This window comes from Oncorhynchus masou, chromosome 25 (assembly GCF_036934945.1).
Source record: "Oncorhynchus masou masou isolate Uvic2021 chromosome 25, UVic_Omas_1.1, whole genome shotgun sequence".
NCBI lineage: Eukaryota > Metazoa > Chordata > Actinopteri > Salmoniformes > Salmonidae > Oncorhynchus > Oncorhynchus masou.
This window is the reverse complement of record NC_088236.1, coordinates 17,563,559-17,698,816: the sequence shown is the minus strand read 5'-3', so window position 1 is coordinate 17,698,816 and position 135,258 is coordinate 17,563,559. Positions and strand designations below refer to the sequence as shown.

At 40.4% G+C, this 135,258-nt stretch overlaps 5 protein-coding genes, 58 non-coding genes and 1 pseudogene across 65 annotated transcripts; 3 read left to right on the top strand and 61 right to left on the bottom strand.

The window, feature by feature from the left end:
• LOC135513841 (phospholipid phosphatase 1-like) overlaps nt 1-6,690 on the top strand; it is a 7,072-nt pseudogene extending 382 nt beyond the window's left edge.
• Nucleotides 6,691-14,040: 7,350 nt separating this feature from the next.
• On the bottom strand, nt 14,041-27,083 carry LOC135513838 (ATP synthase subunit alpha, mitochondrial-like). Its single transcript, XM_064936795.1, has 11 exons — nt 26,934-27,083; nt 26,166-26,244; nt 25,621-25,790; nt 25,330-25,503; nt 24,906-25,072; nt 16,274-16,574; nt 15,911-16,135; nt 15,719-15,826; nt 15,429-15,573; nt 15,193-15,343; nt 14,041-14,867 (listed from the first exon to the last, which is right to left on the bottom strand). The coding sequence occupies exons 1-11, from the start codon at nt 26,991-26,993 to the stop codon at nt 14,789-14,791; spliced, it is 1,659 nt and encodes a 552-aa protein (XP_064792867.1). The 5' UTR covers nt 26,994-27,083; the 3' UTR covers nt 14,041-14,788.
• Nucleotides 27,084-27,264: 181 nt separating this feature from the next.
• On the top strand, nt 27,265-37,796 carry LOC135513840 (E3 ubiquitin-protein ligase ARK2C-like). Of its 3 annotated transcripts, none has more exons than XM_064936797.1 (8): nt 27,265-27,504; nt 32,247-32,568; nt 32,820-32,927; nt 34,478-34,607; nt 34,878-34,982; nt 35,314-35,409; nt 35,994-36,097; nt 36,232-37,796. In XM_064936797.1, exons 1-8 carry the CDS (start codon nt 27,399-27,401, stop codon nt 36,347-36,349), a joined length of 1,089 nt encoding a protein of 362 aa, XP_064792869.1. In that variant the 5' UTR covers nt 27,265-27,398; the 3' UTR covers nt 36,350-37,796. The 3 variants fall into 3 exon arrangements, 2 of the variants coding, with proteins under 2 accessions (XP_064792869.1, XP_064792868.1); XM_064936796.1 differs by having other exon boundaries at nt 27,266-27,504; nt 32,817-32,927; XR_010451583.1 differs by lacking the exons at nt 32,247-32,568; nt 32,820-32,927; nt 34,478-34,607; ... (2 more) ...; nt 35,994-36,097; nt 36,232-37,796 and adding an exon at nt 29,094-30,391 and having other exon boundaries at nt 27,413-27,504.
• An 8,257-nt stretch (nt 37,797-46,053) lies between these two features.
• LOC135513837 (large ribosomal subunit protein eL37-like) lies at nt 46,054-51,855 on the top strand. Its single transcript, XM_064936793.1, has 4 exons — nt 46,054-46,143; nt 46,621-46,756; nt 47,127-47,211; nt 51,749-51,855. Exons 1-4 carry the CDS (start codon nt 46,141-46,143, stop codon nt 51,816-51,818), a joined length of 294 nt encoding a protein of 97 aa, XP_064792865.1. The 5' UTR covers nt 46,054-46,140; the 3' UTR covers nt 51,819-51,855.
• A 4,547-nt stretch (nt 51,856-56,402) lies between these two features.
• Nucleotides 56,403-66,499, bottom strand: LOC135513836 (prostaglandin E2 receptor EP4 subtype-like). Its single transcript, XM_064936792.1, has 2 exons — nt 65,409-66,499; nt 56,403-64,055 (listed from the first exon to the last, which is right to left on the bottom strand). Exons 1-2 carry the CDS (start codon nt 66,186-66,188, stop codon nt 63,480-63,482), a joined length of 1,356 nt encoding a protein of 451 aa, XP_064792864.1. The 5' UTR covers nt 66,189-66,499; the 3' UTR covers nt 56,403-63,479.
• Nucleotides 66,500-80,326: 13,827 nt separating this feature from the next.
• trnal-caa (transfer RNA leucine (anticodon CAA)) lies at nt 80,327-80,438 on the bottom strand. The gene is made up of 2 exons: nt 80,401-80,438; nt 80,327-80,372 (listed from the first exon to the last, which is right to left on the bottom strand). It is a non-coding gene; the product is annotated as a tRNA-Leu (tRNA).
• A 348-nt stretch (nt 80,439-80,786) lies between these two features.
• On the bottom strand, nt 80,787-80,898 carry trnal-caa (transfer RNA leucine (anticodon CAA)). Its single transcript has 2 exons — nt 80,861-80,898; nt 80,787-80,832 (listed from the first exon to the last, which is right to left on the bottom strand). It is a non-coding gene; the product is annotated as a tRNA-Leu (tRNA).
• A 349-nt stretch (nt 80,899-81,247) lies between these two features.
• On the bottom strand, nt 81,248-81,359 carry trnal-caa (transfer RNA leucine (anticodon CAA)). The gene is made up of 2 exons: nt 81,322-81,359; nt 81,248-81,293 (listed from the first exon to the last, which is right to left on the bottom strand). It is a non-coding gene; the product is annotated as a tRNA-Leu (tRNA).
• Nucleotides 81,360-81,707: 348 nt separating this feature from the next.
• trnal-caa (transfer RNA leucine (anticodon CAA)) lies at nt 81,708-81,819 on the bottom strand. The gene is made up of 2 exons: nt 81,782-81,819; nt 81,708-81,753 (listed from the first exon to the last, which is right to left on the bottom strand). It is a non-coding gene; the product is annotated as a tRNA-Leu (tRNA).
• Nucleotides 81,820-82,162: 343 nt separating this feature from the next.
• trnal-caa (transfer RNA leucine (anticodon CAA)) lies at nt 82,163-82,274 on the bottom strand. Its single transcript has 2 exons — nt 82,237-82,274; nt 82,163-82,208 (listed from the first exon to the last, which is right to left on the bottom strand). It is a non-coding gene; the product is annotated as a tRNA-Leu (tRNA).
• Nucleotides 82,275-82,636: 362 nt separating this feature from the next.
• Nucleotides 82,637-82,748, bottom strand: trnal-caa (transfer RNA leucine (anticodon CAA)). The gene is made up of 2 exons: nt 82,711-82,748; nt 82,637-82,682 (listed from the first exon to the last, which is right to left on the bottom strand). It is a non-coding gene; the product is annotated as a tRNA-Leu (tRNA).
• A 348-nt stretch (nt 82,749-83,096) lies between these two features.
• trnal-caa (transfer RNA leucine (anticodon CAA)) lies at nt 83,097-83,208 on the bottom strand. Its single transcript has 2 exons — nt 83,171-83,208; nt 83,097-83,142 (listed from the first exon to the last, which is right to left on the bottom strand). It is a non-coding gene; the product is annotated as a tRNA-Leu (tRNA).
• Nucleotides 83,209-83,557: 349 nt separating this feature from the next.
• Nucleotides 83,558-83,669, bottom strand: trnal-caa (transfer RNA leucine (anticodon CAA)). The gene is made up of 2 exons: nt 83,632-83,669; nt 83,558-83,603 (listed from the first exon to the last, which is right to left on the bottom strand). It is a non-coding gene; the product is annotated as a tRNA-Leu (tRNA).
• A 348-nt stretch (nt 83,670-84,017) lies between these two features.
• trnal-caa (transfer RNA leucine (anticodon CAA)) lies at nt 84,018-84,129 on the bottom strand. The gene is made up of 2 exons: nt 84,092-84,129; nt 84,018-84,063 (listed from the first exon to the last, which is right to left on the bottom strand). It is a non-coding gene; the product is annotated as a tRNA-Leu (tRNA).
• Nucleotides 84,130-84,476: 347 nt separating this feature from the next.
• On the bottom strand, nt 84,477-84,588 carry trnal-caa (transfer RNA leucine (anticodon CAA)). Its single transcript has 2 exons — nt 84,551-84,588; nt 84,477-84,522 (listed from the first exon to the last, which is right to left on the bottom strand). It is a non-coding gene; the product is annotated as a tRNA-Leu (tRNA).
• Nucleotides 84,589-84,936: 348 nt separating this feature from the next.
• trnal-caa (transfer RNA leucine (anticodon CAA)) lies at nt 84,937-85,048 on the bottom strand. The gene is made up of 2 exons: nt 85,011-85,048; nt 84,937-84,982 (listed from the first exon to the last, which is right to left on the bottom strand). It is a non-coding gene; the product is annotated as a tRNA-Leu (tRNA).
• A 343-nt stretch (nt 85,049-85,391) lies between these two features.
• Nucleotides 85,392-85,503, bottom strand: trnal-caa (transfer RNA leucine (anticodon CAA)). Its single transcript has 2 exons — nt 85,466-85,503; nt 85,392-85,437 (listed from the first exon to the last, which is right to left on the bottom strand). It is a non-coding gene; the product is annotated as a tRNA-Leu (tRNA).
• A 348-nt stretch (nt 85,504-85,851) lies between these two features.
• Nucleotides 85,852-85,963, bottom strand: trnal-caa (transfer RNA leucine (anticodon CAA)). The gene is made up of 2 exons: nt 85,926-85,963; nt 85,852-85,897 (listed from the first exon to the last, which is right to left on the bottom strand). It is a non-coding gene; the product is annotated as a tRNA-Leu (tRNA).
• A 348-nt stretch (nt 85,964-86,311) lies between these two features.
• trnal-caa (transfer RNA leucine (anticodon CAA)) lies at nt 86,312-86,423 on the bottom strand. The gene is made up of 2 exons: nt 86,386-86,423; nt 86,312-86,357 (listed from the first exon to the last, which is right to left on the bottom strand). It is a non-coding gene; the product is annotated as a tRNA-Leu (tRNA).
• A 348-nt stretch (nt 86,424-86,771) lies between these two features.
• Nucleotides 86,772-86,883, bottom strand: trnal-caa (transfer RNA leucine (anticodon CAA)). Its single transcript has 2 exons — nt 86,846-86,883; nt 86,772-86,817 (listed from the first exon to the last, which is right to left on the bottom strand). It is a non-coding gene; the product is annotated as a tRNA-Leu (tRNA).
• A 343-nt stretch (nt 86,884-87,226) lies between these two features.
• Nucleotides 87,227-87,338, bottom strand: trnal-caa (transfer RNA leucine (anticodon CAA)). The gene is made up of 2 exons: nt 87,301-87,338; nt 87,227-87,272 (listed from the first exon to the last, which is right to left on the bottom strand). It is a non-coding gene; the product is annotated as a tRNA-Leu (tRNA).
• Nucleotides 87,339-87,685: 347 nt separating this feature from the next.
• trnal-caa (transfer RNA leucine (anticodon CAA)) lies at nt 87,686-87,797 on the bottom strand. Its single transcript has 2 exons — nt 87,760-87,797; nt 87,686-87,731 (listed from the first exon to the last, which is right to left on the bottom strand). It is a non-coding gene; the product is annotated as a tRNA-Leu (tRNA).
• A 349-nt stretch (nt 87,798-88,146) lies between these two features.
• On the bottom strand, nt 88,147-88,258 carry trnal-caa (transfer RNA leucine (anticodon CAA)). Its single transcript has 2 exons — nt 88,221-88,258; nt 88,147-88,192 (listed from the first exon to the last, which is right to left on the bottom strand). It is a non-coding gene; the product is annotated as a tRNA-Leu (tRNA).
• Nucleotides 88,259-88,601: 343 nt separating this feature from the next.
• Nucleotides 88,602-88,713, bottom strand: trnal-caa (transfer RNA leucine (anticodon CAA)). The gene is made up of 2 exons: nt 88,676-88,713; nt 88,602-88,647 (listed from the first exon to the last, which is right to left on the bottom strand). It is a non-coding gene; the product is annotated as a tRNA-Leu (tRNA).
• Nucleotides 88,714-89,061: 348 nt separating this feature from the next.
• Nucleotides 89,062-89,173, bottom strand: trnal-caa (transfer RNA leucine (anticodon CAA)). Its single transcript has 2 exons — nt 89,136-89,173; nt 89,062-89,107 (listed from the first exon to the last, which is right to left on the bottom strand). It is a non-coding gene; the product is annotated as a tRNA-Leu (tRNA).
• Nucleotides 89,174-89,521: 348 nt separating this feature from the next.
• trnal-caa (transfer RNA leucine (anticodon CAA)) lies at nt 89,522-89,633 on the bottom strand. Its single transcript has 2 exons — nt 89,596-89,633; nt 89,522-89,567 (listed from the first exon to the last, which is right to left on the bottom strand). It is a non-coding gene; the product is annotated as a tRNA-Leu (tRNA).
• A 348-nt stretch (nt 89,634-89,981) lies between these two features.
• On the bottom strand, nt 89,982-90,093 carry trnal-caa (transfer RNA leucine (anticodon CAA)). The gene is made up of 2 exons: nt 90,056-90,093; nt 89,982-90,027 (listed from the first exon to the last, which is right to left on the bottom strand). It is a non-coding gene; the product is annotated as a tRNA-Leu (tRNA).
• Nucleotides 90,094-90,441: 348 nt separating this feature from the next.
• On the bottom strand, nt 90,442-90,553 carry trnal-caa (transfer RNA leucine (anticodon CAA)). Its single transcript has 2 exons — nt 90,516-90,553; nt 90,442-90,487 (listed from the first exon to the last, which is right to left on the bottom strand). It is a non-coding gene; the product is annotated as a tRNA-Leu (tRNA).
• Nucleotides 90,554-90,900: 347 nt separating this feature from the next.
• Nucleotides 90,901-91,012, bottom strand: trnal-caa (transfer RNA leucine (anticodon CAA)). The gene is made up of 2 exons: nt 90,975-91,012; nt 90,901-90,946 (listed from the first exon to the last, which is right to left on the bottom strand). It is a non-coding gene; the product is annotated as a tRNA-Leu (tRNA).
• Nucleotides 91,013-91,359: 347 nt separating this feature from the next.
• On the bottom strand, nt 91,360-91,471 carry trnal-caa (transfer RNA leucine (anticodon CAA)). Its single transcript has 2 exons — nt 91,434-91,471; nt 91,360-91,405 (listed from the first exon to the last, which is right to left on the bottom strand). It is a non-coding gene; the product is annotated as a tRNA-Leu (tRNA).
• A 349-nt stretch (nt 91,472-91,820) lies between these two features.
• Nucleotides 91,821-91,932, bottom strand: trnal-caa (transfer RNA leucine (anticodon CAA)). Its single transcript has 2 exons — nt 91,895-91,932; nt 91,821-91,866 (listed from the first exon to the last, which is right to left on the bottom strand). It is a non-coding gene; the product is annotated as a tRNA-Leu (tRNA).
• A 348-nt stretch (nt 91,933-92,280) lies between these two features.
• On the bottom strand, nt 92,281-92,392 carry trnal-caa (transfer RNA leucine (anticodon CAA)). Its single transcript has 2 exons — nt 92,355-92,392; nt 92,281-92,326 (listed from the first exon to the last, which is right to left on the bottom strand). It is a non-coding gene; the product is annotated as a tRNA-Leu (tRNA).
• Nucleotides 92,393-92,740: 348 nt separating this feature from the next.
• On the bottom strand, nt 92,741-92,852 carry trnal-caa (transfer RNA leucine (anticodon CAA)). The gene is made up of 2 exons: nt 92,815-92,852; nt 92,741-92,786 (listed from the first exon to the last, which is right to left on the bottom strand). It is a non-coding gene; the product is annotated as a tRNA-Leu (tRNA).
• Nucleotides 92,853-93,200: 348 nt separating this feature from the next.
• On the bottom strand, nt 93,201-93,312 carry trnal-caa (transfer RNA leucine (anticodon CAA)). Its single transcript has 2 exons — nt 93,275-93,312; nt 93,201-93,246 (listed from the first exon to the last, which is right to left on the bottom strand). It is a non-coding gene; the product is annotated as a tRNA-Leu (tRNA).
• Nucleotides 93,313-93,656: 344 nt separating this feature from the next.
• Nucleotides 93,657-93,768, bottom strand: trnal-caa (transfer RNA leucine (anticodon CAA)). The gene is made up of 2 exons: nt 93,731-93,768; nt 93,657-93,702 (listed from the first exon to the last, which is right to left on the bottom strand). It is a non-coding gene; the product is annotated as a tRNA-Leu (tRNA).
• A 348-nt stretch (nt 93,769-94,116) lies between these two features.
• On the bottom strand, nt 94,117-94,228 carry trnal-caa (transfer RNA leucine (anticodon CAA)). The gene is made up of 2 exons: nt 94,191-94,228; nt 94,117-94,162 (listed from the first exon to the last, which is right to left on the bottom strand). It is a non-coding gene; the product is annotated as a tRNA-Leu (tRNA).
• Nucleotides 94,229-94,576: 348 nt separating this feature from the next.
• Nucleotides 94,577-94,691, bottom strand: trnal-caa (transfer RNA leucine (anticodon CAA)). The gene is made up of 2 exons: nt 94,654-94,691; nt 94,577-94,622 (listed from the first exon to the last, which is right to left on the bottom strand). It is a non-coding gene; the product is annotated as a tRNA-Leu (tRNA).
• Nucleotides 94,692-95,039: 348 nt separating this feature from the next.
• Nucleotides 95,040-95,151, bottom strand: trnal-caa (transfer RNA leucine (anticodon CAA)). Its single transcript has 2 exons — nt 95,114-95,151; nt 95,040-95,085 (listed from the first exon to the last, which is right to left on the bottom strand). It is a non-coding gene; the product is annotated as a tRNA-Leu (tRNA).
• A 348-nt stretch (nt 95,152-95,499) lies between these two features.
• Nucleotides 95,500-95,611, bottom strand: trnal-caa (transfer RNA leucine (anticodon CAA)). Its single transcript has 2 exons — nt 95,574-95,611; nt 95,500-95,545 (listed from the first exon to the last, which is right to left on the bottom strand). It is a non-coding gene; the product is annotated as a tRNA-Leu (tRNA).
• Nucleotides 95,612-95,959: 348 nt separating this feature from the next.
• trnal-caa (transfer RNA leucine (anticodon CAA)) lies at nt 95,960-96,071 on the bottom strand. Its single transcript has 2 exons — nt 96,034-96,071; nt 95,960-96,005 (listed from the first exon to the last, which is right to left on the bottom strand). It is a non-coding gene; the product is annotated as a tRNA-Leu (tRNA).
• Nucleotides 96,072-96,418: 347 nt separating this feature from the next.
• trnal-caa (transfer RNA leucine (anticodon CAA)) lies at nt 96,419-96,530 on the bottom strand. The gene is made up of 2 exons: nt 96,493-96,530; nt 96,419-96,464 (listed from the first exon to the last, which is right to left on the bottom strand). It is a non-coding gene; the product is annotated as a tRNA-Leu (tRNA).
• Nucleotides 96,531-96,809: 279 nt separating this feature from the next.
• Nucleotides 96,810-96,921, bottom strand: trnal-caa (transfer RNA leucine (anticodon CAA)). Its single transcript has 2 exons — nt 96,884-96,921; nt 96,810-96,855 (listed from the first exon to the last, which is right to left on the bottom strand). It is a non-coding gene; the product is annotated as a tRNA-Leu (tRNA).
• Nucleotides 96,922-97,269: 348 nt separating this feature from the next.
• Nucleotides 97,270-97,379, bottom strand: trnal-caa (transfer RNA leucine (anticodon CAA)). The gene is made up of 2 exons: nt 97,342-97,379; nt 97,270-97,313 (listed from the first exon to the last, which is right to left on the bottom strand). It is a non-coding gene; the product is annotated as a tRNA-Leu (tRNA).
• Nucleotides 97,380-97,899: 520 nt separating this feature from the next.
• On the bottom strand, nt 97,900-98,010 carry trnal-caa (transfer RNA leucine (anticodon CAA)). The gene is made up of 2 exons: nt 97,974-98,010; nt 97,900-97,945 (listed from the first exon to the last, which is right to left on the bottom strand). It is a non-coding gene; the product is annotated as a tRNA-Leu (tRNA).
• Nucleotides 98,011-98,358: 348 nt separating this feature from the next.
• Nucleotides 98,359-98,470, bottom strand: trnal-caa (transfer RNA leucine (anticodon CAA)). The gene is made up of 2 exons: nt 98,433-98,470; nt 98,359-98,404 (listed from the first exon to the last, which is right to left on the bottom strand). It is a non-coding gene; the product is annotated as a tRNA-Leu (tRNA).
• Nucleotides 98,471-98,987: 517 nt separating this feature from the next.
• Nucleotides 98,988-99,099, bottom strand: trnal-caa (transfer RNA leucine (anticodon CAA)). The gene is made up of 2 exons: nt 99,062-99,099; nt 98,988-99,033 (listed from the first exon to the last, which is right to left on the bottom strand). It is a non-coding gene; the product is annotated as a tRNA-Leu (tRNA).
• A 348-nt stretch (nt 99,100-99,447) lies between these two features.
• On the bottom strand, nt 99,448-99,559 carry trnal-caa (transfer RNA leucine (anticodon CAA)). Its single transcript has 2 exons — nt 99,522-99,559; nt 99,448-99,493 (listed from the first exon to the last, which is right to left on the bottom strand). It is a non-coding gene; the product is annotated as a tRNA-Leu (tRNA).
• A 352-nt stretch (nt 99,560-99,911) lies between these two features.
• Nucleotides 99,912-100,023, bottom strand: trnal-caa (transfer RNA leucine (anticodon CAA)). The gene is made up of 2 exons: nt 99,986-100,023; nt 99,912-99,957 (listed from the first exon to the last, which is right to left on the bottom strand). It is a non-coding gene; the product is annotated as a tRNA-Leu (tRNA).
• Nucleotides 100,024-100,780: 757 nt separating this feature from the next.
• On the bottom strand, nt 100,781-100,892 carry trnal-caa (transfer RNA leucine (anticodon CAA)). The gene is made up of 2 exons: nt 100,855-100,892; nt 100,781-100,826 (listed from the first exon to the last, which is right to left on the bottom strand). It is a non-coding gene; the product is annotated as a tRNA-Leu (tRNA).
• A 347-nt stretch (nt 100,893-101,239) lies between these two features.
• On the bottom strand, nt 101,240-101,351 carry trnal-caa (transfer RNA leucine (anticodon CAA)). The gene is made up of 2 exons: nt 101,314-101,351; nt 101,240-101,285 (listed from the first exon to the last, which is right to left on the bottom strand). It is a non-coding gene; the product is annotated as a tRNA-Leu (tRNA).
• Nucleotides 101,352-101,699: 348 nt separating this feature from the next.
• Nucleotides 101,700-101,811, bottom strand: trnal-caa (transfer RNA leucine (anticodon CAA)). The gene is made up of 2 exons: nt 101,774-101,811; nt 101,700-101,745 (listed from the first exon to the last, which is right to left on the bottom strand). It is a non-coding gene; the product is annotated as a tRNA-Leu (tRNA).
• A 349-nt stretch (nt 101,812-102,160) lies between these two features.
• Nucleotides 102,161-102,272, bottom strand: trnas-cga (transfer RNA serine (anticodon CGA)). Its single transcript has 2 exons — nt 102,235-102,272; nt 102,161-102,206 (listed from the first exon to the last, which is right to left on the bottom strand). It is a non-coding gene; the product is annotated as a tRNA-Ser (tRNA).
• Nucleotides 102,273-104,079: 1,807 nt separating this feature from the next.
• trnal-caa (transfer RNA leucine (anticodon CAA)) lies at nt 104,080-104,191 on the bottom strand. Its single transcript has 2 exons — nt 104,154-104,191; nt 104,080-104,125 (listed from the first exon to the last, which is right to left on the bottom strand). It is a non-coding gene; the product is annotated as a tRNA-Leu (tRNA).
• A 435-nt stretch (nt 104,192-104,626) lies between these two features.
• trnal-caa (transfer RNA leucine (anticodon CAA)) lies at nt 104,627-104,737 on the bottom strand. The gene is made up of 2 exons: nt 104,700-104,737; nt 104,627-104,672 (listed from the first exon to the last, which is right to left on the bottom strand). It is a non-coding gene; the product is annotated as a tRNA-Leu (tRNA).
• Nucleotides 104,738-105,085: 348 nt separating this feature from the next.
• trnal-caa (transfer RNA leucine (anticodon CAA)) lies at nt 105,086-105,197 on the bottom strand. The gene is made up of 2 exons: nt 105,160-105,197; nt 105,086-105,131 (listed from the first exon to the last, which is right to left on the bottom strand). It is a non-coding gene; the product is annotated as a tRNA-Leu (tRNA).
• Nucleotides 105,198-105,767: 570 nt separating this feature from the next.
• trnal-caa (transfer RNA leucine (anticodon CAA)) lies at nt 105,768-105,879 on the bottom strand. Its single transcript has 2 exons — nt 105,842-105,879; nt 105,768-105,813 (listed from the first exon to the last, which is right to left on the bottom strand). It is a non-coding gene; the product is annotated as a tRNA-Leu (tRNA).
• Nucleotides 105,880-106,227: 348 nt separating this feature from the next.
• On the bottom strand, nt 106,228-106,339 carry trnal-caa (transfer RNA leucine (anticodon CAA)). Its single transcript has 2 exons — nt 106,302-106,339; nt 106,228-106,273 (listed from the first exon to the last, which is right to left on the bottom strand). It is a non-coding gene; the product is annotated as a tRNA-Leu (tRNA).
• Nucleotides 106,340-107,745: 1,406 nt separating this feature from the next.
• On the bottom strand, nt 107,746-107,857 carry trnal-caa (transfer RNA leucine (anticodon CAA)). The gene is made up of 2 exons: nt 107,820-107,857; nt 107,746-107,791 (listed from the first exon to the last, which is right to left on the bottom strand). It is a non-coding gene; the product is annotated as a tRNA-Leu (tRNA).
• Nucleotides 107,858-108,205: 348 nt separating this feature from the next.
• On the bottom strand, nt 108,206-108,316 carry trnal-caa (transfer RNA leucine (anticodon CAA)). The gene is made up of 2 exons: nt 108,279-108,316; nt 108,206-108,251 (listed from the first exon to the last, which is right to left on the bottom strand). It is a non-coding gene; the product is annotated as a tRNA-Leu (tRNA).
• A 435-nt stretch (nt 108,317-108,751) lies between these two features.
• Nucleotides 108,752-108,863, bottom strand: trnal-caa (transfer RNA leucine (anticodon CAA)). Its single transcript has 2 exons — nt 108,826-108,863; nt 108,752-108,797 (listed from the first exon to the last, which is right to left on the bottom strand). It is a non-coding gene; the product is annotated as a tRNA-Leu (tRNA).
• A 348-nt stretch (nt 108,864-109,211) lies between these two features.
• trnal-caa (transfer RNA leucine (anticodon CAA)) lies at nt 109,212-109,323 on the bottom strand. Its single transcript has 2 exons — nt 109,286-109,323; nt 109,212-109,257 (listed from the first exon to the last, which is right to left on the bottom strand). It is a non-coding gene; the product is annotated as a tRNA-Leu (tRNA).
• Nucleotides 109,324-110,179: 856 nt separating this feature from the next.
• On the bottom strand, nt 110,180-110,291 carry trnal-caa (transfer RNA leucine (anticodon CAA)). Its single transcript has 2 exons — nt 110,254-110,291; nt 110,180-110,225 (listed from the first exon to the last, which is right to left on the bottom strand). It is a non-coding gene; the product is annotated as a tRNA-Leu (tRNA).
• Nucleotides 110,292-110,640: 349 nt separating this feature from the next.
• trnaf-aaa (transfer RNA phenylalanine (anticodon AAA)) lies at nt 110,641-110,751 on the bottom strand. Its single transcript has 2 exons — nt 110,714-110,751; nt 110,641-110,686 (listed from the first exon to the last, which is right to left on the bottom strand). It is a non-coding gene; the product is annotated as a tRNA-Phe (tRNA).
• A 13,875-nt stretch (nt 110,752-124,626) lies between these two features.
• Nucleotides 124,627-131,855, bottom strand: LOC135513512 (small ribosomal subunit protein mS27-like). The gene is given in 10 exon segments (XM_064936389.1): nt 124,627-125,179; nt 125,390-125,554; nt 126,409-126,551; nt 126,811-126,913; nt 127,248-127,363; nt 127,896-127,965; nt 127,968-127,976; nt 130,748-130,862; nt 131,245-131,303; nt 131,715-131,855. Coding segments are annotated over 10 exon segments (1,089 nt in total). The 5' UTR covers nt 131,781-131,855; the 3' UTR covers nt 124,627-124,936.
• Between the last annotated feature and the right edge of the window lie 3,403 nt (nt 131,856-135,258).

The window sequence follows — 135,258 nt, the reverse complement described above, 5'->3', positions numbered from 1 at the left end:
GTTTACGGATTTGTCAGACAGAAGTCCCGAGACGCAACATGTTTGAAACGGGCAGAATCCCACTCGTCCTTCTCGACGTTACCTGCCTTATTCTCGGTATGTAGCCTACGTACTATACAGTTGTTGTTGGCAGTGTCATGGCCTATAGTTCCCTTTTCTGTGAGAAGTTATTCTGCACCAGACAACTGCAGCTTAAACACCAGTCCCATTATCTCTTTATTACAACTTTATTGCAAATATGCTTTGCCAAGTCTGAATGAATGGGTGTCCTATTTCGCTGCTGATTCATTCTATTGCTCATCAACTAGAGATAGGCTACACTGCTGTGGTCAGTACCACAGTTATAATAGCATACAAGACAACACACAGTAAGACTGTGTAATATAATAACCAGGAGTTTTTCTTTACCATGTCTTGACCAGGAAATAACTTTGTGTATATGTATATGAGTGATTCTCAAATTAGGGTACATTTCTGTGACCCTCGACTGCAAAGATGGAGTCTTCAGGGGTGGACTTAGTGATTTGGAGGCCTCAGGCCTACCTTTCATCGAGGATACTCATGTGTATCCTACCACGGAGTGGTTTTGAAATCTTCCACACCCCCTTTGAATCAGTATATACTTCTTATGACAGTTTGTGTGCATCACATGATATGATTGCAAACGTGACTTTCATTGAAATTAAGCTGCAGCAATGAGAAAAAAGGAAGAAGATTACATTTTAACAGAAAACATGACCCACAGTCTTCAGAATGTATTCAGACCCTTAATGACCTACGGTGGCTTCAGAAAGTATTCAGGGCCCTTAATGACCTACGGTGGCTTCAGAAAGTATTCAGACCCCTTAATGACCTACGGTGGCTTCAGAATGTATTCAGACCCTTAATGACCTATGGTGGCTTCAGAAAGTATTCAGACCCCTTAATGACCTACGGTGGCTTCAGAATGTATTCAGGCCCCTTAATGACCTATGGTGGCTTCAGAAAGTATTCAGACCCCTTAATGACCTACGGTGGCTTCAGAATGTATTCAGACCCTTAATGACCTATGGTGGCTTCAGAAAGTATTCAGACCCCTTAATGACCTACGGTGGCTTCAGAATGTATTCAGGCCCCTTAATGACCTATGGTGGCTTCAGAAAGTATTCAGACCCCTTAATGACCTACGGTGGCTTCAGAAAGTATTCAGGCCCCTTAATGACCTACGGTGGCTTCAGAATGTATTCAGGGCCCTTAATGACCTACGGTGGCTTCAGAAAGTATTCAGACCCCTTAATGACCTATGGTGGCTTCAGAATGTATTCAGGCCCCTTAATGACCTACGGTGGCTTCAGAATGTATTCAGACCCCTTAATGACCTATGGTGGCTTCAGAATGTATTCAGGCCCCTTAATGACCTACGGTGGCTTCAGAATGTATTCAGACCCCTTAATGACCTATGGTGGCTTCAGAATGTATTCAGGCCCCTTAATGACCTACGGTGGCTTCAGAATGTATTCAGGCCCCTTAATGACCTACGGTGGCTTCAGAATGTATTCAGACCCCTTAATGACCTATGGTGGCTTCAGAATGTATTCAGGCCCCTTAATGACCTATGGTGGCTTCAGAATGTATTCAGGCCCCTTAATGACCTACGGTGGCTTCAGAATGTATTCAGGCCCCTTAATGACCTATGGTGGCTTCAGAATGTATTCAGGCCCCTTAATGACCTACGGTGGTTTCAGAATGTATTCAGGCCCCTTAATGACCTACGGTGGTTTCAGAAAGTATTCAGATCCTGTTTGCAATAAGGCACTAAAGTAAAACTGCTAAAAAATGTGGCAAAGAAATGTACTTTATGTTCTGAATATAAAGCTTTATGTTTGGGGCAAATCCAATACAGCACATCACTGAGTATCACTCTTCATATGTTCAAGCATGCTGGCGGGTGCATCATGTTATGGGTATGCTTGTCATCGGCATGGACAAGGGAATTTATTTTATGATGAAAAGAAACGGAATACAACTAAGCACAGGCAAAATCCTAAAGGAAAACCTGGTTCGGTCTGCTTTCCAACAGACACTGGGAGAGAAATTCACCTTTCAGCAGGACAATAACCTAAAACACAAGGCCAAATATACAATGAAGTTGCTTATCAAGACGACATTGAATGTTCCTGAGTGGCATAGTTACAGCTTTGACTTAGCTTGACATCTATGGCAAGACTTGAGAATGTCTGTCTAGCAATGATCAACAACCAACTTGACAGAGCTTGAAGAATTTTTTAAATAACTATGTGCAAATATTGTACAGTCAAGGTGTACTTACGTAATCAAGATATATTAGTGTTTTATTTTTCATGTTTTTTTCTTCCACTTACACATGACAGAGTATTTTGTGTAGTTCATTGACAAAAAAAAATGACAATTAAATCCAGCATAGCAACTGTGGGCTTCAAGCAGAAAAAAATGTTTTTTAAATGTTTTATTATGTCCAGCTCACGAAGCCCCTGATGTGTGGCCTGAGGCCATTGCCTCTTCCACCTAATGGTAAGTCCGCAACTGGTATTGATCTAAACTCTGTTTGGATCTGGGTCTTGATACTCTGGGTAAGGGTCTTGGTCACATTTAATGGTTTTCGACAAGACCATTGTTTTTGTAGTCTCTGACCTCATGTGGTCAACACTGAGTACGATGTCTTGATAAGACTTGTCAGAGTTATGTGACTAAGTAGTTGTTAGACAGCACAAAAGTGCCAGGGAACCTTGCTTTTTAAAATATGGAAGCAGCAGGGAGAACATTTCTTATTTTTAGGATGTTTTAAGATAGTTGGCATCTCTGCTCAATGACATAAACAAACTTGTTTCTCTCATAATATAGTAGTGTCATGCTGTCATTCGTTACACAAATCCTGCAACATCTTTAGTTACATAGAAACAAATAGCAAAAACACAAAACAAAACAAACCTCTGAAAACCTGTATTTTGGTGTTTACCCTTTTGCCAAATCTCTATATTTCACATCGTGGTCCTTAAAATAAAGCTAAAAGGATGGTACGAGTGACTTGGTTAGTGGCTAGTGTAGCACTTTTAAAATCCCTTTGAGCAATGTTCTATACTGGAGTCTTTTTCACCCTTTGTGATCAATTAGATGCAGTCAGAATGTTTTACAAAGGATGGCATATGGTGTCCATACTCCCCAACATAACAGGACAAGCTCTAATCAAAGACCTGTGACTGCTAGTTATCTCATTTTGGCTGGAATCTGCCAACGGAGTTGGCCAGAGGGTGGAACAGATAGCTAATTGAAACACTCCTATTCACATACACTCTAATGCTTAGAACAATTGCTGGTTGTGTAACCTGCGTGATACAAACAGCAAATTAACATTTACATTTAAGTCATTTGGCAGACGCTCTTATCCAGAGCGACTTACAAATTGTATCTGTGAAGTTTGGAAGTGGGAATAGAAGGATATTTTAAGAAACAGCAAACCTACTTTGAACTTACAACAAACTCTGTTAAACATAGAAGCTGATGAAATGCGCTGTGCGGTGGAAACAGTGGGCCGTACTAGTCTGTCGCCTTCTGCAGTGTGCAAATGAATGATACAAGAGCGAGGGCTTACCTTGAGAGACAGAAAGAGATATCAGGACATGGAATTCTACTGCTACTCTTTTGAACTTATTTTTCAGCATTTGCTTTCATTGTCTGCATTCCTCACTCCTGGGCCACAGCAGCACCACCACGGACTCTTCTATATCTTTCTGTTAGTGTTGTTGAGAATGCCAGGCTTCTGACATTGATTACCAATAGGTAATATCCCATTGGTGTCACATTGGATAGTTAGGCCTAGATTTCCATATTTCTCTTGGTAAAGGCCTAATGTTGTGGACAGTGAATAAGAGGAGCGAGATAGAAATCAGATGAGAGCAGAGCAGTGTGAGAAAGTGATCCCAACTGTTAGAGGTCAGTTAGACTGTGTGCCTGAGTGAGTCTGACTGACATCATTAGAAGCATTTAGGTATCCATGCCAGCATCTCCATGACAACTCTGTCAAATCAATTAGTTGATGTGCTGTCCACTCGCATCCTGGACTCTATTAGTTATTTAGGAGACTCTACCTCCTCCATTATATTGACTTTTACCTTCATTTGTTAACTTGGCCATGGCTGAGCTATTTGGTAAGGTGAGAGGGAGGGAGAGAAATGGACTAACCAAATCAAGTGAAAACATGAACAAGCACTTCTTATTTGGTTATTGTTTTGTATCAGGTTTTGCCTAGCAAGTTCATTTCTCCTGTGACTTTTGATAAAAAACATTTGGTCAAAAGCTTGTTGTACAGAATTACAAAAGATAGTTTGAACAAGGAGAATATTGCTGATTATCTTTCTCTCTCCAGTTGGACTTCCCTTTGCGATCCTCACCCCTCAGCACAATCCCTTCAAAAGGGGTTTCTTCTGTAATGATGAGTCCATCAGATACCCCCTGAAAGAGGACACCATATCCTATCAGTTACTGGGGGGAGTCATGATCCCTTTCACACTGCTTGTGGTAAGTCATTACCTCTGCCCTGTTCTCATATATTCTCCTCAAAATGTCATCAACATATAAGGCATGTGTGTTTTAAAGGTTTGTGGTAAAACTGCAATTATATGAGACAATATGTTAACATATTCAATTGACCTCAGTTAAAGATGACTTTCTTGCTGTTACAGGTAGTCAGCGGTGAGTGCCTTGGCGTCTATATGACTCGTGTCAAAACCAAATCGTCCTCGGGGAATAACTACGTGGCGCGCATTTATAAAGCAGTGGCCAGCTTCCTATTCGGGGCTGCTGCTAGCCAATCACTGACGGATATTGCCAAGTACTCGATTGGTCGACTGCGGCCGCACTTCCTGGCTGTGTGTAAGCCTGTGTGGGACCATATCAACTGCAGGGCCGGAGGCTACATCGAGAACTTCACCTGTACCGGGGACAAGGATATGGTAGACGAGGCCAGGTACAGTAAGGGCTCCGAGGGTTATATCTCAACCTGGGATACATCCCAAGAGAAGGCATTGCTACAAAATCAAAATGGAAAAACCTTTAAGTGGGAAATGCAAGCTCAAACGGTGTTTTCCATGCTGTAGCTTCCCCTAATCTCTTTTGTCTTTTTGTTTTTACAGACTTTCCTTCTTCTCTGGTCACTCATCTTTTTCTATGTACTGTATGCTGTTCCTTGCAGTAAGTATAGTAGATAATTGTTACATACAGGGAGGCTACAACAGTTCCTTCGGCCCTGAGCAATAGCTCCCTTTCATGATGTTGATGGTGTCCTTCCTTTCCTCTTGTAGCTGTATGTCCAGGCCAGACTGCAGACAGAGTGGGCCAGGCTCCTCAGACCCACCATACAGTTCTTCCTGATTGCAATGTCCGTCTACGTGGGACTGTCGCGCATCTCTGACTACAAACACCACTGGAGTGACGTACTTACTGGCCTCCTGCAGGGGGCGATAGTCGCAATACTCACGGTGGGTAGCTAGCTGTAGGCTATGGTTTAATACAGCAATGAACATGCTACCACCAAGGGCACTAGCATAATTAGGATAAACACATAAAGGAATTAGCAAACAAACCTTTTATTCTCATTCCCTTAGAGACAACATCGCACACATTCATGGTTGTATCATGGTCGTTTTCTCAGTTTTTGTCTCCATTGTATAAACAAATCATGTTCTCTGCTCTACCAACACAGGTGTTCTATGCGTCCGACTTCTTCAAGAGGCCTGTTGATCCAGTAGAGATACAAGAGGAGACGTCTGAAACCAGTCTCCAAGACAACCCAGATAATGAGCACCACTATGGAAGCACAAACTGAAGCTTTGGCCACAACATGACTTACTGTAGCAGACAACGCATGGAGGACTAGTAGCATGCTAAGGTAGCTACCACTACCTGCCATCCGCTACGGAGGATTATGGTTATTTATTTAAATGCATTGCAGTTCATTGGCATTGGCTGTTGTGTTGGTCACTTTGCCAGAGCCCTGAAGACAGCTGCTAGCCCTCTCAGTGCCAATGATCTTGCCTAGGCTGTCTCCTTTGGTTGGGTGTGTAGAGTTAATGATCTGTGGATTGGGTTTCTGGTCTTTACATTAGGCTGCGAGGTCTGAGTTTGTTGGAGCTGTTGTGTTTGCATTGGTTTGAAGCTTTTGTTTGAAATGAATGGAATCCCAGTTGTTACAGTGAGCAGAGTGTCCATGTGTGCAGCAGTGGAGGCTGCTGAGGGGAGAACGGCTCATTATAATGGCAGGAATGGTTTTCATGTGTTTGATACCATTCCATCTATTACACTCCATTCCAGCCATTATAATGAGCCATCCTCCCCTCAGCAGGCTCCACTGGTGTGCAGCCAGGCCAATAACAAATCTTACATCTGTGAACCCTTACTGTCCCAAAGCTTAAATGAAAGCCAGGAGACTTATTGAAATCTGAAATGATGTACTATGTACTGTATATATTTTTTAATACTGCCTTAGCCAGATTGTTGCTGCTACTTGCTCAAAGCTCCCTGCAAACTCCTAACAAATGTGTCCAATAGTAGAAATCATGATGGCAACTACACATTCACTTCTTTTTTTTCTTTTTTTTTACAGTTTGTTGTATCTTTTTTGAAGTACTGTTGTAAACCCTGTATCTGTGATCTGAGATAAAGAAATATGGCATTCCATTTGGCTTCTTTGGTACGAGGAAAAGTGCTGTGTCTGAGACACATTTTGAAAACTGTAGAAATATGTGCATTGTTTTTATGAGATCACCAGAGACAGAAACTAGCCATACAGAAAGGCCAAACCCATACCTGTCAAATAGCCTGGGAAGGCTGCTTTTTGTTATTTCTTCAACCTTTAATTAACCAGGATGTTCCATTGACATAACTCTCATTTCAAAGAGACCCTTTAAGTGGGGCCTCTGGGCCGCAGAGGCTCAGGAGGGAAGGCAGGGTGAGTTCTGAACACAAGGAACATATTCCCAATGACTGCTCGAAAGCCACAATACAGACTAGAGGCGTAGGCTACTCACCACAAGTCTGGAAATATTTTTGTTCTGTCTCTGTTGTTCATCCCATTTCCCAATGTGGGTGTGTCCTCACCTGTCAGCCACACACATATAAACTATGTGCATGCAAATGAGAACGAAATCACATTCAAATCAAACATTCTTTTGTAACTTGCACCATAATTCACCGTAGTCCTTTAACTAACATCTGCTGTCGGTGCTTAGTTGCTGTCCGGTAAAAATGTGTTTTACGTAAATTACCGTGCAAGCAGTGAGGTACTACCATTTTTACTGTCTGTATAAGCTATAGGCTTTCAGTATGGCCTGCTCTCTGCGATTATTACCTGTTGAGTACTCAGAGAAGGACATTATAGCATGGTTTGGATAACAGCATGATCACCTGCTAGGGATCTATTTGAACAATGTCTTCATGCCATGTCTAATTACAGAGCATTATAAGGTTGAGCGATTTCTGCTTTAGGGCTCTCCTCTACCCTCTACCCTGTACATGACTTTCAAGTCCCATTACTTTTCCTGCCCCTGTGATCTGACCAGGAAACACTCTGGGCCCTAATGGAGGCCCAGATTTTCTCCATTGTGATTTTGGTCTGAAAAGAGATCACTTGTATTTTGTGTGACAGGAGGAGCCATGTGGTTCCTTCCAGCCTACCAGACATGTTCTATTCCTCTGTGAATCAATATTTGATGTTCTAAAGGACAGCCTCTCACCAAAGTAGAGCTTAATACTAAAGATTAATGGGGGACCTATCCAGAGAATGACAGTTTTACAAAGAGATGCTTTTAATAATATTGAAAGGATATTATTACATTTTTTCTGATTCAATGTTGTCATGAGACTACAAAGGGAAATTTACTGCATACAAAATCTAAGATATTGAATAGAAGGAAACGTGATGTTCATGTGAAATGATCACATGACAAATAAATGTATGTTCATGTGACTTTTGCATTTGGAAACTGACTATAAAAGCTGGTATAGTTTAGTTGATTTAATAGAAAGGTCAAAACAGCTCATGTCTGAGAAAGATCTAGGATCAAATACAACTCTGCTACATCTCTTTAGAAGATGAACCAGTTAAGTTTGAAGTGTTCCATGTATTACATGGTATATAACATATTAATTACATGGTTAATAAAGTATGTGTGAAACATGCAAAGTGGTATAAATATTCTGTTTTTAATACCATAAACATAAGGCTACAGTCTGTCTGTACTAATTGAAATTCCAGATGCAGGGTACTAAATGCAAAAAAAACAAAACATTTCCACTTTTTGCATTTTATGTTGGACTCACTCATGGAAAATTGTGATTAGATTTTTTAAAATATATACCCAGCATCACCTTAGTACGAAATGCAACAATGTCTGACACTGGGATGCCTCTTTTGGTTTTTCCTTTGTCACACATTGTTCTGACCCAGATAATAGTGGTACACACGGCTGGGAACGAGACTATTTTGACCCAGACAATAGTCCTCTTTGACAGAAGCCCCATTCAAACTGTCACATGTTGCTCTCTCCCTCTTGCAAAGCAATGAGTGATGCTTTGGGTGATGCATTCTAAAACTGAAGTGTTCAAATGAATCAACTAGGTACATTCTCTAAAATGCACAACTTAATGTTTAGAACAGTTTGAGTGCAAAAGTAAAAAATAAAATACCAGACATTTCTCATGTTTGTTATATAGATGATATTGCCTGCACTCCTGAAGTGAAGTCAACCAGAATACCAACTACATGTTGATACAACAGTAGCTAAGATGGGGAGAAGTATGTCCATAATAAAGCTCTGCTCTGCCTTCTTAACAGCACTATCAACAAGGCAGATCCTACAGGCCCTAGTTTCTACCTTGTTAACAGCACCTTCAACAAGGCAGGTCCTACAGGCCCTAGTTTCTACCTTCTTAACAGCACTATCAACAAGGCAGGTCCTACAGGCCCTAGTTTCTACCTTCTTAACAGCACTGTCAACAAGGCAGGTCCTACAGGCCCTAGTTTCTACCTTCTTAACAGCACTGTCAACAAGGCAGGTCCTACAGGCCCTAGTTTCTACCTTCTTAACAGCACCATCAACAAGGCAGGTCCTACAGGCCCTAGTTTCTACCTTCTTAACAGCACTGTCAACAAGGCAGGTCCTACAGGCCCTAGTTTCTACCTTCTTAACAGCACTGTCAACAAGGCATGTCCTACGGGCCCTAGTTTCTATCTTCTTAACAGCACTATCAACAAGGCAGGTCCTACAGGCCCTAGTTTTGTTGCACCTGGACTACTGTTCAGTCATGTGGTCAGGTGCTCCAAAGAGACACTTAGGAAAATTACAATTGTCTCAGAACAGGGCAGCACGGCTGGCCCTTAAATGTGCACAGAGAGCTAGCATTAATAATGTGCATGTCAATCTCTCATGGCTCAAAGTAGAGGAGAGTTGGACTTCATCACTACTTTCTTTTGTAAGAAGTGTTGACAAGCTGAATGCACCGAGGTGTCTGTTTAAACTACTAGCACACAGCTTGGACACCCATGCATACCAAACAAGACAAGCCACCAGAGGTCTCAATCCCCAAGTCCAGAACAGACCATGGGAGGCGCACAGTACTACATAGAGCCATGATTACATGGAACTCTATTCCACATCAGGATACTGATTTAAGCAGTAGAATCAGATTGAAAAAAGCAGTGGGGATCCCTAATAAATACAAATACAAAATTACCACTTAGTCTGTCTACCGGTCTTTTAAGCTAACATTCCACTCCTGTCATTTAAATGAAGGGATCCCCACAAGCTGCTTTTGTGGAAGGTTAGCCAGGCTAACTACTACCCTCTGGTGGATAAAAGTAGCATTGCAGTAGGTGGTAACAGAGAGGAAAATGGATGACTTTAGCAAAGGATTTGACAGATTCCATGTTCAAGAGTAAAACTTAATCTTATTCAAAACATTTGTAATGCAAGGTCAAATAAGAGTAATACAGTTCTCACAATGTGCCGACTAGGACTTGCCATGTTGAATGAATCAAAACGAAAGCAGAGCCGTATTGGCCCAGACTAATGTTCAGAGCTGTACTAGATCTGGGAAACGTGATAGCAAGAGTTTTACAATAAATGTGGATACCTTTACTTCCATTGTATCAAACAAGTAACACCCACCATTCCTGCTTTACAGAAATGTTTACACATGAGCCCTGACAGGAACTACCCAATAGACATTGCAGCAGTGGTATTTAACCCTCCTGTGGTGTTCAGGTCTGTGGGACCCACTTTCAATGTTTACTAAAAGAAAAATGATACAATGAATGACTCATTGGCCTTGGCTCATTTTCTGTGAATAACATGTAAAATAACACATTTTCATTGAGTGTACACTGTGCACCCCCCTACACATTTATATTACATATGTGGTATTCGGGTCCACTGGACCCGAGGGTAATAAAAGTGTGGAAAAGTGTGTCTGTAGGTGAAAACAAGAAAAAATTAAACAAAAACGTTTGCTACATGCCTTCACTCTGTCTTCCTCCTCCCTGTGCCTGCTGTTTCAGCATAACACCAAAAACCTGTCTGTCTCCCTGCCCGTCTGCCTGTATCCCGCTTTTCTTGCACTCTTTACCCTTTGTAGTGTGTGAATCTGCACAATGTCTTGCAGGAACCTGCACAATGTTACTACAATACATTATTTCAATACATTATTTGGATACATTGTAAAAAATTCACTATTTTCCCGCAACCTACCCCAGCCAGGTGCAAATTGGGGGAGGGACACAACTAATAAATAGCTTTGCATGTGTGGCTCCTTACCACAATCAGTCAGTATGGCAAAAATAATCTCTACTCTTGCAGAGAGAGAAGCTAGTGTGGAAGGAGTGTCTTCCACTTTGGAGGTGAAGAACTTTCCAAAAAGAGTCTGACAGTGAGTTGGAAGAAGAGGATGAGATTGACCCTCAGCCAGACCCAGGACCAGCCCATCAGCAGCCCTGCACCCAACATTACTGTTGATGAGCAGTTTATGCCATTTATGGGTCGCTGCCCCTTCAGGCAGTACGTACTGTCTAAACCCACAAAATATGAAATCAAGAACTGGGCTGCCTGTGATGCTGGTTCATCATATGCGTGGAACTTGCAAGTGTATACGGGGAAGCCAGATGGAGGAGCCCCTGAGAAGAACCAAGGGATACGGGTTATTCTGGACGTGACACAGGGACTCCGTGGTCACATCACCTGCATTAACTTTTTCACTTCACATAAGCTGGGACAGAAAGGCAAAAATGTGGTACTCATGAGTACGCTGCATAGGGATGGGAGAATCTGTGGCCAGGAGGATCAAACAGAAATCACAATGGATTACAATTCCACAAAAGGAGGGGTGGACAATTTAGACAAGCTGGTGACTGGCTACAGCTGCAAAATCAGAACCCTACGCTGGCCACTTGTAATATTCAACATCTTGGCATACGACACGTTTGTCATCTGGATGGCATTGAACCCAGATTGGAACAGAGGGAAGCTCCAGAGGGGTCTCTTTTTCAAGGGGCAGGGCAAGGCATTGGTAAGACCTCAAATCAGGGCTCCGGGCAGCCGAGCGGAAATGGAGGAAAACTCGCCTCCCTGCGGACCTGGCATCCTTTCACTCCCTCCTCTCTACATTTTCCTCCTCTGTCTCTGCTGCTAAAGCCACTTTCTACCACTCTAAATTCCAAGCATCTGCCTCTAACCCTAGGAAGCTCTGCCACCTTCTCCTCCCTCCTGAATCCTCCTCCCCCTCCCCTCCCTCTCTGCAGATGACTTCGTCAACCATTTTGAAAAGAAGGTCGACGACATCCGATCCTCGTTTGCTAAGTCGAACGACACCGCTGGTTCTGCTCACACTGCCCTACCCTGTGCTCTGACCTCTTTCTCCCCTCTCTCTCCAGATGAAATCTCGCTTCTTGTGACGGCCGGCCGCCCAACAACCTGCCCGCTTGACCCTATCCCCTCCTCTCTTCTCCAGACCATTTCCGGAGACCTTCTCCCTTACCTCACCTCGCTCATCAACCCATCCCTGACCGCTGGCTACGTCCCTTCCGTCTTCAAGAGAGCGAGAGTTGCACCCCTTCTGAAAAAACCTACACTCGATCCCTCCGATGTCAACAACTACAGACCAGTATCCCTTCTTTCTTTTCTCTCCAAAACTCTTGAACGTGCCGTCCTTGGCCAGCTCTCCCGCTATCTCTCTCAGAATTACCTTTTTGATCCAAATCAGTCAGGTTTCAAGACTAGTCATTCAACTGAGACTGCTCTTCTATGTATCACAGAGGCGCTCCGCACTGCTAAAGCTAACTCTCTCTCCTCTCCTCTCATCCTTCTAGACCTATCGGCTGCCTTCGATACTGTGAACCATCAGATCCTCCTCTCCACCCTCTCCGAGTTGGGCATCTCCGGCGCGGCCCACGCTTGGATTGCGTCCTACCTGACAGGTCGCTCCTACCAGGTGGCGTGGCGAGAATCTGTCTCCTCGCCACGCGCTCTCGCCACTGGTGTCCCCCAGGGCTCTGTTCTAGGCCCTCTCCTATTCTCGCTATACACCAAGTCACTTGGCTCTGTCATAACCTCACATGGTCTCTCCTATCATTGCTATGCAGACGACACACAATTAATCTTCTCCTTTCCCCCTTCTGATGACCAGGTGGCGAATCGCATCTCTGCATGTCTGGCAGACATATCAGTGTGGATGACGGATCACCACCTCAAGCTGAACCTCGGCAAGACGGAGCTGCTCTTCCTCCCGGGGAAGGACTGCCCGTTCCATGATCTCGCCATCACGGTTGACAACTCCATTGTGTCCTCCTCCCAGAGCGCTAAGAACCTTGGCGTGATCCTGGACAACACCCTGTCGTTCTCAACTAACATCAAGGCGGTGGCCCGTTCCTGTAGGTTCATGCTCTACAACATCCGCAGAGTACGACCCTGCCTCACACAGGAAGCGGCGCAGGTCCTAATCCAGGCACTTGTCATCTCCCGTCTGGATTACTGCAACTCGCTGTTGGCTGGGCTCCCTGCCTGTGCCATTAAACCCCTACAACTCATCCAGAACGCCGCAGCCCGTCTGGTGTTCGACCTTCCCAAGTTCTCTCACGTCACCCCGCTCCTCCGCTCTCTCCACTGGCTTCCAGTTGAAGCTCGCATCCGCTACAAGACCATGGTGCTTGCCTACGGAGCTGTGAGGGGAACGGCACCGCAGTACCTCCAGGCTCTGATCAGGCCCTACACCCAAACAAGGGCACTGCGTTCATCCACCTCTGGCCTGCTCGCCTCCCTACCACTGAGGAAGTACAGTTCCCGCTCAGCCCAGTCAAAACTGTTCGCTGCTCTGGCCCCCCAATGGTGGAACAAACTCCCTCACGACGCCAGGACAGCGGAGTCAATCACCACCTTCCGGAGACACCTGAAACCCCACCTCTTTAAGGAATACCTAGGATAGGATAAAGTAATCCTTCTCACCCCCCCCCCTTAAATGATTTAGATGCACTATTGTAAAGTGGCTGTTCCACTGGATGTCATAAGGTGAATTCACCAATTTGTAAGTCGCTCTGGATAAGAGCGTCTGCCAAATGACTTAAATGTAAATCCAGAGGAAGCAACATATCCCAAGGACCCCAGCTTCTGCAGCCATCGTGAGGATGCTGGTGCCCCATCCGCCCAACCCACAGAAGTAACAACTCCCGGAAGTATGTGCGTGTGTCTGACACACCTACCTTGGCCTGCTGTAACTACGTGAGTTCAGGAATGTTACTAACATCTCACTAAGTGTTTTCAGATTGGAGCCAGTAGCAACAAGAAGCGCTGCAGTGTGTGGACCCAAAGACAGTACACAAGCATCAAGTGAAATAGATGTTAAATTCTGTCCCTCGTGTGTAGACCAGCCTTAATGCATTTTCAATGGGGCTATTTAATAGTTCCATAAAATACTATGTAAAATTTGTCCTTCAATTTGTTCAGTTCAAAGCAACACATGAAGAACAAATATAAACAAATTAGGTTAAGATAAACATGATTTATTCCACCCATGACTTATAGATTGGTTTACAAAACAAAGTGCAATTGATACATGTGATCCAGCAGATGTGAATGGCTAATATTAACCATGTAAGGGATTGTCCATTTTGCTGTAATTGATGTCAACATGAAGTAATTTTACATAAATTGTTATGCTGTATGTTTTAAAAACCCAATAATGTTGGTCCAGACCCGCTACCGTTGGGTGAATAAGAAAAACATGAACACCACACAAGGGTTCAAAGCCATAGATTTATTTAAATCAATTTTGAAATGCGCCATTTGACTGAATGTGCTGCATTTTTCGAGGTGCAAGAATGACAATTCATGTCCTGTTAAATCAATATATTTTGAGACCACCCCGTTTTAATTCTGACAAGATGAAAGTGAAATTCATGAACAAAGTTAAGATACTAAAACTACCCTAAATACAGTATATTAAAACCCCCAGTGGGTGAAACATCACTGCAACAGAACAGAATGCAGGGATTCTCCTTTATTTCTCACATGAGAATTTATACCCTTCCAAGTAGAAAATCTGCTGGACCTGCACACCCTACCATGAAGTCACATTTTACCACAGCTCTCCAGGGTTGTAAAATTTTATTTATTCTTTGTGGAGAAATCTGTACATGGAGGTTCTGGCCTTCAGTAGCTCACATATAATATTAGGACAACGGGGGCCAAGACAGGTAGCAAGCACACTGAAGGACCAGGAGCAGTTTCACACATTATTCAAAGCTGGAGAGGAAGGTCAACACAATCTCCTTCAGTTTGGCATCAGCTGTCGGTGAGATCATGCCATCAGTCCTGGAAAGAAACAAGGGTGTCCCATCAGTTCAGATGAAGTGGGGCGGCAGGGTAGCCTCGTGGTTAGAGCATTGGACTAGTAACCAAAAGGTTGCAAGTTCGAATCCCCGAGCTGACAAGATACGAATCTGTCGTTCTGCCCCTGAACAGGCAGTTAACCCACTGTTCCTAGGCCGTCATTGAAAATAAGAATTTGTTCTTAACTGACTTGCCTAGTAAAATAAAGGAAAAATAAAATAAAAAAATATCAACGCATGTTACCATTTTAACACTAACCACTGTTGACTTATAACTCAGATCATTGTGGTAGTCCCATGTGTGTTACCTGATTGTGGTGAGCAGGTCCTGGTGTTGGCTGAGGACGTGCCCAAGGAAGGCCTTCTCAAACCTGGTGATCTTGGAAGGGTCCATCTTGTCCAAGTGACCTCTGACACCGGCGTAGATGACAGTCACCTGCTCCTCAATGGCCATTGGGCCTATGGGAGGGAAAGAAATACATTAAAATAAAAATTGTGGACAACAAAAATAACAAACTTTTAGCATACTGGTGGCGACACTCACAGTACTGTCCCTGCTTAAGCAGCTCGGTGAGACGGACACCCCTGTTGAGCAGCTGCTGGGTGGCAGCGTCTAGGTCGGAGCCGAACTGGGCGAAAGCAGCGACCTCACGGTACTGGGCCAGCTCCAGCTTCATGGTACCAGCCACCTACACAGAAAGGACCAATTACATCATGGATTTAGGAGACAGATTCAAATGAAAAAAAATATATACTGTGGGCTAACTGATGAACTTCAAGGAAGTTGATCCGCATTTATCCAAAGACAGTCTCCTTCAGAACCACAGTTCGTACCTGCTTCATGGCCTTGGTCTGGGCAGCTGATCCAACTCTGGACACAGACAGACCCACGTTGATGGCTGGGCGGATACCTTTGTAGAACAACTCAGTCTCCAAGAAGATCTGCGGGGAGAGAGCACACCTCTTGTTTAGTGATTACATTAATCTTTGACATGTTGACTGGAAATTACATCCATCCACATCCACCTGTCCATCAGTGATTGAGATGACATTGGTGGGGATGTAAGCAGACACGTCTCCGGCCTGGGTCTCAATGACGGGCAGAGCGGTCAGGGAGCCGCCGCCAAAGTTGTCGTGCATCTTGGCGGCCCTCTCCAGCAGACGGGAGTGCAGGTAGAACACATCACCGGGGTAGGCCTCACGACCGGGGGGACGACGCAGCAGCAGGGACATCTGACGGTAGGCTACAGCCTGGAGAGTAGGGAGGGGAGAGAATACAGCTGTTGAACATGGATGAAGTCACTGTGCGAGCCCAGCTCATTATTTTTTCCCCTCCATGAAGTAGCATCACACTCAAGACTCCACTCAGCCCCATCTTCCCCTTCTCACCTGCTTGGATAAATCATCATAGATGATGAGGCCATGCTTGCCGTTGTCCCTGAAGAACTCTCCCATGGAGCAGCCTGAGTAGGGGGCCAAGTACTGCAGGGGAGCAGCATCAGAGGCTGTAGCAGAAACCACAATGGTGTACTTCATAGCATCAGCATCAGTCAACCTCTTCACCAGCTGCGCCACAGTGGATCTCTTCTGGCCAATGGCAACGTAGATACAGTACAGCTTCTTCTTCTCATCTTTGCCTTCGTTGAAACGTCGCTGGTTGATGATGGTGTCAATGGCAATAGCGGTTTTGCTGTTTGATTGGAAAAGGAATTAGATTACTTTACTGGTATACTTGTGCTCTGGAGCGTCTGGGGAATCAAATCTGGAAAGACACAGCAGTAGAATGGAAACAGTCATATCATAGCTAATAATTACTGCAATTATGAAGGCATGGTTTCTAAGTAGAATGAAAGGCAGTAGCAATTGGTTGAAATTAGAAGTCGAGGGATTAATTAGGGCCCATTTCAAGTTTCCATAATCTGTTTTTGGATGCCGATTACATTGCATTCCACAAGGAAACTGCATGGCAGGCTGACTACCTGTTACGCAAGTGCAGCACGGAGTCAAGGGAAGTTGCTAGCTAGCATTAAACTTAGAAGAAAAACAATCTTCACATAATCACTAGTTAACCTAGTAATATCGTCAACCATGTGTAGTTAACTAGCTTATCCTGCATGGCATATAATCAATGCCGTGCCTGATATTTATCATCGAATCACAGCCTACTTCGCCAAACGAGGGATGATTTAACAAAAGCACATTTGCAAAAAAAAGCACAATCGTTGCACGAATGTACCTAACCACAAACAATGCTTTCATTAAAATCAATACACAGAAGTATATATTTTTTTTAATCTGCATATTTAGTTAAGAAATTCATGTTAGTAGGCAATATTAACTTGGGAAATTGTGTCACTTCTCTTTTTCATTGCAAGCAGAGTCAAGGTATATGCAACAGTTTGCGCAGCCTGGCTCATTGCGAACTAATTTGCCAGAATTTTACATAATTATGACTAACATTGAAGGTTGTGCAAGGTAACAATATTTAGACTTAGGATTGCCGCCCGTTCGATTAAATATGGAACGGTTCCGTATTTCACTGAAAGAATAAACATTGTTTTCGAAATGAGTTCCCGAATGACCATATTAATGTGTTTATTATATTATAATTGGGTCTATGATTTGATAGAGCAGTCTGTTTAAGCAGTGGTAGGCAGCAGCAGGCTCGTAAGCATTCACTTTCTTGCGTTTGCCAGCAGCTCTTAGCAATGCTTGCTTCACAGCGCTGTTCTGGACTTGAATTGACTTTAAGCGTATCAAATCCTGAGATTAGGCTGGCAATACTAAGGTGCCTATTAGAACATCCAGTAGTCAAAGGTATATGAAATACAAATGGTATAGAGAGAAATAGTTGACGTCATAATTCCTATAACCTAAAACTTATCTGGGAAACTTCTTTCATATTCTGACCAAGGAACTTACCCAACGTTAGCTTTTTTACATGGCACATTACACATTTACTTTCTTCTCCAACAGTGTGATTCTACATTATTTAAACCCGTTTCATTATTTATGAGACTAAATATATTGTATTTATATATTATAATAAGTTAAAATAAGTGGCATTGAGTATTGTTGCAATTGTCATTATTACACACTAAAAATCTGCCAAATTATTGCTATCGTCTTTTGGGTCCTCCAATAATCGGTATCGCTGTTAAAATCATAATCGGTTGACCTCTAGTTGAAATAGTCTTCTACCGTCCTGGATAAAGCTAATTAAATTAGCATGGTAGAATATTAACACAACTGTTTATTTATTATACATTAATCATCCAAATTCTCAGAGGTCGACTGATTATCATTTTTCAACACCGATACCGATTATTGGAGGACCAAAATAAGCCAGTAACAATTAACCAGACGATTTTTATTTGTAATAATGACAATCACAACTGAATGAAGACTTAATATAATACATAAATAAAAATCGATTTAGTCTCAAATAATGAAGCATGTTCAATTTGGTTTAAATAATGCACACAGTGTTGGGGAAGAAAGTAAAAGTGCAATATAAAAAAAGTTTAGGTTTAAGTTCCTTGCTGAGAACATATGAAAGCTGGTGGTTCCTTTTAACATGATTCTTCAATATTCCCAGTTAAGAAGTTTTAGGTTGTAGTTATTATAGGACCATCTCTATACCATTTGTAGGCCTTTCTAAATCAACCTGGCCGGGGTATCCTGGAAGGACATTGACCTCATCCCGTCAGTAGAGGATGTCTGGTTATAAAAAAAAAAAAAAAAGCCTCTCACCATCTTAAATAAGCATGCCCCATTCAAGACATTTAGAACCAGGAACAGCCACTGATTCTCTCCAGACCTGACTGCCCTCAAACACAAAAACATCCTATGGTGTTCAGCATTAGCAGCAAACAGCCCCCATGATATGCAACTTTTCAGGGAAGCTAGAAACCAACACACAGGAAGTTAGAAAAGCCAAAGCTAGTTTAAGCAAAAAATTCGCTTCCTGCAACTCAAAAAAGTTCCGGGACACTGTACAGTCCTTGGAGAATAAGAACACCTCCTCCCAGCTGCCCACTGCACTGAGGATAAGAAACTCTGTCACTACTGAAAAATCCACTATATTTGAGAAGTTCAATAAGCATTTTTCTACAGCTGGCCATGCCTTCCACCTGGCTACCCCTACCCTGGTCAACAGCACTGCACCCCCCACAGCAACTCGCCCAAGCCTTCCCCATTTCTCCTTCTCCCAAATCCAGTCAGCTGATGTTCAGAAAGAGCTACAAAATCTGGACCCCTACAAAATTAGCCAGGCTAAACAATCTGGACCCTTTCTAAAAGTATCTGCCGAAAATGTTGCAACCCCTATTTACTAGCCTGTTCAACCTCTTTCGTATCGTCTGAGATTCCCAAAGATTGGAAAGCAGTTGCGGTCATCCCCCTCTTCAAAGGGGGGGACATTCTTGACCCAAACTGCTACAGACCTACAGTGGGGCAAAAAAGTATTTAGTCAGCCACCAATTGTGCAAGTTCTTCCACTTAACCTCTAGCGTCGAGCAATCCCGTATCCGGGAGCGTAATCATAGCCTCAAGCTCATGAGCATAACGCAGCGTTAACTATTTATGAAAATCGCAAATGAAATGAAATTTATTGGCTCACAAGCTTAGCCTTTTGTTAACACTCATCTCAGATTTTCAAAATATGCTTTTCAACCATAGCTACACAAGCATTTGTGTAAGAGTATTGATAGCTAGCATAGCATTAAGCCTAGCATTCAGCAGGCAACATTTTCACAATAAGAAAAGCATTCAAATAGAATAATTTACCTTTGAAGAACTTCGGATGTTTTCAATGAGACTCAGATAGCAAATGTTCAGTTTTTCCAAAAAGATTATTTGTGTCGGAGAAATCACTCCGTTTTGTTCATCACGTTTGGCTAAGAAAAAAAACTGAAAATTCAGTCATTACAAAGTTTTTTCCAAATTAACTCCATAATGTCGACAGAAACATGGCAAACGTTGTTTAGAATCAATCCTCAAGGTGTATTTCACATATCTATTCGATGATAAATCATTCGTGGTAGTTGCCTTTCTCCTCTGAACCAAATGGAAGCTGGGGACTGCGCAATAATTTCGGAGGACACCAAGCGGACACCTGGTAAATGTAGTCTCTTATGGTCAATCTTCCAATGATATGCCTACAAATACGTCACAATGCTGCAGACACCTTGGGGAAATGACAAAGTGTAGGCTCATTCCTGGCGCATTCACAGCCATATAAGGAGACATTGGAACACAGCGCATTCAAAATCTGGGGCATTTCATGTATGACATTTCATCATGGTTTCGCCTGTAGCATTAGTTCTGGGGCACTCACAATATCTTTGCCGTTTTGGAAACGTCAGTGTTTTTTCCAAAGCTGTCAATTATATGCATAGTCGAGCATCTTTTCGTGACAAAATATCTTGTTTAAAACGGGAACGTTTCTTTATCCAAAAATTAAAAGCGCGCCCCCTATAATCGAAGAAGTTAAAGATGAGGCCTGTAATTTTCATCATAGGTACACTTCAACTATGACAGACAAAATGAGAAAAAAAAAAAATCCAGAAAATCACATTGTAGGATTTTTTATTAGCAAATTATGGTGGAAAATAAGTATTTGGTCACCTACAAACAAGCAAGAATTCTGGCTCACAGACCTGCAACTTCCTCTGTCCTCCACTCGTTACCTGTATTAATGGAGGAGGACTGAGGAGGCAAGGAAATGACTGAGTGAGGAAAGAGCGCTGGAGATAAGGAAAGGCCTCACCTACATCAAAGCAGATGCTCACAGTGATGAACCCCACTGGGACACAAAATACCCCTGGATTCAAGAGCCAAGTACCCTTCTTGGCAACAGGAGTGGGGTGGAAGCCACCTTCTTGAGAACAGAAAAGCAACTCAAAAAAGAGCCAGAATGGAGAATAGCATACACAGCTCAAGTCCATGAAATGGTGGAGACAAGAGCAGTGAAGAAACTCAGAGCTCATTGCCAGCTGGAAGGGGCCAGTATGGTATGTCAGCCACTTGGTGGAGCCAAACCTGCACTCACAACACCTGTGCGACTGGTATGGAACAGCAGCCAGAAGTTTCAATCCCATCCGAGCAGTACTACTCAGGTTCAGGAGAGGCGTCCATGCTACCCTCTGCGACATTAAGAAAATGTACAATTCTGTGTGGTTGGAAGACCTGGAGATGCACCTCCACAGATTTCTCTGGAGAGGCACTGAGGAGGAAGAGATTGAAGAGTATGCGATCACCAGAGTCAACATTGGCGATTGACCAGCAGGGTGCATTGCGCAATTGGCTATGAGAGAGACAGCCCAACTGCACGTTTGCTCACCTGGAGGAGAAACGTAGGATCCTTGAAGAGGATACCTATGTCAATGACATCCTGACTTCCCATAATGACTTGCAAAAGCTGGACCAGAACACCAAAAGGGTTGAAGAGATCCTGAAGGCAGGCGGCTTCTTCCTCAAGCCCTGGGTCCGGTCAGATAAAAGTGGGAGGCAGGAGATCGTACCAGGAGAACAAGGAGCGCAGTCAAGCACAGCACTCATTCTCCGAAACCAAATGAGGGAAGGAGACAATAAAGCCCTTGGAGTTGGATACCTTGTACCTCATGACCTCAATTTCTCAAAGAGGAAAAAGAAAATGAGTCGCCCAAAATCTCCTTGATGAAGAGGTGAGGGAAAACTCCAAACCCACTGACGAGAAAAGAACTGCTGAGCCAGGTAGCTCGCCTGTATGACCCAATAGGCCTTGTCACATCTGCCAAACAAAAGGGTGCCATTCTTGTCAGAAAGGCGTTTCAAGAAGCTGGAGGCAGAACTCTGACCTGAGACACTTGGGACAAACCTTTTGTCAGAAAATTTGAGGGAAGAAGCTATCCAATTCTTTGAGGAATACACGCATCTTGGCCAAATCACCTTTCACAGAAGCCTCACACCAGTCAACTGGTTTGGAAAACCTTGGGGAATAACATTCTCTGATGGAAGTGACAAGAGCTATGGAGCTGTAGTGTACTTAAGATGGGAGACCCAGCAAGACATCAAAGTCAGACTGGTTGAATTCAAAGCAAAGGTCACACCATTGGACCAAAAGGGAGAACCAGTCAAATCTAAAATCTGCTGTGCTGTCTGTGCAGCACGACTTCGAAATTACGTTGAAAAGCAGTCGAATAGAAATTGAACAATGGCTCCATCTACTGGACAGTCAAACTGTGTTGGGAGCAATCCAGAGAGACAGCTATGGATATGAAACTTTCTTTGCGAATAGAGTTGGAGAGATCCAGAAATCCACATCTGTAGAAGACTGGTGGTGGATCCCAGGAGGCCTGAACAGTGCTGACATCATAACAAGAGGGGCAGCCCCAGAAGACCTCCAGTAAGATTCCATGTGGCAGGATGGACCAGCATTCCTGAGGCAACCTGTGAAAGAGTGGCCACAAGTCGGCCAAAGAAAATCGCTGCGTATGCCAAGGAAGGCATAAACAAACTTCGAAGGAAAGCTTCCTCAGCAGCACTGATCAGAGCGCAGGTCGAGAGAAACTAGAGTGATGCACAGCAAAATAACCCAGATGAACCCAAGACTCGAATCCGAAGATCACCAGCCGGCTCTGCGGTAACCAAACTGATTGATATCAGGAAATTCAGCAGTCTGACGAGGCTGATCCGAGTCATTGCCTGGGTTTGGAGAGCCACAACAAGATGGAAAAATGGTGACCAAGAATTCAGCCTCAGATAAACCGAAGTGGGAGGACACTCAAACTCTTTCAACAAACTGGAGGTCCAGAGCCAAGCTGTACTCACTGTCGGGGAGTGTGAAGATGCACTAAGAGACTTGTTCCTTGCAGCTCAAGAAGGTATAACCTTTCAAGACACCACTCAACAGACTCAGTGTTTACAGAGATAAAGAGACTGGGCTCTTAGTTTGTGGAGGAAGGTTCCAGATCTTTGAGGACGAAACTGCCGTACCAATTCTACCATATGAGGCATGGATATCCACTCTCCTTGCTCAAGAGGCCCACGGTGCAAACCATGAAGAAATAGCAGGCACACTCCTCCGGATGAGGAAGAAAGCCTGGGTGATAAAAGCCGGAAGCTGGCTAAAAAGAGTTGACAACTGTGTGGTGTGCAGAAAGGCCAGGACCAGAAAGTGCCAACAGATCATGAGTGACCTTCCATCCGAGCGGATAACACCAGCAAGACCATTTGAGTACACAACAGTGGACTTATTTGGACTGTATGAAGTCAAGGACGAGGTGAAAAAGAAAACAAAGCTCAAGGTGTGGAGTATTGTCTTCTGTTGCATGGTATCCAGAGCTATACACACAGATGTTGTCAGTGACCAGTCGACTGAAGGCTTCCTACTGGCTTACCAAAGATTCACGGCACTGAGAGGGCACCCAAAGAAATTGTGGTCAGATCCTGGAAATAACTTTGTGGGTGCCAGACGTGCCCTCAAAGTACTCTACCTCTTCTTGGATCAACTAAGTAAATCTGAGCTTAAATGAAGTTTCCAAGCATGGGACAGAATGGAGCTGGAAAATCCACCCAGCAGACTCCCCTCACAGGAATGGAGCTGCAGAAGCAGCTGTTCGCACTGTGAAGCGGGTTTTGCACAACCTGGGAGGAGAAGGACTCTTCACATGGAGTGAGTTTCAAACATTTCTCTACACAGCTGCTAACCTTGCCAATGAGGAGGCCCATAGATGCAAGAACTTAAAGCCGGGAGGACTGCATAGAATACATCAGCCCAAATTCCCTTCTGCTTGGACGGATTGGACCCAGAGGAGATCTTGGATGCTTTGATTTTGAATGCTACACATACAAAAGATTGAGAGCTATCCAAACAGAAGTTGACCGGTTCTGGAGGAAGTGGAGTCAGTTAGCTGGGCCCAATCTATTCATGAGGAGTAAATGGCACACGACACATAGGAATGTGGCGGTTGGAGATGTTGTCTGGCTGGCTGACCAAAATGCCTGGAGGGGTCATTGCAAACTAGCCAGTCATCAGCGTCTACATTGACAAGAAGGGCATCGTCAGAGATGTGCATGTCAGAACTTTTCACAGCTACTCAGTCCCAACTGTGAAGCCTGCTCAAGAGAAGTCAGACTGCTCTTTCAAATCAAATACTTAATTATAATAAACACACAAATACAAGCCATAGGTCATTAATATGGTCAAATCCGGAAATGATCATTTCAAAAACAAAACGTTTATTATTTCAGTGAAATACGGAACCGTTCAGTATTTTATTGAACAGGTGGCATCCATAAGACTAAATACTGCTGTTACATTGCACAACCTTCACTGTTATGTCATAATTATGTGAAATTATGGAAAATTAATTTGGTTCTTTGTTAGGAAGAAAATGGTCTTCACAGTTTGTAAGGAGTCAGGCTGCCCAAACGGCTGCATATACCTTGACTCTGCTTGCAATGAACGCAAGAGAAGTGACCATTTCCTGCTAACATATATTTCATTTAACTAAATGTGCAGGTTTAAAAAATATATACTTGTGTAATGATTTTAAGAAAGGCATTGATGTTTATGGTTGGGTACATTGGTGCAAAAACAGTACATTGTACACGCATGCGCTTGTTAAATCACCCGTTTGGCGAAGTTGGTTGTGATTCGATGATAAATGAACAGGCACCACATTGATTATATGCAACGCAGGACAAGCTAATTAAACTAGTAATATCAACCATGTGTATTTAACTAGTTATTATGTTAAGATTGTTTTTTTTTTATAAGATAAGTTTAATGCTAGCTAGCAACTTACCTTGGCTCCTTGCTGCACTCGTAACAGGTGGCCAGCCTGCCACGCAGTCTCCTCATGGAGTGCAATCGGCATCCAAAAATGAAGATTACCGATTGTTATGAAAACTTAAAATCGTCCCTAATTTATCGGCCATGCAGATTAATCAGACGACCTCTATGCTCAATCCCCAGTTAGCCCTACTGAAGGAATAGAGGTATTTTCTAAGATAGCATCTGGCCATCTGCGTTTACCCAGTCTGCCGGTCACCGATGATCAGCTCACGCTGGCCACGCCCAATGGGCACCAGGCTGTCCACAGCCTTGATGCCAGTCTGCATCGGTTCCTTCACAGAGATACGGGGGATGATGCCAGGGGCCTTCAGACCCACACGCCTACGGATGCTAGACCCAAGAGGACCCTGATGGACAGAGTAGGGTTAATGCCATTCTGATCAGACCTGATATGCCCAGGCTGTAGTTAACCTCTAATCACAACCCAAGGACTCTGCCTCGATCCGAAAGGATCAGACAGGAGATCCTGTTTCTTATGTGGTGTTCAAGGGGTTTTAGTATAAAATACATGTCTATTTCACATTAATTCTCAATGTACAAAAGTCCTATTCTAATAATAACTAGCGATTAACTACACTTTATTTTTTTACCGATCTGCCCTCACCTTTCCATCGATGGCATTGCCCAATGCATCCACCACGCGACCCAGCAACTCTTCACCAACTGGCACATCCACGATGGCACCAGTCCTCTTCACGATGTCACCCTCTTTGATCAGCTTGTCATTACCGAACACCACAACACCAACATTGTCAGGCTCCAAGTTCAGAGACATACCCTAGAAAAGAGGATAAAAGACAATGGTAAAATGATGAAGATGACAGTGGTTAGATTGAACAGAAGCTCTTCAATGCAACATGGTTCCGTTAAATTCATAGACTGTCTAGATCAGCACCTTGAGCCCAGAGGAGAACTCCACCATCTCCTCAGCCTGAACATTCCTGAGACCGTACACTCTGGCAATACCATCACCGATGGAGAGCACACGGCCAGTCTCCTCCAGATCAGCACTTGTGTCAGCCCCCAGGATCTTCTCCTCCAAGATGGAGGACACCTCAGCCGTGCCTGGGCAAAAGAACCCACTCATCAAAATATGGACTCAACTTGACAGTCAACATAACTTCTCATTTTTGTTAGTATAATATAGCCATAGAGGAATCCCTTTTATGTTTGTACAGGGAGAAATAGCAACAATTGATAGTGACTGGTAAGGAGCTGAATGTGACATAAAAAAATTAACCCATCTCAAACAGATTTTTCCAAAAGATCAGAGCCTTGACTATTTTACAAGGCATTGTGTCGCACTGCACCTTCAAGTGTACATCTTGATGGCCCCTGCTCATTTAAATAGGTACTTGTGGCAAAACAGGATTTCTGACCTAAATAGTAAGTGTCATTAACTAAAGGTCATTCGTTGAGTCAATCATTCGCTTTACGCACCAGTCTTTGCAGCAAGACATGGTCTGTGTGTATGAAGGTGAGTCACTCCTACACTGGCGGCGGCAACATTCTTGGACACCTAGAATGAATGCAGGCATGGTCAGTTATTGTTCAAGACAAGTGCTATTGTACTGATGCAATGGGAAATAAATCGTACTATGTATATTGTAATCGCTAGCTGCGTTACAATGAACTGAAATCAAAACATATGCCCCAAGGCATTAGCCCAAGCGTTGTTAGTTAGCTAGGTTGTCCGCAAGATGTCCTCTCTTTTGACTGCTGGCAATGCCAGTTAAACCACCACTACAAAAACATTTTTCAAAACAAGAAACTAAACTGTAGTTAACTAATTATAATTATATGAACTTGTTCTGTGCAAGGCGGAGCATTCTGTATGTAAAATACCCTGACCTTCACAGAAATTAGCCAACTAACGGATAGCATGCTAAACTAACGTTACATAGCTAGCACAGCCATTTTACGGGACCGTAGTGTAGTTGAAGTGCGCATAAGTGCATTCATTGAAAGGGAAAATACTAAATGAAATGTGCAATGAATGAGTTATACAAACAGCAATGTAACGTTATAAAATAAAATATCAAGACAGCAGGTCGAGTGGCATGAGATTCCTTGCTGGGTCATGACGTTCTAGACAAGCGTGTGAAGGTGGAGGCCTGTAAAGGCCTACCCTTCGTACACCCACTACATTGACATTTCAATTCGTGCAATGCAAATGGTCTTACATTCAACAACCAAATCAATACTCACAAATCCAGCCCGTCTGGGCAGGCTTCTGGCCAGAGCCGCTGCAACTCGCACGGATAACATCTCTAACGGAAGAATGTGACTTGTCCTCCACCACCTGCAAAGACCAGCTAGTTTTACTTAGAGGGTGTCCTATGTATGCGAATGACCTGGGGGGGGCTGGCTTCGTTCTTCTTCATTTTACGTCATCCGTGATGACAGCCTGTCATTTCAAATCGTTACTGCCATCTACTGTAGTGGAGTTCACGTTTCAGCTGCTATGTATGAGTGGTACAATAGCGCCCACTAGCGATCATAAAGGGCCTGACATTTTTTGGGGGGGGATTCGACACAACCTAGAGGCCATGTGTGGTACTGAATATTTCCAAAACGTGAAAATACCGATCCATCGACGCTTTGTCAACGAAGCAGTTGCTTGTCAGCTCAGTGCTAGAACTGCTTGAATGTAGGTTGGAACGGACCATCTGCATGGGCTATATCTCATCAACCCAGCGGCAAAACAAGGATCCAAGAATGGTTTTAGTGCATGTCGGATATCTGGTTCTTCCTGTATTTGGCTCAGTAAGAAATAGAGGTATTTATATATATATTTATCTTTAACAATTACGTGTGCCCTGTTAATCTTAATATCGCTAAAGCTGCTCGCTAACCTGGTCGAAAATCTATTTTAGGATCCATTCCAACAAGCGACTGTGTTGTTGTCTTAGCTAGTTGGCTACCAAACAGCTGTTCCGTTCTATATAAAGCGAATGATAGCTAACTAGGACAAAACAGTATGTTTGCCATACAAGGCTATTATGTTCTCATTCGTTACATTTTTATTAACAATTGCACGACAATATTACACATTTTGGTAGTATGGGTCTGATCGTATATATATAAAAAATATAGCCTTTTCAGGTAGCTATTGACAGCTAACTAACGTTAGCTATCTAATTGTTATATGGACGCGCGTTAACCGATGCTATTTAGCTAACGCTAGCTACCTTTTTAAACGTTAAGCTATTTTTGGACATGATATTGTAGTAAGTCAGCTCTATTTCAATACATATAAGCACAGCCATTGAAATGAATGTCAGAGAGGAATGCGTGAAACACGTTCAAACTTGTTTGAAGGTTAGTTAGCTGGTTACTAAGTGCTAGCTCGGTCGATATGTTTGTAGGGAGAATGTATTTAATCCCAGGATGTTAATTGAAGATCATTTTTACTGCTTGCCAAGAGGATTTTATGACTAATTCAATTAGCTAGCTAGCTAAAGAATGTTTGCTATACCGCAACTACTAGCTAACAAACAGGCTAAATTGTCATATTTTAAAATGTCAGGAAGATCTTTAAACACGTAACGTTAGCTAATTTAGCTAGCTATGTAGGTTGTTTTTCCAATCTGGTCTGAGCGTTTCGTATTCTGTATTTGCAGTAAATCCGATACATATTTAGTAATATGTTATGTATTTTATGCAAACATCTATGTTATGAATTATAGCTAACCTTAATTAACGTAACATGCTAAGTAGTTGCAGAGTAGCTAAAATTCTAGTTGTCTGTGATGAGATTCGAGCTCACGGTATACGCCCACCTGACCAAACAACAAACTTTCGTTTTTATTTAAGTAATCGTATATCTTATTTAACTAAACGTAATATATGATACTAATTTAAGTGTCCCGGATTTACCTTGTTTACCTTTGCTATGTTATGTCTCGTCTGAGACTAGGCTGATCCACCAGTTGATTTTAGACAGTAATTCCCCATTGATTCAGTATCAAAACATACTTAAGCAATAAGGCACGAGGGTGTGTGGTATATGGCCAATATACCACGGCTAAGTTGCTGTTCATAACCGTGACGCAATGCGGAGTGCCCGGATACGGCCCTTAGCCGTGGTATATTGTCCATTTACCACAAACCCCCCGAGGTACCTTATTGCTATTATAAACTGGTTACCAAGGTAATTAGAGCAGTATCAATAAATATTTTGTCATATACATTGTATATGGTCTGATATACCACGGCTGTCAGCCAATCAGCATTCAGGGCTTGAACCACCCAGTTTATGAAGTTGCATAAACCTTCTAGGCTACAGTGTAGCATATTAAGTTCATGCAGTGGCATCAATTATTTCACATTGTGCTTTTATTTCTGTTCTTATTTCCTGTTTCATAGTTTCGAGGCTGGCTCTACATTCTGCATTTATCAGATCTTTGTCGTCCCTCCCATTGTGTAGCTAATGATCATCTGCTGCTGTGTGGTGTGGCGTGGCCTGGCCTCTGCCTGTTCTCTGCATTTAGCTGTATTGAATCCCTTCTTCATTTCCTCTTTCCATCAGAAGACGACATTGGTGTATATATAACAACAACAAAAATGTATCATTCAACCATAGAGTATATGTGGAAAAACTAAAACAAATAGCTAACACCTATATAATAACTTTTTGTCTTTGTCAAGTTGTTGTAGATTTAACACGTTTTTAGCTCTTAAAGAGAATCAAATGTATGTCATTGTGTACCTCCCATTCAGTCTTGATTATGACAACAGCCTATTGTAAATCCCTGTAAAGTGGATACATTTTGCATGGATTCTATTTCTGCACTGCTTTACTGAACACCAGAATTTGGCAAATTTTCTTTCTTTTTTTCCCCCATGGAAAATGCATTGTACAAAGGTAGCTAAGTAATAGTATATTTTGCTCCAATTGGCATTCTTTTTACATGTACAATTACATGTAAAGCTTATGCATTGTCATATTTTATTGAATATGATCACACACAATTATAATTACCTCGTGGTCATCTGAGTGATTTCAAAATAGACAACACATCAACATTTTATAAATACTGGTACACTTCACCTGTTCCCAACAACCTGTCATAACCGCCTCCATTTGTGTAACCCTTTTGTTCCTCTTGAAAATGAATATCTTTGAAACACTGAATTATCAGGCCTTTTGCTCACTAAGGCCAAAACCAAATCGTAATGCTATAAGTGTAGATGCTCTCACTGGTTGTTCACTTCCCAATGAGCCTCCCCACTAACAAAAGTACAAAATGCTATCCATTTCACAGGGATGCTTATCTCCTGCACTGCTACAGTGAATCTTCTAGTAGAGTAATAACGTATTTTATTGTTTGGTTGTGGTCTCTCTTTACCTTTTTGTTCTGGTAATGGTACTTTCAATGCATGGTCACATTATGATTCATATGATTATTATTATTTTCTTTTTTACATTGAATAGTAAATTCCAATGTAATCTTTCTGTAGTAAAGATGTACCCTACCGTGCTGTAGCCAACCACATCTGCTCATTAGATGCTGCTTCTGTTCTTATTAACCCTATATGGAGCATGGTGGGCCTTGCCTTCAGTCAATGTTGTTTATTTTTGTTGCATGGTGTTTATATTATCATTATTACAAAAACACAAATTCCACAAACTAATATTTTTCAATAAAGAATATAGTATTTTTCCTAACCTTCAGTGTGCTTCTTGCTGATTTCCATTTATTGTCTTTAGCCCTCCCCTCGTCCCTACCTTCCACCCCACCCACCTCTCCCGCTGTGACAAAGATAGACAATTTCAATGCTTTTATCATCACAAGGCCTGAATGAGTCTGTCCCCTGTCATTCATGGTGATTGTACCACTGAGACAATTGAAAGTGCAGTGTGCCACAGTTGAACCTTGGATCAAATGATTTAACCATTGTGATTAGTGACTGGTTAGGAGCTGAATGTGAGACAAAATAACCCACCCCATTCAGATGTTTCTGAAAGCTCACAGGGCCTTGACTATTTCACAAGGCATTTTGTAGCACTGCACCTTCAAGTCTACTCCAACTTAATGACCCAAATGCAATGTAGACTTAGCCTTTTTCTCAATTGTAGGGCTTTCACCTGTTTTCATCTGAATGTGTTATCCACTCTACCACCAACACTTTCGCATGTTCTTCGTGTTAGAAAAGGTGAAGGTGACTTTCACAAAGGCCTATAGATCGATCCGTCCCACAATGTTTGTGCTAGGCTGCGTATAGCTCAGTGGATACATTCAGTTTACATTTGTTTGATGTTCTTTTTCCAGGACTTCTCATGCTGCCCGAGTCTAAAATGCATTTACCGCAATGGAAAACATGTCACTGACTACGAAATATAATCCTATAAATTGTGTTCTCCCCTTTCAAACATATTTTGTCATATTGCCATCAATGTCACAATGCAGCCTAGGCCACATTCATGCTAATTGCAAACCATTCCCATTACTATCAATTATCAATGTTATTTCCATTAGAATTGTCAGCCCTATATAGTATGGAGACAGTGTACTGAAACTGTAGTGCACTGTACTAGTCTCTGATTCAACAGCAGCCTGTTCTCTTCAGCTGCCAAATAGCTGTGGTTCGAAGAGGGGAAAAGTACTGTCAAGCTATTTCCTCTGCACCAACAAATCTATGCATGGGAAAAGTTTGGGTAGCAGTGTGTCAATGAGAGTAAGATACAGGCCAAGGCAGTATTTTAATTGATTTCTGGAAGGAGATAGACAAATATATTGTAGGCTTTATGTGGCCTTGGCCTTGACTCGTGCTCATAGATATTACACATCTTGGCATTTGCTGTTAGATATTTCTGGGTAGTGATATATAAACAGACACATCATTGATGTTGTGCTATATAATGTTACCCACAGTTCAAGTGAAACAGTTATCAGAAAAAGGACCCACTCACAGCAATGCTATATCACATTGTTACAATCCTCAGTGATTTAGAAAGGATGAACAGTTTGTGTCATAAAAAAATAAACATCTTAGGAATAGATGTTCTGCCTTTTGTCCCACTGTGGATCAATGATGTCATGCATCTGAATGTCACACTGTAGATCTTGAAGTTGGAGAACATTTCTAGCAGCACTAATATCAAAGGGATTCAAAGTCATTCAGATATGTTACATGTACCCCTAGATTTTAAAACTAGATTAATTTTAAAAGCACTCTGTTACACAATTTAAATGCACAATCCTGGGCACGCACATTGCCGAAGAGTCAGATGCCCAGAGGTGAGAATCCAACCCGAAGGTCAAATGTCACATGATGCCATAATAGAACGTGCTTGGAAGTATTAACATTTTCCATGCAGGTTTGAATGTGTTACTTCACCATATCTCCCTATCCCCTGATGTAAGTTTCACCATAGGTAAGAGTTAGGGCTTTTGTAAAGATCCTCCTACAGAAACACAATTACATCACACAAACACACACTCCATGTCACACACAATAAATTCTAACCTACCGTTTCTCTCTCAGGTGTCTGACTCCCTCTCATTGTTTCCACAGGATCCCACTTTAACCGGCAGCAGCAGCAGCATAGCCATGCTACCTCTTGCCGGCACTTCCAGCTAGGCCCCCAGGCCCAGCTGCCCATTGACTTCCCAATGCCCCACCCAGGTCAGCCCCAGTCGGGCATCAACCCCCACCTGGCTCCCCCTGGCCATCAGCATTCTCCCCAGCTCCACCCGCCCCTCAACCCCCTACCCCCCACACCCCAGTTCCAGGACATTTCTGCCCCCCCTTTCCTACCTCAGGCCTTACACCAGCAGTACCTCCTCCAACAGCAGATCCTAGAGACCCAGCACCGGCGCATCATGCCACCTTCCAGGTATGGGGACCTGGTTTCTGGCTAAGCACGGCACTCCCATAGTAACTTGGGTACCTCCATAAGCTATAGAAAAGTCAAGGTTTGTATTAACAACTACAGTATATTTGAGGGGTAGTTCAGTTTGGCATGTGTTTTCACACCTCAAAAGTGCTTTAAAGTTGAGTCAATTTCCATTGGATCTGTAGATCCACACAACATATGGCATGGAATATGATGTGCACAGAAACCTTTTTTGGTTGTCCTGTCAGCAGACACCAGCCCCACAGACTGCGGCCGGGTTACGAGTTTGCTCCCGTCCTCCACATCCCCCCACAGCCTGCGGCCCAGCAGCCTCGCTACCTGGCTGAAGGCACAGACTGGTAAGACGCCAGCATGCACTCATACAATAATGTGGCTTCATTGTTAAAGGGATACTTTGGGATTGTGGCAAATATGCCCTTTATCTACTTCCCAAGAGTCAGATGAACTTGTGGATTTGTATACCATTTATATCCTGTACGAAGGAAGTTAGAGGTAGCATTCTAGCAGATGCCCATAGACTTCCAGTCATTGTGTTAACTCTCGTTAGCATTGGCTAGCAAAACTAGCTCTAACTTCCTTCATACTGGACACAGTCCAGTAAAAAATGGCATCCACGAGTGCATGTGACTCCGGGGAAGTTGACAAAATACTGAGGTATCCATTTAAGTCTCAAACATTACTCCTGGACTGTGGATAATCTTAATTTTTTAATTTGAGTCACCTGTTCCCACAGGCATGATGGATTATTTGTCATGTGCGCCGAATACAACAGGTGTAGACCTTACAGTGAAATGCTGACTTTACAAGCCCTTAACCAACAATACAGTTTTAAGAAAAATAACTGTTAAGTAAAAAATAAAGCGCAGCAGTAAAATTACAGTAGCAAGGCTATATACAGGGGCTACCAGTACAGAGTCAATGTGTGGGTCAGTCGACGTAAATTGAGGTAATATGTACATGTTGGTAGAGTTAAAGTGACTATAGGTAGATAATAAACAGAGAGTAGCAGCAGCATAAAAGAGGGGGAGGGGGGGGGACAATGCAAATAGTCTGGGTAGCGCTTTGATTAGCTGTTCAGGAGTCATATGGCTTGGAGGTAGAAGCTGTTAAGAAGCCTCTTGGAGGCAGGCCATGCGATTTCGTCTCTGTGTTATATTGGCATTGAACATGTCACCCTCCCTAGGAGAGGGGTGAACTTGATAATTTATTGTTAAAACGAGAGGCTGCCTGGATCTTTAACTTAAAGACCCTTGCTCCCTTCGGTCTCAACGTAGACTTTGATCTGAAGCCATTCTTGTGATTATTGTGACTTTGCCATTGTAATTGTTTGTAAGCTTGTGTAGTCTAAAAGGAATCTATGATCGTATGCTATCCATTTATTGTTTGCATGCTGTTCTTTGTATGCCATTTTAATATTTGATAATTAACCAATGATAGTAGGCCACTCTTGTCCATGATTACAGACACCTGTGACATTTGACACTATATAAATGAGTCATCCCGCAGTGTTTGAGATCATACCCTGATGAAGACAGCTTGGCTGTCAAATTTTTTTGTTTCTGAGTTCCGACAGTGTGCGGCTCTCTTTTATTTTCAAGAAGCCTTTTGGACCTAGACTTGGCTCTCTGGTACCGCTTGCCGTGCGGTAGCAGAGAGAACAGTCTATGACTAGGGTGGCTGGAGTCTATGATACTTTTTAGGGCCTTCCTCTGACACCGCCTAGTATAGAGGTCCTGGATGACAGGAAGCTTGGCCCCAGTGATGTACTGTGCCATACGCACTACCCTCTGTAGGGAATCCAAGGACAATCAATGTTAATGATTTTTGTTGGGTCTGTGTTTAACTGGTTTCTCTCTTATCTCTCCTCCTCTGTTGTGTGGTTGGTCAGGGATTTGAGTGTGGACGCGGGGCTCCCTCCTCCTCAGTACCATGTCCGCCCACTGCCCCAGCACTACCATCACTACCTGACATCTCCCAGGATGCATCACTTCCCCAGGAACAATGCCTCCACCCAAGTGGTGAGATCATCACAACTCTTTTTGCCATAATATTTAAATGAACAGAATGTACATTTACAATTAAAGCGATGTTCAATGATCTGTGCAATCATGGCATCCATATTTGTTGTACCACCCATAGTGTTTGATTTGGTCTTTACACCATAGATCATTGTAGAGACTGGGTTTAGGGATGGCTGGCATCTGTATGAAATTCAAAGATGTTTTCTCAGAGTTGAGGAGAATGTATCCAGATTACTCCCTTACTGTCTCTCTGTATGTTCTCTCTAGGTTGTCCATGAGATCAGAAACTACCCGTATCCTCAGTTACACCTGCTGGCCCTGCAGGGCCTCAACCCCTCCCGCCACGCATCAGCTGTGAGAGAGAGCTATGAGGTATTGTTATCCCAGTCACATGGCTAACTCCAGTCAACCCTGTCACACTCTCACCCCGACACACACACACTCTGGTAATCACACGGCTGTCCTCACGCCTCTGTCCCTGCCTCCAATGCTGTAGACAGCCTCATGTGGGACTGCTCTTCTCTTTTCCACGAGTTCTGTTTTCCAGATGCTTCTGAATCGAAAAGCTATTGTTTTATTTTGCTTTGTTCATTTGTTGTTTTTATCGGACTGAAATAAGAGCCAGTATTAATGAAGTGTCTTGAGGTAGAGACAAATGCTTGTTCCAGATGTTTAACAGTCTTCCCACATGTGTTGCCTGTAGGAGTTACTGCAGCTGGAGGACAGGTTGGGCAGTGTGAACCGAGGGGCTGTCCAGACCACTATTGAAAGGTTTACCTACCCTCACAAATACAAGAAGGTAAGAATATGCCCTCAGGTCGTGTCTGTAACGGATGTACTGAGGCAGAACATTGAATAAAGCACAATAGAACAGAATGACACGGACGAACACTGCCGTCTCATTTTAGGTCATTGTTAGCCAAAAATCTCTCCAAGGAATCCTGTCTCCTTGTAGTCCAAATGGACTTGTTATTTACACTACAGTCAGATGGTTTGGAGTGTACCCAATTTAAGACCACAGATGACTCCTCTTGCAGGTGAAAGGACAAATTATTATAAAGCTGTGTGAGTCTTGTGAGAATTATTTGAATATACTGAAGGAATCATAGGCATGCATGACATTTTAGTGATTAATTGAGACTGGAACCTGAAGCACACTTTTTAATTGTGTCAGCAGTATTTGCAGTAGATATAAGGGAGATGGTAATAAACTGGGTTTGTCATTGCATACCTAGTCATGTATCTGAACTACAATATGTGGACTTCAAGCATCTTTCTCTTTTCATGTGAACTATCAAAACTTAGCGAATGAAATTGAGTTAAATTTGAAAATATGCATATTGCTTTTTATAATGCATTTTTTTTGTATATTTTATTTTCCAGAGGATACCTCAGGACCTGAAGCTCGGGCTGGTGGATGAGGAACTGGATACAGATGAGAAGTGTACCATCTGTCTGTCAATGCTGGAGGATGGAGAGGATGTCAGGTGGGTCCAGTCACAATGCTAATGTCAATGTTATTGTCATGGTAACTTTGGTGCCAAAACAGACTACAGTTTGCAGATCTCTGTATCTATGGTAATTCATATTAACACTCTTCATCCTCTTCCTCCACCACCAGGAGATTACCCTGCATGCACCTCTTCCACCAGGCGTGTGTGGACCAGTGGCTGGCCACCAGTAGGAAATGCCCCATATGCAGGGTGGACATTGAGACCCAGCTGGCACCAGACAGCTGATGCCTCCTTTCCCTGCCCACATCTTGTAAAACCCCACCTCATCCCTAGGGGGAGCTCTGCCAAATGTCCCCCTTCCCATCTGCATCACATATGAGCCTGCCTTCTGAGCCAGCTGAGGAAGACAATGAGCGGGAGGGGAGGTGAGAGGGATTAACAAAGCACACTGATCCAAACAATAGAGAAACAAAAGAGGCTGATGGATGGATGGATGGATGGATGAAGAAGAGAGGCAGAAGGGTTCCAGAATGTATGGACAGATTTGCAGGGCCTTGATGAGCCTCCATCAGGGTTTTGCACCGTAGCATTAGCTTCTCCATACACTCAGAGATGAGATCCTCCATTAAACCACCAAGCGAGCGTGTGTGTTGTGTTGTTGGGTTTGTATATGTGTACTGGTCTCACTCCCTCTTGATGAAACCCAAAATGCTGAGCTCTCTTGCTACAGCACATCTGTGCGAAACATGACAAGATATGAAATCAGCAGTGGGATGTTTCTTGAAATGAGCTTCTGTGGCCTAATACATATGATGTTATGGAGTGTAGTAGTCTTGTTATTGATCACCAGTATTTAACAGGGTGACAGTGTGGTGTAGCAAGCAAAAAACCCACTTTAATAAATAAGGTGGGAAAAAATACAAAATGGGGAAATAGTCTTCTTTAAAAGAGGGTAATAGGCATACAGGCAGCTTTAGGCAATGAGGAAGTGCTAGCTACGTACAAAGGCCAATCAATAGGTGGATTTCCAGTACAGTAGATCTCTGCTATCACAGTGGATGCTAGAGATGCTAACCAGGCATGGCTTCAGTGGTTTGTATTGTGCTGTATTGGGGCCTCTATACTCTAGAACTGAGGCCCCAGATATGCATGCTGTATGGCAGGCTTGGGCTGTCTTGTGATTGTGGAGCAGTAGGACGTCTGCGCAGGATGACGTTTATTGTCATGAGTCTTGTCCTGGAGGCAGAACTCCGCAAGACGGAACAGCTGCAAAGTCAGAATTGGATACATTGTAAAAATTAATTAAAACAATTTTAGGTTAGGGTTAGCAGTGGGTTAGAGCGGCCTCCAGAACAAGATTCATAACGGGGGGAAAACGGAAAAGTCCGCGGTATCTCTGCATGTGAAACATACACGGTATGACTCTCTCCCTCATCCATGGAGCAGGATGAAGTTTCCCTTAGATGCTGATCTTAGGTCAGTGTTGCATCTCCCCTCCTAATAATTAAGATTAGAATTGGTGGAGAGGAACGCTGATTATAGAACTGTGCCTATGGGCAACTTCTACTCACAGCTTCATCCATAGCAGGATCTTTAAGGCTGGCATTGGCTGGAGGATGCAGTGTCTGTGTATTGTCTTTAGAGTGAATACAATGTAGTTATTTTCTAACATACACTACCACTTAGAAATGTCCTTGTTTTTGAAAGAAAAGCAAAAAAATATCCATTAAAATAGCATAAAATTGATCAGAAATACAGTGTAGACATTGTTAATGATGTAAATGACTATTGTAGCTGGAAACTGCAGATTGTTTTTATGGGATATCTACAGAGGCCCATTATCAGCAACCATCACTCCCGTGTTCCAATGGCACATTGTGTTAGCTAATCCAAATTTGTAATCCAACCCACAAATGCTGATGCTCCAGATACTCAACTAGTCTAAAGAAGGCCAGTTTTATTGCTTCTTTAATCAGAACAACAGTTTCCCCCTGTGCTAACATAATTGCAAAAGTTTTTTCTAATGATCAATTAGCCTTTTAAAATGATAAACTTTGATTAGCTAACACAACATGCCATTGGAACACAGGAGTGATGGTTGTTGATAATGGGCCTCTGTACGACTATGTACGTAGATATTCCATTAAAAAATCTGCCATTTCCAGCTACAATAGTCATTTACAACATTAACAATGTCTACACTGTATTTCTGATCAATTTTATGTTATTTTAATAGACAATTTTAAAAAAATCTTTCAATAACAAGGACATTTCTAAGTGACCCCAAACATTTAAATGATAGTGTATACCAGGACCTTATTGCCTACAGAACAAACCTATGTGATTTATACAGTACATAGCAAACAACCTCCATTGTGTTTCGGTTCCCTTCCTTTCAATCTCAGTTGTTCCCGTTTTTCGATACAAGAATACAGCTGGTGTCCCAGGGAGAGATCCAACTCGTAAGCCTTTGTTCTGTGTTCTGGAATGTGTAAGATGGTCCCCCATGATGGTAGTCATATGGTATTGCTAGAGCAACTGTAAACTGTTCAGTGATGAAAGCTGTTTTCTATATCGTGCATGAATCATGTTGGTGTAGTTCACTTGAAAGAGGGTTAAAGGGAGAAAAAGCCATTTATTTAAAAATACCAAACAATTATTCTTAGTATTTATATTTATTTGATTTGTTATTAGTCCTTTCTTCATTTCAGTTTTCTTTCTATCAGTTTGTTTTGAGCACCAATACTAATTTGGACATTGGACCAAGTCCTTGTCCATGTCTTACCATTTTGAAGAAATGGCTGCAATGCTGCAGAAAACATTTATTGTTGCAATAATCTAGCTTGTTTTGTTAATGCACTATGACGTTGTCTGAAATAGATTTGCTGGTGTGGGGTCTCCTTGTTCTAGCTTAGCTTGTGTTCGGTTACATGTATCTTCATGCTTCCTTGTGTTCTCTTGGTGGTTGACTTGACTGTGTGTTGTGTGTGTTTTTATTTCCCTTTGTCCAAACCCTTCCATCCAAACAAACTACAGACAGACAAGGAGGGTTGCTACTTCACATAGGATGCTCTGAGTTGAAATGCCTTAAGTATTTCACAATAATTTGGAGTGGCATATTTAATGTATTTTCTCTCATGATTCCGTAATTGAATAAATCTATTTATCTAGAAATAACACAAGATGTTGGGGGGATACCTCATTATGCATAGGTTGGTGGGGATGCTTTTCATGCAAGTTGTGTTTTCAGAAGAAAAATTGTCGTTTGGAAGGGTGAAAAAGTGTAACGGGCTCTGTCTATAGCCAACGTGGTGCTGTTGATCTTCATTCCATTCCATTCCATTCAATTTAGAAGATTCCCACACTCTGCTTTAATCTAGTGAACAGACTGACCAGGTGCAAATGTTTCAAGATGTAAACCTCGGTCATTGCACTCCTAGCATGGCTAAACCCCTCACTGGCATAGAGGAAATATGATACTTTTAATTTTCATATTTATCCCGGATCATTACCAGTTTTACAGTTTGTTTGACCTCGGTTGTATATGTCACCATATTATATCGGGATATTGGGTGTCTCCATTCAGAGCATACGTTCCTCTGTCCAGCTATGTTAACTCTTCCCATATGAATTAATAACTGCATTATTAGGTACTTTGTATTGCTGGCAAATGCTGTGTTTGTGTGGTTAGGTTAGGAAGGTGGCTAACATGATAAACTTGAGCTATTGATCTTGTGTTTTTCTGGTGTGATACTCTAGGTAGTAGTTTTACACCTGGGTATAATAAGCCAACCACCTGTTTTCTGTGTGCTTTTTCTTAATAATAACAATGTATTCATCTTACATATATCTCATTGGAATGAAGCTGACTGGTCTTATTTTAATTTTTCCTGCTGTCACTGTCTTTACCCCATGTCTACTTCCTGGTCAGGTCACATGGTCTGGAAAAAACTCATGGCCTTATGGTTGTCTCTAGTTACCACAGCCACAAAGTCAAAATTGGCTTTATAATAAAAATGTATGAAAACAAGAATTATATTTTTGGTATTCATTTAAGGTTTGGCATAAGGTTAGTAGTGTGGACCGGGTAAAGTTTAGAATCACATTTTAAAAGATCAATTGTAGAAACAGGAAAAAGTCTCTGCACACTTCCAGTCAGATGCAAATGTATTTTAATTTTAGCTGAGCTTTTGGTCAGTCGACCATCATCAGGACATGATAAATTGTAGAAGTAGACAGAGTTTTTATGACTTTGGATGTGGTAAATAGTGACAACCTGGCCTTACCTTTGTCCTCTGCAGACCATATACTGGGTTGTTACTGCAGAGGAAAAGTGTATAGTATAATAACTCAAGCTGGTGAAGGGGAATGAACAGTAGAATCCTAAAGCACAAGCTTTCTAATGCATGTCCTCCTCAGGTTTTCATATGTGCACATGGGTGAAGCTGCAGACGTGTTTAATATGAGGCTGTACCTTGAATATTACAGATATGTTTCTTTGCTGCTGATAAACTGTTGTTTAAACTAACCTGCCAGTGATTAAAGGGAAGTGGCCATCTTTGTACAACACACTGCTGTTTTGCTGTAACTGCGCAATGTGTTATGAGCTGGAGTATTTTATAGACACTAGAAGTATTTACCAATAATATGAAAAGCAATAGCTACATTATAATGAAGAATAACATGGATCAGTGAATGTTGTGGAAAATCTCTTTAGGTTCACTTTTGATGGATTTTGTACTGTATTTATTACTAATGAGGATGCAAAAACTTCATAGCTTAACCCAAACTGTTCTGTCTCCTGTTTTATTTATTGTCTGATTGTATATGATCTTTTTCTATGTGTTTTTCAAATAAACTCCCTGAAATGCTGAAAAGAACTGTTTTAAGGATGATTACATTTTTCAAAAAATGTATTTACCTAGAGAGTTTTCATCTGTATTTATCATAGCTGTCTACATATCACGATAGACGAGGCTGGTAGTAATACCGCACTCAATGAGCTGTATTCTGCCATAAGCAAACAGGAAAACGCTCATCCAGAGGCGGCGCTCCTAGTGGCCGGGGACTTTAATGCAGGGCAACTTAAATCAGTTTAAATCATTTCTTTTTTCTTTCTTTTTTTTCACCCCTTTTTTCTCCCCAATTTCATGGTATCCAATTGGTAGTAGTTACAGTCTTGTCTCATCGCTGCAACTCCCATACGGACTCGGGAGAGGCGAAGGTCGAGATCCATGCGTCCTCCGAAACACAACCCAACCAAGCCACACTGCTTCTTGACAACACCCATCCAACCCGGAAGCCAGCTGCACCAATGTGTCGGAGGAAACACCGAGGAGTACAACACATCAGTCACTGGCTTTATCAATAAGTGCATCGAGAGATGGGTAACGACGCATCGAGGGTGACTGTTGTTGATGTGTGCAGAGGGTCCCTGGTTCGCGCCTGGGTATGGGCGAGGGGACGGTCTAAAGTTATACTGTTACACATAGCATATGAAAACCTGCTCCTTACTCTTGTTGTCGTGGCTCTTGGACTACTCTCCCAAGATGAGGATGTCTTGGAAGCGGAACACATCTTTGGACTTTCACTCAAACTTGTATCTGCTACCGCCCTCCTTCAGTGCCAGCGTACCAGTGTCCCTGTAATTCCCAAATACTATCTGGAACAAGTTGGCATCAGTGCCCGGAACAAAGGTGGATAGGGGAGATAGGATGATGTCGGTGGTTCTCTTCACTTCTCCACCAATAGGACAAACATACCACCAAATTATTATTATCTCATATAGCACTGCTGCCAGCTCACAGATCTTAGTCCTTTTGGGCCCTTTGGTTTTCGACAGCCAGTTCTCATAGGTAAACACAGACACTCGGGCTCCCGAGTGACGCAGCAGTCTAAGGCACTGCATCTCAGTGCAAGAGGTGTCACTACAGTCCCTGGTTTCGTGGTCTCTCATCCGGCCGTGATTGGGAATCCCATAGGGAGGCGCACAATTGGCCCAATGTCATTCGGATTTGAATGGGGTAGGCTATCATTGTAAATAAGAATTTGTTCTTAACTAACTTGCCTGGTTTATAGCCTTGCTACTGTATATAGCCTGTCTTTTTACTGTTGTTTTATTTCTTTACTGACCTATTGTTCACCTAACACATTTTTTGCACTATTGGTTAGAGCCTGTAAGTAAGCAGACTACCACAAAAGCTCTACTTCCTCTCTGGCAAAAGTCTAAACGGGATCCTTGGGACGTCCCAACTCTGACATTACCCCATTGAAGTAAGGGTTAAGGTTAGGGTAAGGGTAGGGGTTATGTTTAGGGTGTAGGGTAGGGACGTTTCAAGGATTCCGGATAGCACTAACCGAGTTGTCGTGGCGGATACGGATCTTAAACACCTGGCCGAGATCCACCACCTCGATGGAGAACTTATTCACCAGGGCGAGACAAATAGGAAAGGGACCCATGTAGTGAAGTAAAATCAACCTGACTGCTCTTAATCACTATGATGGACTGAGAGAGGCTTTAGGGAATTCAGAAACAGACACACTTTGCATTAATTAGTTAACCTTTTGAAATTACACGGTTTTAGCAATACTGTGCTGTCTTTGGTTTTAGTATTCCATGAAACGATACGGTAAACTACATGGTTTCTTTGCAACTTAATGTAAAGTGTGACCAAATAATAACACACATACTCTTTCAAACTTTTTGATGTTGCTCTGACTTGTTGAGTTTGCATTCCCGTGTCTCCCAGGTCTCCGTAGATGGTGAGCAACACTTTTCTGTCGTTCACTCCTCCGTACGTGTCACCCGTTCTGACAATGCAGTGAATCATCTTCGCCGGCAGGATGGGGCCAGAGCTGCACAAACCCCTGGGTAGAGCAGACTGCAGGGCGGCTGGGGCAGCCTTCTCCTGCTATATTTACCCACCTGAAACAGCCACTAACCTCATAAACAATTATTACCACTGGGTTGTCACCTGACCAGAAGAGAAAGCCCATGTGAAAATCGAGAACATGCCAGACAATTCTGTCACTCTGCCATTGCTTTGGTAAACACATTGAGGGATGAGGCTGGAGAAATGTCCAGTAACCACTCTCAAATTGATAGACAGAGATATATATATATATATAAACATTATAGTTTTAATGTTTTGAGACAATACAGTGTTTATTTACAATTACTTTGTTTACAAACAATGGACTAAAACAAGCTTATATTTTGGGTTCTGATGACATTTAAGTTATAATAAGGTATATAATTAATATAATCAACAGGTATATAATTAATTTATTTTGACTCCCTTGTGACATGTCTCCCGGATGACCATTACAAAACATTACCTCCTAAATCTTTCCATCAACTTCCATGTAGTCATGATGAAAGTCCTGAAACAGATGCATAAAGACAGAAGTTAACAAACGCTAGGCACAAGCATGGGAGAAGAAAATTATACTGTAAATGTCTCCTCCTTTTTCTGGACAGAGTTGTGGCAGTGGCCTCGACAGGCCACTAACAGTTGCTGTTCCTATCTCTCGAGGCTAAGTTGGCAGCTGGCATGAATGCTGATTGGCTAAAAGCCGTGGTATATTTAAGCAATAAGGCACGAAGGGTGTGGAATATGGCCAATATTCCACGGCCTAGGGCTGTTCTTCTGCACGGCGCAACGCGGAGTTCCTGGATACAGCCCTTAGCCGTGGTATATTGGCCATATACAGTTGAAGTCGGAAGTTTACAAACACTTAGGTTGGAGTTGTTTTCAACCACTCCACAAATTTCTTGTTGACAAACTGTAGTTTTGGCAAGACGGTTAGGACATCTACTTTGTGCATGACACAAGTAATTTTTCCAACAATTGTTTACAGACAGATTATTTCACTTATAATTCACTGTATCACAATTCCAGTGGGTCAGAAGTTTACATGCACTAAGTTGGCTGTGTCTTTAAACAGCTTGGAAAATTCCAGAAAATTATGTCATGGCTTTAGAAGCTTCTGATAGGATAATTGACATAATTTGAGTTAATTGGAGGTGTACCTGTGAATGTATTTCAAGGCCTACCTTCAAACTCAGTGCCTCTTTGCTTGACATCATGGGAAAATGAAAAGAAATCAGCCAAGACCTCAGAAAAAAAAATTGGAGACCCTCCACAAGTCTGGTTCATCCTTGGGAGCAATTTCCAAAGGCCTGAAGGTACCACGTTCATCTGTATAAACAATAGTACACAAGTATAAGCACCTTGGGACCATGTAGCCATCATACAGCTCAGGAAGGAGATGAGTTCTGTCTCCTGGAGATGAACGTACTTTGGTGTGAAAAGTGCAAATCAATCCCAGAACAACAGCAAAGGACCTTGTGAAGATGCTGGAGGAAACCGGTACAAAAGTATCTATATCCACAGTAAAACGAGTCCTATATCGACATAACCTTAAAGGCCACTCAGCAAAGAAGAAGCCACTGCTCCAAAACCACCATAAAAAAGTCAGACTATGGTTTGCAACTGCACATGGGGACAAAGATCATACTTTTTGGAGTAATGTCTGATGAAACAAATATAGAACTGTTTGGCCATAATGAACAACGTTATGTTTGGAGGGAAAAGGGGGAGGATTGCAAGCCAAAGAACACGGTCCCAACCGTGAAGCACAGGGGTGGCAGCATCAGGTTGTAGGGGGGTGCTTTGCTGCAGGAGGGACTGGTGCACTTCACAAAATAGATGGCATCATTAGCAAGGAAAATTATGTGGATATATTGAAGCAACATATCAAGACATCAGTCAGGAAGTTAAAGTTTGGTCACTGTTACGGATACCAGTATCCTGTGTGTGTATCCTGTGTGTGTGTGTTTTCTCTCCTTCTCCCCTCACAGGTGAAAATCATCACTCCCCAATCAGTTACCAATCAATCATCAATCAGAAGACACACCTCCTCCTGTTTTCCTACCCTATCACAGTTCCTTTCCCTTGGTTTAAAAACCCTGTCAGTAATTTACTCTACAGTGCAATCTCTCTGTAAATGCCATGTCTGTAGGTCTCTGTGTTTCACTCTCTTGTTGTGTATTAACCTCTCTTTTGTTTGAGCACCTCCATAGCACTTTGTCATCACCTGTGAGTATTGTTTTGGTTATGGTGTTTGTTTGCTGGTGGGAAAAGGGGAAACCAAGACAAGTCGCCCATGGGCATACACTACCCGTAGGTAGACTTTGTTAAATACACTAGTTAGAACTGGGCGGACAACCCACTGTATTGTTGGTTGGTTAGTTAGCTGTTGTTAAAGTAGGCTAGTCTAGCTTAGTTTTTTTTTTTTTGAATACTTATTGTTTCTTTCCTTGGGTCCAGCTCAGCCCCTTTTCCTGCTCCCCCCCCATTACTGTGTGTTTTCAAATAAACCTTGAGTTTGACGGTAGGTTTCAGTTGTCCTGGTTATTTCGTTCACACTTTTGCTTTGTCACTATTATAATTTGCATGAGTTATGTTACGGGTGTCATTACCACCCCCACCTAGACTGTCGGGCCAAAAAGGGATCCGTAACAGTCACAAATGGGTCTTCCAAATGGACAATGACCCCAAGCATACTTCCAAAGTTGTGGAAAAACTGCTTAAAGACAACAAAGTCAAGGTATTGGAGTGGCCATCACAAAGCCCTGACCTGAATCCCATACAACATTTGTGGACTTCAACTGTACAACAAACCCCTGAGGTGTCCAATGTAATTAAAGCCATAAACATCTGTTTTGTCAAACCCGTGGTATACGGTCTGATACCACAGCTTTCAGCCAATCAGCATTCAGGGCTCCAACCACAGAGCTATACCACGGGTATGACCAAACATATATTTTTACTGCTCTAATTATGTTGGTAACCAGTTTATAATACTATACAACTTGTATACCAGAATATGCTACTTACATTTAAACATACAGTATTAATTTAGTGACTTCAATTGCTAGTGAAAGGAACAAATATTATCTGCTCTTGTGTCGCTACAGCATACCAGTTTGCTGCACCGGAATAAGTACGGACTGAATTTACTGCAACTCAATACCCTTTTCCGTCCTCTATCGTGTCTACTTCGTCAAGAAGATGGTAAGCGCGAATGCAGTGTCACATAAATCTGATATCATCCTCTTTAATTAACGTAATCATTTGATCAACTACATGTTTGTTGTGAAGATGAAAGCATTGAATTATGGCAGACCTCAGTATTTCATGGTGTTAGGTTCATAATCGCTACAAACCCGATTAATAGACTAACGTAACAAACACTTAACGTTAGCTACTGTATGTCAGACGCTCAAAGTAGATGGGTATCTTCCAAATAATTTTCAATCAGCATCTCAAATTGACTGCTATTATATGTCCCCATAAATTAAACGATTTTGACAATAGCATTCATTAGTATGTCCATGTCATCCTACAAAACAAGGTGGAACCAGCTAGCACCATTCAACATTAGCCTGTTGACGTTAGCATGTAGTTAACGTAAAGACATTTTATGTGATGTTTTGAATGAAGTGTAAATTCTAATTAGTCACCATAAATGTGTTTTCACCTGTGTCACAGACGAAGGGAACGTCATCATTTGGTAAACGTCGCAACAAGACGCATGCCCTGTGTCGTCGGTGCGGCTCCAAGGCATACCACCTTCAAAAGTCCTCTTGCGGAAAGTGTGGCTACCCCGAAAAGCGCAAGAGAAAGTGTGAGTGGCTCGTGCTGTTGTCTTGGCAGATAGTTTAGTAAAATAAGATCAGTCAATTTGATCAGTCAGTGCAGTCCATTCATGTTACCAGTAGGGACCATCAGTGACACTAGCTGGATGGATGGATGGATGGATGCTGCAGGTCAACTTACCAGAGCTTAACCTGTCAAAAGTTTCCAGTGATACATATGTCAAACAAGCTGAAAAATTCCAGATGTCCTCACATGCAATAGTGACTTTTTGCACTTCCAGACTTTTGTTTTGTGGGGGTTTGGTCAAGCTGACCATGTTGTCACGCTGATGTATGTGTCTGTACAGCGGTTTTGCTCTTCATTGATTCTATAACACGCTCATCCTTACACTTTTGCAGATAACTGGAGTGCCAAGGCCAAGAGGCGCAACACAACCGGGTCTGGCCGTATCAGACACCTGAGGGTTGTCTACCGCAGATTCAGGTGAGTCCAACATCCTCCCTGCAATGAATTTCAGGGCTGATTTGCATAATACATCAGGTGCAAACAGAAGAAAATGTTTCCTCGGAATACAAAGATGAGCTGTTCTTTAGGCAGGAGTATGTACCTCCATTTTTCCAAAGCTTGCTTTTTTTTCGTCTGTTCAATGTGAAATTTGTATCATTTTTAACTGCAGAGAAGCACCTAATTTGCCCCCTTAATCTGACCTGCGGAATCAGTTGAGACGAATCTTGTCTGTCCTTAATTGGCCCAATGTAACCAATATGATATCGCTAGCTAGTTTTGCCAAGGTGGATTAGGTTGCTCTGCACAGATGCTTTTCAGTGCTGGGTTGAACCCACTTAGTTTGTTTGATGTTGAGATATGATCATCTTACAATACACCAGGAAGAAAGGTGATTTTATTTGGAGTTGGTGACTGTTAAACTACTCATGAAATGTTTTTCTGTGTTATAAATGGTGTCACTGACATGATTTGACAAGTGCCCATTGCTGTGAGTGACTGAAGTGCTTGCTGACTAATCATTTTACCTTTGATATTGTGAATGCCAAATTGGAATGCTTATTTAATGCAGTGCATTCAGAAAGTATTCAGACCACTTGACATTTTCTACATTTTGTTGCAGCTCGGGATGCACCGATATGACTTTTTTTGGCCGATACCGATAATAAATATTTTCCTTGCCAAATAAAAAGATATCGATAACAGATATTTTACATTTTAGTGGTCATTTAAGCATTCTAGTACAGTTAAATAGTTAAAACACACACATGGATGCAGCGGTCTAAGGCACTGCGTCTCGGTGCAAGAGGCGTCACTACAGACCAAGGTTCGAATCCAGGCTGTATCACATCCGGTCATGATTGGGTGTCCCATAGGGCGGCGCACAATTGGACCAGCATCATCCGGGTTAGGGGAGGGTTTGGCCGGGGTAGGCAGTCATTGTAAAATAACAATTTGTTCTTTAACTGACTTGCTTAGTCTATTTTTTTTACACATTAAGTATTTGAGACCCTTTGCTATGAGACTCGACATTGAGCTCAGGTGCTTCCTGTTTCAATTGATCATCCTTGATATGTTTCTACAACTTGATTGGCACCCCCCTGTGGAAAATTCAATTGATGATGATTTATAAAGGCACAAACTTGTCTATCTATATAAGGTCCCTCAGTTGACAGTGCATGTCAGAGCAAAAACCAAGCCATGAGGTTGAAGGAATTGACCGTAGGGCTCCGAGACAGGATTGTGTCGAGGCACAGATCTGGGGAAGGTTACCAAACAATGTCTTTAGCATTTAAGGTCCCCAAGAACAGTGTCCTCCATCATTCTTAAATGGAAGAAGTTTGGAACCAAGACCCTTCGTAGAGCTGGCTGCCAGGCCAAATTGAGCAATCTGGGTAGAAGGGTCTTGGTCAGGGAGCAAAGTACAGAGAGATCCTTGATGAAAACCTGCTCCAGAGCACTCAGGACCTCCGAATGGGGTGACGGTTCACCTTCCAACAGAACAACGATCCTAAGCACACAGCCAAGTCAACGCAGGAGTGGCTTCACGACAAGTTTCTGAATATCCTTGCGTGGCCCAGCCAGAGCCCGGACTTGAACCCGATCTAACATCTCTGGAGAGACCTGAAAATAGCTGTACAGCGTTGCTCCCCATCAGCAGAGAAGAATGGGAGAAACACTCCAAATACAGGGGTGCCAAGCTTGAAGCATCATACCCAAGAAGACTCGAAGCTATAATTGCTGCCAAAGGTGCTTCAACAAAGTACTGAGTAAAGGGTCTTAACATGATTCTTAACATGTTTTTGCTTGTTCATTATATTGTATTGTGTGTAGATTGATGGAAAAGAACAATTGAATCCATTTTAGAATAAGACTGTTACAAAATGTGGAAAAAGTCCAGGGGTCTGAATACTTTCCCAAATGCACTTTACCTGGCACGAGTAGATGTTGCTATGTATGTTGCTAGTGAACTACCAGACTCATCACATTACTCAGACCTAAGACTTGATGTTAGATTCAGTTCAAGTTTTGTCACGTTCAAAATACAGTGAAATGCCTTTCTTGCAAGCTCTTTCCCAACAATGCACTAATCAATATCAGTAGTAAAAATATTATACTATAAAGTAAATAGAACAAAAACACACACATATATATATATATTCTCCTGTTTTTATATATATCTATATGTGTAAGCTCTAAACATGGTCAGTTCCAATATCAGATTTACAATGTGCCCATATACTGGATTGGGAGAGTAGTATATCCTCCTATGACCAGTGTTAATCCATGCAGAAATTGAACTTTTCAGGTTATTGCCGACGTATGCTATTTATTTGGAAAATATTTAATTGATCTGAAGATTTTAAAGGTATCAAATATCATTTTTTTATTTAACTTGGCAAGTCAGTTAAGAATAATTTCTTATTTACAATGACGGCCTACCACGGCCAAACCCTCCCCTAATCCGTTTGACGCTGGGCCAATTGTGCGCCGCCCTATGGGACTCCCGATCACGGCCAGTTGTGATACAGCCCGAGATCGAACCTGGCTCTGTAGTGACGCCTTTGACCGCTGCGCCACTTGGGAGAAAGGAATATTAGCATGTGGCTCATGTTCGTAATGGATGGGGTTACCTACCTGTAAAAACATTTGAGACCTAGTAAGGGGCACTGTATGTGTGTGTACACTGAACAGAAATATAAACGCAGTAATTTTAAAAGATTTTTCTGAGTTACAGTTCATAAGGAAAGCAGTCAATTGAAATAAATTCATTAGGCCCTAATCTATGGATTTCACATGACTGGGAATACAGATATGCATCTCTTGTTCAAAGATACCTTAAAATAAAAGGTTGAGCCGTGGATCAGAAAACCTGTCAGTATCTGGTGTGACCATTTGCCTCATGCAGTGCGACACATCTTTCCATAGTGTATCAGGCTGTTGATTGTGGAATGTTGCCCCACTCTTTTAATGGCTGTGTGACATTGCTGGATATTGGCGGGAACTGGAACACGCTGTCGTACACATCGATCCGGAGCATCCCAAACGAGCTCAATGGGGGACAGTGAGTATGTAGGCCATGGAAGAACTGGGAAATTTTCAGCTTCCAGGAATTGTGTACAGATCCTTGCCGGCATGGAGCCATGCATTATCATCCTGAAACATGACGTGATGGTGACAAGAAGAATGGCATGACAATGGGCCTCAGGATCTCAACACAGTATCTCTGTGCATTCAACTTGTCATCGATTTAAAATGCAGTTGTGTTCGTTTTCCATAGCTTATGCCTGCCCATAACATGGGGCTCTTTGTTCTGCCATCTGCCCGGTATAGTTGAAATCAGGATTAATGCGTTAACCTGAGCCGTTTTTCGACAGTTTGCAGAAATTCTTCGGTTATGCAAACTCTCTGTTTCATCAGTTTCTCCAAAACAACGTTGGATGCGGCTTATGGTAGAGAAGAACATTAAATTCTCTTGCAACAGCTTTGGTCAACATTCCTTCAGTCAGCATGCCAATTGCATGCTTCTTCAACTTGAGACATCTGTGGCATTGTGTTGTGACAAAACTGCACCTTTTTGTGGTTGTTTATTGTCCCCACCACAAGGTTGCTACCATGTTGTGTTGCTGCCATGCTATGTTTTCTTAAGTCTCTCTTTATGTAATGTCTCTTTTTGTGATGTGTGTTTTGTCGTCTTTTAATTTTATGTATTTTTAATCCCAGCCCCTGTTCCCGCAGGTGGCCTTTTTCCTTTTGGTAGGCCGTCATTGTAAACAAGAATTTCTTAACTGACTTGCCTCGTTAAATAAAAAGTAAAGATGCACCTGTGTAATGATCATGCTGTTTAATCAACTTCTTGATGTGCCGCACCTGTCAGGTGGATGGATTATTTTAGCAAAGGAGAAATGCTCATTAACAGGGTTGTAAACAAATTTGAGCGAAAAGTATGCCTTTTTTTGTGCGTATGGAACATTTCTGGTATCTTTTATTTCAGCTCATGAAACATGGAACCAACACTTCATATTTATTTTATTCTTATTTCACCTTTTATTTAACCAGGTAGGGTAGTTGAGAACAAGTTCTCATTTACAACTGCGACCTGGCCAAGATAAAGCATAGCAGTGTGAACAGACAAGAGTTACACATGGAGTAAACAATAAACAAGTCAATAACACAGTAGAAAGAAAAAGTCTATATACATTGTGTATAATCATGCAAAAGGCATGAGGTAGGCGGATAATTACAATTTTGCAGACTAACACTGGAGTGATAAATGATCAGATGGTCATGTGCAGGTAGAAATACTGGAGTGCAAAATAGCAGAAAAGTAAATAAATATAAACAGTATGGGGATGAGTTAGGTAAATTGGGTGGGCTACTTACCAATGGACTATGTACAGCTGCAGCGATCGGTTAGCTGCTCAGATAGCAGATGTTGTGTGTTCTATATTTTGTTCAGTATAGTTAACAATTAATTGTCATGCTTCCTCAATGTGTTTTCTCTGGTCTTTTCCAGAAATGGATTCCGTGAGGGAACTGTCCCCAAGCCCAAGAGAGCAGCAGTGGCTGCCTCCAGCTCTTCTTAGACTCTGAGTCTGAAATAAAGTCATCATAAAATGACAACTTCATCGCCTCTCGTCCTCTTTGGTCAGTTCTAAGTTATACAATGAAGATAAGCAACATTGAAATGTTCTCTGACTAACCCTAGCAGCAACCAGTAAGTCATGGGACTTTCAGTTGTATCACTAGAACTTGTTTGATGGAAGGGTTTTCCTGCTACCAGCAGAGGGACACATTTCTCCATGGTTTTTGTTTCTAGAAGATCAACAAAAGAAACATCTGAAATAATCCACTGTTATGCTAAACATTTTTCTGCCTTTAAAGTACAACAGTCAAAGGCAGAAATGTTTAGGGATGTCACAGTATTGCGATTTGACAAAGGAGACACGAAGGACGGAAAAAACATAGATATTTAGCAGTTCTATCAAGAAATATGTTTCCCACAACTCATACTACTAGATAAGATGTGAAAATGTCATGGGTCTCAGTGACTCCATGGAGTGAGACTAACTGCTATGGTAACCAGTAATCTGATTCAATACATTTATTACAAATCACTATGTTTGTCAGTAAATTCAAAGGGTTTCACTACGGCTGCTATCCAGGCGGTGATCCTTGTGGTTAACCAAACATTATGCTGTGTCTGTTTTCAATAGGCCCAAACCTATACATCCTCGAAAGCAAGAATGGGCATCTCCTGTCCTCTGGGGCCTGATTGGTGTCACACTTTTGCCCCAGCTAACACACCTGACAACAATTTTCAACAAATCATGATCTTCAGTTTAGGATGCAGTTAGTTTAATCAGCAGTGTTTTGCTAGGGATGGGGGATAAAAGTGAAACCTCTTCGGCCCCTGAGGGCTAGAGTTGCCCTTCCTTGCTCTATAGCTCACAGGTGACACTCAGTTTGCCAGAGCAGATGTCCATTCGGCTTTCCTGCATGGCCACTCAGTGTCTCAAAGCAATGTTTTACGGCCTCTTCCTTTCACTGAACATGATCACTTGAAGAAATTAAGAAGTCCATGTAACAAGACATTTATTTATTTGGGTGAAATTTGGCCCATTCCTCGGGACAGAGCTGGTGCAACTGAGTTTGTGACCAAGCTTTAACTTCCTGACTGTCTTGAGATGTTGCTTCAATATATCCACCAAATTTTCCTTTCTCCTGATGCCGTCTATTTTGTGAAGTGAACCATTCCCTCCTGCAGCAAAGCACCCCCACAACTTGATGCTGCCACCCACGTGCTTCACGGTTGGGATGGAGTTCTTTGGCTTGCAAGCCTCCCCCTTTTTCCTCCAAACATAATGGTCATTATGGCCAAACAGTTTTATTTTTGTTTCATCAGACCAGAAGACATTTACCCAAAAAGTACCATCTTTGTCCCCATGTGCAGTTGCAAACTGTAGTCTGGCTTTTTTATGGCAGTTTTGGAGCAGTGGCTTCTTCCTTGCTGAGTGGCCTTTCAGGTTATGTCGATATAGGACTCGTTTTTACTGTGGCTATAGATACTTTTGTACCTGTTTCCTCCAGCATCTTCACAAGGTCCTTTGCTGTTGTTCTGGGATTGATTTGCACTTTTCGCACCATAGTACGTTCATCTCTAGGAGACAGAAAGCGTCTCCTTCCTGAGTGGTATGACGCCTGCGTGGTCCCATGGTGTTTATACTTGCATACTATTTGTACAGATTTGGAAATTGCTCCCAAGTATCAATGAGACTTGTGGAGGGTCTCCCATTTTTTTTCTGAGGTCTTGGCTGATTTATTTTGATTTTCCCATGATGTCAAGCAAAGAGGCACTGAAGGTAGGCCTTGAACTACATCCACAGGTACACCTCCAATGACTCAAATGACAATTAGCCTAATCAGAAGCTTCAAAAGCCATGACATAATTTTCTGGAATTTTCCAAGCTGTTGAAAGGCACAGTCAACTTGGTGTATGTAAACTTCTGACCCACTGGAATGTGATGCAGTGAAATAATCTGTAAAAAAAACAATTGGGGAAAAAAATGACTTGTCATGCACAAAGTAGATGTCTTAACCGTCTTACCGATGAAACACTTAGGTTGGAGTTATTAAAACTAGTTTATGTAAACTTCCGACTTCAACTGTAGGTGGTAGTGGAGTGTTATTTCATTTGAACATGTCCATGTTACTGTTTTGGAGACACCTGACACAAAATGTTGAATTGGAATCTAGGTCCCTGATATTAGTAGCTGACCCCGTATAAGGTGGGAGTGGTGTTTTGCTTTACAGTGAAAGTTCTCCATTTTATCCAGTTTCCCATTAGCCCATGGCATAGTAGATCTCCAACAGAATTGGATTTCCGTGGCTGTATATGCTTTTTTCTATCAGAATCCAGAAGGAGCTTCATCAACAAAGTAGCTGGTCGTCTTTACAATGAAGACTCTAAAAAGACATTAAAAATAAACACTGTGGTTAGTCCATACAGGATGTAGAGGCGGAAATGAAGATAGTTTATCACAGCAGGAAAGGAGAAGAACGTGTCGGCCAGAGCGTTTAACGTTTGGGTAAAAGCCCTTGATAGTGACAGTTGATGATGTGGTTTCTAAGATTAGGGTAAGTTGTTTAATTATTCTGGAACATTTTCAAACTAGAGGTCACGGGTGAGGAGAGTATGATAAGCATCATGGTGACGTGTGTCTGTCAGCACTTAGGAGGAACTTTACCTGCGTTTTGTTTTCCTTACTGACAGTGTTGCAAGAAGACAACACTTTTTAAAAGACAACTTGATATGAAGTGCATAAAACGAGGGATTTTACTCCAATGTAGTCTGTTGGTGTTGATGGGTTCTGACTCAAACTTGTAATAGTGTTAATTATCAGGTATCCTATTGAAATAGAGTGCTATGGTCTAGGGCCTACACCATAAGTTAAAGTCTGTAGGAGGAATGTGTATGGTGGTGACAATTAAGCTTGGAATGTACTGAGTGAAGGAAACACGATCACATGCTGGCAGGCACCGATAGTGGTGGAGAGATGTGGTTTAGTGAGGAAGGGGGCCGAGGTCAGGTCACGTTAAGGGAGGAAGGAGAGGGAGATTCCACCCCAAATTGGGGTGTGTGTGTACATACATACATACATGCATACATACACACTACCACTGGTGGAGCCATGTCTTGGTCTTATGCAGCTGTATGACCTAATGGGGGAATAAACTTGGTTTGAGATTTATTAAGTGTCCGTGAGTTTTATTAGGTTCATTTAGAACCTAACAGTATGTCAGCATCAACTAAGTACCAAAGGTAGCTGGACTTCAGAGGTCCCTTTTGTAAGAGGGGTAATATAGCCTACCAATGGATCCATATCAAACAGCCTGAAGGAACAGTTTAATACCCGCATCACTTAACTTCCTGCCTAGCAATACAGATCTAATGTTTAGAAGGAAGGAGGACACTTCACCTAAATTGGGATGTATATACTTGTTCTGGTGGGAACATGTCTCTGTCTGTTCAGCTGTCTGACCATTTGGGTGAATAAACATGGTTTGAGCTTTACTAATCGTCTGTGAGTTTCTACTCGGTTCATTTAACACAATTCTTTTTTATTTAGGCTACTCCTTTAGTTTCCACTCTGATTCAAGTGTTCTGGGAGTGTTTACACAACCAAATGGTTTAAAACAGAGTTCAACCCAAACACTTAGACCTCGCTGTCATGGCCATCTTAATTCCGGTAGAAACTCCTCACAGTGCATTGAGTTCTATTTGAAATGTTCAGAAGATGGTTTACCTCTGACGTGTGTGATAGAAAAGGGAAAAGATAAGCCAACCACTCGGATGCATAACAGCTTGACTCTTTGTTATTGTGGGACAGGGTCGTTGCAGTTTGGAATTTCACTGAAAGGAAACAAGTGAATGTTGCTACAAAGGATGTGGGCCCTAGATGTTTGTCCTTTGAAATTGTTGAATAAAGAAACCACTGGCACAGAAGGTCTGGGGTTGTTATTAGTGCAAAGTTCAGAAGGATCAAACCTTCAAATGTATATTGACTGAACCTAATGTTGGTTACGTCATTATTGATTATCAAACCCAGGTTTGTTATTAGGCAGCAATGTTCTTTTTTATGTTCACATCAGCTCAAAGTGAGTAAACTGGAATGTCTGGTCCCATTGCCTTGTTTGCTCAACACATTCAGGGGGACTTATTGGTAGGTTTATTAATTTCTATTTCACATCTCCGTGATGGTGAATTCCCGATTAGCACACCTAAGCCGGAGGATCGAACCTTGGATTTTATAGTGTGTGTGTAGCACAAGTTTCAGCATGTCCTTGGATGATACGGCAATTTGTTAGATTCCAAAACCTGATCCTCAACCAGTGAATACTCAACAGGAAATATGTTTAGGGTTCCAGGTGAACTGTAACAGATGTTAAACTGACATTTACATTTAAGTCATTTAGCAGACGCTCTTATCCAGAGCGACTTACAAATTGGACATCTCAAAGTACTTTGCTGAGAAAGTATCTCTGTATTACATGATTAATATAATGATAATACAATGAAAAACAGCCAAGCACATTGCTTATTCTATTATTCTAACAAAGAAGTTATAATTCAGCTATTCTAAGTATAATGAAATATATATATCCTTATCATAGCAGCATGACTTCACTGGTTGACGGAAGGGTCAGTTTTCCCTCATTAAGGAGGGTGGATGTAATCCGAGGCAACCGCAACAGTGGAGGAGATCTTAGTTCCTGTAAAACTCATTGTGACCACAATCCTGGAAGAGAAGGAGAGAGAGGACACTAATATGAGTCCTTTTAAAGGCTCTCCCTCTCCAGAAACCATTTTGGCATGTCCCTCATTGGAGGACTTCAACCCACATCTGCAGTCCCTTAGATCTTGACGTATATGCTCGGCCCAGCTCCCCGCTAACACACTTAGAGGCGACATCGGATACAGCGTGTGAGTAAGCGTAGTTGTCATCTGTTTCCAACCTCTGGTAAAGCACTTACCATTGGTGTTGATCAATGCCACTTACAGTTTGAATCAAACAGTGGAAACGAGTGTGAGAAAGAAGGTTGGAGGGGTAAGGCATCACAGCTGACAGCTGACTTCAACCATAGACCGATATGGCAGAGCTTTATCCAAATTATGACATTTGATCAAATGATTAAATTCATTATTTCACAATAATACAGTACATTAGTGTTTGAAGCTTTACTGTACCAAGTTCTGAAATAGCTTGCAAAGAGTACATTAACACACACACATGCAATAGTTTGATTGTACAATAAGTCCCTGTTCCCATATATATATATATAAGTCAGAAATGTTCTCTTTTGCTTATTGCTAAGTCACTGAGTTCATGTTAACTCGTAAAACATGTCAGGGTGTCTGAAAGCTGATGAACTTATGACCAGTTGTTGTTTTGCTATGTCTTCCAGGGTGACCATTTTACTAGATCCAGTTCCCCATGTTCACTGCTTACTATAAGGTTCCCACACTTCCCATTGGCTGTCAGACATTTATATCACTCATTCAATCACACACCTGAAGGGAGGGAAGCCATGTTAAATATTCCCCAACAAATACTGTTTCACATCAGTCTTCTGAGAACCCGCAATTAAAACAGACACACAGTTGGGAATCAGACTGCAGTCAGTGCTGGCTGGCCCTGGGCATGGCCAGAGTTTGGTATGATGGGACACTGGGGCCTCTCATATAGAGAGACAGGACACCATGCTAAGATACAACATGGGCACTATATAAACATACAATATGGTCCAGACAACTTCCCAAGCACTTCCAAGAGTTCATATGAAATTTGACCAGAGTAAAGAAGCATCTCAGAGTATCTGGAAAGGCTTAGTGGTTAAATACATTGATAACGTTTGTAATGGGTTATTAATCATGTGGGGAAAATGGGGGAATTCTGCACTCTGGTTGCTAGGTAACGTCTGTAAATAGTCATGATGAAAAATGAACGAAAACATACTCAAATTGGGCTATTGTGAAAGTCTGAAATCGTCTCCAAAAATCACTGAGTGGAGACTGGAGTTGGCTGGTACACTAGCTTTTAGCTGGGAAATGCTTGTGTGTTGCCAGTATGTTAGTCACATGACTGTATTGCTGTACTTTTCTACAGGTCTAATATAGCCTTACTTACTCGTCTTTGCTCGCTGTGGTGCATAAGTATGTATGCAATATATTTTCTTTGACATTTTGTCATGAACTACATGCAAACAAACAAATAATGTATACTCTGTAAATATGACCACTGACAGTACTTCCCTAATTTTGGGACAGGGAAGTGGATGTCAGTAATAATAAAGGTTTATCCATCTACTGACTGTAATATAATATTATCCATTGCTTTATTATGTGTCCGCTGAAGAGGTCTGAAGCCTAAGCAGATAAAAGGTCCGTTATCATGGATTTACAGTGGGGCGAAAAAGTATTGAGATAAACTTTTGTCATTGACCAAATACTTATTTTCCACCATAGTTTGCAAATAAATTCATTAAAAATCCTACAATGTGATTTCTGGATTTTTTTTCTAATTTTGTCTGTCATAGTTGAAGTGTACCTATGATGAAAATTACAGGCCTCTCTCATCTTTTTAAGTGGGAGAACTTGCACAATTGGTGGCTCACTAAATACTTTTTTGCCCCACTGTACATGAACTGAATCTGTTCCCCCTTTCAATTCCATTGACCTCGATAACAAGAATGACACCAAATAATTCATGGCTTTCATCAAAAGGTTTTTTACCCTGTCCGTTTTCTTGGAACCTAAACAACAGATGTACATTTTTGGCCTCTTGGTTTCTTGGGGTAACAATGACGCAAGTGAAGGTGTTTAATGACACTTAATCTGAACACAATAATGGAAGACCATTTCAAACCAAATGACATTGAAGAGTAAGTGCCAAGTCAAATTTGTTTATTCTTACTGTTGGCCTCAATGTGTGTATTTGACTCAATGGGCACTTCTGCACGTTCCCTCTGTTCCATTGGGTGCATCTCTATTGCTGAATATGTTTTTCTTGTATGGAGGTAAATGCTTTCACATCTTGCTGAAGCGAGATCTTTAGCACATTGTTTTGTTTGAATCATATCTGATGGGCTTTACTTTCTGATTCTATGCAGGTCATCTTGAGCGTCTAAGACTTTCCTATTTGCTTTAGTTGATGTTACACAACAATGAGGATCAACGTGTAACATGTAATTAATAACTGGTTTCATGGGAACGGGCTGTGTTTAATACTGTTCTGAACCCCATGAATTAAGCCTGTATTCTGAGTCCAAACTATGTTTGTGTAGGGCTTAACAGAGTCAGAAGGTTGACTAATTCCTGAAGCTCTTTAGATCATCTTCTCCCGCGTCTGCTAACACTGTATGGCTTCGACTACAGCACTGAGATGCAGTGCCTTAGACCCCTGGTCTGCTAACACTGTATGGCTTCGACTACAGCACTGAGAGGCAGTGCCTTAGACCCCTGGTCTGCTAACACTGTATGGCTTCGACTACAGCACTGAGATGCAGTGCCTTAGACCCCTGGTCTGCTAACACTGTATGGCTTTGGCTACAGCACTGAGAGGCAGTGCCTTAGAACCCTGATCTGCTAACACTGTATGGCTTCGGCTACAGCACTGAGAGGCAGTGCCTTAGACCCCTGGTCTGCTAACACTGTATGGCTTCGACTACAGCACTGAGATGCAGTGCCTTAGACTCCCGGTCTGCTAACACTGTATGGCTCCGGCTACAGCACTGAATGAGTGCCTCAATTGGTGAAATACTAATTATTTACAGATTTTACGTGCCTAAAATGAATGACACTGTTATAAACCATTACCACCTGTACCCTGAGAAAAATGTGTTGTTTTTACAAGGTTTCAACCATTGCCTGGTCTTCCTCTTTACATTAGATTTGTCTTTTCTCCCCACTACCTGACAAAGACATCTTATGCACATTACTGCGGGTTTATCATCTCTACCATTCCATAGTTTCTGGTCTCTGTCATGTATAATGCTATAATAATCATGACGTAGTGGTCTACTGTCCTGTTCATCTGTAGCTGACAGCAGATGTGCCCTGATGCTGAGCAGTCAGTGTCATAGCCCCCAGGAGACACAGGACAGAGAATTGATGTTGGCGTGCGTCCTGTTGACTTAAAGCAGCTTTATGTTTCCTTGTTCCTGTAATGTGATGCGCAGCACAGAACGGCAACATATGTGTAGTTACTGACATTATATGGCCATGTTACAGGAGAATGGACGGAAATGTAGACTGGACGGAAGTGTGGCCACTAGCTCAACCCAGACCCTGAAACCTAATAGCTTATGAACTTGCTCGCCAACTCTATGCCCATTTTTGTTCATTAAGAGTGTCCATGAGCATCTACTGGCTCTATCTTATGAAAGTGTAGTTTGTGGAAGAGGCATAAACACATTTGGTAAAAGTGTGTGTCACGTCATGTAAGGTTGCAATCAGACCTGGGTCAATATACAAGACAATTACTGCAGTGAACAAGCCCTATTGTCTCTTTGGAAGTACTCCATGCAACAGCGTGTTTTGAAAAATTACAGCCTTTCACAGTTTATCTGCTCTCTCCACCACACATCACGTGGCTGTTGTGGTTACTCATGTTGAGGTTGGTTGCTCTCACACACTCTGTGTTGGTATCCCATTCTCAGCATATTTGTCAAAGCATTGCTAGTTCAAGTTTAAAGGCCCAATGCAGTCATTTCTATATCAATACAAATCCTTCATGGGTAGTAATTAAGTACCTTACTGTAATAGATTTCCATTAGGGACAAAAATATATTTTTAGCAAAAAACTATTTCTCAAGCAAGAATTTTGCTGGGACTGTCTGGGAGTGGTCTGAGTCAAATCAAATGTTATTTGTCACATGCACCCGAATACAACAGGTGTATATCTTACCGTGAAATGCTTACTTACAAGCCCTTAACCAGCAAGAGTAGGGAGAGGAAAACTGAAGACTAGCTATTATTGGCAGAGAGGTTTGGAACTATCTTTGTTATTGGTCAATTAACCAATTTGCTGCATAGTAATGTCACCATGGAAAGTCGAAACTCCCGCCCATGCAAACCTGCTGATTAGAAGGTCCTGTGTCGATTGCATTTTCAACCAGCAACTATCTGTCACGCGCTGACCTTAGATATCTCTGTTTTCTATATATTTTGGTTAGGTCAGGGCGTGACTAGGGTGGGTTGTCTAGGTTTTTTGTATGTCTAGGGTTTTTTGTATGTCTAGGGGTTTTGTATGTCTATGTTGGCCTGATATGGTTCCCAATCAGAGACAGCTGTTTATCGTTGTCTCTGATTGGGGATCATATTTCGGCAGACCTTTTTCCCACTTTCTGGTGTGGGATCTCGTCTATGTTAAGTTGCCTGTCAGAACTAGTTGTGTAGCTTCACATTTCGTTTGTTTGTTTTGTTGTTTTTGTTCGGTGTTCATTCATTAAAAGTAATAATGTAGGCCTACCATGCTGCACCTTGGTCTCATCCTTACGACGAACGTGACACTCTCAGTAAATAACACTGATTTTTTTTAAATCACACCTTTTTACAGTGTTAATTTCATCAGGTGATGTACATTATGATATCAGGAAAAACTCAATGTTGACTGCACTGGACCTTGAATCATGTTGAATAGGAGCCATAGACGCTTGTTGTTTTATGAAAGATGCTGCCTCATTCAATTTATGGGAAGTCTGCCTTCTGCTCATCACAATATTTTGTGCGTGTGTGTGTGTGTTTGCAGTTACTAACTAGTAGATCTGGGATTCTTTTTGCGTGTTTGAACTTGAATTCATCGTTAACAGCCTTGGACCCAAGTTCGTTAGGGTTTGTTTAGCCAATTATACTTGTGTAAACTTGGAAAGCAGTGGCCTGTACCTTTCAGTAGCATCTGTGTGCTAACAGGGTCACAATATGACCTCTAAACTCTGTCAGGAATCTGAGTCTGAGAACCTTCCTGCTTACATAAATGATTTCCGCTTGTTCTTAGATGACATGTAGTTTAATGACACACACACACACACTGCATGACACTGACTCTTGTGCGTGATGTTTTGCACATACACACGTTCAGTCTCATAGGTGGTCCAAAGGAAATGGAGTCATGCACAAATCCTTGAAGACAATAGATGGGTCTCAATTAATGTTAATCAATTGAATTCATTTTTAGAATGTATTGCTTAAATTAATATTCTATAGGGTGGATCAAATAAAAGCAATTTGGATTTAAAATGAAAAACATCTGTCATTTTAGGGGGTTTACAGATATGGCAGAACATAATATTTAAAAATTGACAAGGACCTTTCATATTATGCTATTGTAACATTTCATGGTGGGATTGAATTACTTGAAACTTCTCATAGTGAAGAAATTACATCAACCTGATCTCAGGTAGCTGGCTAATGTTAGCTCGGCTAGGGGTTAAGTTTATGAGTTAGGTTAAAATTAGGGTTAGGGGAAAGGTTAGTTAACATACTAAGTAGGTGCAAAGTTGCTAATTATCTAAAATGCTAAAGTTGTCCGTGATGAAAATCGCACGCGCAACCTTTGGGTTGCTAGACGTTCGCGCTAGACATTCGCTTTATACGCAGACTAACCGCCCTCCTTTCATTTTTCCTTAAGTAACCTTCTGTCTTATGTAATCATACCAAACATAACATGTCATACTAATCTGGTGTCCCTGGTTTATGTATACTAGCATATGAGACCAGGCTGATTGCGTAAGTCACTAAATAATGACAATGACAATACTTAGGTGAATTACTGATAATCTGACAAACGTTCAGAAACTGGTACCAGAGTAATAGAAATACATATACAGAGTTTGGCAAACTACCCTGCATGTTGGCACAACTCATTTCACTCACCTGAAGGACAACACATGGATGATGTTACTACACACAATACTGCACTATACATTAACTCTCTAAAGCTATTATGTGATGCAAAACAGTCAAGTGAAGTGCATCTCTGAACAGCAAACCTTCTACAGACATTCGTTTTGTGAGAACTGACTTTTCCTTGGTGTTATCATGGCAGTTTGGCACGTAATGACAGGACCTATACTACATTCCTTTCAATGAATCATAATAACTATTCTGTACATCTCAATCATTGTAGCTTAAATACTCTAAATACTAACTCATAGTTTGTACAATGATTGAAAGAAGCTAGTGTTAAACTGTTTAGCTACAGTGTACAGCCAATGCCCCTTTAGGCCATGGAGAAGCTGCTCTGCTCTTACTGCCTTGCTCTCTGACCTGTGCGAGAAGACAGGAAAAACAAACAAACATCGATGTTTCTGGTCGAGGTAGCTTGACATCAAAGTGGAACAGACATCCCCTCTCTCTCTCACAGTTGTCTTTCTCTTGTTTGTCCTTCCTCCTGTCTGGCTTACCAAAAGCTTTTCAACATTGTTTAAATGTGCCATTCCTCGTCTTTAGAGGATGTCAAATGAGTCATCCTGGGAGCCAATCTATTTCTGTTGGCACGAACACTTCCGCTAACCGAATAAGTCCCTTAGGAGAGCAGAAGCTGCCTGAAAAGCCATCTTGGGCAGTTTGAAGGCAGTGTCGTCAATGTATGTGTGGACATCCCTCTGACTCACAGAAACGTCACAATAATATGAGTCTTAGGGAAGCTGTTGAAGTAACCGTTCATGGGATTCCAAATACACAAGATCTATATGCATTTCTCCTGTACCGTCTCATTACTTAGCAACACATGAAGAGCCTGTTCTTTCACACATGACTGAGTGGTCTGTCCTCCCACACCAGAGGGGTCCCTGGTTAGGTTTGTCACCTCTCTCCTCCCATCCTTTGTACTTATCTGTTCTGACAAATAAGAACTTTGGGGGTCTTGGACAGAGGAATTGCGTAGCCCAACCTGCTCTCCTGTGTGATGACAGCTTCCATCAGGAAGGTAGAGGATGACCTGAGAGGTGCTGGACACCTCCTTCAGCTCACGGGACACCAAAGACGGGAACTCTTGTGAAGAGATGATGGAGTGGAGCTGGTGTTCATCAATGCAGTGGCAGTTCTGTGCTCCCTGTCTCTGCTGTCTCTGTGCTCCTATCTTACAGAACAGACACTTGATCTGCTCAATGAGCTTGAGGAGCACGGCCTTGCGGAGGAGGATGTAGATCCAGGGGTCCAGGATGGGGTTGAATGAGGCGAAACGGATCGCCCGTAGATCTGGGTTCTTCTCCAGTCTCAGCTCCACCGGAGTCTTATAAATCTGGTTAAGAAACACTTGCACCTGCAAAGGAGAGGGAATAAATGGGATTTTGTTTTGCCCTGCTGAATTTAATTGACATTGATGCTTATGTTTTTATACAGCTTTTTGACACCTACATCTGCAAGAGAAATTTAATTTAATCTGATTGAATTCTGCCCAAGGGGAACACCAGGTGTGGCACTCAGTAAAAACATACAGAACTAACACACACACCACACATAACTAATGATGCTTATTTGTGTGGCGTGCATGTGTGTGTGCGACCGTGTGTGATATTTTACTTTTTAGTCATTTAGAAGACAACCAAAGCGACTTACAATTAGTGCATTCATCGTCAGATAGCTAGGTGAGACAACAACACATCACATATCAAGTACATTTTCCCTCAACAAAGAATGTATCAGTGCTAGTACACAAAGCAGAATAAAATGAGTGTACAAAACATTAGGAACACCAGATCTTTCCATGACAGACTGACCAGATGAATCCAGGTGAAAGGATTCATGATGCCTTATTGATGTCACTTCAATCAGTGTAGATTTGTATTTGTATGTATTATGGATCCCCGGTAGCTGCTGCCTTCTTGGGGCTCAGCTAAATTAAGGCAGTTATACAATTTGTAGATGAAGAGGAGATGTTGACTTCAAGGATTTTTATGATTGTGTATGTGTGTCATTCAGAGGGTGAAGGGGCAAGACACAATATTTAAATGCCTTTGAACGGGTATGGTAGTAGGTGCCAGGTGCACTGGGCTGTGTAAAGAACTGCAATGCTGCTTGTTTTTTCATGCTCAACAGTTTCCCGTGTGTAATCAAGAATGGTCCACAAACCAAAGGACATTCAGACAACTTGACACAACTGTGGGAAGCATTGAAGTCAACATGGGCCAGCATCCCTGTGGAATGCTTTCGACACCTTGTAGAGTTAATGCCTGGACGAATTGAGGCTGTTCCAAGGACAAAAGTGGCGAGTGCAATTCAATATTAGGAATGTGTGCTTAATGTTTTGTACACTCAGTGTACACAGAGTGTACGAACATTAGGAACCCCTTCCTAATATTGAGTTGCACACCGTTTGTCATCAGAACAGCCTCAATTCGTCCAGGCATTAACTCTACAAGGTGTCGAAAGCATTCCACAGAGATACTGGCCCAGTCTATGTCATGGAAAGATCAGGTGTTCCTATTGTTTTGTACACCCAGAACACGTATTACACTACTATGTACATAAACTAGGAGAAAACAATTTACATTCACAATGTGCGTAAAATATCAACTCGTGCGTACATTTAAATCGTGCGCACAAAGTTTTAAAATGCCTTTCTGCGAATAGGAAAATAAATAAAATGGTTCACAAAGTGAGAAGAGAAACTTACAACAAGTGGAATGGAGCATATAAGCACCACCGCTGAGGTACAAATGAGTACAATCACCATCTGGATCTCTGCGCCGGCCAGATGCCCGAAGCTGCGTCTCCTTCTCGGGTCTGTGTTTCGTCCGGGGTCTGTCCACAATGACATCTTCCGGACAAACCGCCGGTGCATTCGAATCAGAGCACCGCATACCAGAACGTTACAGATAACTGTGGCTAGAATTAGAATCGAACTGAACCCTGCGTACATATATGAAAAGGCGGCATCGGTCCTCACGTTGCTCCGCCACTCTATGAAGCACCAGGTTTGTGGGTACTGCTTTTTGACTTGTCCCAGACCCATGCTAGGTAGAGCGCAGAAAAGCACGTTGGAAATGTAAATAGCCAGAAGCGTCATGCCCGCCAGTCTCTGATCCACATAGTCGTTGTAGAAATACGCGTGGTTTATCGCCAAGTATCTCTCCACGGACATAGCGCATATAATGCTGAGCCCCGCTAGAGAGAAGAAAAGCATGATGAATCCAAAATACTGGCACAGTGGTTCCCCGCCTGGCCACGAGCCTTTCACATAGGTTGCGATGGTGACGGGACTGGCTAGGAGTGTCCCCAAAAGGTCTGTAACCGCCAGACCGCATACCAGCGTGTAGAACGTGGTCTCCTTCTGTTCTTTCCTGGATTTGCAGAGTACCACGATGGCAATGACATTTCCCACCACACCGAAAATAAACATGATGGACGGTATAGTCGGGATCATGATCCTCCCGGTCACAGTGTTGTTACTCATTTTAAACAAATATTTAGTTACATTATAGGCTGTCGTTAATATTTCCCAATAAGAAATACAGTAGATGCATTAGGCATGGTATCTACAAAAATGAAGCGTATCAAACATGATTGAAATCTTCATCCTGAATGTGAGCTGAATCAACATATTCACAACAGAAGTTAGAACGCCTTTAAAACTGTTGTTTCGGAGTTCAGTTGATTTTGTCCAAGTATCTGTAACCCGTCAACGTCATTGTCTTATCCCCTGTCCATTGACGTTTACAAATGACTGATCCATGTTTAAAATTCATGCTCACTGGTCTGCCTGTGTAATCTACAGTTCACTGATATGATTGAGTCTGTGTGCTTTTTAAATTGCCCTCTGCATGAGCACTGCCCCGCCCCCTGCTCCAAGCCTCCAGCTGTCAATACCTCTTAGATGTAGTTTGCTGCTTAAACGCACAAAGGTTTAGAGTTCCTCACTTTCCATGATTAGGCTATGCCCACAGAACCTCCTGGATGCTCTCTGCATATCTGAGATTTATATCATTTTTAAAATATAATATTTCAGTACAGCACATCAGTAACATTATTGCAGCAGAAACAGAAATAACACGCTATGTAAGCAAAAGTCAGTGGAGGGAAGGCCCGTTACAGTAGGTAGCTAGGTATAATTTATATTATTGTGTGGTTTCAACATAATAGGCCTATCAACGGCTTCCTAAAACAGAATCGGTCAGAGGTTCAGCAGGATGGACTGACCCTGCTTTCTCTGACACTGTTTGAGGTTCATTCTGGGAACTCATGTTTTCTCTGCACACAGATAGGGTGTTTGCTGAAACATAGTTGTTTGCGTGTAAGTATGTGTGTGTGTGTGTGTGTGTGTGGGGGGGGGGGGGTTGCGACACAGTGTGGGCCTAGTTATTCTTCTGGGCCATTTACTTTATATTTGTATTCTTATCTTTTATTATTTCTTACTGTTGGTTCATTGTCGAGAAGGAGCCTGCAATTATGTATTTCATTGGATGGTGTATATCACGTGTATCACTTACATACGACTAATACATTTGAAATATATACATTTTTAACTTATATATATATAAATCTAATGTCTGCACTGTAGGTAAGCTATATATGTATATATAAGAGGAGTTAATCCTTCTTGGAGATATGGGTATTAATTCTGGTTTCCGAATGGAGGTGTGGGTTAGAATCCCACTTCTGACAGTGAATTTTCCTAAGGAACTCAGACTTAAACAATCTACATAGAGGACTGCCCCAAATGGTGAAAACAAAACACATGAAACGGGAATAATTGTTTGACACAGGTCATCAATGACCTATAGCTTTGAATGTGCTCACTTAATAAATGTACTTAAAAAACAGTTTTTACTCTTTGTTTTATTACATTTTAGAATGGTGTCACTTTTCATTATTAGTAGTTTAAGTTATGCATATATCATACCAACAGTTCAGACTTCATGATAACGAATAGCGAAAAACATATCAGCATATTAAGTGCTTAAAGTTGTCAGGATGGCTGAGTGGTAGTCAAGGTGAGAAGCCTTTCTAGATGAACCTGTATATGGGTATTCTGGTCACCGATTGGAGGCATGGCTTCAAATCTCATTTCATCTTTTTGTTTTCAATTCTGTGTAGCTTAAGTCCCGCATGAATCCTACCTATAGATCAAACTTTATGTGACAGAATAGTGAAAAACAGAATCATTTTAAATCTTTATAGTTGTCAGGATTGAAAAGTGTTACAAAGAACGGAAAACAAAAAAATGTTAAAAGGTAATGAAAGATATAGTAAAAATATATTTTTTAAGGATTTTGCATAATTTAGTGAATTCGAAGCGAGGCATATGACGACCTGTATCAAACAATTATTCAATTTTCATGTTTTTTCAATTCTAAAATTATGACATCTATCAAACTATTAATCACTGTTCATGTGTTTTGCTTTCACCATTTTCAGAAATTCTCCGTGTTGACAAAAATATACTTTTTTAGGCAAAAGTCCTGTCAGAATAAGGATTTGAACCCTTGCCTCCATTGGGAGACAAGAATACCCCTAAAACCAGTAAGGCTTTGCACCTTGAGCCTGGCGCCTTAAACCACACTGCCATCCTGACAACTACGAATCCTCAAAATTCATATAATTTTTCATAAAGTCTGATATGTCTGATGGAAACATGCAGAACTAAAAGATACAAAGAAAAGGAAACAAAAAATGTTAAATGCTAATGAAATATATAGTAAAACACATTTTTTAAAGGAATTTGAGTAACTTATTGAATTCAAAACCAGGCATATGATGGCCTGTATCAAACGATTATTCCAGATTCATGTTTTTCAATTCTCAAATTATGACATCTATAAAACTATTAATCACTGTTCAAGTCTTTTCATTTCTCCATTTGGAGAAATTCTCAGTGTTGACAAAAAGCAACTTTTATAGAAAAACGCTATGTCAACAGAGGGATTTGATGCCTCTCCTTCAATCAGACACCTGAATACCCATATATCCAGGAATACTTTCCACCTTGAGTCTGATGCCTTAGACTGCTCGGCCATCCTGACAACTATCAAATCAAATCAAATTTTATTTGTCACATACACATGGTAAGCAGATGTTAATGCGAGTGTAGCGAAATGCTTGTGATTCCAGTTCCGACAATGCAGTAATAACCAACAAGTAATCTGACTAACAATTCCAAAACTAATTTCTTATACACAGTGTAAGGGGATAAAGAATATGTACATAAAGATATGAATGAGTGATGGTGCAGAGCAGCATAGGTAAGATACAGTAGATGGTATCGAGTACAGTATATACATATGAGATGTGTATTTAAACAAAGTGGCATAGTTAAAGTGGCTAGTGATACATGTATTACATAAGGATGCAGTAGATGAAAGAGTACAGTATATACGTATACATATAAGATGAATAATGTAGGGTATGTAAACATTATATTAGGTAGCATTGTTTAAAGTGGCTAGTGATATATTTTACATCCTTTCCCATCAATTCCCATTATTAAAGTGGCTGGAGTTGAGTCAGTGTGTTGGCAGCAGCCACTCAATGTTAGTGGTTGCTGTTTAACAGTCTGATGGCCTTGAGATAGAAGCTGTTTTTCAGTCTCTCGGTCCCAGCTTTGATGCACCTGTACTGACCTCGCCTTCTGGATGATAGCGGGGTGAACAGGCAGTGGCTCGGGTGGGTGTTGTCCTTGATGATCTTTATGGCCTTCCTGTAACATCGGGTGGTGTAGGTGTCCTGGAGGGCAGGTAGTTTGCCCCCGGTGATACGTTGTGCAGACCTCACTTCCCTCTGGAGAGCCTTACGGTTGTGGGCGGAGCAGTTGCCGTACCAGGCGGTGATACAGCCCGCCAGGATGCTCTCGATTGTGCATCTGTAGAAGTTTGTGAGTGCTTTTGGTGACAAGCCGAATTTCTTCAGCCTCCTGAGGTTGAAGAGGCGCTGCTGCGCCTTCTTCACGATGCTGTCTGTGTGAGTGGACCAATTCAGTTTGTCTGTGATGTGTATGCCGAGGAACTTAAAACTTACTACCTTCTCCACTACTGTTCCATCGATGTGGATAGGGGGGTGTTCCCTCTGCTGTTTCCTGAAGTCCACAATCATCTCCTTAGTTTTGTTGACGTTGCGTGTGAGTTTATTGTCCTGACACCACACTCCGAGGGCCCTCACCTCCTCCCTGTAGGCCGTCTCGTCGTTGTTGGTAATCAAGCCTACCACTGTTGTGTCGTCCGCAAATTTGATGATTGAGTTGGAGGCGTGCGTTGCCGTGCAGTCGTGGGTGAACAGGGAGTACAGGAGAGGGCTCAGAACGCACCCTTGTGGGGCCCCAGTGTTGAGGATCAGCGGGGTGGAGATGTTGTTGCCTACCCTCACCACCTGGGGGCGGCCCGTCAGGAAGTCCAGTACCCAGTTGCACAGGGCGGGGTCGAAACCCAGGGTCTCGAGCTTGATGACGAGCTTGGAGGGTACTATGGTGTTAAATGCCGAGCTGTAGTCGATGAACAGCATTCTCACATAGGTATTCCTCTTGTCCAGATGGGGTAGGGCAGTGTGCAGTGTGGTTGTGATTGCGTCGTCTGTGGACCTATTTGGGCGGTAAGCAAATTGGAGTGGGTCTAGGGTGTCAGGTAGGGTGGAGGTGATATGGTCCTTGACTAGTCTCTCAAAGCACTTCATGATGACGGAAGTGAGTGCTATGGGGCGGTAGCCGTTTAGCTCAGTTACCTTAGCTTTCTTGGGAACAGGAACAATGGTGGCCCTCTTGAAGCATGTGGGAACAGCAGACTGGTCTAGGGATTGATTGAATATGTCCGTAAACACACCAGCCAGCTGGTCTGCGCATGCTCTGAGGGCGCGGCTGGGGATGCCGTCTGGGCCTGCAGCCTTGCGAGGGTTAACACGTTTAAATGTTTTACTCACCTCGGCTGCAGTGAAGGAGAGACCGCATGTTTCCATTGCAGGCCGTGTCAGTGGCACTGTATTGTCCTCAAAGCGGGCAAAAAAGTTTTTTAGTCTGCCTGGGAGCAAGACATCCTGGTCCGTGACTGGGCTAGATTTCTTCCTGTAGTCCGTGATTAACTGTAGACTCTGCCACATACCTCTTGTGTCTGAGCCGTTGAATTGAGATTCTACTTTGTCTCTATACTCACGCTTAGCTTGTTTGATAGCCTTACCGAGGGAATAGCTGCACTGTTTGTATTTGGTCATATTACCAGTCACCTTGCCCTGATTAACTTCTTGAAACTCCCCAAACCGGATCCGGGTTTGTGACTAAGCCTCAGGCTCATTAGCATAACGCAACGTTAACGATTTCTGAAAATCGCAAATAAAATTAAAATAATGCGTTTGCTCTCAAGCTTAGCCTTTTCTTAACAACAGTGTCATCTCAGATTTTCAAAATATGCTTTTGAACCATAGAAATGGACTAATTTGTGTAAGAGTATGCAAAGCTAGCATAGCATTTTGTGTAGCATGTAGCACGCAACATTTTCACAAAAGCCAGATAACCAAATAAATAAAATCATTTACCTTTGAAGAGCTTCTGATGTTTTCAATGAGGAGACTCTCAGTCACATACCAGATGCGCAGTGTTTCCTGAAAGCGTCTGTGTGTAGGAGAAATCGTTCCGTTTTCTACATTGCGCCTGGCTACTGAAACGAACCGAAAATGCAGTCACCTACAACGTAAAACTTTTTCCGGATTAACTACATAATATCGACCGAAACATGGCAAACGTTGTTTGGAATCAGTCCTCAAGGTGTTTTTTCACATATCTCTTCATTGACATGCAGTTCGTGGAAGCTTGCTTTCCTCTCTGTATCCCTTGGAAAAATACTGGCAGGTGACTTTTGCGCACCAATTTCGGCGCAGGACACCGGGCGGACACGTGGTAAATGTGGTCTCTTATGGTCAATCTTCCAATGATCTGCCTACAAATACGTCACAATGCTGCAGACACCTTGGGGAAACGACAGAAAGGGTTGATTCATTCCTCTTGCGTTCACAGCCATATAAGGAGATCATGAAAGACAGAGCCTCAAAAATCCTTGTCATTTTGGTTTTGCCTGAAGCTCACGTTAAAGGGCACGCACAGAGAAGATCTTTGTATTTCTGGACACGTCAGAGTGTTTTCTTTCGAACAGTAGCAATTATATGCATAGTCGAGCATCTTTTTGTGACAAAATATCTTGTTTAAAACGGGAACGTTTTTCATCCAAAAATGAAATAGCGCCACCATAGATGTAAGAGGTTAAACGCAGTGGTTCGCGCTTTCAGTTTCACGCAAATGCTGCCATCAATCCACGGTTTCTGGTTAGGGACTGTTTTAATCGTTGCTATGGGAACGACATCTTCAACGCCCGTTCTAATGAACTCGCACACCGAATCAGCGTATTCGTCAATGTTGTTGCCTGACGCAATACAAAACATGTCCCAGTCCACGTGATGGAAGCAGTCTTGGAGTGTGGAATCAGCTTGGTCGGACCAGCGTTGGACAGACCTTAGCGTGGGAGCTTCTTGTTTTAGTTTCTGTCTGTAGGCAGGGATCAGCAAAATGGAGTCGTGGTCAGCTTTTCCGAAAGGAGGGCGGGGCAGGGCCTTATATGCGTCGCGGAAGTTCGAATAACAATGATCCAAGATTTTGCCAGCCCTGGTGGCGCAATCGATATGCTGATACATTTTAGGGAGTCTTGTTTTCAGATTAGCCTTGTTAAAATCCCCAGCTACAATGAATGCAGCCTCAGGATGTATGGATTCCAGTTTGCAAACAGTCAAATAAAGTTCGTTCAGAGCCATCGATGTGTCTGCTTGGGGGGGAATATATACAGTTGTGATTATAATCGAAGAGAATTCTCTTGGTAGATAATGCGGTCTACATTTGATTGTGAGGAATTCTAAATCAGAAGGATTTGAGTTCCTGTATGTTTCTGTGATCACACCACGTCTCGTTAGCCATAAGGCATACGCCCCCGCCCCTCTTCTTACCAGAAAGGTGTTTGTTTCTGTCGGCGCGATGCGTGGAGAAACACGCTGGCTGCACCGCCTCCGAAAGCGTCTCTCCAGTGAGCCATGTTTCCGTTATTAAGCAAAGAACGTTACAGTCTCTGATGTCCCTCTGGAATGCTACCCTTGCTCGGATTTCATCAACCTTGTTGTCAAGACTGGACATTGGCGAGAAGAATGCTAGGGAGTGGGGCACGATGTGCCCGTCTCCGTAGTCTGACCAGAAGTCCGCCTCGTTTCCCTCTTTTACAAAGTCGTTTTTTCTGGGTCGCCGGCTGGGATCCATTCCGTTGTCCTGGTTGAAAGGCAGAACACAGGATCCGCTTTGCGAAAGTCATATTCTTGGTCGTACTGATGGTGAGTTGACGCTGATCTTATATTCAGTAGTTCTTCTCGACTGTATGTAATGAAACCTAAGATGACCTGGGGTACTAATGTAGGAAATAACACATAAAAAAAAAACTGCATAGTTTCCTAGGAACGCGAAGCGAGGCGGCCATCTCTGTCGGCGCCGGAAGTAAAACCCTTAAATGCATATGACCCTTAACCCTTAAAATGCATATGTTTTCACGATTCTGTAACATAGTCTGATCTATCTGATTGAAACATCCAGAACTTAAGATACAAAGAATGGAAAAGAAAAATGTTAAAAGCTAGGCTTAAGATGAACAGTATCGAACGATTTTTCCCGTTTCATTTGTTTTCTGTTCTCAAACTATGACATCTATCAAACTATTAATCACTGTTCATGTATTTTCCTTTAACCATTTGGATAAATTCTCAGTGTTGACAAAAAGCTTTTTGTTTTGGAAAGAGGTCTGTCAGAAGAGGGATTTGAACCCTTGCCTCCAACTGGAGACCAGAATGAATACCCCTATAATCAGCAAGACTTCTCATCTTGAGTCTGGCTCCTTCGACCGCTCGGCCATCCTAACAACTATAAAACCTTAAAATTCATATTTTTTCACGATTCTGTAACATAGAGTGTGATGTCTGATGGAAACATGCAGATCTTAAGACACAAAAAACGGAAAACAAAAAATGTTAAAAGCAAAAGAAAGACATAGTAAAACTTTTTTTTCTTCAGGAATTTGAGTAACTTATTGAATTCTATACTAGGTATATGATGACCTGTATCAAACAATTATTCCCTTTTCATGTTCTCAAATTATGACATCTATCAAACACTGTTCATGTGTTTTCCTTTCACCATTTGGGGAAATGTTCAGTTTTTACTTAGAGCCTCTTTTTTTAGACAATAGCTGTGTCAGAAGAGGGATTTGAATCATCGCCTCCAATCGGAGACCAGAATACCCCTATAACCAGGAACAATTCTTACCTTGACTCTGGTGCCTCAGACCACTCGGCCATCTTGACACACATAAAAAAATTATATTTTCTCACAATTCTGTAACATGAAGTCTGAGATTCTTTACAAAAAATGTTCAAAACTAATGAAAGATATAGTAAAAAACATTTTTTTTTAAGGAATTTGAGTAACTTATTGAATTCTGAACTAGGTATATGATAACCTGTATCAAATGATTATTCCAGATTCATGTTTTTCAATTGTCAAATTATGACATCTATCAAACTATTAATCACTGTTTATGTGTTTTCCCTTCACTATTTGGAGAAATTCTCGGTGTTGACAAAAAGGTATTTTTTTAGTCAAAAGCTGTGTCAGCAGAGGGATTTGAACCCTCTCCTCCAATCGGAGACCAGAGTACCCCTAAAACGAGGAAGGATTCTCACCTTGAGTCTGGCACCTTAGATCACTCGGCCATCCTGACAACTATAACACCTTAAGATAAAAAGAACTGAAACAAAAAAAAACGCTAAAAGCTAATGACAGATATTATTAAAAAAACATTTTTTTAAGGAAATTGCAGAAGTGAGTGAATTCTAAGCTAGCCATATGATGACTTGGATCAAATGATTATTCACGTTTCCTGTGTTTTCTGTTCTCAAATGATGACATCTATCAAAATATTAATCACTATTCATGAGTTATTCTTTCACTATTCGGAGAAATTCTCAATGTTGACAAAAAGCCAATTTTTTAGGCAAGAACTTTTCAGAAGAGGGATTTGAACCCTCTCCTCCAATCAGAAAACCCCTATAAGCAGGAAGGGTTCCCACCTTAAGTTTGCCACCTTTGACCTCTCATCCATCCTGATAACTATGACCCTTTTTAATGGAATTTATATGTTTAAATGAATGATTAGAATATTCCACCCTGAAACCATATAATTGTATGAAATTGATTAGAATCAAAAAATTATTATTAATGATGTGTGTAGTTTTAGTCAGTAAAATTATAATAAAGGATGTGTGTAATTTTAGTTTAATTTTAGAATTAGGGTAAAACAATGTATCTGTACATTATATCTTCTTAGTGTCTTAACACAGACTCTCTGAGCAAAATTCAGTGCCGACCTTGCTCGGGGCCTCTGAGAGATTTGGGAGAGGGCAGTGTGTATCCCCTAATCTTGAGGGAGGGCAGGGAGTGCTTCTCACGGTCCCTAATCTTTGTCGGCTGGGTATTGATACAGTATGTGCGTAGGATACCTTCTGTTTGTGTGCAAAAGTATGTGCGTAAGGAGCTAGTATAAAATCAAAGGTTTTGTACAACGAACCAGCGCTCTCGTGAATAAACATTTGGACTATTTTAGCTGGGCCTCTATCTGTTTCATTCAACCAGTATCTTACAAATTCTGGGTTGCAGACCGAGTAGTTTAATTGAAATGGGTTATGAACATTGAGAACATAATTCTTGTGACAATTTGGTCCTTCGAGCCGGATTCCAATACTTGTCCCTGCCGTCCGAAGGTACCACACCGAAATCCGTGCACGGGCGGGTCATTGACCCGTAAATTAAAGACCTGTCCCCTGACATTGGGGTTCTATAACAGGCCGGTATATATCTAAGGTCGGCAGAGACGGTGATGGAATCCAGCATACATTGCTTTTCCCAGTCTACGAGACGAAGGTCAATAAATCTTTATTCACGAATTATGGGGAATTGACGCTCGGGCTACATTCAGAAATATATTTTTGATTGTTTTTGTGTAGTTTAGGTGTTGATTTTAAAATTCCCATATGGCATTCTAACCTGTTGACCCATTTTTAGAATTTTGTGGAAAGGAAAAACACACATAGGTTAAGAGAATATACAATAGTAAAGGAAGATAGCAATTGAGTAAGAGATTAAAGAGACACATACATAGATTGTGCAGGAGAGCAACTATAGTAATTGGATAACGGGAAAAGAGCACATACATAGATCATAGAAATACATAGACATAGATTGTGAGAATAAAGCATAGTAACTACAAGGTTGTACTAAACATGGGTAGTAAATCCTCAAAGGAGGTCCCGGAATTAACAGGAGATGAGAAATATATGCAGGGAAAAGAAAAGAGGAACATCTATTTTGGCCCGAAATGGAGGAAAAAGTACACATTTGACAGACATTTAAATATAGAAAAACTGGAATCAATGATTAAACAAATAAATAAGGTTTGTGGGGACAAGGTAGAAGAGCAACGGACAGAAGGGCTCGACATGCTCGTATTTGGCTGGCTAAAGCTAGAAAAAGAGCGGAGGGGGCAAAGAAAAAGGGAGCTATTAAGGAGGAAGCATTAGGTAGCCAGGAGCAGACAGAGAGGACTCCCACGTCTCCCACAGAGACATCACCTAAACCCAAATTATACCCCTCCCTGGCAGATCAGGGGGAGAGGGAAAATCCAGACGACGAGGTGGTGGTCATGAAACGGAGTCAGCCGCATCAGGTGCCGCCCGTCCAGTACCCCCTCCCCCTTATGCTGGTCCTCAGGGAGCTGAGGGAGGAAGAGAGGAAGAGGCACAGAAAGGAGGACAGGATATAGCAACCTTATTGAGAAAGTGTATAGAGGTAGAGGAAGGGAGAAAGTTGAGAAAAGTGGATAGAGACAGTCAATAGAAAGGGGGAGATAGATGCTTTAACTGTCACAAACCGGGTCATTTTGCTAGAGATTGTGAGGCACCGTGTAAACACTGCAGTAAAGTAGGCCATAATCACAGAAATTGTAAACAGAGAGAACAGGTTAAGTCAGAGCATCTGACAGTAACTATCGGGGTAATTGTAGACAAAACATAAAGGAGGCCTTAAGGGGAAGGGACCTAAGAGAGAAGGGAAAAAATGGACAGGATCAGATGATAGAAAATGTTTCAATTGCGATGAGACAGGACATTTCGCCAGGGAGTGTAAGGCTCCCTATAAACATTGTGACTGAGTAGGACACAACCACCGCAATTGCAAACATAAGGGGAAGGACAGGCACGACAATCGGGAGAGAAAGAGAGAGGCAGAGACAACGAGAGTTTACGACTACAGACAATTATAATAACAGGGTTATTTGCGTCTCTGTCACTATTGATATGTTTGGCCTGGAAATATATGGTTGTTAGTGTTTGTTTGAGATATAAACTGAACATTTTAATAGCTTGTTTAGGTTAAATTGAAAGACTAATTCACTCTAAATAATAGCGAAGCGATTTCGATGTTATACTTTGTCTTGCCTAAATGATCTGCTGGAATAACGTATTGAGAATTGTGTCGATTTTAAATGGCTGGATCATAGAAGAGACAGTTACGCAATTCTAATGAATTCTAAGTAATAGCGGAGAGATAATTGCGATAGAGTTGTGCCCATCGAATTGTGTTTTTTTTCTTATGGATTGACTGATGTAGGTTATATATTTGGCGACTCACATGTTACTTTTAAGTATTGGACATTTCATAAGGGTGAAGCCGAAAGAGAAGGGACAGTTGTAAAGTTTGGTTTTAATCGTACGATAGCGGTAAGGCAGAACGTGGTTGGAGGAGAGGTTATATTTTGTCCACTGGTAAGAAGAGGAGAGTTAGTCGCGCTCACTGGGCTATATTTGGCTGTAAGGGATTCAGGTCTGAATAGTTGAATCGTAAAAGTTTGTGATAGTGTCTGGTTATTGATTATTGGTTTGATTATTGCAGTAACACCAGTGAACTGGAACAGAAAGTTAAGGTATTCTAACATTATAATCTGTTTCCATTACGTGGAACAATGTCAGGTCAGTAAACTGGATTGCAGGTTGAGTTAATTTTATTTTACAGGGACAGTGCACATTAATCATAGTTGTGTGTGTGTGAGGCAGGGTATTCCTATCAAGCATTTTGAGAGACTGTTTGAAGAAAGACTGAATAGGTTTTAATGTTGAAAAGCAAGCTTGGGCTAAACTAGTCAAGTAGTAGGTGAATTTCATAGATTTAAAGTACAGTATTGTATCCAAGGGTAGCGCATGTTAAATTAAGTACATATAATTATTGAGGAAATTTAAAACTAATGATTAGAGGGAGTACAATGGAATTATCATTATTATTAGGTTTTGTTTGTAGTAAACGTTTGGGTCTCTGAATCGGGGTAGTATAATGAATGCTGACCAAGTGTTTTTTTTTTCTGTGAAAAGGAGTGCTTCATTGTCTTTCTTTGGAATGTTTTCTGGGGGCTGTCATCTTGAAGGGAGCGAGTGAGATAGAGATATGTGTCACGGCAGATTTCCTCAAACTATGAAACAAGGATCGGACCAATACGCAGCGTGGTAGGTGTCCATGGTTTTTAATAAGAAAAACTAAACATGAACACAAATACAAAATAACAAAGTGAACTGGCAACGAAACAGTCCCGTGTGGCACAAACACTGACACAGGAAACAATCACCCATAAAATACCCAAAGAACATGGCTGCCTAAATATGGTTCCCAATCAGAGACAACGAAAAACACCTGCCTCTGATTGAGAACCAATCAAGGCAACCATAGACTTACATAAACACCTCGAATGAACACAACCCCATAAATCTACAAAAAACCCAAGACAGTACAAACACCCTAGATGAGACAAAAACCATACATCACCCATGTCACACCCTGACCTAACCAAAATAACAAGGAAAACAAAGGATACTAAGGTCAGGGTGTGACAGTATATTTCTACCAAATTGAAAAGGCCTGGAAATGTTTAGTTTGTTTTTAGCCTTTAAGTTTGAGGAGATTTCCATGTTTCCTAGAGACGATATCTTAAAGGGGTACACACACATATAGAATATTAGAAGTTTATTTTCTGAGTTTCAATTAAACACGTTAAATCTTTAGATAAAGGGAATGTTCTGGGAACCTGTGATACAACATGTAGAAAATGTTTGATGGTTTTTCTTTAATTTGTATAATATAGTATGAAACACAACTCTAAAAGGGTGTTATGACTTTTGAACTCTATCATGGCTTTCCTTTGTGGTCTGATCAGCCTCATGGGAGGGCCATTTGGATAATGAATTTAAGGTCATTTGTGATACTGATTTTAAGTTAATATGTGTAATGGATAATTATGAACAAGTTTAGAGTTCTTTGACAAATTTGTAATTTCAACCAATGAGAAGAAAGAAATGACAAAGCCTTGGATTAATGGTAGACTTATGTTAAGTATTTAGAACCTAATCTAAGCCAATAGGACAGGGATATATGACTGTGGTGACTCAGGATCATTGAGAGCATCAAGATAACCTTAATCAAACTATGTAATAACCTCAGAGATAGCCACCATAGACAGGTGATTTTTCTAAAAATCCATGAGTTCAGACAAGGGGACAGTGAGACATTTAGTAAATATTTGGAAACTACCCATATTTGATACTGACTGTTATGAGAAAGAGCGACACACAGATAGAAGGAAGGGCAGACGGAGAAGCCCTCCCCGCACTGCCGAGACCTTGATGGTTGGGGAGTAGCATGAGGAGAGAAGATAAAAGTGATACAGAATGGGTAGATAACGGTTACTGAGTGGAGACAAAAGGGGAATGAAAGCTTAGTTGGTTTCAGGAACTAAGGTGTGAGACACTGAACCATTGCCCAGAAATGATTCTGCACAACAGGCCAAAATAGTAGCATTGACAAGTGCCTGCCAAATAAGATAGGGGAGAATGGTGACTATTTACACAGACAAGCACATAGGCATTTAAAACCATACGAAGCAGCACAGATAAATCTTAAAGAAGATAAGACACTTGACAGTGAATTGCTACAGGATAGCCAAGAACGAACGCCCCAGGGAGAATAGATAATGTCCAACATAAGGATAGTTTACTAATCTTACCTAAGTCACTGTTTAGATATGCACCATTATTGATACATGGGCAGAGCCATGTATCAACAGGGGGGGTTAGGTTAGGACACACTTTGTGGCCTTTTGGATAATAAAATTCATATTTTTTCACGATTCTGTAACATAACGTCTGATATGTCTGATGGAAACATGCAAATCTTAAGATACAAAGAAAAGGAAACAAAAAATGTTAAAAGCTAATGAAAGATATAGTAAAAAACATTTTTTAATGGAATTTGAGTAACTTTTTGAATTCTAAACTAGGCATATGATGACATGTATCTAACGATAATTCCCGTTCAATGTGTTTTCTGTTCTCAAACTATGACATCTATCAAATGATTAATCACCGTTCATGTGTTTTCCTTTCACCATGAGGAGAATGTTTCGGTATTGACAAAGAGCTACTTTTTTAAGGCAAAAGTTGTGTCAGAAGAGGGATTTGAACCCTCGCCTCCAATCGGAGACCAGAATACCCCTGTAACTTGGAAGGATTCTCACCTTGAGTCTGGCGCCTTAGACCACTCGGCCATCCTGACAATTATAAAGCCTTAAAATTCATATTTTTTCACGATTCTGTAACATAACGTCTGATATGTCTGATGGAAACATGCAAATCTTAAGATACAAAGAAAAGGAAACAAAAAATGTTAAAAGCTAATGAAAGATATAGTAAAAAACATTTTTTAATGGAATTTGAGTAACTTTTTGAATTCTAAACTAGGCATATGATGACATGTATCTAACGATAATTCCCGTTCAATGTGTTTTCTGTTCTCAAACTATGACATCTATCAAATGATTAATCACCGTTCATGTGTTTTCCTTTCACCATGAGGAGAATGTTTCGGTATTGACAAAGAGCTACTTTTTTAAGGCAAAAGTTGTGTCAGAAGAGGGATTTGAACCCTCGCCTCCAATCGGAGACCAGAATACCCCTGTAACTTGGAAGGATTCTCACCTTGAGTCTGGCGCCTTAGACCACTCGGCCATCCTGACAATTATAAAGCCTTAAAATTCATATTTTTTCACGATTCTGTAACATAACGTCTGATATGTCTGATGGAAACATGCAAATCTTAAGATACAAAGAAAAGGAAACAAAAAAATGTTAAAAGCTAATGAAAGATATAGTAAAAAACATTTTTTAATGGAATATGAGTAACTTTTTGAATTCTAAACTAGGCATATGATGACATGTATCTAACGATAATTCCCGTTCAATGTGTTTTCTGTTCTCAAACTATGACATCTATCAAATGATTAATCACCGTTCATGTGTTTTCCTTTCACCATGAGGAGAATGTTTCGATATTGACAAAGAGCTACTTTTTTAAGGCAAAAGTTGTGTCAGAAGAGGGATTTGAACCCTCGCCTCCAATCGGAGACCAGAATACCCCTGTAACTTGGAAGGATTCTCACCTTGAGTCTGGCGCCTTAGACCACTCGGCCATCCTGACAATTATAAAGCCTTAAAATTCATATTTTTTCACGATTCTGTAACATAACGTCTGATATGTCTGATGGAAACATGCAAATCTTAAGATACAAAGAAAAGGAAACAAAAAATGTTAAAAGCTAATGAAAGATATAGTAAAAAACATTTTTTAATGGAATTTGAGTAACTTTTTGAATTCTAAACTAGGCATATGATGACATGTATCTAACGATAATTCCCGTTCAATGTGTTTTCTGTTCTCAAACTATGACATCTATCAAATGATTAATCACCGTTCATGTGTTTTCCTTTCACCATGAGGAGAATGTTTCGGTATTGACAAAGAGCTACTTTTTTAAGGCAAAAGTTGTGTCAGAAGAGGGATTTGAACCCTCGCCTCCAATCGGAGACCAGAATACCCCTGTAACTTGGAAGGATTCTCACCTTGAGTCTGGCGCCTTAGACCACTCGGCCATCCTGACAATTATAAAGCCTTAAAATTCATATTTTTTCACGATTCTGTAACATAACGTCTGATATGTCTGATGGAAACATGCAAATCTTAAGATACAAAGGAAACAAAAAATGTTAAAAGCTAATGAAAGATATAGTAAAAAACATTTTTTAATGGAATTTGAGTAACTTTTTGAATTCTAAACTAGGCATATGATGACATGTATCTAACGATAATTCCCGTTCAATGTGTTTTCTGTTCTCAAACTATGACATCTATCAAATGATTAATGACCGTTCATGTGTTTTCCTTTCACCATGAGGAGAATGTTTCGGTATTGACAAAGAGCTACTTTTTTAAGGCTAAAGTTGTGTCAGAAGAGGGATTTGAACCCTCGCCTCCAATCGGAGACCAGAATACCCCTGTAACTTGGAAGGATTCTCACCTTGAGTCTGGCGCCTTAGACCACTCGGCCATCCTGACAATTATAAAGCCTTAAAATTCATATTTTTTCACGATTCTGTAACATAACGTCTGATATGTCTGATGGAAACATGCAAATCTTAAGATACAAAGAAAAGGAAACAAAAAATGTTAAAAGCTAATGAAAGATATAGTAAAAAACATTTTTTAATGGAATTTGAGTAACTTTTTGAATTCTAAACTAGGCATATGATGACATGTATCTAACGATAATTCCCGTTCAATGTGTTTTCTGTTCTCAAACTATGACATCTATCAAATGATTAATCACCGTTCATGTGTTTTCCTTTCACCATGAGGAGAATGTTTCGGTATTGACAAAGAGCTATTGACAAAGAGCTACTTTTTTAAGGCAAAAGTTGTGTCAGAAGAGGGATTTGAACCCTCGCCTCCAATCGGAGACCAGAATACCCCTGTAACTTGGAAGGATTCTCACCTTGAGTCTGGCGCCTTAGACCACTCGGCCATCCTGACAATTATAAAGCCTTAAAATTCATATTTTTTCACGATTCTGTAACATAACGTCTGATATGTCTGATGGAAACATGCAAATCTTAAGATACAAAGAAAAGGAAACAAAAAATGTTAAAAGCTAATGAAAGATATAGTAAAAAACATTTTTTAATGGAATATGAGTAACTTTTTGAATTCTAAACTAGGCATATGATGACATGTATCTAACGATAATTCCCGTTCAATGTGTTTTCTGTTCTCAAACTATGACATCTATCAAATGATTAATCACCGTTCATGTGTTTTCCTTTCACCATGAGGAGAATGTTTCGGTATTGACAAAGAGCTACTTTTTTAAGGCAAAAGTTGTGTCAGAAGAGGGATTTGAACCCTCGCCTCCAATCGGAGACCAGAATACCCCTGTAACTTGGAAGGATTCTCACCTTGAGTCTGGCGCCTTAGACCACTCGGCCATCCTGACAATTATAAAGCCTTAAAATTCATATTTTTTCACGATTCTGTAACATAACGTCTGATATGTCTGATGGAAACATGCAAATCTTAAGATACAAAGAAAAAACAAAAAAAAAATGTTAAAAGCTAATGAAAGATATAGTAAAAAACATTTTTTAATGGAATTTGAGTAACTTTTTGAATTCTAAACTAGGCATATGATGACATGTATCTAACGATAATTCCCGTTCAATGTGTTTTCTGTTCTCAAACTATGACATCTATCAAATGATTAATCACCGTTCATGTGTTTTCCTTTCACCATGAGGAGAATGTTTCGGTATTGACAAAGAGCTACTTTTTTAAGGCAAAAGTTGTGTCAGAAGAGGGATTTGAACCCTCGCCTCCAATCGGAGACCAGAATACCCCTGTAACTTGGAAGGATTCTCACCTTGAGTCTGGCGCCTTAGACCACTCGGCCATCCTGACAATTATAAAGCCTTAAAATTCATATTTTTTCACGATTCTGTAACATAACGTCTGATATGTCTGATGGAAACATGCAAATCTTAAGATACAAAGAAAAGGAAACAAAAAATGTTAAAAGCTAATGAAAGATATAGTAAAAAACATTTTTTAATGGAATATGAGTAACTTTTTGAATTCTAAACTAGGCATATGATGACATGTATCTAACGATAATTCCCGTTCAATGTGTTTTCTGTTCTCAAACTATGACATCTATCAAATGATTAATCACCGTTCATGTGTTTTCCTTTCACCATGAGGAGAATGTTTCGGTATTGACAAAGAGCTACTTTTTTAAGGCAAAAGTTGTGTCAGAAGAGGGATTTGAACCCTCGCCTCCAATCGGAGACCAGAATACCCCTGTAACTTGGAAGGATTCTCACCTTGAGTCTGGCGCCTTAGACCACTCGGCCATCCTGACAATAATAAAGCCTTAAAATTAATATTTTTCACGATTCTGTAACATAACGTCTGATATGTCTGATGGAGACATGCAAATCTTAAGATACAAAGAAAAGGAAACAAAAAATGTTAAAAGCTAATGAAAGATATAGTAAAAAACATTTTTTAATGGAATTTGAGTAACTTTTTGAATTCTAAACTAGGCATATGATGACATGTATCTAACGATAATTCCCGTTCAATGTGTTTTCTGTTCTCAAACTATGACATCTATCAAATGATTAATCACCGTTCATGTGTTTTCCTTTCACCATGAGGAGAATGTTTCCGTATTGACAAAGAGCTACTTTTTTAAGGCAAAAGTTGTGTCAGAAGAGGGATTTGAACCCTCGCCTCCAATCGGAGACCAGAATACCCCTGTAACTTGGAAGGATTCTCACCTTGAGTCTGGCGCCTTAGACCACTCGGCCATCCTGACAATTATAAAGCCTTAAAATTCATATTTTTTCACGATTCTGTAACATAACGTCTGATATGTCTGATGGAAACATGCAAATCTTAAGATACAAAGAAAAGGAAACAAAAAATGTTAAAAGCTAATGAAAGATATAGTAAAAAACATTTTTTAATGGAATTTGAGTAACTTTTTGAATTCTAAACTAGGCATATGATGACATGTATCTAACGATAATTCCCGTTCAATGTGTTTTCTGTTCTCAAACTATGACATCTATCAAATGATTAATCACCGTTCATGTGTTTTCCTTTCACCATGAGGAGAATGTTTCGGTATTGACAAAGAGCTACTTTTTTAAGGCAAAAGTTGTGTCAGAAGAGGGATTTGAACCCTCGCCTCCAATCGGAGACCAGAATACCCCTGTAACTTGGAAGGATTCTCACCTTGAGTCTGGCGCCTTAGACCACTCGGCCATCCTGACAATTATAAAGCCTTAAAATTCATATTTTTTCACGATTCTGTAACATAACGTCTGATATGTCTGATGGAAACATGCAAATCTTAAGATACAAAGGAAACAAAAAATGTTAAAAGCTAATGAAAGATATAGTAAAAAACATTTTTTAATGGAATATGAGTAACTTTTTGAATTCTAAACTAGGCATATGATGACATGTATCTAACGATAATTCCCGTTCAATGTGTTTTCTGTTCTCAAACTATGACATCTATCAAATGATTAATCACCGTTCATGTGTTTTCCTTTCACCATGAGGAGAATTTTTCGATATTGACAAAGAGCTACTTTTTTAAGGCAAAAGTTGTGTCAGAAGAGGGATTTGAACCCTCGCCTCCAATCGGAGACCAGAATACCCCTGTAACTTGGAAGGATTCTCACCTTGAGTCTGGCGCCTTAGACCACTCGGCCATCCTGACAATTATAAAGCCTTAAAATTCATATTTTTTCACGATTCTGTAACATAACGTCTGATATGTCTGATGGAAACATGCAAATCTTAAGATACAAAGAAAAGGAAACAAAAAAATGTTAAAAGCTAAAGAAAGAAATAGGAAAAACATTTTTCAATGGAATTTGAGTAACTTTTTGAATTCTAAACTAGGCATATGATGACATGTATCTAACGATAATTCCCGTTCAATGTGTTTTCTGTTCTCAAACTATGACATCTATCAAATGATTAATCACCGTTCATGTGTTTTCCTTTCACCATGAGGAGAATGTTTCGGTATTGACAAAGAGCTACTTTTTTAAGGCAAAAGTTGTGTCAGAAGAGGGATTTGAACCCTCGCCTCCAATCGGAGACCAGAATACCCCTGTAACTTGGAAGGATTCTCACCTTGAGTCTGGCGCCTTAGACCACTCGGCCATCCTGACAATTATAAAGCCTTAAAATTCATATTTTTTCACGATTCTGTAACATAACGTCTGATATGTCTGATGGAAACATGCAAATCTTAAGATACAAAGAAAAGGAAACAAAAAATGTTAAAAGCTAATGAAAGATATAGTAAAAAACATTTTTTAATGGAATATGAGTAACTTTTTGAATTCTAAACTAGGCATATGATGACATGTATCTAACGATAATTCCCGTTCAATGTGTTTTCTGTTCTCAAACTATGACATCTATCAAATGATTAATCACCGTTCATGTGTTTTCCTTTCACCATGAGGAGAATGTTTCGATATTGACAAAGAGCTACTTTTTTAAGGCAAAAGTTGTGTCAGAAGAGGGATTTGAACCCTCGCCTCCAATCGGAGACCAGAATACCCCTGTAACTTGGAAGGATTCTCACCTTGAGTCTGGCGCCTTAGACCACTCGGCCATCCTGACAATTATAAAGCCTTAAAATTCATATTTTTTCACGATTCTGTAACATAACGTCTGATATGTCTGATGGAAACATGCAAATCTTAAGATACAAAGAAAAGGAAACAAAAAATGTTAAAAGCTAATGAAAGATATAGTAAAAAACATTTTTTAATGGAATATGAGTAACTTTTTGAATTCTAAACTAGGCATATGATGACATGTATCTAACGATAATTCCCGTTCAATGTGTTTTCTGTTCTCAAACTATGACATCTATCAAATGATTAATCACCGTTCATGTGTTTTCCTTTCACCATGAGGAGAATGTTTTGATATTGACAAAGAGCTACTTTTTTAAGGCAAAAGTTGTGTCAGAAGAGGGATTTGAACCCTCGCCTCCAATCGGAGACCAGAATACCCCTGTAACTTGGAAGGATTCTCACCTTGAGTCTGGCGCCTTAGACCACTCGGCCATCCTGACAATTATAAAGCCTTAAAATTCATATTTTTTCACGATTCTGTAACATAACGTCTGATATGTCTGATGGAAACATGCAAATCTTAAGATACAAAGGAAACAAAAAATGTTAAAAGCTAATGAAAGATATAGTAAAAAACATTTTTTAATGGAATTTGAGTAACTTTTTGAATTCTAAACTAGGCATATGATGACATGTATCTAACGATAATTCCCGTTCAATGTGTTTTCTGTTCTCAAACTATGACATCTATCAAATGATTAATCACCGTTCATGTGTTTTCCTTTCACCATGAGGAGAATGTTTCGGTATTGACAAAGAGCTACTTTTTTAAGGCAAAAGTTGTGTCAGAAGAGGGATTTGAACCCTCGCCTCCAATCGGAGACCAGAATACCCCTGTAACTTGGAAGGATTCTCACCTTGAGTCTGGCGCCTTAGACCACTCGGCCATCCTGACAATTATAAAGCCTTAAAATTCATATTTTTTCACGATTCTGTAACATAACGTCTGATATGTCTGATGGAAACATGCAAATCTTAAGATACAAAGAAAAGGAAACAAAAAATGTTAAAAGCTAATGAAAGATATAGTAAAAAACATTTTTTAATGGAATATGAGTAACTTTTTGAATTCTAAACTAGGCATATGATGACATGTATCTAACGATAATTCCCGTTCAATGTGTTTTCTGTTCTCAAACTATGACATCTATCAAATGATTAATCACCGTTCATGTGTTTTCCTTTCACCATGAGGAGATGTTTCGATATTGACAAAGAGCTACTTTTTTAAGGCAAAAGTTGTGTCAGAAGAGGGATTTGAACCCTCGCCTCCAATCGGAGACCAGAATACCCCTGTAACTTGGAAGGATTCTCACCTTGAGTCTGGCGCCTTAGACCACTCGGCCATCCTGACAATTATAAAGCCTTAAAATTCATATTTTTTCACGATTCTGTAACATAACGTCTGATATGTCTGATGGAAACATGCAAATCTTAAGATACAAAGAAAAGGAAACAAAAAAATGTTAAAAGCTAATGAAAGATATAGTAAAAAACATTTTTTAATGGAATATGAGTAACTTTTTGAATTCTAAACTAGGCATATGATGACATGTATCTAACGATAATTCCCGTTCAATGTGTTTTCTGTTCTCAAACTATGACATCTATCAAATGATTAATCACCGTTCATGTGTTTTCCTTTCACCATGAGGAGAATTTTTCGATATTGACAAAGAGCTACTTTTTTAAGGCAAAAGTTGTGTCAGAAGAGGGATTTGAACCCTCGCCTCCAATCGGAGACCAGAATACCCCTGTAACTTGGAAGGATTCTCACCTTGAGTCTGGCGCCTTAGACCACTCGGCCATCCTGACAATTATAAAGCCTTAAAATTCATATTTTTTCACGATTCTGTAACATAACGTCTGATATGTCTGATGGAAACATGCAAATCTTAAGATACAAAGGAAACAAAAAATGTTAAAAGCTAATGAAAGATATAGTAAAAAACATTTTTTAATGGAATTTGAGTAACTTTTTGAATTCTAAACTAGGCATATGATGACATGTATCTAACGATAATTCCCGTTCAATGTGTTTTCTGTTCTCAAACTATGACATCTATCAAATGATTAATCACCGTTCATGTGTTTTCCTTTCACCATGAGGAGAATGTTTCGGTATTGACAAAGAGCTACTTTTTTAAGGCAAAAGTTGTGTCAGAAGAGGGATTTGAACCCTCGCCTCCAATCGGAGACCAGAATACCCCTGTAACTTGGAAGGATTCTCACCTTGAGTCTGGCGCCTTAGACCACTCGGCCATCCTGACAATTATAAAGCCTTAAAATTCATATTTTTTCACGATTCTGTAACATAACGTCTGATATGTCTGATGGAAACATGCAAATCTTAAGATACAAAGAAAAGGAAACAAAAAATGTTAAAAGCTAATGAAAGATATAGTAAAAAACATTTTTTAATGGAATATGAGTAACTTTTTGAATTCTAAACTAGGCATATGATGACATGTATCTAACGATAATTCCCGTTCAATGTGTTTTCTGTTCTCAAACTATGACATCTATCAAATGATTAATCACCGTTCATGTGTTTTCCTTTCACCATGAGGAGAATGTTTCGGTATTGACAAAGAGCTACTTTTTTAAGGCAAAAGTTGTGTCAGAAGAGGGATTTGAACCCTCGCCTCCAATCGGAGACCAGAATACCCCTGTAACTTGGAAGGATTCTCACCTTGAGTCTGGCGCCTTAGACCACTCGGCCATCCTGACAATTATAAAGCCTTAAAATTCATATTTTTTCACGATTCTGTAACATAACGTCTGATATGTCTGATGGAAACATGCAAATCTTAAGATACAAAGAAAAGGAAACAAAAAATGTTAAAAGCTAATGAAAGATATAGTAAAAAACATTTTTTAATGGAATATGAGTAACTTTTTGAATTCTAAACTAGGCATATGATGACATGTATCTAACGATAATTCCCGTTCAATGTGTTTTCTGTTCTCAAACTATGACATCTATCAAATGATTAATCACCGTTCATGTGTTTTCCTTTCACCATGAGGAGAATGTTTCGATATTGACAAAGAGCTACTTTTTTAAGGCAAAAGTTGTGTCAGAAGAGGGATTTGAACCCTCGCCTCCAATCGGAGACCAGAATACCCCTGTAACTTGGAAGGATTCTCACCTTGAGTCTGGCGCCTTAGACCACTCGGCCATCCTGACAATTATAAAGCCTTAAAATTCATATTTTTTCACGATTCTGTAACATAACGTCTGATATGTCTGATGGAAACATGCAAATCTTAAGATACAAAGAAAAGGAAACAAAAAATGTTAAAAGCTAATGAAAGATATAGTAAAAAACATTTTTTAATGGAATTTGAGTAACTTTTTGAATTCTAAACTAGGCATATGATGACATGTATCTAACGATAATTCCCGTTCAATGTGTTTTCTGTTCTCAAACTATGACATCTATCAAATGATTAATCACCGTTCATGTGTTTTCCTTTCACCATGAGGAGAATGTTTCGGTATTGACAAAGAGCTACTTTTTTAAGGCAAAAGTTGTGTCAGAAGAGGGATTTGAACCCTCGCCTCCAATCGGAGACCAGAATACCCCTGTAACTTGGAAGGATTCTCACCTTGAGTCTGGCGCCTTAGACCACTCGGCCATCCTGACAATTATAAAGCCTTAAAATTCATATTTTTTCACGATTCTGTAACATAACGTCTGATATGTCTGATGGAAACATGCAAATCTTAAGATACAAAGAAAAGGAAACAAAAAATGTTAAAAGCTAATGAAAGATATAGTAAAAAACATTTTTTAATGGAATATGAGTAACTTTTTGAATTCTAAACTAGGCATATGATGACATGTATCTAACGATAATTCCCGTTCAATGTGTTTTCTGTTCTCAAACTATGACATCTATCAAATGATTAATCACCGTTCATGTGTTTTCCTTTCACCATGAGGAGAATGTTTCGGTATTGACAAAGAGCTACTTTTTTAAGGCAAAAGTTGTGTCAGAAGAGGGATTTGAACCCTCGCCTCCAATCGGAGACCAGAATACCCCTGTAACTTGGAAGGATTCTCACCTTGAGTCTGGCGCCTTAGACCACTCGGCCATCCTGACAATTATAAAGCCTTAAAATTCATATTTTTTCACGATTCTGTAACATAACGTCTGATATGTCTGATGGAAACATGCAAATCTTAAGATACAAAGAAAAAGAAACAAAAAATGTTAAAAGCTAATGAAAGTATAGTAAAAAACATTTTTTTATGGTATTTGAGTAACTTTTTGAATTCTAAACTAGGCATATGATGACATGTATCTAACGATCATTCCCGTTTAATGTGTTTTCTGTTCTCAAACTATGACATCTATCAAATGATTAATCACTGTTCATGTGTTTTCCTTTCACCATGAGGAGAATGTTTCGGTATTGACAAAGAGCTACTTTTTTAAGGCAAAAGTTGTGTCAGAAGAGGGATTTGAACCCTCGCCTCCAATCGGAGACCAGAATACCCCTGTAACTTGGAAGGATTCTCACCTTGAGTCTGGCGCCTTAGACCACTCGGCCATCCTGACAATTATAAAGCCTTAAAATTCATATTTTTTCACGATTCTGTAACATAACGTCTGATATGTCTGATGGAAACATGCAAATCTTAAGATACAAAGAAAAGGAAACAAAAAATGTTAAAAGCTAAAGAAAGAAATAGGAAAAACATTTTTCAATGGAATATGAGTAACTTTTTGAATTCTAAACTAGGCATATGATGACATGTATCTAACGATAATTCCCGTTCAATGTGTTTTCTGTTCTCAAACTATGACATCTATCAAATGATTAATCACCGTTCATGTGTTTTCCTTTCACCATGAGGAGAATGTTTCGGTATTGACAAAGAGCTACTTTTTTAAGGCAAAAGTTGTGTCAGAAGAGGGATTTGAACCCTCGCCTCCAATCGGAGACCAGAATACCCCTGTAACTTGGAAGGATTCTCACCTTGAGTCTGGCGCCTTAGACCACTCGGCCATCCTGACAATTATAAAGCCTTAAAATTCATATTTTTTCACGATTCTGTAACATAACGTCTGATATGTCTGATGGAAACATGCAAATCTTAAGATACAAAGAAAAGGAAACAAAAAAATGTTAAAAGCTAATGAAAGATATAGTAAAAAACTTTTTTTAATGGAATATGAGCAACTTTTTGAATTCTAAACTAGGCATATGATGACATGTATCTAACGATTATTCCCGTTCAATGTGTTTTCTGTTCTCAAACTATGACATCTATCAAATGATTAATCACCGTTCATGTGTTTTCCTTTCACCATGAGGAGAATGTTTTGATATTGACAAAGAGCTACTTTTTTAAGGCAAAAGTTGTGTCAGAAGAGGGATTTGAACCCTCGCCTCCAATCGGAGACCAGAATACCCCTGTAACTTGGAAGGATTCTCACCTTGAGTCTGGCGCCTTAGACCACTCGGCCATCCTGACAATTATAAAGCCTTAAAATTCATATTTTTTCACGATTCTGTAACATAACGTCTGATATGTCTGATGGAAACATGCAAATCTTAAGATACAAAGAAAAGGAAACAAAAAATGTTAAAAGCTAATGAAAGATATAGTAAAAAACATTTTTTAATGGAATATGAGTAACTTTTTGAATTCTAAACTAGGCATATGATGACATGTATCTAACGATAATTCCCGTTCAATGTGTTTTCTGTTCTCAAACTATGACATCTATCAAATGATTAATCACCGTTCATGTGTTTTCCTTTCACCATGAGGATAATGTTTCGATATTGACAAAGAGCTACTTTTTTAAGGCAAAAGTTGTGTCAGAAGAGGGATTTGAACCCTCGCCTCCAATCGGAGACCAGAATACCCCTGTAACTTGGAAGGATTCTCACCTTGAGTCTGGCGCCTTAGACCACTCGGCCATCCTGACAATTATAAAGCCTTAAAATTCATATTTTTTCACGATTCTGTAACATAACGTCTGATATGTCTGATGGAAACATGCAAATCTTAATATACAAAGAAAAGGAAACAAAAAATGTTAAAAGCTAATGAAAGATATAGTAAAAAACATTTTTTAATGGAATATGAGTAACTTTTTGAATTCTAAACTAGGCATATGATGACATGTATCTAACGATAATTCCCGTTCAATGTGTTTTCTGTTCTCAAACTATGACATCTATCAAATGATTAATCACCGTTCATGTGTTTTCCTTTCACCATGAGGAGAATGTTTCGGTATTGACAAAGAGCTACTTTTTTAAGGCAAAAGTTGTGTCAGAAGAGGGATTTGAACCCTCGCCTCCAATCGGAGACCAGAATACCCCTGTAACTTGGAAGGATTCTCACCTTGAGTCTGGCGCCTTAGACCACTCGGCCATCCTGACAATTATAAAGCCTTAAAATTCATATTTTTTCACGATTCTGTAACATAACGTCTGATATGTCTGATGGAAACATGCAAATCTTAAGATACAAAGAAAAGGAAACAAAAAATGTTAAAAGCTAATGAAAGATATAGTAAAAAACATTTTTTAATGGAATATGAGTAACTTTTTGAATTCTAAACTAGGCATATGATGACATGTATCTAACGATAATTCCCGTTCAATGTGTTTTCTGTTCTCAAACTATGACATCTATCAAATGATTAATCACCGTTCATGTGTTTTCCTTTCACCATGAGGAGAATTTTTTGATATTGACAAAGAGCTACTTTTTTAAGGCAAAAGTTGTGTCAGAAGAGGGATTTGAACCCTCGCCTCCAATCGGAGACCAGAATACCCCTGTAACTTGGAAGGATTCTCACCTTGAGTCTGGCGCCTTAGACCACTCGGCCATCCTGACAATTATAAAGCCTTAAAATTCATATTTTTTCACGATTCTGTAACATAACGTCTGATATGTCTGATGGAAACATGCAAATCTTAAGATACAAAGGAAACAAAAAATGTTAAAAGCTAATGAAAGATATAGTAAAAAACATTTTTTAATGGAATATGAGTAACTTTTTGAATTCTAAACTAGGCATATGATGACATGTATCTAACGATAATTCCCGTTCAATGTGTTTTCTGTTCTCAAACTATGACATCTATCAAATGATTAATCACCGTTCATGTGTTTTCCTTTCACCATGAGGAGAATGTTTTCGATATTGACAAAGAGCTACTTTTTTAAGGCAAAAGTTGTGTCAGAAGAGGGATTTGAACCCTCGCCTCCAATCGGAGACCAGAATACCCCTGTAACTTGGAAGGATTCTCACCTTGAGTCTGGCGCCTTAGACCACTCGGCCATCCTGACAATTATAAAGCCTTAAAATTCATATTTTTTCACGATTCTGTAACATAACGTCTGATATGTCTGATGGAAACATGCAAATCTTAAGATACAAAGAAAAGGAAACAAAAAATGTTAAAAGCTAATGAAAGATATAGTAAAAAACATTTTTTAATGGAATTTGAGTAACTTTTTGAATTCTAAACTAGGCATATGATGACATGTATCTAACGATAATTCCCGTTCAATGTGTTTTCTGTTCTCAAACTATGACATCTATCAAATGATTAATCACCGTTCATGTGTTTTCCTTTCACCATGAGGAGAATGTTTCGGTATTGACAAAGAGCTACTTTTTTAAGGCAAAAGTTGTGTCAGAAGAGGGATTTGAACCCTCGCCTCCAATCGGAGACCAGAATACCCCTGTAACTTGGAAGGATTCTCACCTTGAGTCTGGCGCCTTAGACCACTCGGCCATCCTGACAATTATAAAGCCTTAAAATTCATATTTTTTCACGATTCTGTAACATAACGTCTGATATGTCTGATGGAAACATGCAAATCTTAATATACAAAGAAAAGGAAACAAAAAATGTTAAAAGCTAATGAAAGATATAGTAAAAAACATTTTTTAATGGAATATGAGTAACTTTTTGAATTCTAAACTAGGCATATGATGACATGTATCTAACGATAATTCCCGTTCAATGTGTTTTCTGTTCTCAAACTATGACATCTATCAAATGATTAATCACCGTTCATGTGTTTTCCTTTCACCATGAGGATAATGTTTCGATATTGACAAAGAGCTACTTTTTTAAGGCAAAAGTTGTGTCAGAAGAGGGATTTGAACCCTCGCCTCCAATCGGAGACCAGAATACCCCTGTAACTTGGAAGGATTCTCACCACCTTGAGTCTGGCGCCTTAGACCACTCGGCCATCCTGACAATTATAAAGCCTTAAAATTCATATTTTTTCACGATTCTGTAACATAACGTCTGATATGTCTGATGGAAACATGCAAATCTTAAGATACAAAGAAAAGGAAACAAAAAATGTTAAAAGCTAATGAAAGATATAGTAAAAAACATTTTTTAATGGAATTTGAGTAACTTTTTGAATTCTAAACTAGGCATATGATGACATGTATCTAACGATAATTCCCGTTCAATGTGTTTTCTGTTCTCAAACTATGACATCTATCAAATGATTAATCACCGTTCATGTGTTTTCCTTTCACCATGAGGAGAATGTTTCGGTATTGACAAAGAGCTACTTTTTTAAGGCAAAAGTTGTGTCAGAAGAGGGATTTGAACCCTCGCCTCCAATCGGAGACCAGAATACCCCTGTAACTTGGAAGGATTCTCACCTTGAGTCTGGCGCCTTAGACCACTCGGCCATCCTGACAATTATAAAGCCTTAAAATTCATATTTTTTCACGATTCTGTAACATAACGTCTGATATGTCTGATGGAAACATGCAAATCTTAAGATACAAAGAAAAGGAAACAAAAAATGTTAAAAGCTAATGAAAGATATAGTAAAAAACATTTTTTAATGGAATTTGAGTAACTTTTTGAATTCTAAACTAGGCATATGATGACATGTATCTAACGATAATTCCCGTTCAATGTGTTTTCTGTTCTCAAACTATGACATCTATCAAATGATTAATCACCGTTCATGTGTTTTCCTTTCACCATGAGGAGAATGTTTCGGTATTGACAAAGAGCTACTTTTTTAAGGCAAAAGTTGTGTCAGAAGAGGGATTTGAACCCTCGCCTCCAATCGGAGACCAGAATACCCCTGTAACTTGGAAGGATTCTCACCTTGAGTCTGGCGCCTTAGACCACTCGGCCATCCTGACAATTATAAAGCCTTAAAATTCATATTTTTTCACGATTCTGTAACATAACGTCTGATATGTCTGATGGAAACATGCAAATCTTAAGATACAAAGAAAAGGAAACAAAAAAATGTTAAAAGCTAAAGAAAGAAATAGTAAAAAACATTTTTCAATGGAATTTGAGTAACTTTTTGAATTCTAAACTAGGCATATGATGACATGTATCTAACGATAATTCCCGTTCAATGTGTTTTCTGTTCTCAAACTATGACATCTATCAAATGATTAATCACCGTTCATGTGTTTTCCTTTCACCATGAGGAGAATGTTTCGGTATTGACAAAGAGCTACTTTTTAAGGCAAAAGTTGTGTCAGAAGAGGGATTTGAACCCTCGCCTCCAATCGGAGACCAGAATACCCCTGTAACTTGGAAGGATTCTCACCTTGAGTCTGGCGCCTTAGACCACTCGGCCATCCTGACAATTATAAAGCCTTAAAATTCATATTTTTTCACGATTCTGTAACATAACGTCTGATATGTCTGATGGAAACATGCAAATCTTAAGATACAAAGAAAAGGAAACAAAAAATGTTAAAAGCTAATGAAAGATATAGTAAAAAACATTTTTTAATGGAATTGAGTAACTTTTTGAATTCTAAACTAGGCATATGATGACATGTATCTAACGATAATTCCCGTTCAATGTGTTTTCTGTTCTCAAACTATGACATCTATCAAATGATTAATCACCGTTCATGTGTTTTCCTTTCACCATGAGGAGAATGTTTCGGTATTGACAAAGAGCTACTTTTTTAAGGCAAAAGTTGTGTCAGAAGAGGGATTTGAACCCTCGCCTCCAATCGGAGACCAGAATACCCCTGTAACTTGGAAGGATTCTCACCTTGAGTCTGGCGCCTTAGACCACTCGGCCATCCTGACAATTATAAAGCCTTAAAATTCAAAAACGCCTGTTGTCTGATGGAAAGCTACATGAAAGATGTTAAAAGCTAATGAAAGATAAAAAAAACATTTTTTAATGGAATTTGAGTAACAATTCTAAACTAGGCATATGATGACATGTATCTAACGAAATTCCCGTTCAATGTGTTTTCTGTTCTCAAACTTCTATCAAATGATTAATCACCGTTCATGTGTTTTCCTTTCACCATGAGGAGAATGTTTTGATAGACAAAGAGCTACTTTTTTAAGGCCCTGTTGTGTCAGAAGAGGGATTTGAACCCTCGCCTCCAATCGGAGACCAGAATACCCCTGTAACTTGGAAGGATTCTCACCTTGAGTCTGGCGCCTTAGACCACTCGGCCATCCTGACAATTATAAAGCCTTAAAATTCATATTTTTTCACGATTCTGTAACATAACGTCTGATATGTCTGATGGAAACATGCAAATCTTAAGATACAAAGAAAAGGAAACAAAAAATGTTAAAAGCTAATGAAAGATATAGTAAAAAACATTTTTTAATGGAATATGAGTAACTTTTTGAATTCTAAACTAGGCATATGATGACATGTATCTAACGATAATTCCCGTTCAATGTGTTTTCTGTTCTCAAACTATGACATCTATCAAATGATTAATCACCGTTCATGTGTTTTCCTTTCACCATGAGGAGAATGTTTCGGTATTGACAAAGAGCTACTTTTTTAAGGCAAAAGTTGTGTCAGAAGAGGGATTTGAACCCGCCTCCAATCGGAGACCAGAATACCCCTGTAACTTGGAAGGATTCTCACCTTGAGTCTGGCGCCTTAGACCACTCGGCCATCCTGACAATTATAAAGCCTTAAAATTCATATTTTTTCACGATTCTGTAACATAACGTCTGATATGTCTGATGGAAACATGCAAATCTTAATTGTTAAAAGCTAATGAAAGATATAGTAAAAAACATTTTTTAATGGAATATGAAACTTTTTGAATTCTAAACTCATATGATGACATGTATCTAACGATAATTCCCGTTCAATGTGTTTTCTGTTCTCAAACTATGACATCTATCAAATGATTAATCACCGTTCAAACAAATAGTATAGCTATTTTAAGAAACAAAAAATGTTAAAAGCTAAAGAAAGAAATAGGAAAAACATTTTTTAATGGAATATGAGTAACTTTTTGAATTCTAAACTAGGCATATGATGACATGTATCTAACGATAATTCCCGTTCAATGTGTTTTCTGTTCTCAAACTATGACATCTATCAAATGATTAATCACCGTTCATGTGTTTTCCTTTCACCATGAGGAGAATGTTTCGATATTGACAAAGAGCTACTTTTTTAAGGCAAAAGTTGTGTCAGAAGAGGGATTTGAACCCTCGCCTCCAATCGGAGACCAGAATACCCCTGTAACTTGGAAGGATTCTCACCTTGAGTCTGGCGCCTTAGACCACTCGCCATCCTGACAATTATAAAGCCTTAAAATTCATATTTTTTCACGATTCTGTAACATAACGTCTGATATGTCTGATGGAAACATGCAAATCTTAAGATACAAAGAAAAGGAAACAAAAAATGTTAAAAGCTAATGAAAGATATAGTAAAAAACATTTTTTAATGGAATATGAGTAACTTTTTGAATTCTAAACTAGGCATATGATGACATGTATCTAACGATAATTCCCGTTCAATGTGTTTTCTGTTCTCAAACTATGACATCTATCAAATGATTAATCACCGTTCATGTGTTTTCCTTTCACCATGAGGAGAATTTTTCGATATTGACAAAGAGCTACTTTTTTAAGGCAAAAGTTGTGTCAGAAGAGGGATTTGAACCCTCGCCTCCAATCGGAGACCAGAATACCCCTGTAACTTGGAAGGATTCTCACCTTGAGTCTGGCGCCTTAGACCACTCGGCCATCCTGACAATTATAAAGCCTTAAAATTCTATAAAATTAACATAACGTTCTGATATGTCTGATTGCTCTTAAGATAAAAGAAAAGGAAACAAAAAATGTTAAAAGCTAACGGAATATGAGTAACTGATATGTCTGATGGAAACATGACAAATTCATATTTTTTCACGATTCTTTCTGTTCTCAATGTTTCGGTAGATTCCAATCGGATCGCCTTGAGTCTTCCTTAGACCACTCCATCCTGACAATTATAAAGCAAAGAAATGCAAATCTTAAGGAAACAAAAAAATGTTAAAAGCTAATGAAAGATATAGTAAAAAACATTTTTTAATGGAATATGAGTAACTTTTTGAATTCTAAACTAGGCATATGATGACATGTATCTAACGATAATTCCCGTTCAATGTGTTTTCTGTTCTCAAACTATGACATCTATCAAATGATTAATCACCGTTCATGTGTTTTCCTTTCACCATGAGGAGAATGTTTCGATATTGACAAAGAGCTACTTTTTTAAGGCAAAAGTTGTGTCAGAAGAGGGATTTGAACCCTCGCCTCCAATCGGAGACCAGAATACCCCTGTAACTTGGAAGGATTCTCACCTTGAGTCTGGCGCCTTAGACCACTCGGCCATCCTGACAATTATAAAGCCTTAAAATTCATATTTTTTCACGATTCTGTAACATAACGTCTGATATGTCTGATGGAAACATGCAAATCTTAAGATACAAAGAAAAGGAAACAAAAAATGTTAAAAGCTAATGAAAGATATAGTAAAAAACATTTTTTAATGGAATTTGAGTAACTTTTTGAATTCTAAACTAGGCATATGATGACATGTATCTAACGATAATTCCCGTTCAATGTGTTTTCTGTTCTCAAACTATGACATCTATCAAATGATTAATCACCGTTCATGTGTTTTCCTTTCACCATGAGGAGAATGTTTCGATATTGACAAAGAGCTACTTTTTTAAGGCAAAAGTTGTGTCAGAAGAGGGATTTGAACCCTCGCCTCCAATCGGAGACCAGAATACCCCTGTAACTTGGAAGGATTCTCACCTTGAGTCTGGCGCCTTAGACCACTCGGCCATCCTGACAATTATAAAGCAAAATTCTATTTTTCAATCTGATAAAACGTCTGATATGTCTGAGGAAACATTCTTAATATACAAAGAAAAGGAAACAAAAAAATGTTAAAAGCTAATGAAAGATATAGTAAAAAACATTTTTTAATGGAATATGAGTAACTTTTTGAATTCTAAACTAGGCATATGATGACATGTATCTAAACTAGATATGATGACATGTATCTAATTCCCGTTCAATGTGTTTTCTGTTCTCAAACTATGACATCTATCAAATGATTAATCACCGTTCATGTGTTTTCCTTTCACCATGAGGAGAATGTTTTGGTATTGACAAAGAGCTACTTTTTTAAGGCAAAAGTTGTGTCAGAAGAGGGATTTGAACCCTCGCCTCCAATCGGAGACCAGAATACCCCTGTAACTTGGAAGGATTCTCACCTTGAGTCTGGCGCCTTAGACCACTCGGCCATCCTGACAATTATAAAGCCTTAAAATTCATATTTTTTCACGATTCTGTAACATAACGTCTGATATGTCTGATGGAAACATGCAAATCTTAAGATACAAAGAAAAGGAAACAAAAAATGTTAAAAGCTAATGAAAGATATAGTAAAAAACATTTTTTAATGGAATATGAGCAACTTTTTGAATTCTAAACTAGGCATATGATGACATGTATCTAACGATATTCCCGTTCAATGTGTTTTCTGTTCTCAAACTATGACATCTATCAAATGATTAATCACCGTTCATGTGTTTTCCTTTCACCATGAGGAGAATGTTTCGATTTTCAAAGTTCTGAACCCTCGCCTCAATCGGAGACCAGAATACCCCTGTAACTAAGGATTCTCACCTTGAGTCTGGCGCCTTAGACCATCTATATTTTAATGGAATTTTAGTAACTTTTTGAATTCTAAAATTCATATTTTTTTCACGATAACATGTCTGATAGAGACATGCAAATCTTAATATACAAAGAAAAGGAAACAAAAAATGTTAAAAGCTAATGAAAGATATAGTAAAAAACATTTTTTAATGGAATTTGAGTAACTTTTTGAATTCTAAACTAGGCATATGATGATATGTTTCTAACGATATTTCCCGTTCAATCTGTTTTCTGTTCTCAAACTATGACATCTATCAAATGATTAATCACCGTTCATGTGTTTTCCTTTCACCATGAGGAGAATGTTTCGGTATTGACAAAGAGCTACTTTTTTAAGGCAAAAGTTGTGTCAGAAGAGGGATTTGAACCCTCGCCTCCAATCGGAGACCAGAATACCCCTGTAACTTGGAAGGATTCTCACCTTGAGTCTGGCGCCTTAGACCACTCGGCCATCCTGACAATTATAAAGCCTTAAAATTCATATTTTTTCACGATTCTGTAACATAACGTCTGATATGTCTGATGGAAACATGCAAATCTTAAGATACAAAGAAAAGGAAACAAAAAATGTTAAAAGCTAATGAAAGATATAGTAAAAAACATTTTTTAATGGAATTGAGTAACTTTTTGAATTCTAAACTAGGCATATGATGACATGTATCTAACGATAATTCCCGTTCAATGTGTTTTCTGTTCTCAAACTATGACATCTATCAAATGATTAATCACCGTTCATGTGTTTTCCTTTCACCATGAGGAGAATGTTTCGGTATTGACAAAGAGCTACTTTTTTAAGGCAAAAGTTGTGTCAGAAGAGGGATTTGAACCCTCGCCTCCAATCGGAGACCAGAATACCCCTGTAACTTGGAAGGATTCTCACCTTGAGTCTGGCGCCTTAGACCACTCGGCCATCCTGACAATTATAAAGCCTTAAAATTCATATTTTTTCACGATTCTGTAACATAACGTCTGATATGTCTGATGGAAACATGCAAATCTTAAGATACAAAGAAAAGGAAACAAAAAATGTTAAAAGCTAATGAAAGATATAGTAAAAAACATTTTTTAATGGAATATGAGTAACTTTTTGAATTCTAAACTAGGCATATGATGACATGTATCTAACGATAATTCCCGTTCAATGTGTTTTCTGTTCTCAAACTATGACATCTATCAAATGATTAATCACCGTTCATGTGTTTTCCTTTCACCATGAGGAGAATTTTTCGATATTGACAAAGAGCTACTTTTTTAAGGCAAAAGTTGTGTCAGAAGAGGGATTTGAACCCTCGCCTCCAATCGGAGACCAGAATACCCCTGTAACTTGGAAGGATTCTCACCTTGAGTCTGGCGCCTTAGACCACTCGGCCATCCTGACAATTATAAAGCCTTAAAATTCATATTTTTTCACGATTCTGTAACATAACGTCTGATATGTCTGATGGAAACATGCAAATCTTAAGATACAAAGAAAAGGAAACAAAAAAATGTTAAAAGCTAAAGAAAGAAATAGTAAAAAACATTTTTTAATGGAATATGAGTAACTTTTTGAGTTCTAAACTATGCATATGATGACATGTATCTAACGATAACTCCCGTTCAATGTGTTTTCTGTTCTCAAACTATGACATCTATCAAAAGATTAATCACCGTTCATGTGTTTTCCTTTCACCATGAGGAGAATTTTTCGGTATTGACAAAGAGCTACTTTTTTAAGGCAAAAGTTGTGTCAGAAGAGGGATTTGAACCCTCGCCTCCAATCGGAGACCAGAATACCCCTGTAACTTGGAAGGATTCTCACCTCGAGTCTGGCGCCTTAGACCACTCAGCCATCCTGAAAATTATAAAGCCTTAAAATTCATATTTTTTTCACGATTCTGTAACATAACGTCTGATGTCTGATGGAAACATGCAAATCTTAAGATACAAAGAAAAGGAAACAAAAAATGTTAAAAGCTAAAGAAAGAAATAGTAAAAAACATTTTTCAATGGAATTTGAGTAACTTTTTGAATTCTAAACTAGGCATATGATGACATGTATCTAACGATAATTCCCGTTTAATGTGTTTTCTGTTCTCAAACTATGACATCTATCAAATGATTAATCACTGTTCATGTGTTTTCCTTTCACCATTTGGAGAATTTTTTGGTATTGACAAAGAGCTACTTTTTTAAGGCAAAAGCTGTGTCAGAAGAGGGATTTGAACCCTCGCCTCCAATCGGAGACCAGAATACCCCTGTAACTTGGAAGGATTCTCACCTCTGAGTCTGGCAACATCGCAAACTACCATCTATAGCCTTCAAAGTCCTGTAACTTGACTATCAAATGAAGTTCATGTGTTTTCCTTTCACCATGAGGAGAATCAACAACAATTATAAAGCCTTAAAATTCATATTTTTTCACGATTCTGTAACATAACGTCTGATTTGTCTGATGGAAACATGCAAATCTTAAGATACAAAGAAAAGGAAACAAAAAATGTTAAAAGCTAATGAAAGATATAGTAAAACACATTTTTTAATGGAATATGAGCAACTTTTTGAATTCTAAACTAGGCATATGATGACATGTATCTAACGATAATTCCCGTTCAATGTGTTTTCTGTTCTCAAACTATGACATCTATCAAATGATTAATCACCGTTCATGTGTTTTCCTTTCACCATGAGGAGAATTTTTCGATATTGACAAAGAGCTACTTTTTTAAGGCAAAAGTTGTGTCAGTAGAGGGATTTGAACCCCCGCCTCCAGTCGTAGACCAGAATACCCCTGTAACTTGGAAGGATTCTCACCTTGAGTCTGGCGCCTTAGACCACTCGGCCATCCTGACAATTATAAAGCCTTAAAATTCATATTTTTTCACGATTCTGTAACATAACGTCTGATATGTCTGATGGAAACATGCAAATCTTAAGATACAAAGAAAAGGAAACAAAAAAATGTTAAAAGCTAAAGAAAGATATAGTAAAAAATCTTTTAATGGAATATGAGTCACTTTTTGAATTCTAAACTAGGCATATGATGACATGTATCTAACGATAATTCCCGTTCAATGTGTTTTCTGTTCTCAAACTATGACATCTATCAAATGATTAATCACCGTTCATGTGTTTTCCTTTCACCATGAGGAGAATGTTTCGGTATTGACAAAGAGCTACTTTTTTAAGGCAAAGCTTTGAACTGGTCAATCGGGGTGGTGCACCGGGATTTGAACCCTCTCCAATCGGAGACCAGAATACCCCTGTAACTTGGAAGGATTCTCACCTTGAGTCTGGCGCCTTAGACCACTCGGCCATCCTGACAATTATAAAGCCTTAAAATTCATATTTTTTCACGATTCTGTAACATAACGTCTGATATGTCTGATGGAAACATGCAAATCTTAAGATACAAAGGAAACAAAAAATGTTAAAAGCTAATGAAAGATATAGTAAAAAACATTTTTTAATGGAATATGAGTAACTTTTTGAATTCTAAACTAGGCATATGATGACATGTATCTAACGATAATTCCCGTTCAATGTGTTTTCTGTTCTCAAACTATGACATCTATCAAATGATTAATCACCGTTCATGTGTTTTCCTTTCACCATGAGGAGAATGTTTCGGTATTGACAAAGAGCTACTTTTTTAAGGCAAAAGTTGTGTCAGAAGAGGGATTTGAACCCTCGCCTCCAATCGGAGACCAGAATACCCCTGTAACTTGGAAGGATTCTCACCTTGAGTCTGGCGCCTTAGACCACTCGGCCATCCTGACAATTATAAAGCCTTAAAATTCATATTTTTTCACGATTCTGTAACATAACGTCTGATATGTCTGATGGAAACATGCAAATCTTAAGATACAAAGAAAAGGAAACAAAAAATGTTAAAAGCTAATGAAAGATATAGTAAAAAACATTTTTTAATGGAATATGAGTAACTTTTTGAATTCTAAACTAGGCATATGATGACATGTATCTAACGATAATTCCCGTTCAATGTGTTTTCTGTTCTCAAACTATGACATCTATCAAATGATTAATCACCGTTCATGTGTTTTCCTTTCACCATGAGGAGAATGTTTTGATATTGACAAAGAGCTACTTTTTTAAGGCAAAAGTTGTGTCAGAAGATGGATTTGAACCCTCGCGGAGACCAGAATCCCAACCTTCGATTCTATCTCTCCCCCGCCTACTCTCTCTAAAAGTTGTGTCAGAAGAGGGATTTGAACCCTCGCCTCCAATCGGAGACCAGAATACCCCTTAACTTGGAAGGATTCTCACCTTGAGTCTGGCGCCTTAGACCACTCGGCCATCCTGACAATTATAAAGCCTTAAAATTCATATTTTTTCACGATTCTGTAACATAACGTCTGATATGTCTGATGGAAACATGCAAATCTTAAGATACAAAGAAAAGGAAACAAAAAATGTTAAAAGCTAATGAAAGATATAGTAAAAAACATTTTTTAATGGAATATGAGTAACTTTTTGAATTCTAAACTAGGCATATGATGACATGTATCTAACGATAATTCCCGTTCAATGTGTTTTCTGTTCTCAAACTATGACATCTATCAAATGATTAATCACCGTTCATGTGTTTTCCTTTCACCATGAGGAGAATGTTTTGATATTGACAAAGAGCTACTTTTTTAAGGCAAAAGTTGTGTCAGAAGAGGGATTTGAACCCTCGCCTCCAATCGGAGACCAGAATACCCCTGTAACTTGGAAGGATTCTCACCTTGAGTCTGGCGCCTTAGACCACTCGGCCATCCTGACAATTATAAAGCCTTAAAATTCATATTTTTTCACGATTCTGTAACATAACGTCTGATATGTCTGATGGAAACATGCAAATCTTAAGATACAAAGGAAACAAAAAATGTTAAAAGCTAAAAAGATATAGTAAAAAACTAATGGAATTTGAGTAACTTTTTGAATTCTAAACTAGGCATATGATGACAATCTAACGATAATTCATTTTTTCTGTTCTCAAACTATGAATCTATCAAATGATTAATCACCGTTCACCTTTCACCATGAAGAATTTTCGGTAACAAAGAGCTACTTTTTTATTGATGAGACCACTCGAGTCAATCTAACGATTTCCCCTGTATTGGAAGGATTCTCACCTTGAGTCTGGCGCCTTAGACCACTCGGCCATCCTGACAATTATAAAGCCTTAAAATTCATATTTTTCACGATTCTGTAACAATTCCGTTCAATGTGTTTTCTGTTCTCAAACTATGACATCTATCAAATGATTAATCACCGTTCATGTGTTTTCCTTTCACCATGAGGAGAATGTTTCGGTATTGACAAAGAGCTACTTTTTTAAGGCAAAAGTTGTGTCAGAAGAGGGATTTGAACCCTCGCCTCCAATCGGAGACCAGAATACCCCTGTAACTTGGAAGGATTCTCACCTTGAGTCTGGCGCCTTAGACCACTCGGCCATCCTGACAATTATAAAGCCTTAAAATTCATATTTTTTCACGATTCTGTAACATAACGTCTGATATGTCTGATGGAAACATGCAAATCTTAAGATACAAAGAAAAGGAAACAAAAAATGTTAAAAGCTAATGAAAGATATAGTAAAAAACATTTTTTAATGGAATTTGAGTAACTTTTTGAATTCTAAACTAGGCATATGATGACATGTATCTAACGATAATTCCCGTTCAATGTGTTTTCTGTTCTCAAACTATGACATCTATCAAATGATTAATCACCGTTCATGTGTTTTCCTTTCACCATGAGGAGAATGTTTCGGTATTGACAAAGAGCTACTTTTTTAAGGCAAAAGTTGTGTCAGAAGAGGGATTTGAACCCTCGCCTCCAATCGGAGACCAGAATACCCCTGTAACTTGGAAGGATTCTCACCTTGAGTCTGGCGCCTTAGACCACTCGGCCATCCTGACAATTATAAAGCCTTAAAATTCATATTTTTTCACGATTCTGTAACATAACGTCTGATATGTCTGATGGAAACATGCAAATCTTAAGATACAAAGGAAACAAAAAATGTTAAAAGCTAATGAAAGATATAGTAAAAAACATTTTTTAATGGAATCTGAGTAACTTTTTGAATTCTTCTAAACCTACAATATGACCTTAAAATTCATATTTTTCACGATTCTGTAACATAACGTCTGATCATGCAAATCTTAAGATACAAAGGGAAACAAAAAATGTTAAAAGCTAATGAAAGATATAGTAAAAAATTTTTTAATGGAATTTGAGTAAATTTTTGAATTCTAAACTAGGCATATGATGACATGTATCTAACGATAATTCCCGTTCAATGTGTTTTCTGTTCTCAAACTATGACATCTATCAAATGATTAATCACCGTTCATGTGTTTTCCTTTCACCATGAGGAGAATGTTTCGGTATTGACAAAGAGCTACTTGTTTAAGGCAAAAGTTGTGTCAGAAGAGGGGATTTGAACCCTCCTCCAATCGGAGACCAGAATACCCCTGTAACTTGGAAGGATTCTCACCTTGAGTCTGGCGCCTTAGACCACTCAGCCATCCTGAAAATTATAAAGCCTTAAAATTCATATTTTTTCACGATTCTGTAACATAACGTCTGATATGTCTGATGGAAACATGCAAATCTTAAGATACAAAGAAAAGGAAACAAAAAAATGTTAAAAGCTAAAGAAAGAAATAGTAAAAAACATTTTTCAATGGAATTTGAGTAACTTTTTGAATTCTAAACTAGGCATATGATGACATGTATCTAACGATAATTCCCGTTCAATGTGTTTTCTGTTCTCAAACTATGACATCTATCAAATGATTAATCACCGTTCATGTGTTTTCCTTTCACCATGAGGAGAATGTTTTTGAACAAAGAGCTACTTTTTTAAGGCAAAAGTTGTGTCAGAAGAGGGATTTGAACCCTCTTTCTCACCTTGAGTCTGGCGCCTTAGACCACTCGGCCATCCTGACAATTATAAAGCCTTAAAATTCATATTTTTTCACGATTCTGTAACATAACGTCCATATGTCTGATGGAAACATGCAAATCCAAATCCCAGAGGCTAAGAATAAGGCAAAAGTTGATGACATGTATCTAAAGATGCGTGATCCTGGACAACACCCTGTGAATTCTAAACAAATCATGGCTAATGGCTAATGAAAGATTAGTAAAAAACATTTTTTAATGTTTGAGTAACTTTTTGAATTTAAACTAGGCATATGATGACATGTATCTACAAATTCATCTATCAAATGATTAATCACCGTTCATGTGTTTTCCTTTCACCATGAGGAGAATGTTTCGGTATTGACAAAGAGCTACTTTTTTAAGGCAAAAGTTGTGTCAGAAGAGGGATTTGAACCCTCGCCTCCAATCGGAGACCAGAATACCCCTGTAACTTGGAAGGATTCTCACCTTGAGTCTGGCGCCTTAGACCACTCGGCCATCCTGACAATTATAAAGCCTTAAAATTCATATTTTTTCACGATTCTGTAACATAACGTCTGATATGTCTGATGGAAACATGCAAATCTTAAGATACAAAGAAAAGGAAACAAAAAATGTTAAAAGCTAATGAAAGATATAGTAAAAAACATTTTTTAATGGAATATGAGTCACTTTTTGAATTCTAAACTAGGCATATGATGACATGTATCTAACGATAATTCCCGTTCAATGTGTTTTCTGTTCTCAAACTATGACATCTATCAAATGATTAATCACCGTTCATGTGTTTTCCTTTCACCATGAGGAGAATGTTTCGGTATTGACAAAGAGCTACTTTTTTAAGGCAAAAGTTGTGTCAGAAGAGGGATTTGAACCCTCGCCTCCAATCGGAGACCGAATACCCCTGTAACTTGGAAGGATTCTCACCTTGAGTCTGGCGCCTTAGACCACTCGGCCATCCTGACAATTATAAAGCCTTAAAATTCATATTTTTTCACGATTCTGTAACATAACGTCTGATATGTCTGATGGAAACATGCAAATGCCAATCCAGAATACCCCTGTAGCCATCCTGAAATCTATTTTTCACGATTCTGTAACATAACGTCTGATATGTCTGATGGAAACATGCAAATCTTAAGATACAAAGGAAACAAAAAATGTTAAAAGCTAATGAAAGATATAGTAAAAAACATTTTTTAATGGAATATGAGTAACTTTTTGAATTCTAAACTAGGCATATGATGACATGTATCTAACGATAATTCCCGTTCAATGTGTTTTCTGTTCTCAAACTATGACATCTATCAAATGATTAATCACCGTTCATGTGTTTTCCTTTCACCATGAGGAGAATTTTTCGATATTGACAAAGAGCTACTTTTTTAAGGCAAAAGTTGTGTCAGAAGAGGGATTTGAACCCTCGCCTCCAATCGGAGACCAGAATACCCCTGTAACTTGGAAGGATTCTCACCTTGAGTCTGGCGCCTTAGACCACTCGGCCATCCTGACAATTATAAAGCCTTAAAATTCATATTTTTTCACGATTCTGTAACATAACGTCTGATATGTCTGATGGAAACATGCAAATCTTAAGATACAAAGAAAAGGAAACAAAAAATGTTAAAAGCTAATGAAAGATATAGTAAAAAACATTTTTTAATGGAATTTGAGTAACTTTTTGAATTCTAAACTAGGCATATGATGACATGTATCTAACGATAATTCCCGTTCAATGTGTTTTCTGTTCTCAAACTATGACATCTATCAAATGATTAATCACCGTTCATGTGTTTTCCTTTCACCATGAGGAGAATGTTTCGGTATTGACAAAGAGCTACTTTTTTAAGGCAAAAGTTGTGTCAGAAGAGGGATTTGAACCCTCGCCTCCAATCGGAGACCAGAATACCCCTGTAACTTGGAAGGATTCTCACCTTGAGTCTGGCGCCTTAGACCACTCGGCCATCCTGACAATTATAAAGCCTTAAAATTCATATTTTTTCACGATTCTGTAACATAACGTCTGATATGTCTGATGGAAACATGCAAATCTTAAGATACAAAGAAAAGGAAACAAAAAATGTTAAAAGCTAATGAAAGATATAGTAAAAAACATTTTTTAATGGAATTTGAGTAACTTTTTGAATTCTAAACTAGGCATATGATGACATGTATCTAACGATAATTCCCGTTCAATGTGTTTTCTGTTCTCAAACTATGACATCTATCAAATGATTAATCACCGTTCATGTGTTTTCCTTTCACCATGAGGAGAATGTTTCGATATTGACAAAGAGCTACTTTTTTAAGGCAAAAGTTGTGTCAGAAGAGGGATTTGAACCCTCGCCTCCAATCGGAGACCAGAATACCCCTGTAACTTGGAAGGATTCTCACCTTGAGTCTGGCGCCTTAGACCACTCGATCCTGACAATTATAAAGCCTTAAAATTACAATTTTCAAGGCTAAAGTTGTGTCAGATTCTTAATCGATACAAAAGAACGTCTGATAAAGCCTGTTCTGTAACATAACGTCTGATATGTCTGATGGAAACATGCAAATCTTAAGATACAAAGAAAAGGAAACAAAAAATGTTAAAAGCTAATGAAAGATATAGTAAAAAACATTTTTTAATGGAATTTGAGTAACTTTTTGAATTCTAAACTAGGCATATGATGACATGTATCTAACGATAATTCCCGTTCAATGTGTTTTCTGTTCTCAAACTATGACATCTATCAAATGATTAATCACCGTTCATGTGTTTTCCTTTCACCATGAGGAGAATTTTTCGGTATTGACAAAGAGCTACTTTTTTAAGGCAAAAGTTGTGTCAGAAGAGGGATTTGAACCCTCGCCTCCAATCGGAGACCAGAATACCCCTGTAACTTGGAAGGATTCTCACCTTGAGTCTGGCGCCTTAGACCACTCGGCCATCCTGACAATTATAAAGCCTTAAAATTCATATTTTTTCACGATTCTGTAACATAACGTCTGATATGTCTGATGGAAACATGCAAATCTTAAGATACAAAGAAAAGGAAACAAAAAATGTTAAAAGCTAATGAAAGATATAGTAAAAAACATTTTTTAATGGAATTTGAGTAACTTTTTGAATTCTAAACTAGGCATATGATGACATGTATCTAACGATAATTCCCGTTCAATGTGTTTTCTGTTCTCAAACTATGACATCTATCAAATGATTAATCACCGTTCATGTGTTTTCCTTTCACCATGAGGAGAATGTTTCGGATATTGACAAAGAGCTACTTTTTTAAGGCAAAAGTTGTGTCAGAAGAGGGATTTGAACCCTCGCCTCCAATCGGAGACCAGAATACCCCTTAACTTGTAAGGATTCTCACCTTTAGTCTGGCGCCTTAGACCACTCGGCCATACTGACAATTTTAAAACCATAAAATTCATATTCTTTCACGATTCTGTAACATAACGTCTGATATCTCTGATGGAAACATGCAAATCTTAAGATACAAAGAAAAGGAAACAAAAAATGTTAAAAGCTAATGAAAGATATAGTAAAAAACATTTTTTAATGGAATATGAGTAACTTTTTGAATTCTAAACTAGGCATATGATGACATGTATCTAACGATAATTCCCGTTCAATGTGTTTTCTGTTCTCAAACTATGACATCTATCAAATGATTAATCACCGTTCATGTGTTTTCCTTTCACCATGAGGAGAATGTTTCGGTATTGACAAAGAGCTACTTTTTTAAGGCAAAAGTTGTGTCAGAAGAGGGATTTGAACCCTCGCCTCCAATCGGAGACCAGAATACCCCTGTAATGCTAGTCATGCCAGGAATATGGTATATGCATATAATTAGTATATGTGGATAGAAAACACTCTGGCGTTTATAAAACTGGTTAAATCATGTCTGTGACGATAACAGAACGTGTGTAGGAGGCAAAATCCCAAGGAAAACTGCTCACAAAAACACAAACAATATCCATCCGCCAGTCTCTGTATTTTCTATGGCAAGGGAAAATAGATTGCGTCCAGGTTACAGTTCCTACAGCTTCCGCACGATGTCGCCAGTGTTGGGAATTGGGTTGAAATTAATCCTTGGTCAAATGAGAAATAGGCACTTCCTGTCGTCGAGTACACTGGAGGAAGTTATGAAAGGGAGAATATGGACCATGATTTCAAGACTTGCTGCTATTGAATACAGATCGCCCCGTGATCAATTTGATCGATTATTAATGTTTACTAATACCTAAAGTAGGATTACAAAAGTAGTTTGAAGTGTTTTGTCAAAGTTTATAGGCAACTTTTTTACTTTAAAAAAATGACGTTGCGTTTTGAAACAGAGTTTTTTCCTGGATCTGACGGTGTTCATAAATGGACATTTTGGCTATACATAGACCGATTTAATCGAAAAAAAGACCCAATTGTGATGTTTATGGGACATATAGGAGTGCCAACAAAGAAGCTCGTCAAAGGTAATGAATGTTTTATATTTTAATTTCTGCGTTTTGTGTAGCGCCGGCAACGCTAATTATTTTGTTTACGTCCACTTTGAGTATTTCGGGGGTTGCATGCTATCAGATAATAGCTTCTCATGCTTTTGCCGAAAAGCATTTTAAAAATCTGACATGTTGGCTCGATTCACAACGAGTGTAGCTTTAATTGAGTACCCTGCATGTGTGTTTTAATGAAAGTTTGAGTTGTATCGAGTACTATTAGTTGTCGCTCTGAAATTTCCGCTGTTTTTGATCCCTGTACAGGGACCGCAGCCATAGGAAGATTTATTTAAAAAATGTGTTTCTTTTTCTTTGTATCTTATGATCTACATGTTTCCATCAGACATATCAGACATTATGTTACAGAATCAGGAAAAAATATGAATTTTATGGATTTATAATTGTCAGGATGGCCGAGTGGCCTAAGGCACCAAACTCAAGGTGAGAATCCATCCTCGTTTTAGGGTTATTCTGGTCTCCGATTGGATGCGAGGGTTCAAATCCCTCTTCTGGCACAGGTTTTGCCTTAAAAAAGTAGCTCTTTGTCAAGACCGAAAAATTATCCAAATGGTGAAATTCAAATTCCATTGAAAAATGTCTTTTACTATTTCTTTCTTTTGCTTTTAACATCTTTTGGTTCCCGTTCTTTGTATCTTAAGATCTTAAAAAAGTAGCTCTTTGTCAAAACTAAAAAATTCTCCAAATGGTGAAATGAAAACACATGAACAGTGATTAATCGTTTGATAGATGTCATAGTTTGAGAACAGAAAACATATTAAACGGGAATAATCGTTCGATACATGTCATCATATGCCGAGTTTAGAATTCGAAAAGTTACTCATATTCCATTGAAAAATGATTTTTACTATTTCTTTCTTTAGCTTTTAACATTTTTTTCCCATTATTTGTATCTCAAGATCTTAAAAAAGTAGCTCTTTGTCAATTCAGAAAAATTCTCCAAATGGTGAAAGGAAAACACATGAACAGTGATTAATCGTTTGATAGATGTCATAGTTTGAGAACAGACAACACATGAAACGGGAATAATCGTTAGATACAGGTCATCATATGCCTAGTTTAGAATTCAAAAAGTTACTCAAGTTCCATAAAAAATGTTTTTCACTATATCTTTCATTAGCTTTTAACATATTTTGTTTCCTTTTCTTTGTATCTTAAGATCTGCATGTTTCCATCAGACATATCAGACGTTATGTTACAGAATTATGAAAAAATATGAATTTTAAAGATTTACAGTTGTCAGGTTGGCCGAGTGGTCTAAGGTGCCCCACTCAAGGTAAGAATCCTTCCTAGTTACAGGGGTATTCTGGTCTCCTTTTGGATGCACGGGTTCAAATCCCTCTTCTGAAACACCTTTTGCCTTAAAGAAGAGTTGCTCTTTGTCAAAACTGAAAAATTCTCGAAATGGTGAAAGGAAAACACATGAACAGTGATTAATCATTTGATAGATGTGCAGCTGTGGAAGATTTTGAGAATCTGAGGACCCTTGAAAAATCTTTTCAGTCTCCTGAGGGGGAATAGGTTTTGTCCTGCCCTTCACGACTGTCTTAGTGTGTTTGGACCATGACAGTTTGTTGGTGATGTGGACACCAATGAACTTACAGCTCTCAACCTGCTCCACCGGGTTAGAGGCAGCCCCTTGGAATTTAGAGTGGTAGAAAGTGGGGCAGCAGAGACCTCCTTTTCCTGTAGTCCACAATCATCTCTTATTCATGTTGAGGGACAGGGTGTTGTCCTGGCACCACACGGCCAGGTCTTTGACCTCCTCCCTATTGGCTGTCTCATAATTGTTGGTGATCAGGCCTACCACTGTTGTGTCATCGGCAAACTTGATGATGGTGTTGGAGTCGTGACTGGACATGCAGTCATCACTGAACATGGAGTACAGGAGGGGACTGAGCACCCACCCCTGAGGGGCCCCCTTGTTGAGGATCAGCGTAATAATGTGTTTGTTACCTACCCAATAATAATATTACCTACCCACTGCTAATAGTCAGGAAGTCCAGAATCCAGTTGCAGAATAATAATACTATTAGTACCTACTAATAAAAATCCTTAGCTTAATAATAATATTATTAATAATACAAATATTGAACACTGAGCTGTAGTCAATGAATAGAATTCTACTACATAGGTGTTCCTTTTACTCCAGGTGGGAAGGGCTATTACTACTACTAGAAGTGCATCATTTACATTTACATTTAAGTCATTTAGCAGACGCTCTTATCCAGAGCGACTTACAAATTGGTGAATTCACCTTCTGACATCCAGTGGAACAGCCACTTTACAATAGTGCATCTAAATCATTAAGGGGGGGGGTGGTGAGAAGGATTACTTATCTTATCCTAGGTATTCCTTGAAGAGGTGGGGTTTCAGGTGTCTCCGGAAGGTGGTGATTGACTCCGCTGTCCTGGCGTCATGAGGGAGTTTGTTCCACCATTGGGGGCCAGAGCAGCGAACAGTTTTGACTGGGCTGAGCGGGAACTGTACTTCCTCAATGGTAGGGAGGCGAGCAGGCCAGAGGTGGATGAACGCAGTGCCCTTGCTTGGGTGTAGGGCCTGATCAGAGCCTGGAGGTACTGCGGTGCCGTTCCCCTCACAGCTCCGTAGGCAAGCACCATGGTCTTGTAGCGGATGCGAGCTTCAACTGGAAGCCAGTGGAGGGAGCGGAGGAGCGGGGTGACGTGAGAGAACTTGGGAAGGTTGAACACCAGACGGGCTGCGGCGTTCTGGATGAGTTGTAGGGGTTTAATGGCACAGGCAGGGAGCCCAGCCAACAGCGAGTTGCAGTAATCCAGACGGGAGATGACAAGTGCCTGGATTAGGACCTGCGCCGCTTCCTGTGTGAGGCAGGGTCGTACTCTGCGGATGTTGTAGAGCATGAACCTACAGGAACGGGCCACCGCCATGATGTTGGTTGAGAACGACAGGGTGTTGTCCAGGATCACGCCAAGGTTCTTAGCGCTCTGGGAGGAGGACACAATGGAGTTGTCAACCGTGATGGCGAGATCATGGAATGGGCAGTCCTTCCCCGGGAGGAAGAGCAGCTCCGTCTTGCCGAGGTTCAGCTTGAGGTGGTGATCCGTCATCCACACTGATATGTCTGCCAGACATGCAGAGATGCGATTCGCCACCTGGTCATCAGAAGGGGGAAAGGAGAAGATTAATTGTGTGTCGTCTGCATAGCAATGATAGGAGAGACCATGTGAGGTTATGACAGAGCCAAGTGACTTGGTGTATAGCGAGAATAGGAGAGGGCCTAGAACAGAGCCCTGGGGGACACCAGTGGTGAGAGCGCGTGGCGAGGAGACAGATTCTCGCCACGCCACCTCGTAGGAGCGACCTGTCAGGTAGGACGCAATCCAAGCGTGGGCCGCGCCGGAGATGCCCAACTCGGAGAGGGTGGAGAGGAGGATCTGATGGTTCACAGTATCGAAGGCAGCCGATAGGTCTAGAAGGATGAGAGCAGAGGAGAGAGAGTTAGCTTTAGCAGTGCGGAGCGCCTCCGTGATACAGAGAAGAGCAGTCTCAGTTGAATGACTAGTCTTGAAACCTGACTGATTTGGATCAAGAAGGTCATTCTGAGAGAGATAGTGGGAGAGCTGGCCAAGGACGGCACGTTCAAGAGTTTTGGAGAGAAAAGAAAGAAGGGATACTGGTCTGTAGTTGTTGACATCGGAGGGATCGAGTGTAGGTTTTTTCAGAAGGGGTGCAACTCTCGCTCTCTTGAAGACGGAAGGGACGTAGCCAGCGGTCAGGGATGAGTTGATGAGCGAGGTGAGGTAAGGGAGAAGGTCCCCGGAAATGGTCTGGAGAAGAGAGGAGGGGATAGGGTCAAGCGAGCAGGTTGTTGGGCGGCCGGCCGTCACAAGAAGCGAGATTTCATCTGGAGAGAGAGGGGAGAAAGAGGTCAGAGCACAGGGTAGGGCAGTGTGAGCAGAACCAGCGGTGTCGTTTGACTTAGCAAACGAGGGGAGGAGAGGAGGGAGTGAAAGGATGCCAGGTCCGCAGGGAGGCGAGTTTTCCCCTCATTTCCGCTCGGCTGCCCGGAGCACTGTTCTGTGAGCTCGCAATGAGTCGTCGAGCCACGGAGCGGGAGGGGAGGACCGAGCCGGCCTGGAGGATAGGGGACATAGAGAGTCAAAGGATGCAGAAAGGGAAGAGAGGAGGGTTGAGGAGGCAGAATCAGGAGATAGGTTGGAGAAGGTATGAGCAGAGGGAAGAGATGATAGGATGGAAGAGGAGAGAGTAGCGGGGGAGAGAGAGCGAAGGTTGGGACAGCGCGATACCATCCGAGTAGGGGCAGTGTGGGAAGTGTTGGATGAGAGCGAGAGGGAAAAGGATACAAGGTAGTGGTCGGAGACTTGGAGGGGAGTTGCAATGAGGTTAGTGGAAGAACAGCATCTAGTAAAGATGAGGTCGAGCGTACTGCCTGCCTTGTGAGTAGGGGGGGAAGGTGAGAGGGTGAGGTCAAAAGAGGAGAGGAGTGGAAAGAAGGAGGCAGAGAGGAATGAGTCAAAGGTAGACGTGGGGAGGTTAAAGTCACCCAGGACTGTGAGAGGTGAGCCGTCCTCAGGAAAGGAGCTTATCAAGGCATCAAGCTCATTGATGAACTCTCCGAGGGAACCTGGAGGGCGATAAATGATAAGGATGTTAAGCTTGAAAGGGCTGGTAACTGTGACAGCATGGAATTCAAAGGAGGCGATAGACAGATGGGTAAGGGGAGAAAGAGAGAATGACCACTTGGGAGAGATGAGGATCCCGGTGCCACCACCCCGCTGACCAGAAGCTCTCGGTGTGTGTGAGAACACGTGGGCGGACGAAGAGAGAGCAGTAGGAGTAGCAGTGTTATCTGTGGTGATCCATGTTTCCGTCAGTGCCAAGAAGTCGAGGGACTGGAGGGAGGCATAGGCTGAGATGAACTCTGCCTTGTTGGCCGCAGATCGGCAGTTCCAGAGGCTACCGGAGACCTGGAACTCCACGTGGGTCGTGCGCGCTGGGACCACCAGATTAGGGTGGCGCGGCCACGCGGTGTGGAGCGTTTGTATGGTCTGTGCAGAGAGGAGAGAACAGGGATAGATAGACACATAGTTGACAGGCTACAGAAGAGGCTACGCTAATGCAAAGGAGATTGGAATGACAAGTGGACTACACGTCTCGAATGTTCAGAAAGTTAAGCTTACGTAGCAAGAATCTTATTGACTAAAATGATTGAAATGATACAGTACTGCTGGAGTAGGCTAGCTGGCAGTGGCTGCGTTGTTGACTTTGTAGGCTAGCTGGCAGTGGCTGCGTTGTTGACACTACACTAATCAAGTCGTTCCGTCGAGTGTAATAGTTTCTACAGTGCTGCTATTCGGGGGCTAGCTGGCTAGCTAGCAGTGTTGATTACGTTACGTTACGTTGAAAGAACGACAATAGCTGGCTAGCTAACCTAGAAAATCACTCTAGACTACACAATTGTCTTAGATACAAAGACGGCTATGTAGCTAGCTAGCTACGATCAAACAAATCAAACCGTTGTACTGTAATGAAGTGAAATGAAAATGTGATACTACCTGTGGAGCGAAGCGGAATGTTGACCGGGTTGTTGAAGTTCAATTCGGTAGACGTTGGCTAGCTGTTGGCTAGCTAGCTAGCAGTATCTCCCACGTTAAGGACGACAAATAGCTGGCTAGCTAACCTCGGTAAATTAAGATAATCACTCTAAGTCTACACACTCTAAACTACACAATTATCTTGGATACGAAGACAGTAAAGACAACTATGTAGCTAGCTAACACTACACTAATCGAGTCGTTCAGTTGAGTGTAATAGTTTCTACAGTGCTAGTAGACGGTGGACGTTAGCTAGCTGCTGGGCAGATAGCAGTGTAGACTACGTTAGGACGACGAAATACGATAATTACGCAATTATCTTTGATACAAAGACGGCTATGTAGCTAGCTAAGAAGAAATTGCTAAGATTAGACAAATCAAACCGTTGTACTATAATGAAATGTAATGAAAATGTAATGAAAAGTTATACTACCTGCGGACCGAAGTGTAGATGCGACCGCTCGCTCCAACCCGGAACCGGAAGTCATCTGTGGATCTGTTGGGGAAGTATGCAAATCGGAGTGGGTCTAGGATTTCTGGGACAATGGTGTTTATGTGAGCCATGACCAGCCTAAATGGCTACAGACATGAGTGCTACGGGTCAGTAGTAATTTAGGCAGGTTAACTTAAAGTTCCTGGGCACAGGGACTATGATGGTCTGCTTGAAACATGTTGGTATTACAGACTCAGTCAGGGACAGGTTGAAAATGTCAGTGAAGACACTTGCCAGTTGGTCAGCGCATACTCGGAATACACGTCCTGGGAATTCATTTGGCCCTGCGGCCTTGTGAATGTTGACATGTTGAAAGGTATTACTCACATCGGCTACGGAGTGCGTGATCACACAGTCGTCCGGAACAGCTGACGCTCTCATGCATGTTTCAGTGTTGCTCTCCTCAAAGCGCGCATAGAAGTAATTTAGCTGTGCTTCCCTTTTTAGTCTGTAATAGTTTGCAAGCCCTGTCACATCCGACGAGTGTCGGATCCGGTGTAGTATGATTCGATCTCAGTCCTGTATTGATGATTTGCCTGTTTGATGGTTCGTCGGAGGGCATAGAGGGACTTCTTATAAGATCCGGGTTAGAGTCCCCTCCTTGAAAGCAGCAGCTCTACTCTTTAGCTCAGTGCGGATGTTGCCTGTAATTCATGGCTTCTGGTTGGGGTATGTAAGTACAGTTTCTGTGGAGACGACGTCATTGACTGATGTGGTATACTCCTCAATGCCATTGGAAGAATCCCAGAACATATTCCCAGTTTGTGCTAGCCGTACAGTCCTGTAGCTTAGCATCTGCTTCATCTGACCACTTTTGACAGAGTCACTGGTGCTTCCTGCTTTAGTTTTTGCTTGTAAGCAGGAATCAGGAGGATAGAATTATGGTCAGATTTGCCAAATAGAGGGAGAGGGAGAGCTTTTTCCATGTCTCTATGTGGAGTAAAGGTGGTCTAGAGTTTTTTTCCCCTCTGGATGCACATTTAACATGATGGTAGAAATGAGATAAATTCGATTTTCCCTGCATTAAAGTCCCCGGCCACTAGGTGTACCACCTCTGGATGAGTTTTTTCCTGTTTGTTTTTGGCCGTATACAGCTAATTGAGCGCGGTCTTAGTGCCAGCATCGGTTTGTGGTGGTATATAGACAGCTATGGAAAATACACATGTCATTCAGTCACGACTCGGTGAAACATAAGATATTACAGTTTTTAATGTCCCGTTGGTCGGATATACGTGATTATAGTTTGACTATTTTTATTATCGATTGATTGTACGTTGGCTAATAGGACCGATGGTAACGGTAGATTACCCTCTCAGCAAAGTATCCTTACAAAGCACCCGGACCTTCATCCCCGATACTTCCGTCTCTTTCTCCTGCGAATGACGGGGACGAGGGCCTTGTCGGGCGTCTGAAGTAAATCCTTCACATCCGTCCGACTCGTTGAAGAAAATGTATTCCTCCAGTACAGGGTGGATAGTCGCTGTCCTGATATCTAGAAGCTCTTTTCGGTCATAAGACACGGTGGCAGAAACGTTATGTACATAATAAGTTACAAATAACGTGAAAAACATACACAATAGCACTAATGGGTTACGGGATCATAAAACGGCAGCAATCTCCTTCGGCGCCATTCTAATACTTGAATCATTTAGTTTAATAAACCCATTAATCAGGTTAAGTAAGTAAGCCTTTTCAATAAAGTCTCTTATCGAGACCCAGCACTACCTCCCTTTCTTTCTCGTCTCACATGTTAAACAGTCTGTCTAATTTGTCTATAAATCATTTTATGATTATTTCATTGAACTATATTTGCTAGTTCCACTCTTAGTCAGATTGAGTGTTGTGATTGTACTCTACTTCCTCAAATGTAAAAAGGTTAATTTGTTTACATACTGCTACAGTACTGTAGCCATACCTCTCTCTCAATGTTGCCCAGTGAGAGTGTGCAAAGCTGTCATCAAGGCAAAGGGTAGCTACTTTGCAGAATCTCAAATATAAAATCTATTTTGATTTGTTTAATACTTTTTTGGTTACTACATGATGCCATATGTGTTATTTCTTAGTTTTGATGTCTTTACTATTATTATAAAATGTAGAAAATAGTAAAAATAAAGAAAAAATCCTGTAATCAGTAGTTGTGTAAAAACCTTTGACTGGTACTGTATATCATGACCACGTCAGGAGGGCAGTAGAATTGCTGTGTCCCCAGAGTCTGAGGGCTCCCTCATAACTCATACTTACTGTACGGTCACTCAGACAGTATCTTCATCAAAGCTCTCTCTTCACAACCTTCACACCATTGTTTGTATATCCAGTTATTAAAGCTGTAGCTATACAGGTTTTAGAAGTAGTAGGCTATTCATTGGTTTGAATTGAATGACTTCAAAGGCATGTGTTTAATTTCAGGCCATGTCTGGAGGCTGAAGGAACTTCTGTCAGATCCTACTACCAGTCAGGAGATACTGTTTATGTAGGCTACTGTTTTTGGAAGAAGGGGAATACAGAGAGAAATTAGAGAGCAATGAGAGTAATCTCATTTGTAAATGCAGATTTTATGTTTTCACATGTGCCATGTTTGTGAAATATTCTGTGTAACAAAACAACACGTCTGCAAACCCTCAAATCAGTTTGATCTTATTTGCTCTCATGAATCTTTTAGCAGGCTTTAAATTGTTAAGTATGCAGCATTTTTCTTGATGAATTACTTTAGATTAATAAAAACTTCTCTCCAGAGACACCAGCGCTGCGAGTTGCTTAGCCAACAAAAACATACCCTTGCAGCATCTTATCCTATAATATGTTTTAAAGTATTTACAGACACAGCACACACAGGGGAGATGCTGTCATGTCACAAGCTGCAGAAAATGTTCCCTTCCCATTACATCTGGACCCCAAGAAGAGTAGCTGCTGCCAAGTAAGCTAATGGGGATCCTTCATAAATACAAATACAAATCTGTACGTCACATCTAGAAATCAAGAGAGAAAAGAGTTCTGGGAACTTCAATTTGTAATTCCAGAAAACAAGCAGCACAGGGGAGGAATAGAATAACATGAGCATTTGTTGATGAAGCATTTTTGAGGACCAGCACTACAGTCGTTTGAGGGAACACTGAGTTTTCTACAGGGGTGATGGAACACTCTTCGGAAGTCAAGAGGTTTTCTCACAGTTTCTAAATAGCCATCACTAAATGTGTCATATCAGAAAACATATTTAAACAGGACGACATATAACATTCCTTTAGACAAGCAGTTTAATGTACAGTATGTTTTATAATGTATATTAGTTCAGATACAGTAGAAATGTATTTAATAGAACATTGGTGATCTTATGTTGTGTGCTATAGAGCATTTTGACACCTTATTTATTACATTCCTATCTGCATTGTTCTAAAACACCACTGGAAATACAGTACCAGTCAAAAGTTTGGACACACCTACTCATTCAAGGGTTTTTCTTTATTTTTTTACAATTTTCTACATTCTAGAATAGTAGTGAAGACATCAACACTATGAAATAACACATTTGGAACATGTAGTAACCAAAAAAGTGTTAAACAAATTTTAGATTCTTCAAAGTAGCCATACTTTGCCTTGATGACAGCTTTGAACACTCTTGGCCTTCTCTCAACCAGATTCACCTGGATTGCTTTTCAACAGTCTTGAAGGAGTTCCCTCCTATGCTGAGCACTTACTGGCTGCTTTTCCTTCACTCTGCGGTCCAACTCATCCCAAACCATATCAATTGGGTTGAGGTCGGGTGATTGAGGAGGCGAGGTCATCTGATGCTGCACTCCATCACTCTTCTTCTTGGTCAAATAGCCTTTACACAGCCTGGAGGTGTGTTGGGCCATTGTAATGTCAAAAAACAAATTATAGTCCCACTAAGTGCAAACCAGAAGGGATGGAGTATCACAGGTCAGTTAAGAACAAATTCTTATTTACAATGACGGCCTACCCCGGCAAAACCCGGACAATGCTGGGCCAATTGTGCACCGCCCTTTGGGACTCCCAATCACAGCCTGCTGTGATGCAGCAGAGGTACTAACAAATCTGGGTCTTCCTTTCCTGTGGTGGTCCTCATGAGAGCCAGATTCATCATATCGCTTGATGAATTTTGCAAATGCACTTGAAGAAATGTTTTAGATTGACTGACCTTCATGTCTTGAAAGTGATGATGGACTTTCATTTCTCTTTGCTTATTTGAGCCGTTCATGACATAATATGGACTTGGTCATTTACCAAATAGGGCTGTCTTCTGTATACCACCCCTACCTTGTCACAACACAACTGATTGTTTCAAATGCATTAAGAAGGAAAACAATTCCACAAATGAACTTTTAACAAGGCACACCTGTTTATTGAAATGCATTCCAGGTGACTCTCATGAAGTTGGTTAAGAGAATGCCAAGAGTGTCTACTTTGAAGAATCTAAAATTATTTTAGTTTGTTTAACACTTTAAATTTTCAGTCCGTTAAGAACAAATTCACATTTACTGCCTACCCAGGGCCAATCGTGATACAGCCTGGACTCAAACCAAGGTCTGTAATGTGCTTCTAGCACAGCGATGCAGTGCCTTAGACCACCACACCACTCGCTCTTCATGATTACTACATGATTTCACGTGTTATTTCATAATTTTGATGTCTAGTAAAAATAAATAAAAATACTTGAATGAGTAGGTGTGTCCAAACTTTTGACTGGTACTGTATATCAGCACCACACTTCAAACATGGAACATTATTGATGGTTACTCCTTCCTCCTCTCTACTGAATTTGCTGTTTGTGATCTCAAACAGACCATGACTGAGTTTGAGCCACGTATGGCCAGTTATTTGGGACTACATTACCGTTCCAAATTAGGCGCAACCCCAAACCTGAGGCTTTTAGTGCACTTCAACCATCGCAGTCAGAGCTTCCAATAACCAGTGACCTGAATAAGAGACTTCCTGACTATCAGACACGCTGATTGGCTTCATTTCACTCTCTGCTTGTACACCTGGTGGAAGGACAGCCTGAGACCCAAATGTCACATTTATTTTTAAAATTGTGTTTGACAAGTAATGTTTTTTTTTAAATGTTCCATAGTAGGCCTATACTTTATTGAGCCAAAATGCTTTTTAAAAAATTACCAAAGAGATAGAAAACACTTCTAAACAGAAATGACGGATGTTCCCAAAAGGAGTCTTTTGTTGGCCTTAGGTTAGGAGAAATGTAATCATTGTGAGATAAGATAAGCTTTGATAGAATACTAGTCATCCTCACTAAAGTATAATGAACCATCAACTAACCATGATGACCTGGCCATAATTTCCCTCTAAAGTAATGCTGATCAAAGCAGAAATTGTACATTGCCAGGAGATCAGTGAGGTCTCTATTATCACTGTATTGATCATGCCTAACCCTATCACATGAAGACAGGGTCATCTGGCCATTTCAACATGATTAGATTAGATCCTCTTAGCTCTCAATAAAAGCAAGTGTGCTTTCTACTTTTCTATTTAACTTAAAGATGACCTGGCTCAGAAGCTAGATTACTTGTTGGTTATTACTGCATTGTCGGAACTAGAAGCACAAGCATTTCGCTACACTCGCATTAACATCTGCTAACCATGTGTATGTGACAAATAAAATTTGATTTGATAAATTGAACAGATCCGAGACATGGCCATTTACAAATGGCAAATTCTACTCTAGTAGAATATAACTCTTTTTAGCAAATAAAGATCATTCTAACTAGAGACATTCCAACTCAGGGAGTCAATGTGGAGTCTCAAAACAACAGCCTCAAGACAACAATGTCTCATTTGTGACAAAGTATTTGTGCCTTATATTCATCTTAGTCTGCATAGCAGGCAGTTTCCCAAGCCCATGCCATGAATGGGCAATAGCATAATGTGGAATGAACACATTGTGAGCCACATTTTTTCCTCATTGATTACTTATCTCCCTCAAACAAAAAATAACAGGGATAGCCTAGCCTGAAATATTTACGCCTGTGGTATTTGAGTAGCCTGTTGCAGTTAGTTGACGTCTATTAAAGTTTACTAAGATACTTTAGTCTTCTTACTTTACTGTTATGCCACTGTTGATACTGTCGATTTCCAGACAACACATAAAGACCTGTCAACTTCTAAACAAGGGCCAAGCAATTCACTTACGATCTGGATCTGTGACGGTGTGTTTTTCTTTGTGGCAATGGCCGACAGGATAAGGCTAAGAAATTCAACTGTATTCATGCCTGTGTAAAGAACAAACTTTGTTCTCCCTAGATCAGTCATCAGCTCCCCTAGGATTGTATACCCCCCCCCCCCACACACACATACACAAAGGTCTACATGTGCTCTCACAAACACCTCATTCTGAGAGAAGAGAGGAAAGGGAGTGGGAGGATGTGAAGCCATGATTTCCCCCGCTTTCCTCCTTTTCTGCTTACATGAGGTCATAGTGGCCATCAGGCTTAACAATCACGAGACTGGAGCTAGACCAAAAACATCAAGTTGCTGTCCACAACAGGAAATACAACATGTTTTTGAAGAAAATGCCGAAATCTCAAGAAAACGAAGCTAAGGATGAAATAGAGGTTACGGGTCTTATGTGTAACAATGCATATAACTACAAACTAAGCTCTCTGATTTGTTCATATTTGAGTATAAAGCAAGTCAAGAATCATCATTATTTGTTGATCATGATAATTTAATACAGACAAATTTCTATCATGGGGAGTTGACATCTTGTTCACGGTACATTGCTAACTGTGAATGGCATTTGTACAAAAGACACCAACAAAAAGGTTACATGAAATAAACTGATTTCAGGAGACAACAGATTATATTATATATTTCAAAAACAACCCTCACTTTTCATGTATGTTTCACTGCAGACGATGTAGAGACCACACAGGTTATGAAAAAGTACCAGTAATATTATGGATGCCTTGTGGTGGTATACACTGAAAGAAATGCACCATGAACACCATCCAGCTGTGTGTTCAGCGCTATTGTGCGGCTGCCTTGGCTGCCTGACGGGCCTCTCTCTCTTCCTCAGCCCTCTCCCTCATCTCCTTCTCTCTTCTGATGAGCTGCTGCCTCTCTGCCTCCCACTCCCGTACCATCCTCTGGTACTGCTCCATGTCAGGGCCCTCTGCTGAGGCCAGGCCCTGCTGGACCAGGCTGGAGACCAGCACCTGCAGGGGACTAGGGTCCACCTTACCCCCAGACTGGAGCTGCCCACTCAGCTCCTACACATGGTCAGAGGAGAGGAGGTGGTTAGAAATGTGGTCTAGGGAAAAGGTGTGATTAAGTGTAACTGTTGTTATAGACTAAGAGTGCTTAATAGCAATATATTCATCTTCTCAAAATGAGAAATATGTAATCATACCACAACATACATGTACTGTCCATACACACTCTTTCCCTGTTTGACTGATAGATCTTTGCCCAGTCTCTACCTTGAACCTGCTGGCATAGAGCGGTAGCTTTTCTCTCTCTGCCTGGTCGTCTTCATCTTCATCCTCCTCTTCCTTCTTCCCCTCCTCCTCTCCTCCTAACTCATCCTCCGACTTGGAGTCCAAGGCAGAGGAGAGGTCATGTAGCAGGCCCCCCAGGTAATCAACCTAAGAGAATCACACACACACACGCACACGCACACACACACACACACACACACACACACACACACACACACACACACACACACACACACACACACACACACACACACACACACACACACACACACACACACACACACACACACACACACACAGAGAGAGATGTAAGGAAAAACACAACTGGGACCGCCGGTCCTGCACTCAGACAGACACAATAACTTGCGAAGCGAAGCCACACTGGAGCATCCTCTCAGAAGTCCATCAGGACAAAAGACAGCCATGAAAACAAACAAACGCAAACAGACAATGACACACAATTAATAGGTCCTGTCCGTCCTGACCTACACAGAGTCATCAGGTCTGACACTGTCCTGCTTTCTAGCAAACCTGGTTTGGTGCCCAAAGGACAGATTCTTACAGATTTCCCCTGGGCTCCAGACTCCCATAAATCATATTACTTTGTTCAGAGTTGAACTATTTAACTCGACAGGGCTAGAAGAGTGCTGCACCAGGGTGCACTGACGTGTGTCAGGGTATAAATAACACAGATATGACTAAGCCCTGCAGAGAAAGACTCAGACTGCGTCATACATCTAACCTGGACAATAACAGCTTTCTACTGCCACCAGGTTTGTGTCATATGGTAATTGTGTTATTTGATGAGTTAACTGAAATTGCTAACAATAAGCTCTGTTACAGTATAAACTGCATGCTTCTTACTCGTGTTGCACGCTTTACAAAGAGTTACTATTATACATGTGTAATGTGTTACTAACAATGTTGTTAGTGTGAGACAGTAACTGAAGAATTACAGAAAGTACAGCACTGAGACATGTATTGGTAAGTAGGCAACGTACGGCATCCTTTGATAGTTTTGAATCTCCAGGAGTGGCAGCTACCCTCTCCATAATGGCCAGGGCCCGGCCCAGATTCCCTGGGGTCCACATCAGAGGCATGCCCCTGAACACAGCATGGATCCCAAATGCCATCTCCACCTTACCTAGAGACAGACAACGAGAGAGGAGCAGGGAGAGGAAACTATCAGAGACTTGATCAGCACAACATGACAACCAGGGCAAAGACCATGTGGCATGGAGAGAGAGAGAGGTTGGCTTCAATGATGTTTGACAAGAAGATGAAGAGAAGGGATTCTTGAGAAATGGAGAGAAAACCTCCTCCTGCCATCACCAAAGGGTTAGGAACATGAGGAAGGACTTGATTTATGCCCAGGTCTGTGGTATGACTGGAGGAACACATACCTAGCAGAGCACAACCCAACAGTTGAGCGCTGAGGCCTGTAGAATTGTCCTGCTTCAGATCACATATCAGCAGTGCTGCTCCCAGAGACCTCTGCTCTGACACCTGTAGTGAACCAACAAACACACACACACACACTTCAGACAGCACAAGCACAGCGTTTACAAAAAGCATAATAACTAATTTATACAGAAAAAACTGTGGCTGCTGAATTCAAACTGTGGCTGCTGAACAAAATATGCATATTATTTGATGGGAATGATGTTGTGCTGGGATCAGACTTAACTTATCTACATAAATAGGATTATGTCCTCCTTAAGTTTCCAACAATCGTTCAGTTCTACACAATCCAAACATTCCAAATGTACTTTGGCACGATAACTTCTCCAAACATGTTGGTACACATACAGTACCAAGCAGTGAATGCTACTTTACTTACACTGAGCTCTGGTTTGGTTGCTAGGTAACTGCTCAGTGCATACATGGACAGGATCTGTGTTGATGGTAGATCAAAAGACTCCTGAAGCATCACCTCTTCCACGACAGAACAGGCACCTACAGAAGAAGACCAAACTTTTTAGGTTTTAAGGTACATATTATGCATGTGAATTTAGAATATACACTACCGTTCAAAAGTTTGGGGTCACTTATTGCATCTTTAATCAGCATCACAGTTTTCAGCTGTGCTAACATCATTGCACAAGGGTTTTATAATGATCAATTAGTCTTTTAAAATGATAAACTTGGATTAGTTAACACAATGTGCCGTTGGAACACAGGAGTGATGGTTGCTAATAATGGGCCTCCGTAAGCCTATATAGATATTCCATTTTTAAAAATCAGCCGTTTCCAGCTACAATAGTCATTTACAACATTAACAATGTCTACACTGTATTTCTGATCACTTTGATGTTATTTTAATGGACAAGAAAATAGCATTTCTTTCAAAAACAAGGACATTTCTAAGTGATTCCAAACTTTTGAACGCTAGTGTACATTATTGGTTTCGTTGAGTTTAACTGAGTTTTTCCAAAGGGGTCCTGGGATAACTTTACAGTTTGACAAATAATAATTTCAGACTCTTCACCTTTGAAGTCTTCATCTTTAATGAAGGAATCTATCAGCAGGTTACATGTGAAATCATCTGGGAACATTACACATATTGCACCTAAATACAGAAACAGAGAATGGTAATTTAAAAAATGAAATAAAATTAAAAATACCCCCGGCAATATTATAGTCAACCTCAGAAATGGAGGTTCTTTAGAATGTAGGTTTTCAACAGGCACCATGTATTGGACAATGCAGTTAGAATGCCACGGATTTCATGTTCATTAATGCGTTTAATCACCATTTCTTCTTTCTCTGCAGGCTATATATTTGAATGCATTTCAAAGCCAGCTCTTTAAAAGTGTAGTTTGGATGTTGATGGTGAAAATCTATTGAGAATGATAATGAAAATGCTGTTCAGTTTTGTTTTTGGAAATTCACTGATAATGAAGTCCTGGATGCTTTGCTAACACTAGACAAAAAAAATCCACAGGGGCTGATCATTTGGAGCCTGGTCTGTTTAGGCGTGCAGCTCCCTTTATTGCTGGCTCAGTAGCCCACATGTTTTATTTAATATTGTTATAAGGAAGTATTCCAAAAGCATGGAAATCCACATATGTGCTACTACTCCATAAGGGTGGGGGAATAATTATCTCCACAACTATCGCCCCATTTCAGTTTTGCTGAAGAAGATGGGGTTAAATCTGAATTTCTTGAGATTCAAAAAGGTGTAACTCAGGGTTCTATTTCGGGCCCATTATTGTTCACCTTGTATATTAATGACATAGGAAACACTGTTAATACTTGTAACATTCATCTCTATGTAGATGACACAGTTTTGTGTTCCTGTGCCACCTTGGTGCAGAAGGCCATTCATGAACTTCAGAATGGCTTTGATTCAATTCAGAAATCACTTACAGATCTTAAATTAGTGTTAAATACAAGTAAAACCAAGCTCATGCTGTTCTCTAGGTCACAAAATGTTGCCCCCGAGGACCTGCATATTTGCGCAACAAATGGAGCCCAAATTGGCTCTAACCCAAAGTACCTGGGTGTCTGGATTGATGACATTGATGACATGGATTGGTAACGCATATGAAAATCTGACTAAGAAGCTTAGATCCAATATTGTTTTTTTTATATCGAAATAAATCATGCCTCAGTATTGATAATAGGAGAAAGATTGTTCAAACAACTCTTCTCCCTGTATTGGATGTTGGTGATATTGTTTACATGCGTCAACCTCTGTTTTGAAAGCCTTGGACACAGTCTAACATTCCACAATATGTTTTATCACAGCACAATTGTAGGACTTTTATCATTTTAGTCTGTATAAAAATGTCTGTAAAAAGAGCTACATTCTCTTTTATTTATTTACAAATAAATCTTACAGAAATTGCCTCCATATTTTTTTTATTAACCTTTATTTAACTAGGCAAGTCAGTTAAGAACAAAATCTTATTTACAATGACGGCCTAGGAACAGTGGGTTAACTGCCTTGTTCAGCGTCAGAACGACAGATTTTTACCTTGTCAGCTCAGGGATTCAATCGAGCAACCTTTCAGTTACTGGCCCAATGCTCTGACCACTAGGCTACCTGCCACCCCCAAACATAGGTAATTTCCTTAATTAAGTTAAGACTCATAAGTTACCAAACCCGTTCTCTGGAATAGACAACATTAGAGATCCCTTCAATCTCCACAGATTTGGGAAAATCTTTTTCTTTTGCCACCAATTTGTGGAGCAATCTGCAGAGTTCACTGCAGTTACATGTGTGATGCCACTCAGGCAGTTTACATTATTATGTAGTTGAATGTGATTGCTTTTATTAAATATGTTTATTTTATTATTGTGTGCTGAATTACATTGTTCAACTTCACATCATCATCTGCACATCTATCACTCCAGTGTTAATGCTAAATTGTCATTATTTCGCCTCTATGGCCTATTTATTGCCTTACCTCACTACTCTTCTACATTTTATTGCCTTACCTCCCTACTCTTCTACATTTGCACACACTCTACATATATTTTTCTATTGTGTTATTGACCTACATTTGTTTATGCGCAACTCTGTTGTCAGGACCCGGTTACGAACCTGGGTCTCTGGAGTGAGAAACAGTCACTTAACCAACTGAGCCACGAATAGTCAACAGAACCCAGAAGAAGAGGCAGACACAGCAGTACTTAAGACGGTGTATTTAATAAAGTAAAAAGGAGAAGTCCTTCAATACAAAAAATGGCAAATCCAAAAGGTGGTAGGAATAGCACAAAAAAGCCTCAAGAGATACTCAAAAACAAAAACAGAATTCCACAAGAGCATCCACCGGAATCGACAAGAATACACAGAACACTAGGGCTGGGTGCTAACATACAAACACAGAGCACAGAACTGAGGGAAACTAAGGGTTTAAATACAATCAGGGTAAACGAGGCACAGGTGCAAATAATAATGGGGAACAAGGGAAAAAACATAAGGTCAAAAAGCACAATGGGGGCATCTAGTGACCAAAACCCGGAACAACCCTGGCCAAATCCTGACATCTGTGTTGTTGTTTTTGTCGCACTACTTTGCTTTATCTTGGCCAGGTTGCAGTTGTAAATGAGATCTTGTTCTCAACTGGCCGACCTGGTTAAATAAAAGGTTAAATACATTTTTTTATACACATATTGAAGTGTATGCTTTATTATTCTGTTTTTATTGTAATGTATACAGGGCTCTCTTTGTAAAATATATTTTTAATCTCAACGTGACTCCCTGTTAAAAATAAAGGCTAAATAAAAAATGAATAAAAAAGAATGGTATGGCCATGAAGGTTGTGCGCCAAAATGGAGGACAGTTTGTGGAACCTTATTTCTATGGCTCTGCTTGGCATAATGTAGAACTACCTTGTTCTTGGGGGTGTGTAAGGCCTTGTCTCTGGCCCCGTATCTGAGACACTGTCTCACCCAGCTGTGGACGGTCCAGTCTCTGAGGTAGCAACAGTTTGGGCTATGGCGAAATCTACAGGAGAGAAATGTTCAAACATTAAAAAACAACAACAAACAAGACATGAATGTTTATGACTTTTGTTATGTAATTATTATGATGCCTTTATGATAGATGGGTCAAGTCAAGTGTAATCGCTTCTTAATCTATAGGCTTGCAACACAATATTCACGTAAATCTTTTAATCACATAAGAAACAGATTCCGGAGAAGGGGAAAACAGGAAAGCTTTAACACAGCACAGAACAAAGAAACATGCATGTGACTGAACATAAACATGCCAAAAAAGACTAGGACAAAACAGAGGTCTGAACATAGAGGATTAGCAAGCAACTTAGACCAGGAAGTGAACTCCCTAACAAAGAAATAATTTTACAGGGCATACAAATGAGGCTTACTTATAAAGATAGTACTCTTCTTGATCAACCTCTTCTCTTGACGATATGTTGTCAACAAACTTAAAAAGAAAATACACAGAGAAATTATGGGTGAATAATTCACTAATTTGACTACAGGTTGAGCAGAACATAAATCATATTAGCTAGGGTTCCCATTGGATTCTGTTTTTGCCAAGTGTTGCACAATTCCAGGAACCTTCAATAAATTGGTTTTCCAGAAATTCTAGGAGGATTTCAGATTTCTTCCTTATTCCCCCTTACTCCAGGAATCCTCCAACCGGGATTTCGGGAAAACGACGGAATTTAATGAAAGTTTCTGAAATTTTGCAACCCTAGTTTTAGCCAACACATCGGATTCTGTTTTAGCCTAAATGTACCAGATATGACAATGAAGCAGTTTTCTAAAGGAGAAACAGGCTGATATCTGGGTTAGAAGGGTGTAATCTCTCTGCACTCTAACACGCTCTTACCCGTGATATTGTCAGAGAGCTGACAGGGAAGTTTCGGTCATAAATCCTGTCCATCAAGGCGGCCATCAATGCTGTCGAATGGCATACTCACATAAAGCTTTACTTTCACAACAACTAGTCCAAGCACAAACTTTCTGCCATTTAAAAATATGATTTCAACCCTTGAAGCATTTTACAGTATGAATGACACAGTATTGTAACTGTCAATACATAGCTAGCTAACACTGCCCTCCTGTGTTCATTTGGCGCAGACACTCATAGACATTGTCATCGACTTACAGCTGTTATGTCATCGGGTACTTATGCACAGAATGTCTATTCTATATTTACATGGGTTTCAAAAACTAAAACGCAAATGATGTCATGTCCACTTACTTGACAGCTAATGTGTGACAGCTGTGTTTGAGATCCACTTTTTATTAGTTGTGATGGGTAGTGACAAAGGGCATGGTTAGTAATGAACAATAAGAGTGTATTGGGTGGATAGTTTACCCAGATTTTGATGATCTTTTTCTCTCTCCTCCCATAATGTGGTGTCTGTGTATGCTGCTGAAAGTAGACATCTTCTGTCTGTAGGATATAAACAATAATGATTACAAGTTACATTGGGTAGACAATGCTGGATCTGAAGGTAACATGCACAATGCAATTAATTGCGATTTCAGTACAAGCAAATACTAAGGTCAATCATTGAACAAACGGGAGAAGATGCATCTTATTTAGACAGTTATAAGTTATGTCATAATGGATTAATTTTAGGTAGCTAGCGATATGTCTCGCCTGCTAGCTACTCGCTTGGAAAGATAAAAATGGTTCGGAAAAAAATGAATCAATCAATGATAGTGTAATAAACATATTAAACGCATGTAATAACGCATTCACTGACTGTTGTCTGCCTGTGGCCTAACCATGCAATTTTGGCTTGCACACTGTGTCATAACCCCCCTCCCCTGTCCTTCTGTAGATACTAATCGCACTGGTACAACCCTGTACGGGTGGCTGACTGATATAACAGATACACTGAACATATACACTGAAATTCCTAAAACACAAACACCCGACCCCCTTCGGATGGGCTCCAAAGACAAAGAACTCTGTCGAGAACCAATGGGATACGGACACCAGGCTGGAGGGGACTGTCTATCACCTACAAGCAACCTACCAGAAGCCAGGACTACCAGAATCTACCTACGTCATTTCAACGTATTAAAAGGACTGCACATCATGTTTCGGTCTCTTTTTCCGACAGTTCCATAAGAGCTAGACGAAGGGGACGTGCAGCACGCTTTGCCAGATATCATTACGCTTGAATAAACGGTCTTTTATTATACCTTATCCGCCTTGTCCAGAGTCTCAACTTGATCTCATTTCTCATGTATCTATTCATCAACAAAATGGTAGCAGAGGATGGTTTAAACCCATGAATTCGGTCCATAGAGAGTTGATGAGAGAAAAGACAAGTTAACGACAGATTCCAGAAGGACGGGCGACCTGTCTGAAAGGAGCCATCAGGGATTCAACTCGCCTCAGGAAACTGATTCAAGAGCTCGACACTATAAGGTAAGCAGAACCTGTTAAATCAAAATCTGCATAGTATATCATAGTCAATATCCCAAATTATGATCAGTAGTACTGAGGCGTGAGTATGAATTGCTGTTAAATTTATGAAAAATTATCCGATAACCAAAGGCATTGCGTAATGATATCTGTGTAAATACATTGTCAAATCTTATTCATATAACCTGGCACTAGTGGATGTGGCAATCAACTAGGGGTAACAGTGAGGAATTTGATGACATAATGAAATGAAATGTGAAATGTCTGTATGCTCTGTCTTGCTTGTCCTATGTTGCTATGTCTTGCTTGTTCTATGTTGCTATTGTCTATATTGTAATTATTTTTAATAACCTGCCCAGGGACTGCGATTGAAAATTAGCCGGCTGGCTAAAACCGGCACTTTTACTGAAACGTTGATTAATGTGCACTGTCCCTGTAAAAATAAAAATAAACTCAACTCAAATTTGATACATTGTTAAATCTTATTCATATAGCCTGGCACTAGTGGATGTGGCGATCAACTAGGTGTAACAGTGAGGAATTTGATGACTTAGTGAAATGAAATGTGAATGAGATGATGAAATGTTTTGTTAATTGATAGAGACGTATTAAGCAAGACTGGGACTAGTGGAGTTGACATCCCACTAGGAGAATCAGTTAATAAGTTAAAAATTGGACTAGGAGTTGTCAGGATTTGGCCAGGGTTGTTCCGGGTTTTGGTCACTAGATGCCCCCATTGTGCTTTTTGACCTTATGTTTTTTCCCTTGTTCCCCATTATTATTTGCACCTGTGCCTCGTTTCCCCTGATTGTATTTAAACCCTTAGTTTCCCTCAGTTCTGTGCTCTGTGTTTGTATGTTAGCACCCAGCCCTAGTGTTCTGTGTATTCTTGTCAATTCCGGTGGATGCTCTTGTGGAATTCTGTTTTTGTTTTTGAGTATCTCTTGAGGCTTTTTTGTGCTATTCCTACCACCTTTTGGATTTGCCATTTTTGTATTGAAGGACTTCTCCTTTTACTTTATTAAATACACCGTCTTAAGTACTGCTGTGTCTGCCTCATCCTCTGGGTTCTGCTGACTACATTTACATTTACATTTAAGTCATTTAGCAGACGCTCTTATCCAGGGCGACTTACAAATTGGTGAATTCACCTTCTGACATCCAGTGGAACAGCCACTTTACAATAGTGCATCTAAATCATTAAGGGGGGGGGTGGTGAGAAGGATTACTTATCCTATCCTAGGTATTCCTTGAAGAGGTGGGGTTTCAGGTGTCTCCGGAAGGTGGTGATTGACTCCGCTGTCCTGGCGTCGTGAGGGAGTTTGTTCCACCATTGGGGGCCAGAGCAGCGAACAGTTTTGACTGGGCTGAGCGGGAACTGTACTTCCTCAATGGTAGGGAGGCGAGCAGGCCAGAGGTGGATGAACGCAGTGCCCTTGCTTGGGTGTAGGGCCTGATCAGAGCCTGGAGGTACTGCGGTGCCGTTCCCCTCACAGCTCCGTAGGCAAGCACCATGGTCTTGTAGCGGATGCGAGCTTCAACTGGAAGCCAGTGGAGAGAGCGGAGGAGCGGGGTGACGTGAGAGAACTTGGGAAGGTTGAACACCAGACGGGCTGCGGCGTTCTGGATGAGTTGTAGGGGTTTAATGGCACAGGCAGGGAGCCCAGCCAGCAGCGAGTTGCAGTAATCCAGACGGGAGATGACAAGTGCCTGGATTAGGACCTGCGCCGCTTCCTGTGTGAGGCAGGGTCGTACTCTGCGGATGTTGTAGAGCATGAACCTACAGGAACGGGCCACCGCCATGATGTTGGTTGAGAACGACAGGGTGTTGTCCAGGATCACGCCAAGGTTCTTAGCGCTCTGGGAGGAGGACACAATGGAGTTGTCAACCGTGATGGCGAGATCATGGAACGGGCAGTCCTTCCCCGGGAGGAAGAGCAGCTCCGTCTTGCCGAGGTTCAGCTTGAGGTGGTGATCCGTCATCCAC

What these genes read in the sequence shown, in the direction of transcription:
- LOC135513837 (XM_064936793.1), top strand. An exon ending in CGAAAAGCGCAAGAGAAAGT is followed by an intron (nt 46,757 to 47,126) that starts GTGAGTGGCTCG and finishes ACACTTTTGCAG; the next exon opens with ATAACTGGAGTGCCAAGGCC. An exon ending in GTTGTCTACCGCAGATTCAG is followed by an intron (nt 47,212 to 51,748) that starts GTGAGTCCAACA and finishes GGTCTTTTCCAG; the next exon opens with AAATGGATTCCGTGAGGGAA.
- LOC135513838 (XM_064936795.1), bottom strand. Translation starts at nt 26,993, where the DNA reads ATGTTATCCGTGCGAGTTGCAGCGGCTCTGGCCAGAAGCCTGCCCAGA. An exon ending in TGCCCAGACGGGCTGGATTT is followed by an intron (nt 26,245 to 26,933) that starts GTGAGTATTGAT and finishes CATTCATTCTAG; the next exon opens with GTGTCCAAGAATGTTGCCGC. An exon ending in AGACCAAGGCCATGAAGCAG is followed by an intron (nt 15,574 to 15,718) that starts GTACGAACTGTG and finishes CTTTCTGTGTAG; the next exon opens with GTGGCTGGTACCATGAAGCT.
- LOC135513836 (XM_064936792.1), bottom strand. Translation starts at nt 66,188, where the DNA reads ATGAGTAACAACACTGTGACCGGGAGGATCATGATCCCGACTATACCG. An exon ending in TATGCTCCATTCCACTTGTT is followed by an intron (nt 64,056 to 65,408) that starts GTAAGTTTCTCT and finishes TCTCCTTTGCAG; the next exon opens with GTGCAAGTGTTTCTTAACCA.
- LOC135513840 (XM_064936796.1), top strand. Translation starts at nt 27,399, where the DNA reads ATGGGCTATATCTCATCAACCCAGCGGCAAAACAAGGATCCAAGAATG. An exon ending in TGGCTCAGTAAGAAATAGAG is followed by an intron (nt 27,505 to 32,246) that starts GTATTTATATAT and finishes TTGTTTCCACAG; the next exon opens with GATCCCACTTTAACCGGCAG. An exon ending in CTGGCTGAAGGCACAGACTG is followed by an intron (nt 32,928 to 34,477) that starts GTAAGACGCCAG and finishes GTGGTTGGTCAG; the next exon opens with GGATTTGAGTGTGGACGCGG.